Source organism: Myxocyprinus asiaticus, chromosome 7 (assembly GCF_019703515.2).
Source record: "Myxocyprinus asiaticus isolate MX2 ecotype Aquarium Trade chromosome 7, UBuf_Myxa_2, whole genome shotgun sequence".
NCBI lineage: Eukaryota > Metazoa > Chordata > Actinopteri > Cypriniformes > Catostomidae > Myxocyprinus > Myxocyprinus asiaticus.
This window is the reverse complement of record NC_059350.1, coordinates 9,063,896-9,208,074: the sequence shown is the minus strand read 5'-3', so window position 1 is coordinate 9,208,074 and position 144,179 is coordinate 9,063,896. Positions and strand designations below refer to the sequence as shown.

General features: G+C 39.1%; 2 protein-coding genes and 1 pseudogene across 4 annotated transcripts; 1 reads left to right on the top strand and 2 right to left on the bottom strand.

Moving 5' to 3' along the window:
* Positions 1-14,722: 14,722 nt before the first annotated feature.
* LOC127444224 (homeobox protein PKNOX1-like) lies at positions 14,723-34,166 on the bottom strand. Of its 2 annotated transcripts, none has more exons than XM_051703496.1 (11): positions 34,087-34,166; positions 32,886-32,993; positions 28,832-28,965; positions 28,525-28,696; positions 25,600-25,770; positions 25,399-25,513; positions 25,190-25,287; positions 24,828-24,956; positions 22,738-22,814; positions 22,471-22,634; positions 14,723-17,533 (listed from the first exon to the last, which is right to left on the bottom strand). In XM_051703496.1, exons 2-11 carry the CDS (start codon positions 32,934-32,936, stop codon positions 17,334-17,336), a joined length of 1,311 nt encoding a protein of 436 aa, XP_051559456.1. In that variant the 5' UTR covers positions 32,937-32,993; positions 34,087-34,166; the 3' UTR covers positions 14,723-17,333. The 2 variants fall into 2 exon arrangements, with proteins under 2 accessions (XP_051559456.1, XP_051559457.1); XM_051703497.1 differs by lacking the exon at positions 34,087-34,166 and adding an exon at positions 33,351-34,058.
* A 6,935-nt stretch (positions 34,167-41,101) lies between these two features.
* Positions 41,102-130,857, bottom strand: LOC127443524 (intersectin-1-like). 2 transcript variants are annotated; one of them, XM_051702207.1, is made up of 40 exons: positions 130,695-130,857; positions 117,950-118,013; positions 115,442-115,537; positions 110,596-110,659; positions 104,217-104,377; positions 103,722-103,895; positions 103,555-103,633; positions 103,339-103,448; positions 101,498-101,561; positions 100,599-100,736; positions 100,239-100,351; positions 99,789-100,051; positions 92,872-93,021; positions 92,613-92,753; positions 92,165-92,252; positions 87,789-87,928; positions 84,692-84,775; positions 78,344-78,453; positions 78,027-78,232; positions 77,713-77,834; positions 74,631-74,950; positions 74,278-74,458; positions 68,573-68,778; positions 68,128-68,210; positions 67,826-67,992; positions 63,858-63,903; positions 63,083-63,204; positions 62,606-62,729; positions 60,712-60,903; positions 55,364-55,485; positions 54,500-54,606; positions 54,006-54,189; positions 51,877-51,975; positions 51,526-51,693; positions 50,817-51,029; positions 50,603-50,724; positions 46,555-46,637; positions 46,366-46,449; positions 46,094-46,267; positions 41,102-43,219 (listed from the first exon to the last, which is right to left on the bottom strand). In XM_051702207.1, the coding sequence occupies exons 2-40, from the start codon at positions 117,975-117,977 to the stop codon at positions 43,071-43,073; spliced, it is 5,277 nt and encodes a 1,758-aa protein (XP_051558167.1). In that variant the 5' UTR covers positions 117,978-118,013; positions 130,695-130,857; the 3' UTR covers positions 41,102-43,070. The 2 variants fall into 2 exon arrangements, with proteins under 2 accessions (XP_051558167.1, XP_051558168.1); XM_051702208.1 differs by lacking the exon at positions 84,692-84,775.
* Positions 130,858-134,110: 3,253 nt separating this feature from the next.
* On the top strand, positions 134,111-141,765 carry LOC127443529 (quinone oxidoreductase-like protein 1; annotated as a pseudogene).
* The last annotated feature ends 2,414 nt before the right edge of the window (positions 141,766-144,179 follow it).

Sequence of the window (144,179 nt, the reverse complement as noted above, 5' to 3'; positions counted from 1 at the left end):
ATCCTTTGTGTGAGCATGTAGATATTTTGTGGTCATCCGTAGTGTGCACTCTCAAACTGGCCGGGAACTTCAATGCAAATGTAATCTTTCATCAATGCAAAAGTTTCTTTAAGGAAAAGTGTTATTCACAAAACAAGCTCCAGCCGCTCGGCGGAGCCAACGCAAAAAGTAAAAAGAAACCAAAATGATGCCCAGCTTCCTCAAAAGCCAGAGTAAGGACAGCGAGTCGACCCACTCACATGAGAAACACCCAATGGTTTACTCACCCATTGATTCAATAAAAGACTTTGCCTGATTGGGACATGTAAATACTTTCCGACCGTCCTTCATTTCTATTCTCAGTTTGGCCGGAAACATCAGAGCAAAAGTGATCTTTCGCTGATGTAAGAGTTTCTTAAATTCCTTGAACCGATCACGGTTCTCTCTTGTCGAACTCACAAAGTCCGGGAACAAGAAAATATTATAGTTCTTCCAAGAAAGCTTCCCTTTGCTCCTCGCCTGGTGCATCATAAGATCTTTATCAGATGATCTCAGAAATCTGGCCAAAATCGATCGGGGCCTGTCTCCCTCAGCAAATCTGTGAGCTGGGTCTCTGGGAGCTCGCTCGATTTCCAGCTTGTGGCCTGTTATGTCGAGCAGACTCGGGAAAAGCTCGTCTAGGAATTTCACCATATCTCTGCCCTCCTCATGCTCAGGAATTCCAACAATTCGAACATTATTCCTGCGGCTTCTATTCTCAAGATCTTCAAGCTTTTCGAGCAGATGTTCCAAATCAACTTTGGTCGCGGGCGGATTAGCAGTTAATTCCCTCTCCGAAGATTCCAGAAAATCGATTTGTCTCTCAACATCAGTCACTCTTGCAACTATCCCAGATAATTTGATTTCCATCGCCGTAATCGATCGACATATTACAGCGAGATCCTCCAAGTCAGCAAGAACCCCCGTCAACATCACCGACATGTTGGACAACTGACGCTGGATCTCCTCTCCTGCCACGCCATCCAAATCGAGTCCCCGGTCTGTAGGCCTGTCCGGACTTTCATCCTGAACACGTAAGTGTCTTTTAATGTCTCCAGAGCCCGAGGATTTTGACTTCTTTGCCATGTTTTGCCTCAAAAAGCAAATGTGTAACTGGATGTATCAAATTTCACCAGATTATAACATAAAAATAATTAAAAATTTAGCAAAGTGTGCAGAGCTCGTTGCTCACATGTCTGCTTCTTGCATGGTGTCATGTGACCCCCACTCATACTAACATTTGACATTTTTACATATTAGAAAAAATAGATTGTGTGTCAAAAATAAAATTATAAAGACCACATTCCACATCAGTGCAACAATCAAGCTCCAAACTTCCCCCCGAACCAAACAAACAGAAAAAAGAAAAACATTAACCCTGCGCACGACAGCACCAACCGGCATCCATCCCTCTAAACTCAAACAGTCCATGTACGCCTACGAGAGCCCCCACGACAACTTTGCCGTCGGATTGCTCAAGTCCGGTGTTTCTATACAAATTTTGTAAGACAGTATTACACAACAGAAGATAATCTATAAAACAAACTCCAAACAATAGGCGGGATAAACACAAAGAATGTGTAGATTCATCCACATAACTGTCCCGAAGGTGTGTTCCTCCACAAAACAAACTCCAGCCTCTAGCGGAACTAGCACACACACAAAAAAAATGTAATAAAAAAAGTCTGTTCAGTTTCTTTGGACAGTCAAACGAATGTTCAGTGAGCCGGCCCATTCAACTGCTACATGAGTGCAACAAATGATCCAATCACTCCAATGTCCTGCAAGAAATACTCTACAAAACAAACTCCAACCAATAGGAGGCATTAGCACAAAGAACATACAGATTCATCCACAAAACTGTCCCGAAGGAGTGCTGCTACATAAAACAAACTCCAGCAGCTAGGTGGAACCAGCACAAAAATAAACAAAAAAGGCAACCAGTTTCCTCGGACAGTCAAGTGAATGTTCAGTGAGTCAGGCTCACTTGGCTGCAATGCAAGTACCACAAAATGACTTACTCAGTCCATTGACTTTATGAAGGACATGGCTTGCTGGGGACATGTAAATACTTTACGGACATCCTTAGTATATATTCTCAATTTGGCCAGGAACATTAGTACAAAAGCGACCTTCTTTTGATGTTTTTTTCACTTGATGTGTGTAAGGGACAGTCTTTAAGGAGGACACAGGAGACAGGTTGTTCTACTCACAGGTAAGATCCTTTTTAATAACCACACTGATCTCAGCTTCACAATAATCACTTCTCGGCTTCACAATATGATCTCTGGTACCCAGGCTCTCTCTCTCGTCTACTTGCGGTGTGGCTCTTTTATGCCGCTCTCCCTGTGCTCACTGAAATTAGAGACAGGTGTTAGACATAATTTAGCTCAGTGTAAGTGCCCTTACCGCTTTCTCTCTCTCCGGAGAAATGCTTGACCACACCCCCGCTGCCACAATGTGTTCCTCTCTTGTCCAATTCGCAAAGTCTGGGAACAAGAAAATGCTGTGGTTCTTCCAAGAAAGCCTTCCTTTACTCCTCGCCTCATGTAACACGACATATTTGTGTGATGATCTCAGAAATTTGGCCAGAATTGATCAGGGCCTGTCTCCCTCAGCGGATCGCCGAGCCGGGACCCTGTGAGCTGTTATGGCCTGTTATGTCAAGCAGATTCGGAAAGAGCCCGTCCAGGAATTCCACCATATTCGGACCCCCTGCTCCCTCAGGAATTCCAACAATTCGGACGTTATTCTGCCGGCTACGATCCTCCAAATCCTCCAACTTCTCCCAGACCCGCTCCAAATCCGCCTTGGTTGCTAACGGATTAGCAGCTAATTCCCTCTCTGATGCCTCCAGATAATCAATCCATTTCGACATCCCCAACTCTTGTAACCATCTCAGTGAATTTCATCTCCATGGCTGTGATCGATCGACATATTGCAGCAAGATCCTCCAAGTCAGCAATGACCTTCATCAGCATTGCTGATACGTTCAGCAATTCTCACCGAATTTCTTTCATCTCTCCAGCCAAATCGACTCCCTGGCTCGAGGCCTCCGGAGGGGCGTCAGCTTGAGCACGTAAGTGACTTTTAATGTCTCCAAAGCCTGAGGATTTTGAATTCTTTGACATATTGTCTTCCTAGAACAGTTATGGGTCAGGGTGTATCGAATCTAACCGGTTTATATCATTAGAAGTATCAAAACTAGCAAAGTGCACAGAGCTCGCCATTCACACGTCCGAACCTCGCATGGCGTCACGTGACTCCGGGATTTAACAAGTATTAAACTTCAGAATGTGACTCATCCCACACTATTTGTGTGCTATGGACATTAATGATATCTCAAATTGTGCTGCTTGTTGAGGAGAGCTGTGCTATTACATTTCTAAGTGATTGGACCTGCTGGACAATAAAACTGCCTTAAAAATGCCTTAAACTTACATTGAAGTAAGCACCAGAGCCATGTCTACGGACCGGAAAATCATAGAGACTTTGAGTGGGCTCTTTTGGCCTGTGCCAGTAAGCAACACCCTAGCAATCACCTAGAACACCTTATCAACCAAGTAGCAATGCACTAAAACCCCCTCAGTAACCCATAGCAACCGCATAGCTATGTCCTGCCAACCACCCACAACACTGTAGCATCATGGTAATGACTTTTGCATGGGCAAGCATCACCATTTCCCGAAAATATACTAATCTAGTTTCATTTTCTGTTATGTAGATTGTGGTTCCACACCACCTACCAGGAGTCGTATTGCAGGAGGAAATTTATCGAGCCCTGGGCAGGTCCCATGGCAGGTTAGCTTGCATTACCAGAACCAGCATCTCTGTGGAGGATCAATCATCAGTGACCAGTGGATAGTCAGTGCTGCTCACTGTGTCTACGGGTAAGTGGAATACAAACATATACTATTACATTCTTGTTGCAAATTTCTCACAAAACCTGTCAAATTTAACTTCAAATCAATAAAAAAAATGAAACTGAAGTCTATTTATGAAGCCTACTTTTAGGACCATTTCGATTTTTTACATTGTGACCATACGTTCAGGACACTAAAGCAAATTTTACAACCCAGTTCTCATTACCATTACACATAATGGATGTTTTACTTTTACTATTCTCATTTTCAATACCTTAACAGTCTTTTTTATTTTTTACTATATTACAGTAATAAAGATGCTGTTGTACAATGACTTTAATTAAAATCATCTGAAATTATGTACAGTATAAAAATGTAACAATTTAAATAATATACAGTGCATCCGGAAAGTATTCACAGCGTTTCACTTTTTCCACATTTTGTTATGTTACAGCCTTATTCCAAAATGGATTAAATTCATTATTTTCCTCAAAATTCTACAAACAATACCCCATAATGACAACGTGAAAGAAGTTTGTTTGAAATCTTTGCAAATTATTAAAAATAAAAACCCAAAATAAATCACATACATAAGTATTCACAGCCTTTGCCATGACACTCAAAATTGAGCTCAGGTGCATCCTGTTTCCACTGATCATCCTTTAGATGTTTCTACAACTTGATTGGAGTCCACCTGTGGTAAATTTAGTTGATTGGACATGATCTGGAAAGGCACACACCGTTCTATATAAGGTCCCACAGTTAACAATGCATGTCAGAGCACAAACCAAGCCATGAAGTCCAAGGAATTGTCTGTAGACCTCCAAGACAGGATTGTATTGAGGCACAGATCTGAGGAAGGGTACAGAAAAATTTCTGCAGCATTGAAGGTCCCAATGAGCACAGTGGCCTCCATCATCCGTAAATGGAAGAAGTTTGGAACCACCAGGACTCTTCCTAGAGCTGGCCACCCAGCCAAACTGAGCGATCGGGGGAGAAGGGCCTTAGTCAGGGAGGTGACCAGCGTTCACCTCCAGCGTTTCTCTGTGGAGAGAGGAGAACCTTCCAGAAGAACAACCATCTCTGCAGCACTCCACCAATCAGGCCTGTATGGTAGAGTGGCAAGACGGAAGCCACTCCTCAGTAAAAGGCACATGACAGCCCACCTGGAGTTTGCCAAAAGGCACCTGAAGGACTCTCAGACCATGAGAAACAAAGATTGAACTCTTTGGCCTGAATGGCAAGCATCATGTCTGGAGGAAACCAGGCACCGCTCATCACCTGGCCAATACCATCCCTACAGTGAAGCATGGTGGTGACAGCATCATGCTGTGGGGATGTTTTTCAGCGGCAGGAACTTGGAGACTAGTCAGGATCGAGGGAAGATGAATGCAGCAATGTACAGAGACATCCTTGATGAAAACCTGCTCCAGAGCGCTCAGGACCTCAGACTGGGGCGAAGGGCGGTTGTCCTGTTGGAAGATGAACCTAAGCACACAGCCAAGATAACAAAGGAGTGGCTACGGGACAACTCTGTGAATGTCCTTGAGTGGCCCAGCCAGAGCCCAGACTTGAACCCGATTGAACATCTCTGGAGAGATCTGAAAATGGCTGTGCACTGACGCTCTCCAACCTGATGGAGCTTGAGAGGTCCTGCAAAGAAGAATGGGAGAAACTGCCCAAAAATAGGTGTGCCAAGCTTGTAGCATCATACTCAAAAAGACTTGTGGCTGTAATTGGTGCCAAAGGTGCTTCAACAAATTATTGAGCAAAGGCTGTGAATACTTATGTACACGTGTTTTCTTTTTTTTTTTTTTTTTTTTTTTAAATTTGCGAAGATTTCAAACAAACTTCTTTCATGTTGTCATTATGGGGTATTGTTTGTAGAATTTTGAGGAAAATAATGAATTTAATCCATTTTGGAATAAGGCTGTAACATAACAAAATGTGGAAAAAGTGAAACGCTGTGAATACTTTCCAGATGCACTGTATCTTTAATTCGCATTACGTTAATGAAAATTAATAATGACACAATGTAAAAAATCTCAATGGCCCTAAAACTAGGCTTCATTTTTTATATGTAAAATGAAATTTTGTATTTGTTTGTTTTGATTTTGGAGTAAAATAGGACCAGGTCATTTTCTCGACTGGCTGGTTTTTGCTTGTCTAGTGTTGGTGCAGGCCAGTTTATGCTTGCACAGTGCACATCAAAATTGTCTTATGCTGGTCTAGTGCTGGTCCAGGCCAGTTTAAGATGGTCTGGTGCTTATACAGACTGGTCTATGCTGGTCTGGTGCTGATCCAGACTTATTTATGCTGGTCTAGTACTGGTCCAGGCTGATTTATGATGGTCCGGTGCTCATCAAAATTGGTTTATGCTGGTTTGGTTCTGATAAACACTGGTTCAAGATGGTCTGGTGCTTCTTCAGACTGATTTATGCTGGTCTGGTCCTGGTTCCATCTTATTTAGGTGGTCTAATGCTGATCCAGGCTGGTTTATGATGGTCTGGTGCTAATCCATTCTGGTTCATGATTGTATAATGCTGTTCCAGATTTTTTTTTACAGTGGTCTAGTGATGGTCCAGGCCAATTTATGCTGGTACGGTGCTCATCAAGATTGGTTTATGCTGGCTTGGTGCTAATCCAGAATGGTTTATGATAGTCTAGTACTGGTCCAGGCTGATTTATTCTGGTATAGTGCTGATCCAGATTTATTTATGCTGGTCTAGTTTCTGATAACTGGTTCAGGATGGTCTGGTGCTTCTTCAGACTGGTTTATGTTGGTCTGGTGCTGGTTCTGTCTGATTTTGGTGGTATAGTGTTGATCCAGATTTATTTATGCTGGTGATAGGTTTATGCTGGTCTATTGTTGGTTCAGGTTGGTTTATGATGGTCTGGTAAAATAAAATGCTGCACAACAGTGCTTCACAGTATTAATGAAAACATTAATTAAAAATAAATCTGATTACCTGTGGTACAAGGCTGCTATGGCTGAATCACAACATGCTGATAAAACACTTGCATTTGTGAAATTGCGTACAGATAATAATAATAATAATAATAATAATAAAACAACCATTTAATATTATATAATTGTTATTATAGTATTATTGCTACTTCTTGAATATTACATTTTTATACAGTAGTTTTCTGTCTTCAATTTCACGCATCCAGTTAAGCGGGACTTTTATTTTGACAGACCTTTCAGTTTTTCCTGTTACTGACGGGTTAGTTATATTACGCTTCCCATTAATGCTGGGATACTCTCATCGAAACTCTTCAGCTGAAATCACCAAGCTGCACTGGAGGTGTTCATTTAAGTGTTAGCCGTTTATAGTCTAAAAACCACACTGCATGAAAATTAAACACCAGCAGCGTGTTGCGTTTGTGGAGTGTGTGCGCATGCGTGCAGCCCTGTGTGTATCATATGACAGAGCAGAGTGGCACCTCTTGTTCATTCTGTAGCGTGTCGCGCATGTGACTGTATATTATTTAATTAAATTACATCTGACATTTGGCCTTATCCAGAAGTTTTAATTTTATTTTCAATTTGTCATTGATTTCATCTCAGATTTTTCACTTCTCATAGCATTTTGCTGATGACAGCATACTGTAATATGGTACCAAAATTAGCAACAAGATGATATCGTTTACATTTTTTTTTTGGTATCGCGATACTTCGTTATTACCGGTAAACCACGCAATCCTACTTGATATATATATTTTATAAAAATATTGTGAACATATTTCTTGCATATCGCCCAGACCTAGAGGGAACAAAACAAATTTATTCACACACATTCAAAGTCATTACCCTTCCGAAGCAGCTAAACTGGGTCCTGGGATGAAAGGTAATAAAACACCAACATTAAACCCACAACAACCCACAATAAGTGATGTATTTGCCCGGACAACTAAATATCCGACCGGTAGCCCGGATGCACTGATGAAGTTGATTCGTTGCCAAAGAGATGCTGCCCTTCACAACTGTAGAAAAGCTATCTTTCAAAAAGTTGAACAACACACATGTGAATTGCACTTCATTTTTTTTTCAGTTTCATTTGAATTTTTAGTTAAAATAAATAAAAAATAAAGTTAAAAGTTTGAAATCAAGCTGCCTTGCGTTATTGCGTAGGCTGCTGCTTAACGGAAATTACCCCATAGTACCACTTAGCGTCCAACCAGCGGTAATACCGGTGTTAGTAGGTTTGAATGTGAACACCGCACCGGTGTGAAAATTATGATACTGTGGTAAGTCTATTGTGCAGGTCTAATCCACAGCTAAAGCACACTGTTTGTCTATACTTGTGACTTATATACTTAGATCACATTTTATGACCACATACTTTTGCTTGACACTGTATTTACATGGGGATGGTGGAGTCCTAAAAACGATTTAATAAAAAAATTGAACACAATCAATTAATTACATTTAATTATGAGCACCTAAAGGGATGTCTGCCTGGTGGTCAATTAAACATACAGTATGTACAGTATAAAAAATCCTTTTGTGGGAACACTGTAGCTCTGTTCACTGAGTAACTAAATGTAGCAAAATACCAAAATCTTTTATTAATCGCTGACTATCTGAAAGAAATTGGCATCAGGTTCTCACACAATCACAAATTTGAGGAAACAAAGTAAATATCCTGCTACCATGAAAATGGGGGAAGGTCACTTTAATAACCTGAACAAATACGAGAGAAGAGACATCCTCATACAGATGCGCCCAAAAGCTTCCACAAAAACACAAGAATGAGGCCAGTGGGTAACTGCACACACTTTGCTTATTAATTAATGAAAACAGTTACCTTAGGCCTCAGAGTGAGTAAATGAGATTGGGGAGTGTTGTTCAGTTACAAGATCTACACACTCTCACGGTGAAATCGTTAGGATTCATACGACTTTTCTAAATTTGGCTAATTCATATAAATTCGTACAACTTTCACTACAGCCAATGACGTCACTGGACATCATTTCCATCTAATATGCAACAATTGCTTCTGTCACACACAAAAGCTTCCTATACACTCTACTGATCGGTTAGGTTTAGATAAGGGGTTTGGGTAAGGGTATAATATTAATAAGCATGTCCTTAATGTCTCGTGCGCGAAACTTGCGCTTACTTCCTCATTACACACAGTTTTGTGAGCCTTTTATTATCGGACAAATGTGAAGGCTATGTGTAAATGCTGATTTTAAATTCACTGGTCAAGCTTTTGAGAGACAAGCATTCATGAACTCCCTTTAGCATAATTTCCATGGTGATCAAGTCCCTCACACCTAAACTCCCCGAGCACAGTAAAGTTAGATTTAGGTTTGATATTTTATGGATATTCGGTTTCTCGTACCCACACTCTATGCCGTCGGCAAATTTGCAAAGATTTCACACACTTGGCTTGATGTTATGGTATATAAATATAAATTGTATATAACTATAATATACAGACATAATACACTGCACTCATAACTGTCAGTTGGTGTGGCTGCAGAATAATAACTGAAAATGCGCTTTCATTGCTTAGCATACTTAAGGGACCATCTGAAACTTCCACTCACTATTAAACAGGCGGTGTCCAATCACTCATACAGTTGATGTGCAAGTTAAACATAAAACATTAAAAGTATACTTTTACATTCCAAATGTTGTAGTAGTTTGCCAGTTAATAGACTGAGCTACTACAAGTGAGATTTTTACAGTAAGTCCAATAATATGAATACAGTATTAGAATATTTAAATTAAATAAAAATTCACCAAAATGTTATTTTCACATTCCAAAGGTTGTAGTAAGTTCCCAGTGGATAGACTCACATACTACAGATGAGACGTTTACAGTAAGTCCAATAATGAGTACAGTATTAGATTATTAAAAAAAAAAAAGGGGGGGGGGGGCGGTATGTCATGCCGGGGGCTCCCCAGCCTGAGAGAACAGGGGAGGAATGTGGCAGGGCCGGGCCGGGTCGTGATTCCACACACCTGGCCCCTATTTGGGCTGATTAGCCCGAGAGGGATAAAGGCCGACTGGAGATGGCAGTGCGACAGAGAGAGAGTTACGGACAGCTGTCCGACATCTGTGTGTGTTTGTGCTTATGTTTTAGTTAATCATTAAATATTATTTATATTATCAAGCCGGTTTTCGCTGCCTCCTTTCCATTGATGTGTTACAGTCTTGTTCCCTTCATCTCAGGGAACCGAGGTTACAAGAGTAACCGGAGACGTTCCCTATCGATTCAATTCAGGAGACATTGCTGAACGCTTTGGGGAACGGAGTCCCATCATGCCGCGCTACGTAACATAATACCCTTAGATGCACCAGGGTATAAAACACTTAGAAGAATATGTATATAAGTTCACAGGCCCATCAGGCCATGACTTAGTTTAATATCTCTTTAGTGTGTATGAAAATGAATAACCCCACATGGTGAAAACCAGACGGGAAGTTAATCTTAGTCTGAGGATGTGTATGAGTCATATAATACACACAGTATAATTTAACCCCTTTGTACCAGAGGTAGGGAGGGAGGTTTTATTATTTTTATTGGAAGTGCTTGTGACTTCTAGTGGGAGTAAATTGGGTAGCGGCCTACACAGGCGACTGTATTAAAATATAACAGGTAGCCCGCCCGTGATAAGGGGTTCGGGGTCACCCGCCGGGTGTTGGAATAGTAAACTCTCTTGACAGAAAAGACTCATGAAGCAATGGACACCACGTCTAGGCTATAAAACCTTGCAGAGCATTTATCCTGCAGGGATATACCGTTTGTCCATGCCCATGAAGAGGCCATGCCTCTGGCTGAATGCGCCTTTACGCCAATAGGGCATCTCACACCCTGTGATTCATAAGCGAGGGTGATCGCATCAACGATCCAGTGAGAGAGCCTTTGTTTGGAGATGGACATGCCTTTTGTGCATCCTCCATAACAGACGAAGAGCTGATCTGAAAGTCTAAACTGGCAAGTTCACCCCACATGCGTGTGCAATGCCCGCACGGGGCAAAATAAATGCGCTAGCTGCTTCTCATCCGAATTAGACTGTGGAGAAGAGAAAGCTTGTAGGTGCACTATCTGAGCCCTAAAGGGCGTGGAAAGCACCTTAGGCACATAGCCTTTTTTGGGTTTGATGGTGGCTTTTGAAAGCCTCGGACTGAATTCAAGACATGAAGTGTCAACTGACAGCGCCTGTCTATCACCAACACGTTTGATTGAGGCCAGAGCCAACAACAGTGACATCTTTAAAGTGAGCACACGTAACTCAACGGATTCCAATGGTTCGAATGGGGGGTTCGTGAGCACCCTCAGCACCAGATTTAAGTCCCATGTTGGAACAGTAGCAGGGCGAGGGGGGTTCAAGCGCCTCACTCCCATAAGGAACTTTATGATTAGATCGTGTCTGCCTATAGAGGAGCCAGCCTCTGGGGCGTGAAATGCTGAGATGGTCGCTACATAAACCTTAAGCATTGACAGAGTAAGACCTGCGTCCAACCGCTCTTGAAGGAATGTAAGGATCTCTGTTATGGGGCATTTTACTGGGTCTTTGCTGTGTAAAGAGCACCAATCTGTAAACATATGCCATTTTAGTGCATAGAGGTGTCTCGTAGACAGCGCTCTATTCTGCAAAATTGTGTTTATTACAGACTGAGCCAATTCTGGCTTGTTCATTGCGCTCTGTTCAGGGGCCATACGGGTAGATTCCACAGCTCTGGCTGGGGATGCCAAATCGTGAGAGAGCAGATCCCCCTCAGCGGTATTTCCCATGGAGGGCCGCCTAATATCTCCATCATTTCTGTAAACCATGGTTGGTTGGGCCATTTTGGCACAACCAACAGAACCGTTTCCTTGTCCTCACGGACTTTGTTGATGATAACGTGGAGGAGACGTATCGAGAGAAACGCATATGTGTGACGTCAGCCACTTGTGGGCCAAGGCGTCCACTACCATTGGCCCCTGGCACGACAGCATGTCTGCTCCACAGTTCAAACGGCCTGGGACATACGTCGCACGCAGGGAGAGGAGATGGCGCACACTCCACATGAGGTGGCGTTGCGCCAGGCTCATGGTTAGTGATCGAGTGCCGCCATGGTGAATTATGTACACTACCACTGACATATTGTTTGAACGAATCAGAAAGTGATGATTCACTATGTCGGAATGGAAAGCTTTCATCGCTAAGAAAATGGCTAGCATTTCCAAGCAGTTGATGTGCCACAGCCATTTTGCACCTGTCCAAGTGCCGAAAGCCGGGCATCCATCGCACGGTGTGCCCCAACTTGGATGCATCCGTGGTCACCACTTTTCATTTGAAAACCTGACCCAGCATCACACCCTGCTCATAAATGTTTGGAGCTGTCCATGGTGCTAGAGCAGCCAGGCAGCGGCGAGTCAAGGTGACGCGCATGCGCCCCTGACGCCAGGCGTGTCTCGGTACATGGTGTTTGAGCCAGCACTGGAGAGGTCTCACATGTATGAGATCTAACGTTATGACAGCGGATGCTGCCGCCATAAAACACAGCATTTTCTGAAAAGACCTCAGTGGAAATGTTTTTCCCAGTTTGAACTGAGACAGACACTGGTGAATGGTCTAGCTCCCTCATGAGGTGCGTACACATGCTCATGTGTCACGAGTCAAGTCGAACCCCCAAAAAGGAGATTTGTTGGCTGGGGAAAAGTTTGCTTTTCGCCCAGTTGACATTGATACCCAGGCTGTTCAAATGGCGAAGTATATACGTGTCCTTGTGCATGTATAGCAGAGCCTCTGATCAGGCCAGTAATAGCCAGTCGTCGAGGTAATTTAGAGTGTGCATGCCATTCACCTTCAAAGGGGCGAGCGCAGCATCGGCACATTTCGTGAACGTGCATGGTGCCAGAGACAATCCGAAGGGAAGGACTTTGAATTTATATGTCATCCCTTCAAACGCAAATCTCAAGAAAAGCCTGTGGCGAGGTACAATTCGGATATGAAAGTACATGTCCTTTAGATCTATTGACGCAAACCAGTCCCGTGGGCGGATGTGCGATAAGATCTGTTTCTGAGTTAACATTTTGAATGGCCGTTTTTCCAGCGTGCAACTCAATCATCTCAGATCTAGGAACGGCCGAAGCCCGCCGTCTTTTTTCAGAACAAGAAAATAGCAGCTGTAAAAACCTTTGTGAGTTTGGCAGTCTGGAACATTCTCTATTGCGTCTTTCGCGAGGAGATTGTGAATCTCTGTCTGTAACAGCAGCATGTCTCGTGATGGGACCATGGACGGTATAATGCCGTTGAACCGCAGCTCCAATCTGGACGCGAGACAAATAGGGTGCGTGCCAGGTCTTTGTGAGCTCATCCGTGGACTTCCGGGAAGAATGGCACAGTTTTCCGGATCGCTGCCTTCTGGCAGTGGCCGGCCTGCAGGAACCACTCATCTAGGCGAGACTTTGCCGGCTCCTCTGGAGGGGACCACTCAAAACCAAGCTCCTCAACCACCCATGTGAGGATGCGAAGAAGCTCTCTGTCAGTGGCCAGTGCGCGCTCCTCCCCCTCGCTGGGGGAAGGGGCTGCAGCATCCTCCATGGACCCATGTCCGATGCTGTGAGAGACACAGCAACGTTATCATTATCAGACCCGCCAAAGATGACCACACCACCAAAGACGACCACACCGCACTCATTCATAGAGGGGCGAGTCATCATGTGCATACTGCACTGGCGAGGACACTGCGTGGGATGATCGAGGGGCTCATGGGGCTTGCGCCGGAGCGAGATCCTCCTCGGTTTCTTCCAGTTCTACCTCACGGCCCCACCGTTCCTCATGTGGTCCCTCAAGACTTAACACAGAGGAAACGGTTGGGAGGGCATGGGAGGGGGAATCGTCCTTCAGAACGTGGGCGACCCTAGAGCGGAGCGTCCTGAGACTCATGTCCTCGCAGTGAGGGCAGTCTGTCTCCTTGAGAGCTGTTTCGGTGTGGGTGCAGCCCAGATAGCGAACGCAGCTCTCATATTGGTCTCACGGAGCGATGTGTCACTCACAGGAACACTTGTGATACGACATCTTTAAAAAGATGCGTACACACAAGCAGCTCTTTTATGAGTTCTTACATCACTTGGATGGAATATTATAATTTCAAGCTCAGTTACACTTCCTATAGCACAATCTAGCACTCTGCGCATGCGTCAAGCACTAGGAGCTTGAAATCATGATTGTGTCTAGTGACTGCAATGACAAAGTTATATTTTGGTCTGGTCTCACCCGAAACCAACTGAATCGCATCTGAAGACATTGATTTAACCACTGGAGTCTTATGGATTACTTTTATGCTGCCTTTATCTGCTTTTTGGAGTTCTGGTCACCATTCACTTGCATTGCATGGGCCTACGGAGCTCAAATATTCTTCTAAAAATCTTCATTTGTGTTCAACAGATGAAAGAAAATCATACACATCTGAGTTGGCATAAGGGTGAATAACTGATGAGAGAATTTTCATTTTTGGGTGAACTATTCCTTTAAGTCGTTATTCCTTCAGAAACCAATAAGCTCATAAATCGCTTATGTCCGATCAGTGAGTCAAAGATGTGAACTCAAAGTCGGATCATTCTGATTCGTGAATGAATCGTTCAGATCTGTTTTGTGTTATGGAGAAACCCAATTCATTGAAAAGATCTGACACACCAAAAAAAAATCAGACAGCTAATAATAATGTTTTCAGCTCTACTATTTCTTTCAGAAAATGAAAATCTAGTTTCTCATGTTTTTTTTTTTTGTTAGAAAGAAGAGGATCAGAATCAGTCAGCATCTCATGGTGGACGAGCTCCTGCTGAATCATGGATCTGATAAACTGAAAGAATTTTCATATGTAATGTTTTACATGGCCTAGTAGGCAAATATGGCTTTTATAAGAGAAAAATGCCATATAGTGATGTATGGTACAGTCATTTTCAGAGACACTGATAAAAAATATGCACAGTTGACAATTTATTTGTCATTTATTGCACTATTAATTTATTTGTGACCAAATTATTCATTTATTTTGTCATTGCATATTTATCACTGGCTCCATGCATATCTGAGTGTATATTTTTGTATTAAAGGCCAAAAATTGTACACACACTTAGGATGTGATGCTTTAATATTTATAATCTTCATCAAATTTGTTTATGTAGATATTTATGTCATATGTTACTGAAGTTTTTGAGTCTCTATTTCTGCTCCTCCAAAATGTCCATATTCTATACACAAAACGTTCCTCAGAAATAATGATATGAAAAAGTATAACACAAAACCACAGATACAGTGTGAAAACTGATGAAAAAAAACCCATGATCTTTTCATGATCTACATTACAATTGTACCCCCAAGTCAAATGATTTATTTGTCTGTGCAGCAGACAGAGTCAGTGAAGGTTACATTAAAATTATCTCTGGCCCCTATCATGAATGCAGCACAACAGAACTCCATTTAAAATAAAGAAAATCAAGCACAACATATGTTCTTCAGGTACAGTGTTTTTTATTACAAAATGAAGAGTCTGAAAGGCAAATCTGTGTGTGTTTGTTTGTTTCTATGTGTGTGAGAAAAGCGATTATAGAAGCAAAGAAAAAATGCTTAAAGCACAAAGTTTAGCATTTAAACCCACCATGCTGAGCTAACGGAGTTGACTGTCTGCTTTTGGGTTAGTCATCTGACTGATGGCATCACAAGACTATTCATGCAAATGAAAAGCCGCTCAGAACAGACAACCTAAAGCACGGAATATGCTAAATAACAATAAAACAGGATATATGAGTTCAATTAATGAACTGACATCTGTAAAGAAAGAATTTTAGGTCATAAAATAAAGTACAAAAATTGGAGCAAACCATATCAAATTCATATTCTATATCGGCTTTTAAAAACCTTGATATGCCATGCACGAAACTTACCATTGAGAGTTAATTTAATAATTCAAACTGGTCAACGGTACAAATTTCAAGGGCTTTACATTGTGTGATAGATTTGTGTAATCTACTGTGTGTTAAAAAATAATAGTGAACGTTTCTTTACAATAATAAACCAAAACCCATGCAATCAAACTTTAGATATTGAAAAAACATTTCTTTAGGAAACGTCCAAGATAAATCAGGAGAAAAAATAAAAAATAAAGTTTGAATCCTTCTGCCAAAAATTTACATAAATATAAAGCATTGTTGATATCTGTCAGTATTCCACTTCTGCAGGATTTTTTTTCAATGTAACCATTAAAAGCAATAAAATTGCAGGCATTGAATATCATAAATATTATCACAACCTAGCAAATTTCTGGAAATGTTTTATCCCGATTGCACAAGACATCAGTGATGTTTCAAACAAATATGAGAACGTTTCACACTGTTGCATTAGAAATGTAAAAATTTAAGGCTTCTGAGTCTATGCCTCCAGCCGATAACTTTTCTGGAATTTCTTTCATTGTATTTAACTAATAAGTAGTTACCACAATCCAAACACCACATCCCCCCCCCAAAAAAAGAAAAAAAAAAAAAAAAAAAACAGGGGAACCACATTAAAAGTGTTTTTTCTTATTTTTTTTCATACATTCCTTACAAAACATAGCAAACAACAGCCAAAAAAAAAAAAAAAAAAAAAAAAATTTTTTTTGGCACCAATCATTTATGACAGTGTACTATAAAAATAGTTCCTTCTTTTCCTGGTGCCTGGCAATTAATGCAAACACAGGCATGCATAAGACGAAATCTCACTGTCATAGTATCCGAGACAATTAGGATAAGTACAGCCATATCATTCAGCATTAAAGCTAAAGTTCACCCAAAAATTAAAATATTTGTCATTATTTCCAGTACTCATGTTGTTCCAAACCTGTATGACTTTCTTCCATGGAACACAAAAGGACATGTTAAGCAAAATGTTAGCCTGAGTCACCATTCACTTTCATTGTACGTTCTTTGTGTTTCACGGAAGAAAGTAAAGCCATACAGGTTTGGAAAGATGTGAGTAAATGATGAGTTTTCATTTTTGGGTGAACTATCCCTTAAACGTTTTTTTTATTTCTTCCTCTTTGCTTCTTTCAAACTGTGCTTTGAACACTAAGTTTACATTATCATACAAAAAAAGTGCACTCAGCTAACTGCGTCGCAGAACTGCAGTTCCTGCGAAGGAAATGCTGCTTGTGTTCGACCGCGCGAGAGAATGACTGTGGACTTGTGCTCTTCATTTTGACTCTGTACAGGTGCATGTGTGGGTTTTTTGTGTGTGTGATGGCTTTAAGCCCTTTCTCTGTACTCCAAACAAGCTGTTTGACAACTTGAGGATGTGTGCAGTGACCTTCAAAACATCAGCTGAGGTTTGTTTGTTTGTTTGTGTGTCTCTCGCTCTTCATGTCTACCTACCGTCTTCCACTGTCTTTCATCTTAGTGCTCTGATACTCCTCTGATAAATGTCTTTCTCCACATCACTGTCAGCGTAAGAGTGTGTGTGTAGTTGTATTACAGCGAGTCGCTAGTCTCCAGGCCCAGCCTGGTCATGTCGGAGTGAGAAGGATCATCTTCTTCATCATCTTCCTCATCATCATCATCATCCTCCTCACTGTGACCTCCCATCATGACCTGATGCATTGCCAGCGTAGCTCCATCCGATGAGAGCGTCTGCAGCCCGTCTTCACCCACACCGACTGTTACCGTGGTACCTGGAAAGGACAACCAAAACTTTTCTAACCTTGCTAAAACAGGCAAAAACTTCATTTTTCTTTAATGCATTTATAATAATCGTAGCTGTGCTTGAAAAGGTGCTATTACTATTGCTCATACTTGGGGTTCTGCTCCTTTTGTGCTATGGACATGAATGATACCTCATATCCTGTGGCTTCTTGAGAAGAAGTGTACTATTACTTTTCTAAGTAGACAATGTTTACTTGGCAGGCGATAAATGGGCGAAAGATCCCATAGACTTACATTAAAAGAGGGACCCAAATGATATCGGAATCATCAAGAGTCTTAACTTTGGGCAGTGAGCAACCACCCAGAAATGACACAGAACATCCTAGTAATTGCATTGTACAGGGTTCCCACCCTTTTTGACCTATGAAATTCAATGACTTTTCCATGACCTTTCCAAGTGTTTGATTATTCGACACAGATTTTTATAAATATTTTTTATTCAAACCAATTCACAATTGAATCATGTAGGCTGATTTGTTTTGAGCCGTTTTGTCCCATCACTGACCCAAAAGAATGATTCTCTTACAAATTAGACATAATTTTGGCCTTTGAGCAAGTTTTAGGGGCCGTTCACACCAAACTCATTTTCCCATCCGTCTGCATTGCTTTTCAGTTGTTTTTCTTTGTAAAGACCTCTGAACTAGAGGTCATCCGAAGGTGGTGGAAAAAGCCAATAACCAATTTATCAGCCGATAGTTTTATTTTTTAATTTCTTAGTCTTTCCAAATTGTGACAGGTACAGACATAGAGGCTACAAAAGTCCAAAATGAATAGATGCAGTTCATTAGTCAACCAAAATCCCAATAATAACCAGACAAAAATTAAGGTTTAGTGCATAACCTGGGATTTTAAACTATAAATAAGCCCGAAACACACGGGGGACTTTTATTTTGTAATGAAGGAGACTTGGCTCCATTACAATGCTCTGTATTTAAGTATTTGCCAAATTAAGGTAAATATTTTTTATTATTGTTTTCAAATTAAGCCTTTTTTTTTGCCTATATATATATATATATTACAAAAATTTTACCAGATGTGGTTTAATATGAAATAGGGTTTATTATTATTCACAAGATAGGAAGTTAAAGAAACAATGTATGTGCTGACAGGGCACATTTCTATATAATTGCGCGCATATATATATATATATATATATATATATATATATATATATATATATATCGGAAACTGCACCGATTATTCTGTGAAACCAATATATCGGTCTACCTCTAATCTGAACGGGCTCTTAAAGCTGCAGTATGTAAGATTTTTTTGGTTAAAAATTAACAAATTGCCATTATTGATTGAGTACATAAACAACCAGTGTTCAAAACTAATGATTTTACCTTACCCCGATTCACTATGGCAAGCCTATAAATATTATTTGTATTATGAGCTGTCGGGTCCAATTTGATGCGAAATCGCTGGCTTATGACGTACATCCTTGCATTATTATGTCATGTCAGTGAACATAGGAAAGAAGAACTGGCTGTCTTGTTCCTATGTAAACAGTAGATGGCGGTAATGTACTGTTTTAGTTTACAAGTAGCCAAAAAAGAAGAAACTACAGTTCATTCAGTCGCACTCACACAGTTCATCATCCGATGCTTCACTGTTTGTATCACTCCACTTGTGTTCGTACCGTGTAAGTGTAAGAGCAGTGCTACTATATGTGTCTCTTTACCTTTAATTTTGTGACTTAACATATTTTAGCCAGCAGGTGGCGGCAAAAGACCATTTTTGTGTGTAATATGAGCCAGTTGGTGACGTGAAGTCAGCGTCAGTCAGTGTTTTCATTCATCAGCATTACGTGATCACTCGTATTACTACTACACTACTAAAGCTAGGAAATAGCTTTAAACAGGTTTAAACTAACAACTTCAGCATTAAGGCTCACAGCAGAGAGACACAACAGACTGATTAGTTACACAAACTCCTGGTACTTACCTCTTACCCGAGTTTCCACATTGGATAGGACATACTGTTCAAAATGGCGGAGGAGATTGCGGTTTCTATAGAGAATGACTCTTGCGCATCAGCTAACGTGAAATAGGGAGGAATACCCCTGCTTGGACGGCTAATTTTCCAGTGAGAAAATAGGATGAATTTGACCAAAATGACATTATCTTCAGAAAGCTGACTAACACACTACTGCATCTCTGCTTGAGATTGGCAACAGGTGATCGCACATGCTCCATACGTACACATCTTTCTCTCTCTCTCACACACACAAAAACACACCCTTGTTTCTCCAATAACTTGTTAGAATGAAGGTTTGGATGCATCATTTGGTTTGAACAAGCAATGGCAGATTCTGATCCGTCGTGTAAGAAAGTAGTTCCATTCACAAATGCATTTTTTATGACCATCCTCAGTTTTTCCTAATTTTTTTATTTTTATTTACTTGTTCACTGAACTGTTGTATATAAGCAATATCACACCCGCAATCGTGCTATATGGCCCTAAATCAGCACTGCTGTGATTACCTATGGCACGAGGCCGCAGCAGTGCTGATGTAGGGCCATATCACACACTTGCTTGTGTGATATTGCTTAAATATTAATGACTTCTGAAATTGACTTCTTGTAACTGTTATATTGCAGTTTTAAGCTTATTATTTTCATGTTTAATAAAGTATATTTTATCCCCATCATTACTGAATCCTTGTTTTATATTTTAGTTTGCGGTTGTGTGCAGTGCATAGAAATACTATTGTAGTATTACGGTTCACTTGCATTATCAACTGAGGCTGTACAATATAATATAACAATAATAAAGTCTTCCATTGAACTCGTATCAGCCATATCACGAGTATCACCTCTTAAATTGATGTGTAGTACAATACAAACATCAATAGTAGATTAAACACTTGAAAAATAATATTAAAATATACTGGTGGTGATTTAGGTGATTTAGTCCCCTGTTTTCTATGTAAAAGTGCTTTGAATGTAGTGTCAGAAAAGCGCTATAAGTGTAAAATTCATTCATTGAAAATATGTGAATACGAGTGTTGTTTATCTTCATCAAAGCAAGTAATATTTAAGTTTTAAATGTTTAATTACATAACATTATATCAACATGAAAACAGCACATTATGACTCCGGCTCTGAATATCTCATTATCACACACAGGCAAAGCTCAAATCATGAGATTCATCCACCAGAAAGGCAGTGCCGAAACACGATTCACGTAAAGTATTCTTCCGCAAATTGCTTGCAATTTAAAATTTCAACCACAGATGTCGCTAGAGAGCAATAGGGTAGTGCAGCATTAAGGCGTGGTCACATTTACCTTCACATGGCGAAATTCAGCGGCTGATATGCAGTCATCTCAACGAGAAAACACACGATTTCACTCGATGGACTTCCGATGGCGAAGAATCCTCCAGCGCTAGCCACAGAGGATTTAAAAAAAATTTAAAATATCGGCAACTATCAGCACAGATTATTCTGTGAAAGCGATATATCGGTCTACCTCTAGTCTTAACGGCCCCTTATGGCACGGTCTTCAATTTGCCTTCGCATTGAAATATTTCCGCGGCCGAATCACAGTCACCTCAACTGGAATCCACGCGATCTTGAATTTTGCTCGACGGACTTCCGTTGGTGAAGGATTTACCCTCACAGATTACTTGTGCACTGACCAACAGGAAGTTACTTGGTTTGACAGTGACCTCTGTGTGGGCGGTGCTTCGTACACAGCTACGATGAATATTCATTATGGACAAGATATAATTTTAGAGGTGAGTTTCTTTTTAACTACACTCTCCCAGAGTATTAAGTGCAACATTTAAAAGAGGGTGCTTGGCAATTAGTTTATTGCTGGTTTCACACGTGCTCAACTTCCGTCCACGCCTTCTTCGCCCGTGGAATTTCGCCATGCAAAGGTAAATGTGACCGCGCCATTACTCTTCACAAGAGCAATATCTAGTGGAGGAGATATTTTTGACCAGTGGAAAACAAGAAAAATGTACATTCATTATAGAAATGTACATTACTTTTAAGATTTGATCAATTTCCAAGTATTTACCAGGCCTTTAAAATTCCCCAATATATCCAGTTTTTCATCACAGTGGGAACCCTGACAGTATCACACTAAGAAAAAGTCAGAACACCTTAGCGACTGCTTAACACACCCTGGCAACCACCCACTACACCCTAGCAGCATGGTAGTTAGTTTTGCATGGGCAAGCACCACTCACATTTTCTTCAGAAATGTACAAATCTAGTTAAAATGTATAAACCACTGTTCCCTCAACTAAACTAATACTCTGGCCACGTTCACGCAGTAAGTGTTTGGGATTGACAACCGCATTTACTTACAGGTGTGAGACTTGAAATGTCCTGTTCATACAACATCTTACAGTAGCGGCTTGAATACTGTCTGTATGAATGAACAACTGAAGTCACAACAGTATTCTGACAGCTGTAACCATAGTGACAGTGACTAATGTAAATATAAAAGATGGCGACATCCATCACACCGGGATGTCTTATCACAATAATGGCAAGTCCAAATGGAGTGCAAGTTCATTCATCAGATCAATATTAGCCGACAGCAGCTTTGAATGCTTTTTAACCGTGTGCAGAGCACAGCATTAGTCGTGCGGCTCGTAATCGCATGCAGCTTCAGTGAAAGACAGCGGTTGGATCTTCGGATGACACGCAGCTCATGCAGTGACAGGCATGCTCGTGTACAGTGCAGCATGGCTTTCACATTATATGACGTGACAACTAGTTGTCCAATTTGGTTATAGAATGCGGTTGTCACACTCGTAAATAACCGTCCTTTGTGCGACTGCAACCATATTAAGCACTCAAAACAGGTCTGACAACCGTATTCTGCTACTGTGTGAACGTAACCTCTGTGACATAGCTCTCATTTATGAGGTTCTTTTTGGCCGTACCGTCTTCCATGGTAACTTTTTGCTGGCAAACAGAAGAGGCGAGGGAGTTGGGCCAGAAGCGTTGGAGGGGGCGTGTCTGGGGCGTCTTCTTTTTGCTCTTGGGTGTGTCTGAGGAGCTGGCGTCTAACATGGGCTGCAGGATTCGTCTCCGTGCATTTATGAACCTGAAGAGATTCGGCCAATCATAAGTTATCAAGACATGTACACTGACCTACCTGGGTCTCAAGATGTTTCCGGCGTCTGTTTTACACTATTCTAATAACTCACCAGTTGTTAACCTGCAGCAGGGTCAGGTTGGTCTGCAGGGCAATCTGTTTCTTCTCATCTTCTGTAGGATAAGGGTGCTGAAAGACAAAGAAATAAGATCTGAACTTAAATTTCGGTAACTTCTGAAGATTTGAAATATAGTGCATGAGTTGCATTGACTACTTCTGTGGTTTTGTGGTGTTGTTTTATGCTTGTTGAAGTTGGAAAGCATTGCAAAGCCGTGTAAAATTATTCCTTTTGTGTTTCATGAAAGAAAGTCATACAGGTTTGGAGCAAACTTAAGGTGAGAAAATAATGACAGTATTTTCATTTTTGGGTGAACTAACTCTTTTAAAGGAGGTAAATAGTAGCCAAGAACTTTCTTAAACTCACTTGAGTCTCTTGCCTACCTTCTTTTCTCGCCTATATCTTTTGGTCAAACACATTCTCCCTATTTTCAACTTTCTCTACTTCATTAGAACAACGTCTCTCTGTGGGCTTCCCATCAAAAGCAATGCCTGACAGACAATCTCCCCCCGCCAGGCTCTTCGGCTCTTGATCTTTTAGCGCCCTCTCCAGAGCCCCAGTCATATGAGGAGCTGACATTTGTGAGAGTGTGAATGTGAATGTGCTTCACGTGTCAGTTATCCACACCTCATACCACTTTCTCAGTTATACATAAAAATAAAAATAAAAAATAAAAATAAAAAAATTCTGTATAAAGCAAAACACAACTTGGGAAAACCAAGGAACTGTTGGCTCAGCTGTTTTTCCTCAGCTTGAGAATTAATCTGTATTCTGTTAAACTTGGGTTGTCATTAGATTTCAGTTCCCTCCCCAGTTTTACCATGGGAAGGTGCTAAAGTCAGTAAAAAAAAAAAAGAGTTATCTTCTGGTTTTCACACACACACACATATATATATACATATATATATATATATATATACACACACACACAGTACTGTGTAAATGTTTTAGACACTTAAGATGTTTCACAAAAACATTTGTCTTAAGATGGTTATTTATATCTTCAGCTTTAGTGTCAATTGGAAAAATACATTTTAGACTCCCATACATTACTTTTGCAAATATTAAAGATTAGAATAGAAGAACAGGGCACTCTGCAAGAGATGGCATTGCCCCCACAGAGCCCCCCACTGAACATTGAGTCAGTCTGGGATTACATGGAGACAGAAGCAATTGAGACAGCCTAAAGAGATAGAAGAACTGTGGTGAATTCTCCAAGAAGCTTGGTACATCCTATCTGCCAACAACCAAGAAAAACTGTGCCCAGGTGTACCTAGGAGAACTGGGGCTGTTTTAAAAGCAAAGATGGCCACACCAAATATTGATTTAGCTTTTTTATGTTTACTGGACTTTGTATGATGTTAATTGATACATGAAGACTATTTATGGCATTATTTTTGAAGACATCCTCACTATAAAACATTTTTCACAAGTGCCTAAAACTTTTGCACAGTACTGTATCCTATTGTATTTTTCACTATTAAATCACCTTCACCAGACAATTTGGTTGGGCATGTGCTAATATATTCATCTGTCTGCTGTCTAGGGATGTGCACAAGTACTCGACTAATTGAGTACTTGTTCAGTTTGAAATATCTGACTAGTAAAAACACTACTCTAATATTGCAATTAGATTTTTCTTTGTGCCTTTGCCTGCTGTGGACAACATCAAAACTGCTTCTCTCACCTAAATCTTGCTGATTAATCGAGTACTCATTCAGCTTTAAATATTTGACTGGTAAAAACACTACTCAAATATTGCAATTTGATTTTTCTTTGTGCCTTTGCCTGCTGTTGGCAACATTGAAATGGCTTCTCTCACCTAAATCTTGCAGATTAATCGAGTATTCGATTTGTTATAAAGATCAAGGACATTTTTATTTTTATTTTGCATTAAAGCATGTGAATGACCAGAGTGCATTTTGCTTTCGTTCAGGAATGCAAACTATTCTCCAAGACAAAAACTTTGGGTCATACTTTGTTTAAATTGTTTAGGTGCAAAAATAGGTGCGTCTGTCATTTTTGTCTGCAAGTCGTTTTGCCACTTGGCTTTTAGGCTAGACCAACCTCCAACACTGACTTACACCAATGTGCTGGAAGAGCCAAGAGCGCATGACGTTGGTAGCATGTTTGGGCAGGATGCCTCTCTTTGCCTTAGACGAGCTGTCCTCCTGACTGAAAAAACTCAGATCCTGGTTTAATTGCAGCTGAAGCTGTGGGCAAACAAACACGAGTGTCTGGAGTCTGTGTGTCTTAATGCTTCATAATCAATTATTATTCATAAACAGTATAATACATGAAGTACACTTAATGTTCATTTAAAGTATATATTAATATCCTGATTACAAACAATGTGGAGAAACTCAAAGAAACTTTATTTTCACTCGTTAATGCTGGAATATGTGCCATCTCCAGAAAGAGTGTGGAAGTTGAGGACATCTCTCACCTGTGAGTTCTGGATGCGTATTGTTCCAGGTGACAGAGTCTGTGTGACCACCTGCCCCTGCTGAGTAACAACTGTAACAGGCTGATATACTGTACCACCTGGGCAAACAAACAAACACAGTCAATATATGGAGAAATGAGAGACAAGAAAAGATACACAGAAATAAACAGAAACAGAGGGAAAGTGTAACAGTAAAAAAATCACTACACCTGTGACCACCTGTGTGGGGTTTACAGCTGTGACAGTAACATTGCCCTGCTGTAAGGCAGATGCTGGTACTACAATACCTTGAGGACTCATGGCTCCAGAGAATGAGCTTAGTGGCTGAGAAGAGAATACACACAACATTAATTTGTTTGATAGTCATCTGAGTAAAGTTGGAGACAGATTTAGGGGGTCTCTGTTTGTACCTGTGTCTGTGTTGGGGAGTAGGGGCTTCCTGGTTCCCCGCTCAGCAGAGTCTCACTGTTCATCTTGGTCTTGAGGCAGGCGATGTAGCGGCTACAGAAATCTTTACACAGGTCGCTCACCTTCTCCAGCTCCAGAAGGTGAATCCGCAACACCTGGATGGCCTTCACCATCTGAATGAGTACACCCAGATGGACAGAGTGTTTGTGCACATGCTCAGAATGAGTTACGTTTGAAATAAAAATATGAAATATTGATATTTTCATTCACTACGAACCCAAACTCGATGCAAACCCATAGTTATACATTACTGACACAATCCTGGCCCAAGAAACCCCCACATTTTGTCAAACCCATGTGCTGGGGGAAAAAAAAATAATAAAACAGTCCAGCTGGTCCGTGCTGGTTCACCAGTAAATATAATTATTAACTGGCCCCATCTTATTGATCAGTATAAAGCATGATATGGGCAAATTCATGCTGGTTTTGGTTGGTCACCCATCGTGGCTATACTGGTCAAGCTGGTCTACCTGCAAAAATACAGTGGCAAAAAAAAGTATGTGAATCTTTTGGAATTAGCTGGTTTTCTGCATTAATTGGTCATCAAATGTGATCTCATCTTCATCAAAGTCACAAGTATAGACAAACAAAATGTGCTTAGGCTAACAACACACAAACAATTCTAATCTGTCATGTCTTTATAAACACATCCCATTAAACATTCACAGTACTGTGGAAAAAGTAAGTGATCCCTTGGATTTAAAACTGGTCAATCCTCCTTTGGCAGCAATAACCTCAACCAAGCATTTCTGACAGCTGCGGATTAGACCTGCACAGCGTTCAGAAGGAATTCTTCCTTACAGAACTGCTTCAGCTCAGCCATATTTTTAGGATGTCTGGTGTGAACGGCACTCTTGAGGTCATTCCACAGCATCTCTATTGGGTTAAGGTCTGGGCTCTGACTGGGTCACTCCAAAAGTTGGAATGTCTTATTTGAAGCCATTCTGTAGTGGATTTACTTCGATATTTAGGGTAATTGTCCTACTGCATCACCCAACTTCTACTGAGCTTCAGCTGGCACACAACCACCCTGACATTATCCTGAAGGATATCTTTTAAAAAATATATATATATTTTCTCCCCTTTTCTCCCCAAATTGGAATGCCCAATTCCCAATGCGCTCTAAGTCCTCATGGTGGCATAGTGACTTGCCTCAATTTGGGTGGCGGAGGACAAATCTCAGTTGCCTCAGTGTCTGAGACCATCAATCCGTGCATCTTATCACATGGCTTGTTGAGCATGTTACCACGGAGACGTAGCGCGTATGGAGGCTCACGCTATTCTCCGTGGCATCCACGCACATCTCACCACGCGCCCCACCGAGAGCGAGAACCACATTATAGCGACCACGAGGAGGTTAACCCAACATGACTCTACCCATGCTAGCAACAGGGCCAATTGGTTGCTTAGGAAGCCTGACTGGAGTCACTCAGCACGCCCTGGATTCGAACTTGCAACTCCAGGTGTGGTAGTCAGCATCTTTACTTGCTGAGATACCCAGAACCCCATTCTGTTTGGCAAGCAGTCCAGGCCCCGAAGCAGCAAAGCAGCCCCAAATCATGATGCTCCCTTCACTGTACTTCACTGTTGGGATGCCGTTTTCATTTTGGTATACAGTCCCCTTTTTACACCATACGTAGTGCTGCAGGTTCCCAAACAATTTGTGGTTTCCAGCCATGGACACTATGCCTGTTTAATGTTTTTCATATAGTAGACTCATGAACAGAGATGTTAATCAGTTCCAATTAATCCTTCAATACTTTAGCTGTCACTGTAGGGTTCTTTTTTAACCTCATTGCACTCTGCAGTGTGCCCTTTGAGTCATCTTGGCTGGGCGGCCACTTCTAGGGAGAGTAGCCACAGCAGTAAATCATCTCAATTTATATATGTCTAACTGTGGACAGATACATATCTAAGCTCTTCTTGATAACTTTGTAACTCTTTCAAGCTTAATGCAAAGCAACAATTCTTGCTCGTAGTTCTGAAATCTCTTTTTTGCAAGGCATGGTCCACGTCAACAGATGCTTCTTGTGAATAGCAAACTAAAAAATGTTGAGTGCTTTTTATAAGTCAAAGTAGCTCTAACCCACACCTCCAATCTCAGTTCATTATTTGAATGCCAGGTCTGCTAACTCCTGAATATAATTAGCTTTTGTTGACATCTTTAGCCTGTGGGTCACTTACCTTTTCCACAACAATGTGAATGATTAATGGGATGTGTTCAGTAAAGACATGAAAGATTATAATTGTTTGTGTGTTATCTTAAGCACACTGTGCTTTGTTTATACTTGTGACTTTGATGAAGATGAGATCACATTTTATGACCAATTAATGCAGAAAACCAGCTAATTCAAAAAGGTTCAAATACTTTTTCTCGACACTGTAACCAGCTTGTGCCAGTAACACACCAGCATTGCCCATTTAAAACCAGTTAAAGGAATGTTCCGGGTTCACTACAAGTTAAGCTCGATCGACAGCATTTGTGGCATAATAATGATTACCACAAAAAAATAATTTCAACTCGTCCCTCCTTTTCTTAAAAAAAAATAAAGCAAAAATCTTGGTTCCAGTGAGGCACTTACATTTTACATTACATTTACATTTATTCATTTGGCAGACGCTTTTATCCAAAGCGACTTACAAAAGAGGAAAACATAAGCGAATCATCTTAGGAGATAATCAGATATCAGCTCTCCTTCTTGGTTGTCTAATTTCAGGGTCTGACTTGGTTTGAAAATTCTATTACAAGTTGAAAATGCAGACTGATATACTAGCGACAAATCATTGATCCATTGCCCATCTGAAGGGCCCAATCTATGGTAACACTTTAAAGGCAAGTGTCCTTTTACAGGTAGTAAGCCACTTACCAGATTGTCTAAATCGGGGTCCTCACTGAAAAAAGCCTTGCCTTCTTTCTCCTGGTTCCGTACAAAGTTTTCGATGTCCACATCGAAACTGGCCGAAGTCACGCAATCGGAGCTCTGAGTAGATTGCTCGCATTTTTCAAAGAGCAACGCCAACAGAGGAAACAAGGGATGTCTGAAGTCAACAAAAACATTGTTTAGCTGAAGATTCACACCGGATGCTATGCATAAATATTCAACTACACCTCAAAAACATGTCCCCAATTTGAAAGTGAGAGAGTGAAAAGACAAAGAGAAACAAATGTCTTACCTGTAAATGGCCATCTTGTAGAGCTCCATAGGAGTTTGTGGCTCAGATGGCGCTGAGCTGCTCTCCTCCTCCTCTCTCTCCTCTTCCTCTAACCTTGCTTCTGCTTGTCCCGCTGTCTGTTGCCCCATTTGCATCTGCATGGGACAACGGAATGGGGAATAAGGGGGAGTAATAGATAAAGAAAATGTTGAAGGCAGTTTGTTTGTGCTGGGTGAGGTATGTGGAAGATAGCGTTGTCAGCCGCCATGTCTTCGGGCACTAATGTCCATATGTGGGCCATAAACACAGCTCCTCTTTCATAGTACAGACCCCAGGGTGAACGATACCTTCAGGGTCGACATGAGGTTTCAGAGCATGTAATAAAACCTCATTTTCACAAAAGGGTATCTCTCTAACATCTCTGACTACTTCATCATCGTCTGTCACATTTAAAAAAGGTTTCACAGATTTAACACAATGGCTTTCCACATTAGTTTCAGAATTTGGTAGGGGAAAATAAGGAGATACAGAATTAGCAGACCTTAAGTGGCTTTTGGGACTTGAAAATGCAGAATAGAGCATGTATCTCTCATATCTTAGGATAATTTGCATAATTATAAAGAAAAATTAAGAAAAAAGATACGAACATTCAACCCAAGTTGGCAACAGGTGCAAGACACAATGCAGTCAACAAAGAAAAAACTGGTGAGTGTCCGCACTGATTTATTGCTCCAAATATATTTTATTGGCTGTGTAAATCACTTACCATTTTTTTCTTTCATAATTTGCATAATGAACATAGAATAATCTTTCATATATTAAAATTATGCTAACACTTTATAATAAGGTTCCATTTGTTAACATCAACTAAAAATGAACAATACTTTCACAGCAGTTATGAACCTGAATGTTAATTTCAACATATAGTAATACATTTTTAAAATTAAAAGTTGTATATGTTAACATTAATTAATGCACCACAAACTAACAATAAACAAATGTATTTTTATCAACAAACATTAATGAAGATTAATAAATATTGTAAACAATATATTGCTCATTGCTAGTTCATGATACTTAATGCACTGATACTTAATGCAAACTTACTGTAAAGTGCTACCAAAATTATAATATATTACAACAGTGAGCTACTCACCCCCAGTTTTGCTGCTATGCTTTCTCATTAAAGCTTTTTTTTTTCTTTTAACTTTATAGTTGGACAGGCCCACATGATTGAGTGCATGTGATGGAGTGCAACAATAGTGTTGATTGAAATGGGGGAAATGTAAAAAATGACTGCCAGAACAACTCGGGTTAGTCTCGAGTCACTCTATCTCTCCATCCGATTCCATAGAGTTCTCAGAATTCAAAAGAAATCAGGATGGGAGATTATAGCAACTTATTTGTTGATTGTACTGGAATATATAAAGATGTGCACAATTTATTTAAAAGATTATGGAGTCCAATATAAGCCTCATTTTAAACAATCCTGATTTATGAGTATTTATCTGCCATCACCTGCAACACAATGCAGTTTTCTAAATTTTAAAGAGATGATCTAGACTTTTAGATGTACATACACTCTCTGAGCACTTTATTAGGAACACTATGGTCCTAATGTGATCTGCTGTTGTAGCCCATCTGCCTCAAGGTTCGACGTGTTGTGCATTCTGAGATGCTATTCTGCTCACTACAATTGTACAGAGTGGTTATCTGAGTTACCGTATCCTTTCTGTCAACTCCAACCAGTCTGACCATTTTCCATTGACAGGGTTGGGGAGTAATGGAATACATGTAACGGGATTACGTATTTAAAATACTAAATATTAGTAACTGTATTCCACTACATAATCAAAGTACAGTTAGATTCAAAAAGTATTTTAATTACTGAAGAGATTACTTTGCCTTTTATTGTAGTCTGTTTAGTTGGAAAACATTTATCCATATAAATGATGTGATCCGAGGAGTGTTTGAACAGCACAGAAACACTTATGATTTGCTTCATTCATACGAGCACTTTCACTCGGTTGTGAGTGAAATATGACATCATTTAGGAGCTTTCCCTTGGGAGCTTAATAGAGTAGATACAACGTGTTTCTACAGCTTAACACAAAACAGTTTGAAACGCTTTGACAGACGAAACATAAATCCAATAAATATACGATTACATGCCTTGACAATGTTTATGCTGTTTGGGTATTTTTACATGAAATGCTAACCAATGTTGCCTTTAACCTCATATAGAAAGCTACAAATAATATATTTTACTGCCTCATTCTATAAACAGAATCCACATACGATCAGAAAATGATGTGGTTGTGTACAATCTGTGGGGTTTTGTAGTTTGGAGCAGCAAAAATAGTAAGCCTTGTGTAGATTGCCATGTGAACATTTAGCTTTATGCTAAGCTAAAATGCTATTTCTTGCCTTTGCATGCATCTGTTACCAGGCATGATTATTTTTTTATAATGAATTCTATTAAGAAAATTCACGTTAAAGCATAACTTTTTTCTCTAGTAAGATCTTTGATATTAGGGCAAAGATGAACTGCAAACATTTTATTCTTAATGAGAATTACAATTTTCATGTAAAAATATCTTAAAATCCTTAAAACAAGATACAGTTCCTTGAGTAGCAAAACTGTACAAGATATTTAGGTTTCTTTTCAGAAAATGTGTTTTTACAGTGAAGTTTATTTTCTTAATTTATTCACTTGTTTATAGTCAAAACAAGTGAAAAAAATCTGCCAGTGTTTAAGTAATCCAAAGTATTTAGATTACGTTACTGGTCTTGAGTAATCTAATGGAATACGTTACAAATGACATTTAACAGCATGTATTCTGCAATCTGTGTAATCTCAACAGTTTATTTCAATTTTATCATCAAAATGGTGTATTCATTCATTTAAGAATGAATTCATTCAAACTTTAATCAAATGAAAATATAACAATTAATTTTCAACATAATACTGTATTATTTTTATAAAATGAAGTGCTTTTATACAGAACCTCACAGCACAGTCCAAAATACAGCATTAGCTATATTTTGTCAAATAAATTGCTCCATAACAGAGCATCACAGATGTGAGATATTGCTTAAATAAAATACAATTACTATTGCTTTATTCTTCTTATTATTAGTAGTAGTAGTAATACAGTGAATATTACATAACTTTACAGTAGTAATATATTTTTGTCATAATTTTTTTATTTAAATTGAGCATTTATTTTGACAGAGCTTTTATTTTGAAGCGTTTCTGTGTGATGATGGAAGGTTTTCAGTCCGAAAAGCCAGTCTTTACGTGACTCAAAGTGATTATTAAACCACAAAGGCTGCCATTTAATTAAATAAGTATGTACTCACACTTCAATGTGTATGTGCCGCGCACTTCAATGTGAATTTGCGCTCTGTTCACTGTCATTTGCTACAGAGCGCGTGTATGAACCAAGGAGGAGCTTTAAAAGGTATGAGCAGCCGGCGTCGGCACAAAACGACACATCATATTTGATGTGTGCCGTACATGCCAACTATATATTTATCTAATTGAATAGCAGCGTTTGCGACCCGATCGGGTCAAAAACATGTCGGGACATCCCTATTTAAAAGAACCTTCCCAACCCTGTCCATTGACCGCTCTCATCAGCAAGGTGTTTCCATCTGCAGAACTGTCGCTCACTGGATGTTTTTGGCACAATTCTGAGTAAACTCTAGAGACTGTTGTGCGTGAAAATCCCAGGAGATCAGCAGTTACAGAAATACTCAAACCAGCCCGTCTGGCACCAACAATCATGCCACGGTCTAAATCACTGAGATCACATTTCTCCCCATTCTGATGGTTGATGTGAACATTAACTGAAGCTCCTGACCCATATTTGCCTGATTTTATGCACTGCAGCCACACGATTGGCTGAATAGATAATTGCATGAATAAGTAGGCGTACAAGTGTTCCTAATAAAGTGTTCAGTGAGTGCATGTAAACATTTCTATTACTTTTCCTAGCTCATTAAAACACAAAACAAAAGTAGTTCTCCATGAGCAGTATAAAAGAAGCACTAGCCCTTTGGCAACACAAACCTGTTCAGCCTCTTGGTAATCCTCCATGGACACTGATGGGGATGTCATCATAGTTACTGTTGCCTTGGACAACGCTTGGGCATTCTCTAAAGCTGAACTTCAGCACCACTAAACCAACACAGCCACAACAATGAGAAACATTTATTTGGAAGAGCTGCAAGAGAACATGTATAAAAAAATAAAATAAAATAAAAAATTCCTGTATAATGAAAACTGAATGTTACTTGCGGAGTATTATCTGTGAATATAATACACCACTGCGTCAATTAGTAAAATAAAAAAAATAATAAGAGTGTAAGAGTGCTTTAAATGTACTGTATAAGGGAATATGAATACAGGGTGTTCATTAAATTGTCTGCATGAACATTAAAACGAAACATTGTTCTAAAAGATGCATAAAGTCATTCTTTATTGATTAACTTGTGCAGTATCAGACATATAATATGTGAAATTTGATAAACACACCTACTCGTTTGCGACCAGACAAATACAGTATCGCGATATAAATAGTAACAGCAAAATAATAACACTGCAGTAGGATTTCAATGAGTGGTTCACTTTGAATTTGAGAAAGAATAACTGAAAATATGTGCATTTGTTCCCAAATTCGATTTGCTAATTAATCGCAGGGAATCATTAAGTTAATGGCAACCGTGGTCATGTATCAGACGGTCTCTCATACTCTATTACTGTAGGCGCCATGCTTGTAGTGAGCTTGTAGTCTAAACCACTCCATATGTTCATGTAAATATATAGTTTTTATTCGAAGCGCTACAGAATCAATTAATAGTCCAAATGTTACGTCATAATGGAAAAAAAATCTTCCGCTTCGAATAAAACGTTTTCGATGACTTATTTTAAAAAATCGCCCCTGTCCCTTTAAATATAATAAAATGCCTGCCCATAATCGCCTATCAATCAAAGGGACATCAGGCTATCCCTCCCCACCAGCGCTGCCGCCATCGCCATTCGCACTTCTACAAAAGATCATAAAAAAAAAAAGAACTGGGCCTAGACTGTGTCGAGCCAGAAAAATCTCTCCCGAAACCGCCGTCCAAACATCCGATTTCAGCCCAAAACATCCAGACCGCGCGCCTCCCGCGCAAACCTCGATCTTATGTGGCGCGTGCATTTTAAAAGCGCGGCCCAGATCGCCTGATTGATAGGGAGTCGGAAAAGAAGATTTTGAGTGACAGCTTACCTTAGTGCCAATCTTCGTCACAATGACAAGCGGCTGCAGCAATCGGGACCCGCAGTACTTCCATGTCGTCACAACGTAACGGCACGCAGGCAACTTTCCTCATGAATATTTATGATGTGGGAGGAGACATTACGGTATAGGGGAAAAAGTGCTCGCCCCTAGAGACTTCTATGAGGGGGTCACGTAACATGTTTAAAAATGTGTATTTGTGTGTATATGTTATAAATGTGTACAGTGGTTGGTAATTTTCAGCAGTCATTCATAGCGTTATATAAACTAATCAAAATATTTGAAAATGGTGCAAACAACTTTATTGTTTTGCTTTCCTTTTCTTGCTTTTTACAGTCGTGTACAGTTCTGTCACTGCAGAAATAAGTTAACAGTATATAAAGTGAATATAAGTATCTCTTAAAATATAATATTCATAATGTGAATTAGATATTTCAATGCCATGGTTGGTGCTTTTCATTTTGAGCTGCCTTCATCCAGTTGTATAATAAATATAATAATATAATATAAATAATAATAATAACATTAAATAATCAGAAACTAATGATTCTGGATCATCCAAACTTAAACATGCCTAATAACTGACCCAAATGTGGGTCAACTCAAAAATAGTTAAATTTAAAAAAAATAAATAAAATAAAATGATATATACACACACACACACACACACACACACACACACACACACACACACACACACAGACACATACCAGAGAACTTAAATTCTGGGAACGCTGTTAAGTCTCCACCCCTGTAGAGTCTCTGGAGTTTGGCAAGTTCTTCATTGAAAGCTTTCTCATACTCTGATCCAGCATATAAAAGACCACCATACGCTCAATGGGGCAGGATTATTCATATTCAAATCCATTGTTATGAATGGAATGTTTTAATGTCATTTGGCTTATGAAATGTATTTCATACCGGCTCTTTGTGGAGTATTCATGAATCTAATCAAGAAAGAGTCTCTGTATTGGATCCAACTGAAGTGCAGATTTTACCGCAGAAAGCAAGACAAGCACAGGAGACCTCATAACTTTTAATAACTATGAATTCTACTACTATAATATAATTCAACTTTGTCTACTAATAATTTATAGCAATCAGGGCCAGAATGCTTAAATTATTTGTGCATTGAGCATTTTTGAAGATAGAATTCTTGTTATAATTCTACTTCGCTGCAATGCCTTTTGAAATTCAAATGAACCAATATTCAAACCTAGTAATAAATGATAAAAAAATGATAAACACAAATTATCTGCATTATGAAAATCAACCCAAATAATATTCATGATAAAGGATGCCAGGGTACTTGGTAAAGATCAGAATAAGTGAAGAGATAAAATGTCTCCAGATTTTCCGAGTCAAGACTTTGCTACAAAGAAACCCACGTTGATTCAACACAGATAAGCAGAATCAATTATGTGTGTTATGAGAAAATGTTTACAGAGGCTGTATACATAAAATACACTTTCACTTTGTCGTTACAGAAAGTTAGCTCTTATATTCAGACATATTTTAGATTGATAAGATGTACAATACACTACCTCATGTTTTAATGGCATGGCCTGTCTGCATTAAACACTTCTAAAGCTAGCACTGGTTAATGTGGTCTATGAGAAAAATAAGGCGGTGTATCCCAGATGTTAGAACTAGACATTAAATTAAAAACAGAATGCAAATGGACTGTAAAGAAAGAATAAGATGATATAAACCATGCACAAACTTGTGTATTTTCATCAACACCAAACTACAGCATTTTAGTGGGGGAGGGGGAATAACAGAAGCATAATATGAAGCACAACAAGGTACAAACTTCTTATAGAAAAGCATATTTAAAAGGCAAAACTGAAAGATTTAAATCTATGAGTAAACCTATTTCAATAACAATTAAATCTCTGGCTATAATGTGGTTATAGCTATAAAGTATATAAACATGAGCTTTAGGATGCTATCTTTATGGTAATTTATCACATTGTCTTACAATATCGTGATATCGAGCAGAAACTGTCTACCAAAATGAAGGAGGTTGCAAAAATCTAAGGATTACTCTTTATTTGGAAAATATGGTTTGATGTAGGTGTTGATTGCAGGAAAAGTGGCATACCTTCAGGTGACTCTCCACCTACATCTGTCTGCACCTCTTCCTCTAAAACCTCAGACTGCACTAGAACTGGGTCCTTCAAATGATTAGAGCTTGGAGCATCGCCAGTCACTTCTGCTATACCAGCTACCATTTCAGCTTCACTTACGTAGGCTGATATGGTCTCAACAACAGGAGGTTCCTCAGTTGGTTCAGGTGAAGATACCTCTGCTTTTTCTAATGTTGCATAAGAGGTCGCAACAACTTCTTCAGGAGAAACTTCTAGAAGGGTTGAAACTTTAGAGATCCCTACTGTAGCTTCAGGAGTGGCAATATCTAGTTTGGAATCAGAAACAGCTGTGCCATTTGGGAAAGGCACAGTTGCATTGACCACATCTGTGTGCACCTCTTTCTCTAACACTTTGGTTTGCATTTGAACCAGATCAGTTAAAATATTGGAGACTGCAGGATCTCCAACTGTTTCTGTCAAATCAGACAACCTTTTCAGCAGCGCTTACAGAAGCTGATATAGTCTTAACAGTGGGAGGTTCCTCAATTGGCTCAGGTGAAAAGTCTTCTGGGATGGGGTCAGCGACTGCAATCTCCTGGAAGGGATACAACTTCACCAGACCTAACGGCTTCAGCAGTGGAAAAGACCCAATCTCTTGGCTAGAAGATGGTTTTTTCTGCATGGACAATTGAAGACAACATAGCATCCTCAAGTGGCAGCAAGAGACTCTAGAGAATGTGTGGATTAAAGAAGCTTTGTAGGATCATGTGCAGATGCCACATTTACATAAGTTGAGGCATTGGTTGCTTCAGCCATGGGAAAATAACATTTCAGGAGTTGCCATAACTTTGGAGGTAGCCATACTACCAGGAGTGTACACAGTTTCAACGCTAGCAATTAATTCCTGTGTAAATGTAGAAACAAATGCATCTTCAGATACAGAAGTGACTTCTCCATAAGATGGAACGACTTCTGTGGCATCTGTTCAAAGAGAGTTCAGAAACCAAACTCTCCTCTTTAGCCATATCACCTTGACTCAAAGCCTCTTCTGAAGCTAAAGCACTAACAGGTGGTGCTTCTACTAAATTAACTGCAACAACTTGAGGTCCTGCATCTTTTACATCTGAAATGTCAAGAGACATCTCTGTTTGGTTTTGGGTAACATCGTTTGAATATGACATCTTTGACAAAAGCAACGTGGGTTGTTTTAGGTGCTGCATTAGGGGAAGGTTTAGTTTCAAAGACAGTTCTATTCTTTGCTGTTGCTTGAAGAACATGGGCATCCTCGGGGGCTGTGGTAGCCTCAGTTTGAGAAGAATCATTAGTTGTAGGCCTGGCTACTGCTCCTATATCTGCAACGCCTTGAGATCGTCTTTCATCCACAAGAGTGGTAGCTATTGACAAAACTTGCACAGCATCTTTTGCTGGAGGGATATTGATCACACTTATAACTTTTGCAGTGGGAATAAAGGTGGCTGTGACATCAACCTTAGCATCAGATTGGTTTGGTGTGGCAGGTATGGTAGTACTTGCAACAGCTTTTAGTGCAGTGGCAGCGATCACAGCCTGCTTCCACTCTTTAATTTCTCTAGTCTTTTGCTGCAGTAGTTTAGCAATATCAAGGATAGTTTTGGGTTTTGCGTTTTCTAAGGTAAATATAATACAACACACAATATTAATACTTGTAGCAATTAATAAACTGCAATATTAGAAAAATAACTCATGCTGCAGACTTAGTGAATAGTAGAGCACAGGTACTAGTAGAAACAACCCTTTATATATTCTGTGCAAAAATGAATACAAAACGTCTAGTTTTCCTAGGTACCTCAATATTGAGTAACATGGGGTTAAACACCATAAATGGCATTTATAATACACTCGAGCTCTTTATTAGGAACACCTGTACACCTCCTTATTCATGTCATTATCTAATCAGCCAATCGTGTGGCAGCAGTGTAATGCATAAAATCATGCAAATATGGTTCAGGAGCTTTAGTTAATGTTCACAACAACCAAGAGAATGGGAAAAAAATGTGATCTCAGTGATTTTGACCATGGCATGATTGTTGGTGCCAGAAGGGGCTGGTTTGAGTATTTCTGTAACTGATGATGTCCTGGGATTTTCACGGACAACAGTCTCTAGTGTTTACTTCGAATGGTGCCAAAAACAAAAAACATCCAGTGAGCGGCAGTTCTGCGGACGGAAACGGAGACTGGTTTGAGCTGACATAAAGTCTGCGGTAACTCAGATAACCACTCTGTGCAATTGTAGTGAGCAGAATAGCATCTCAGAATTCACAACATGTCAGACCTCGAGGCAGATGGGCTACAACAGAACAAACCAGGCACCATGGCTGTGGATGGTTTGTTCTACAACATAAATTACACACATTCATACCTCAAACCTGAAATTTGAAGCCATATTGAACTGCATACATTTAAAAAAAATAACACATACAAACACATGACGGCTTCAAAATTTACATTTGAGGTATAAAAGTGTGTAATTTATGTTGTAGAACAAAACGCCCATGTATCATCAAGTAATGTTTTCCACAGACCTTGTTTTTACTCATAAATTGAAAACCTCATTTTTTTTTTTTTTTTTTTTTTTGGGGGGTATTTTTCCCCTTTTTCTTCCAATTTGGAATGCCCAATTCCCAATGCGCTCTAAGTCCTCGTGGTCGCATAGTGATTTGCCTCAGTCTGGGTGGCGGAGGACGAATCCCAGTTGCCTCCGCGTCTGAGACAGTCAACCCGCGCATCTTATCACGTGACTTGTTGATCAAGTTGCCACGGAGGCATAGCGCGTGTTGAGGCTTCGCGGCAACCACCCTCAATTCACCATGCGCCCCACCGAGAGCAAACCACATTATAGCGACCACGAGGAGGTTACCCCATGTGACTCTACCCTCCCTAGCAACCGGGCCAATTTGGTTGCTTAGGAGACCTGGCTGGAGTCACTCAGCACACCCTGGGATTCGAACTAGCGAACTCCAGGGGTGGTAGTGAAAACCTCATTTTGAAAACCTATGGCAAATTAGGCTTCCGGGTTCACCTACAAATTGACCGTCAATTTATAAGCAAACACGGAAGGCTAATTCGGCGTGGGTTTCAATTATTGACATCACGGCTGAACAACTCTATATACCTATGTAAGAACTGTCAATTATTTTACTTATGCTTGTATATCTGACAGACTTGTTGACATTATTTACTTTGGTGCTGAAAGCCACCAATGGTGTAATTGTCCTTGGAATCCGACAACCTTCCAACTGAAGAAATTATGATTGAAAAGAGATACATAGTCAACTAATTTGCAATATAGATTTCTGCCATTTTATACCATAAAAGAGTCTAGTTTTTGATGTTTTGCAACAAAAGGCCAATGAAAAGAGGTGCTGAAACCATAAAGATATTACAAAATTATCAGAACTACTTATCAATACTATATTTGATGTTTCATTTTATATTGACCGGATATGAGGTTTGCATTGTATGAGGACAACTTAATACTTTTTTGGGGGGCAGCATAGGGATAATTTTGGGGGGCAAAGCCCACCCCAGCACCCCCATATCCGACCCTGTCAGGACCACTGAAGTGGGACAGGGGGGTCCAAAGATATTTTAAGTGTTTAAAACTACCCACTTTTCATGCTATGTATTATGTTAGATAAGTTGATCAAACATGTTATATATGGGATTTGTGACTTTATTGCTTTAAAAAAAGTGATGGGACACCAATCTGTACCTCCTTGGAAAGTGCTTGTTATACGTACACAGTTTACTTTTTGCGATTTTTCATGGAAAGGTATGCAGTTTTTTTTTTACTACTCCCTAAGAGATATTAATGAAATAAGTGTCCTGATATCTCACGTCTCTGTGACAGCTCTAGGCTCTGTAAACAGCAAACAAAAATGTTTCCATGGTCCGCAGACAATGACAGAATGTGCCTGTCAATCAATTTGCACATTCTCATAATATTATAGTTGCAGCGAATTGAGGCATAATGCCACTTTTATGCCATGTTACTCATAACAGTTGTCAGTTGAGGGCGCAATTTTGCTGCTGTTGTTTTTGACAACCTTATTTGGTAACCAAGCTTATTTGGTATCTTTGGAGTGTGGGATTTGTATAAAGAGCGTGGCTAATCCAAACGCTGTCCAAGGGTCAGCGGTGGCTCAGTGGTTAAGGCTCTGTTACTGATCAGAAGGTTGGGGGTTCAAGCCCCAGCACTGCCAAAATGCCACTGTTGGGCCCTTGACCCTATCTGCTCCAGGGGTGCCATATCATGACTGACCCTGTGCTCTGACCCCAGCTTGGCTGGGATATGTGAAAAAAAGTATTTCACTGTATATATGTGTGATAAATTTAATTTAAGTCCTTTTTTACTACAAATCTCCACTCTCTTTTTTGCCGATTCACATTCTTTGTGCATATCGCCACCTACTGGGCAGGAAAGAGAATATTATAGTAAAACAGACTTAAATATTGATGTTTCTCACCTACACCTATCATATCTCTTCAAAAGACATGGATTAAACAACTGGAGTCTTATGGATTACTTTTCTGCTGCCTTTATGTGCTTTTTGGAGCTTCAAAGTTTTGGTCACCACTTGCATTGTATGAACCTACAGAGCTGAAATATTCTTCTAAAAATCTTCATTTGTGTTCAGCAGAAGAAAGAAAGTCATACACATCTGGGATAGCATGAGGGTGAGTAAATGATGAGAGAATTTTCATTTTTGGTGAACTGTCCTTTTAAATTATGCAAAAAATTGAAACTACCTATGTATCATATTACCAAATGAGTGTATTCCTTGATGTAAACCATTGTAGTAAACTTTAAAATGAGAAATACTGTAAGCAACAATACTATGACAAATAATAATGTTTTGGACAACCATATTTGCCTTGGTCCAATTGAGTTTTATTTGCAACATTAAGACAACACACTGCTTCTACATTGATAACAATACGCTGTCATCAACATATTTACTTCTCAGGTTGTAATATATTATACTCCATTCAAAGATTTAAACATAGACATATATTACTGTTGAATCAATGGGATTTTGCTTATTAAAAAATAATGGGGGGGGGGGTTTAAATGTTCAGTGTGCGAGATATCAGATGGGGCAATGTTGCGGAGGTCAGGAGAGAAAGAGAAGAGGGGATTGAAGATAAACATGTGACTATGTCCCCTTGCATGATCTAAAATATTCTTTGAGAGGGGGTTTGGGAAAGTGACCCAGCAAAAACCATTCAAAGCACTCAGAATCACTCTCTCACGCATAGACAAACACAGAGAGACCAAGTGGACTTACTTGCTGGCCCCAAAATAGCTGTTCACCTTGATCACTCTGACATCTCACTTGCACAGCAGTGGAATATTAATGTAATGTGTATTGCATCTTGACAAACAACATACACAAAAATGTAATGATACAGATCCCCTGCTACAGTCTAAAAGGAAACAACACATTTCTCAGGCTCAGTAGTGCAATAACTGGGGTGCAAACTAACAAAAATTTTTAAAATCCACACAGCCACATTTGATCATAAACAGTTGGCTCTTTCTATGATGCACATATTTGGAGAACTTTTCAGCAGATATGAGTTACGATTGATCCCTTTTGCTCTCTGGTTTAGGATTGAACAGACTGTTGTAATACCATTTCTACGTACTGTAACCTTGCAAACCTGTAACACTATATTCCATCTTGCTATTCTTTGCAAATAAGGAAAAAAAAAGCAAATAAGAACACAGTTCAACAAAATATTAACTCTTGAGATCTCTCTTTTTACAAATATGACAGTACTACAGTGTTTATCACTAATGCCTTACAACAGCACAAGAATTAAAAAAAAAAAAAATCAAAATACATTAAACCAAACTGTGAACTCAATTGTTATGCAGTATTAACTTAAATATAGCACTATATATTAAATAGCTTATTCTGAAAACTAAAAACATCAGGGTAAAATTGAAAAATCTCTTTATGAAAATAAATGTGCTGAATTATTGCTCAGACCTATAAACTCATGCTGGAACCTATTTGAGCTTATCATAATGGCCTTTTAGGAGCGTTTCAGAGATATTCTGCTAGTCTTTTTTTTTAGTACATGTTAAAAAAACAAAAACAAAAAAAAAACCTCCCCTAATTAATTTAGCATATATTAAAATAATAGTTCCAAAACGCTCTGATTTTTATTTATTTATTTTTCCTAACTTGCTCAGGTTTAATTGACCCTCAAAACAAACATCTAGACTTCATTCAAATGTTCAATTGTCACCAATATCTTTCAGTGAAATGAAATGAAAACAAATAAATGAGTTGTTTTAGACACTAGAGAGGTTTCCCTAATCAAAACCTGGGTTTAGTTTTTAGTGTTAATGATTGAAATAATGGAATAAATGCTGAACAACCATTAAGACTATAATGAGACTTTCACTGGAATGGCACATCGCTTGGAATGTGTCTTTATTCTAGAATGAATCTGTGCATTCTAGAATAAAGAGTTCTGAGGCACTCCTGTTCCTGGAGTATTTTTACTATAAGCAGTAGCTCTCTGATCAGAATGTATAGAGACTCTAAGACTTACAGCATCCTGAGATGTCCACCATTCAACTACAGTACATCCTTCATTTACACTCGCACACTAGACTTGTCTTTAAATGGTACCAAGGACATAAAAATTAATCTGGATCACAGATTAAGACTGTTGCAGCTTTCTGCAAACTTGCACAATACACACATTCACACTCTGCGACTCATGATACTGGGTGGAGTGGGATTGTCACATTAGGCTGGTGGGCTTTCACCACAGAGGAGTAGCGGATATGGAATCTGGGGGTCAAAAGGTCAGGTCATACAACATGGGTCAGGGTTCGTCAAAGAGCTGAAGGTCCAGTCGGACCACAATTTCTCCCGTAGGGACTTCGTGTAAAAGCAGACGCTTAGTGATAGGGCCTTTAGAGCCCTGGTCCTTCTTAATGTCGGCCAGCCGAATCTCCGTCCTGCCCAAGAAATCTACCAGGACAAGAAAGAAGAGGAATAGGGCGAGATAAAAAAGAGAGAGAAAAAAAACATAAGTTGTTGTGTGGTTTGTGTCTTTGCATGGCTGAACTGCTATACATTTACACTTGAGAGCGGCAAAGAAAAATGAAGTTAAGCCATGGTCACACTACACTTTGCAAACCATTCACTCCCATTCAAATGCATCCGAACGTGGGAGACCAGAAATGCAAGCTCACGCTTAGAAATATTGCATTTTGCTGCAAAAGAATGTTCAAGTTTGCGAATTCGTACGACGAGAAGACTAATAGAAGACCGAAACATCACACACTGACGTCTTGGCTGAATACAAATAATACTTATTTCAAAGATGGTTTTTATTCTTGCAGGAAAGCGAGTAGACGGTATATTTTAACATTCTGAATATAATATTATGTCTCATTCGTGGTGTATTATTTATTAAAATAAGAAGCACTCCCATGTTACATTATATCCTGGTCTATTTACATGCTCAAAGACTAGTGTGTCTTCCCTTTAATATGAAAAAACAAAAGAGCAGGATGTGTCATATATAAGACAAGATGTAAGTTTTACTGGTTTGAATCTTTTGTTTTTAACTTGTGTTCCATAATGTGAAGCTATTTATGCACTGATGTCAGACTTATCACTGAGCGTGTCTGCATGCACAACGTTATGCCGATAACTCCCAAAAATCAGCTTTTTTAAAAAATCCGACAAAGCAAGAAAACCGCGTTTACATGAGATTTAAAATAATCGTGTTATTTTGTTTTTGACGTCAAACCGAGAAGAGGCATGTGCACAACAGCTAGTAAGAACGTTTAGGAAGAAGGCGTTTACATGCAACGCGAAATCGGGAAATATTGGACAATAATCTACCTGTGTCGATCGGTTTATTCTTACGCCGTTTATGACTGTAAAGGAAAGTGCTGTAATGCGTTTACATGAACACATACGTTGTCGGTTTATTAAGCATAATCGGTGTAAGAACGTGCATGTAAATGCGCTTATTCATTCATTTGTTAAGAATAACCTTATCGTTTGGTTTGCGTCAATCAAGCGCCGAATAAAAAGATCAATTAAAAAAATCAAATGAAGTACCTTTTATTTATAAAATATTTAACGCAAAAAAGTTTGCTATATCGCAAAAAAGTTTACGCTTAAAACGTTAAAGTCTCTGTATACATAAGTCAGGCATATGAGGTATCATTTGAAAATGTAGAATCTGAACTTTTCAGAGATAACATCACTTCTGCATTTATGTTACTTAAAATAACAAAATAAGGCCTCAAAACATTCGCATTGAAAACTAGCGCCCCCTTGAGGTAATGGGGTAAAAATATTTATATGAAAATAAAAGTCCTTCACATAGCACCTAAATGGACAAGTCATATACTGCATCAAATTAAAACTCATTCTCAGTGACTGTACATTTAATTTTGTTGCCCTAATACCACAGTTTGAAAGATATTCAAAAAAATAAAGTGAAATATGGTTTCTGTAAGTGATTTAATACAAACATCTCTTTTATCTCCAATAAAAGCTGCTGTAAGCCCCAAGTAGCCCAAAACTTTATATATGCTTTTACCTTTAGGGAGTTCTCAATTTTTTTTTTTTTTTACATTTTTTACTTGTCTGTGAGCTTGCTTGGCTGAATAATCCAATGTTATATCTTAGATATAACATTGCCATCCAGAAGATAAAGCATGCAAAACAAATCATCAGAAAAATATGTTTTCGACTATTGATGATAAAATGTTAAATATCATCACAAAGGAGAGAATCTCAGTTTTCAGCTGACACCTAGATTGAGCTTCTAGTTCAATCAGCGGCCGAGATATTCAATGAAATAATAGGTGGTGCTTTTTTAATTTTAAATTTTATCCCCTTTTCTCCCCAGTTTGGCATACCCAATTCCCAATGCTCACCAGGTCCTCACGGTGGTGCAGTTGCTCACCTCAATACGGGAGGCAGAGGACAAATTTCACTTGCCTCCACTTCTGAGACAGCCAGCCCGCCCGCACATCTTTATCACATGGCTTGCTGGGTGCGCTACCGTCGAGACTTGGCGCGTGTGGAGGCTCATGCTATTCCCCGTGCACAAATTATCATGCGCCCCATCGAGAGTGAGAACCACTATATCGTGAACAGGAGGAGGCTAACCCATGTGACTCTTCCTTCCCTAGCAACTGGGCCAATTTGGTTGCTTAGGAGGCCTGGCTGGAGTCACTCAGCACACCCTGGATTCAAACTCCTGACTCCAGGGGTGGTAGTCAGCATCACTGCTCGCTGAGCTACCCAGGCCCCATAATGGGTGGTGCTTGAACTGAAAATTAGACTGAATGTCTATGGACGAGCACATCTGTGAGGGCTAAAATGCATTAAAGTGCCACCTACATTTCAGATCTGTATATTGTGATATTCTAGTGCTTGCTGCCATCTAGTGGAATAAAATGAGACTTTTCAAAGTGAGGTAGAGTGAACAGAAACAGAATTACATGCTTACAAAGTTAAGACAACACATTTTTTTTTTTTCTTTTTTCAAAAAAATCTGAACTGTTTCTCATAAAATCACAAGCACATACAATATTATTTATGAATATTTGGAGTATTTTTTTTTTATTTGGGGGGTTTTCTGAAAAATGAGACCAATTTTTTGCAGGCTACAGCACAAAAATGCACCAGAGTAAAAGTGAGTTAACTCACTCAAGTTAACACAACGGTTTAAAATTGGTTGGTTAATATTTTAATAACCATATGGATTTTATTATCGATTATAATCCAGTAACCGTGAAATTAAATTACTTGATATTAAAAAAAAAAATTACATGATATTCAATTTTGGTCATGTTGCCCACCCCTAATACTAACCATCCGGGGAGAACTGATCCCTTTCAAACACAGTGACGCATAGCACGTCCTGCTCCAGGTCTTTGATGAAGAACTGGCAGTTTGAGTTCCATTTGGGATTCAGGGTGTCCTGCAGCGTCTTAGTGATGTGACACTGAGAGCCCATCGTCACTTCACAGTACGGGTTACTCTTACCTGCACACACGATGGACATGTACAGTCAATGATCCTTATAGCCCAGTAAAAGTACCCTTAAAATATAAACCAATATTTATATTTCAACATGACTTTACCATTTGAACGGCAGGGCTTCAGCTCAATGCCTTCAACAATGTTCACCATTAGCCGTCCAATACCTGTAGCCCTCTGAGACCTCACTGCAATCATATTATGAACACCGAACTAATGCTCAGTACATTCAAAGCTTTATTACTGCAGTATAGTTTTAATATGAAGTGTGTAGAGAGATCTGTGATACAGACCAAGGTAAGCTTTCTCTCTCTTCTTCTTCTCTGTTTCGATAAAGAGCTCAGAAGCAGCTTTGATCTTCTGCACCCATGCAGTCCTGCAGGATTAAAGGATGGAACATGAGAACATCATGTAGCTATGTGTGATTAACAGCTTTAATGACAGATCCATGTATATGCTCCTTGAAAATGTCTGTGTATGTAACAATGTTTAGAATACTCTTGGCTTGTTTTATTTAGAGCCTGCGTTAAAGTAATTTTTAACCCAAAAACCATTTACTTACTCTCATGTCATTTCAAAATCCATATGACTTTCCGTGGAACACAATTAGTGTTAACACAATATGCTAGGCAGAATTATTCTGCTTCACATTCCCATACAATGAAAGTAAAGTTAAGCTCCAAACTGACAGAAACCATAAAAATAGTCCATACGGGTTAGGTTAGGGTTAGGCTAGGTTAGGGTTAGGTTAAGCCTAACCCTAACCCTGTACGCTACATTCCAAAACACGCATGAGAATCAATGGTATTTAGCATCATTGATGTAAAACCTTAATGCACCATATTTAAATGAACATAAAAGTGAAAGTGAAAAATAGCACTACTTTTATCATGTTTTTTTTTGTTGTCATTTTTGAAGCTTGACTCCATCAACATTCTTCTAAATACCTTAAGTGTTTAATAAGAAAATAATACAGGGTTTTATGATAAGTAAATGGTGACCTTCATTGATGTGTTTACTGTTCTTATAAGTAGTCTTTATTTGAGTGAGTGTAAAGCCCTATTTGGATATTTACATTTATGCATATCCAAAGCGACATACAAATGAGGAGTACAATAGAAACGATTCATCCTAAGGAGGCAGTAATAAGAGAAGTGCTGTAATACTAGGCTGCAAATTGCTTGGAGAAGCACAAGTAGAGAGGAAGGTGAGAGACAGTAGTGAATAAGAATGAATTTTATATATATATATATATATATATATATATATATATATATATATATATATATATATATATATATTTATTTTAGTAGAGAAAGACAGTTTTTGCATTAGTAGGATTGGGACAAGTGCTCGCGAAAGAGATTTGTCTTCAGGCTAGAGAATCAGCTGCTTGGTAGAGGTTTGGAAGGTCATTCCACCAGCGAGGAATGGATGATGTAAATGGTCCGGGAAAGTGATTTTGTGCCACTGTGAGATGATACCTTGAGGCGGCGCTCACCCTCTGATCTTAAGCTTCTGGATGGCACAGACTTAAAGTAGCCAGTGTAGATAGGGGGGTGCGGAGCCAGTGGTTGTTCTGTAGACAAGCATCCATTCCTTTAATTTTATGGGAGCAATCATTGGCAACCAGTGCAGTTTGATGAAAAGAGGTGTGACGTCCACTCTCTTGGGCTCGTTAAAGACCAATCGTGCTGCTGCGTTCTGGATCGGTTGTAGAGTTTTAACTGTACATGCAGGAAGTCCTGCCAAAAGAGCATTGCAGTAGTCCAGTCTAGATATAACAAGAGCCTGGACAAGGAGTTGTGTAGCATGCTCATATAAGAAAGGTCTGATCTTTCTAATGTTGTACAGCGCAACAAATCTGCATGATGGGTTGTTCTTGCAATGTGGTCTGTGAAGTTCAAATGATCATCAAACACTAACCCAAGATTTCTAATATTTACCATCAATTCGCATGGGATAAGCGATGTCTGTAAAAATCGCAGAGATGGGTGTGGCTACAGCGTTTGCACACTGCTGTCACATGTTACTGACCTTTTAGAAAATGTATACTGTGCTGATTAATTATGCAGGAAATATTAAACATGAGCATATACTGCATCTGTGCTTATTAGAAGAAATTGATTGGAATATCTGGCTAAATGCAACCGAACTGGTGACATTAACAAGCCTGTAATCTTACATTACACACTTGAATTAAAAATACGAACAATCCTTTCACATTATGTAATTTTATTTGTCCCTCCGGAATTTACACTGATGAGCTAAAACATTATAACCACCTGCCTAATGTGCTGTTGGTCATCTGCGTGCTGCCAAAACAGCGCCGACCCGCTGTGGCATGGACTCTACAAGACCCCTGAAGGTGTCCTGTGGTATCTGGCACCAAGACATTAGCAGCAGATCCTTCAAGTCCTGTAAGTTGCAAGGTGGAGCTGCTGTGGATCGGACTTGTTGGTCCAGCACATCCCGCAGATGCTCAATCAGAGTGAGATCTGGGGCCAGATTTAACACCCTGAACTCTTCATCATGTTCCTCAAACCATTCCCGAACAATGTGTGGTGTGGCAGGGTGCATTATCCTGCTGAAAGAGGCCACTTCCATCAGGGAATACCACTGCCATGAAGGGGGCTACCTGGTCTGCAACAATGTTTAGGTAGGTGGCGTGTGTCAAATTGACGTCCACATGAATGGCCGGACCCAGGGTCTCCGAGCAGAACACTACCCAGAGCAACACACTCCATACACCGGCTTGTTGTCTTCCCACAGTGCATCCTGGTGCCATCACTTCCCCAGGTAAATGGTGCACACGTACATGGCCGTCCATGTGATGTAAAAGAAAACAGGGCTCATCAGACCAGGCAACCTTCTTCCACTGCTCCAAGGTCCAGTTCCTATGTTCACGTGCCCATTGTAGGTGCTTTCAGCAGTGGACAGGAGTCATCATGGGCACTCAGACCGGTCTGCGGCTACTCAGCCCCATACGCAGCAGGGTGTGATGCACTGAGTGTTGTGACACATTCCTCCTGTAAACATCATTAACATCTTCTGTGAATTGTGCCACAGTAGACCTTCTGTCAGTTCGGACCAGACAGCATAGCCTTCATTGCCCTCATGCATCAATGAGCCTTAGGCGCCCAACACCCTGTAGCCGGTTTGTGGTGTGTCCCTCCTTGGACTACTGTCGGTAGGTACTCACCACTGCTGACTGGAAGCACCCCACAAGCCTTACCTTTTCAGAGATGCTCTGACCCAGTCATCTGGCCATAAAATCTGGTCCTTGTCAAAGTCGCTCAGGTCTTTACTCCTGCCCGTTTATCCTGCATTCAACACGTTGACTACGAGAACTGATTGTTCACTTCCCATCTAATCTACCCAGACCTTGACATGTGGCCTTGTTAGGAGATGATCAATGTTATTTGCTTCACCTGTGAGTGGTCATATTTTTTTTGGCTCATCTGTATATGTTCTGAAACACGGGGCTCAACACAATTTCCTGCATTCACTCTGCTCAAATCATAATCAAAAACTGCTCATTTCTCTTTTATATGGGTAAATAAACACTCAACAGCATAAAAAGCTTGAGAAAAACATGCATTAGTACAACTGTAACAGTCAGAGTTTTCTGAAGCTGTGAAGCTCATCTTAAATTTTCTGGCAAGTACTCTTGTCCAACATCCACTTCAGACACTCTGAGAACTTAAGAAACAGCTATATTTAAAGGGCTCAAGGGCTGAAAATGCAGATTTTTACCAACAATTCAATCTGCACTGGATTAATATTACTAGAGGTTATTTTTACAGGGCATTTTATAGTAGGTTAAACATGCAGTCATTTTTACTGGCATGGGAACGTGCAGTCTGTAAAAGGTCTGGAAAAATTACTGACATGATCGATTCGCACAGGATTAAAATGACTGAGAAGCTCTGGTAATTATTACATTACCCCACGTCCCCATATAAAACTAATCCCGTCCGAATAGGGCTTTAAAGGGAAGGTAACGTGAGCCTAAGGTACTACTGATGTGCTAAACATACATTGTAAATTATGGTGTGTGTATGTATGTAAGGGCGTTTTATAGTAGGTAAAACACGCTGCAATTTTTACTGCCTTGGGAACGCGCAGTCTGTAAAAGGTCCGGAAAAATTACTGACATGATCGATTCGCACAGGATTAAAATGACTGAGAAGCTCTGGTAATTATTACATTACCCCACGTCACCATATGAAACTAATCCTGTCCGAATAAGGCTTTAGAGGGAAGGTAAAGAGAGCCTAAGGTACTACTGATGTGCTAAAAATATACTGTCATTTATGGTGTGTGCATGTATGTAAATACCGTTCGTTAATGCTCTCAGCGCGTATGGTGTAGACTCTGTCGATGTGAGATATGTGGAATATGGGCTCATCTCCTGAAGGATCAGTGGGCAACTTCACCAGAACCTCGTTCAGAAAGATGGGCTGCAGAGGTTGGGTCAAAGGTCAAGGATCAAATATCATATTAACAATCAAAAGGTTAATGCATGTAAATGAGATCTGAGTGAATGTCTCACCGTTTTGTACATGCGATACTGCAGGTGGGATTTCGAACTGAAGACCTTGTCTGTTCCAGACGAGCCCAGAGGTTTGATAATCTGTGTGAGGAGCAGGAAGTCATTAAACAGGAAGCCGAAAAGCTCCTTGTTGCTCTTGGCTTTGTAGAGTTTACCACTGTGCAGGAACTTCCGAGGGCCCAGGCAGTTTGTAACGGAGTTGAACACGAGTTGCTGTAAATAGAGAGAGAGAAAAGCTTGAGTTTTGACCGACATGTAAATGATCATGAGAACAACTTCAAAGCAGAACTTTTACTTGTTTATGATGGATACATTTCAGTGGTGTCGAGGGGAAAATTCGGTCACTTTCCAACATATTTGGACAATATGGAAATATAATCTAGTGAAAAGTATTTAATCTGAAAACTACGGTCTAAATACTGACTGTGTGATTTCGTCATTAGAGATGCGACGTGTATGTAATGTCAAATGCAATGTGCAGTAAAGTCTACAGCTGTGTCTGCATTCACTCATTTTCCCAAACATTGCACACTGTATTGAATGATGAATGTATAAGCAATTTTGAGCACACCTTAATGTGAAATATAGTATATATAATGTGCGATTTCAACACTTGCAAAATGACAGTGTGGATAGATTATATCGTATTTATGTGTAGTGTGAACAAAGCCTCTGAATATGTGTATACACTATGTGTGGGTTATCATACCTCTGACAGCCCCTCACACTGCACATGTGCCTGGATCCACTCCAGCCGATCTGAGTTCTCTTTCTCACGCACACCTTCATTGACCTGCGAGCACAACTCCTCTGCCTTCTCCAAAGCCAGCCGCAGGTGACTGTGATCCGGATGGCTTTCAGGAGTGTTTTCTAGAATCTATGTACAGGGAGAGTAGAGAAGTGCGATGAAGGGCCTGCCTGATGATAAATGTGCAATGTTTGCAGATTCATAATACTGGTGTTAATGTGTGCTTTAGAAAGAGTATGATATCTGTGACAAGGTATGTTGATTCTTGATGATTAGGAAGTTTTATTTTAACATATAAGAGGCTGTTCGTACATTTTTAATGATGAGGGGGTATCGGGTGACTCTCTGCATGGGTTTGAGCAGGAAACTGGACAAGGGCATTCCCTTACAACGGGGGTCCATCGCCAACCTCTGTAAAACATACAAACATTCCATAAATGCCTACAATACAACTGTTACTCAAAGAAACAACTAAAATCATTAGGGGTTCTTGCTAAGGCAAGAATCACTATTATTATCTCTATATACAGTGACAAGAAAAAGTATGTGCACCCTCTGAATATGCTGGTTTTCTGCATTAATTTGTCATAAAATGTGAAGTATAGACAAACACAATGTGCTTAAGCTAACATCACACAAACAATTATAATCTTTCATGTCTTTATTGAACACATCCCTTTAAACATTCACAGTAATGTGGATAAAGTAAGTGAACCCTTGGATTTAATAACTGGTCGATCCTCCTTTGGCAGCAATAACCTCAATCAAGCGTTTCCAGTTGCTGCAGATTAGACCTGCACAACGTTCAGAAGGAATTTTGGACCATACTTCCTTACAGATCTGCTTCAGCCATGTAGGATGTCTGCTGTGAATGGCTCTCAAGTTCATTCCACAACATCTCTATTGGGTTAAGGACTGTGCTCTGACTGGGCCACTCCAAAAGGTGGATCTTTGTTTTTTTAAGCTATTCTGTAGTGGATTTACTTCGATGCTTAGGGTCATTGTCCTGCTGCATCACACAACTTAGCTTCAGCTGGCGCACAGCCACCCTGACATTATCCTCTAGGATATCTTGATAAACTTGGGAATTAATTTTTCCCTCAGTGATGGCAAGCGGTCCAGGCCCAGAAGCAGCCCCAAATCATGATGCTCCCTCCACCATACTTCACCGTTGGGATGATGTTTTCATGTTGGTATGCGGTGCCCTTTTGACACCATACTCCAAACAATTTAACCTTGTTTCATCAGTCCAAAAAACATTTTCCCAGTAGCGTTGTGGAATGTCAAGGTGGTCTTTGGCAAACTTCAGGCACACAGAAATGTTTTTGTTGGAAAACAGCGGCTTCCTTCGTGGTGTCCTGTCATGGACATGCCTGTCATGGACATGCCAATTTTATGTTTTCTGTATAGTAGACTCATGAACAGAGATGTTAACCAGTTCCAATGATTCCTTCAAGTCTTTGCTTTAGCTGTCACTCTAGGGTTCTTTTTTACCTCATTGAGCATTCTGCAGTGTGCCCTTTGAGTCATCTTGACTGGACGGCCACTTCTAGGGAGAATAGCCACAGTACTAAATCATCACCATTTATAGAAAATTTGTCTAACTGTGGACATATGAATATCTAAGCTCTTCGAGATAACTTTGTAACCCTTTCCAGCTTTATGCAAAGCAACAATTCTTGATCTTAGATCTTCTGAGATCTCTTTTTTGTGAGGCCGTGTCAGCAGATGCTTCTTATGAATAGCAAACTCAAAAAGTTTGAGTGCTTTTTATAAGTCAAAGTAGCTCTAACCCACACCTCCAATCTCATTTCATTAATTGGATGCCAGGTTTGCCAACTCCTAACTCTAATTAGCTTTTGTTGACTTCATTAGCCTAAGGGTTCACATACTTTTTCCAACCTACACTGTGAATGTTTGAATTATGTATGCAATATGCACAAGAACAATACAATAATTTGTGTGTTATTAGTTAAAACAGATTGTGTTTTAATCCATATTGTAACTTAGATTAAGATAAAAGCAGATTGTAAGACAAATTAACACCTAAATAAAGGTAATTCCAAAGGGCTGACATACTTTTTCTTGCCACTGTATCCTAATAAAGGAACTTCAGCACATAACTCGTCCCTCACTATTTATGCTACTACAATGGATGAAATGATACTTGTGTACTATTCCTCACGGCCTGGCAACCATCCACAATGCCCTAGCACTGTATTTTATGTTGGCAAACACCAACATAGTAGATGTAAAAATCTACTATGAATAAGCTTTTTATATATGTAAAATTCTTCCTTTGTGTTCACCAGAAGAAAAAAAGTCACACAAATCTGGGATGGCATGAGGGTGAGTAATTGATGAGAGAATTTTCTTTTCTGTGTGAACTATTCCTTTAAGCATCACAATATATCACCCTGATGACTGGTTGTCAGTCTCACCTTAACAAACTCTTTGAATTCAGGAACCTCGTCTGTTTTCTGCTGAATGAGGGTGGCGCCGTTGAGCTGGCAGCTGCAGAAGCGGATGTACGGCTGCATATGAGGAAGCTGAGCCGTCAGGATGTCACCAATCATCTTCACCGGCATGCGTTCACCTGACATCTTCTTCCTCACCCGCAGCGCCCTGGAGACCAGAGAGGAGCATTATGGCTAGCCACAAAACAACCATAATATGGAATTACATTCAATCTATTTTAAGATTTGTCTAACCATCTCTCTAATAGCTGTGAAGTGTGAATATTTCATTTAATGACCTGACACTGCATTACTTTAATAAATACTCTAATATACTGCAATCTCATTATTGGCTTCGAATAACAAAGGAGCTTAAAGCAGGACGATAGTCAAGGGGGTTAATTGCATTTTGACTAATGAACTTATTTAGAGGTCAAGAGTCAAAATATCTTCACTATATCAACCAGAAGGGGGCGTACTTGAGCAGTTTAATGTTGCACATTATCAGCTCTTTCCAGTTGACAAAGATCATGGCCACCTCCTTCTCCGTCAACAGTTCCGACTCCAGCAGAGGCTTCTGGAAGATCTGAAATCAAACCATAACACAGTATTTAAATATTCTTTTTTTTATTTTGTAAATATTTTAGCTATGGACAGAGCTTGTCAAGTAACTGTATCAAGGGCGTAGATTTGGCTTGAACATTTGCAGCATGAAGCATTTACATGTTTTCACTGATCATGGTATAAATAATGGGGGGGTACCTCCACCCCCCCACCCCATCCCCCTCGGAATATACACCCCTGAGTTAAGTTTAATGCCAAAACATCATTCATAACTGATGATTACCTGTTGCATTATGACATTTTTCCAATGACAATTAAGCACAATTCTCCCCTCAACTCTTAGTTTAATCTCAATCTCATTACTATAATGACGAAAACAATACAACTGTAGGTACAATACAATTGTAAGTATACATAAAGGTAGCATTTGTATACTAACTTTAATTTATTCTGATGTTAATTAATAAATAATTGCATCCAGACAGAGTGATTATCATAACTATATTACAGTAATGAGACTCAGATTTGTTTAGCACGAAAATAATGTCACAATGCAAAAAATCTTAATGGTCTCAAAATAGGCTTCATTTTCTTTGTGCAAATATTAATTTTGGGGATGAAATATGACTGTGGCATTTCTTTGTGAGATCAGCACCATAAACTATATTATATTCTCATAAAATATAGATAATACACATTACGCAGCCAACAACCATGACTATACTGTTAAACTTTGCCTGGCTAGTGGTCCATTTAAACTCATTTCCTGCTAGCTTTACCTCAGTGACTAGCTGCAGGTCATTGACATAGTTCTCCTCTGTAACGATAAGTTCATGTGTGTAACCCTGTCTCTTCCGTTCCATTGGTGTCAGCATGTCAAGGAGGTGGAGGTCGGCACACCCTGTAGAATGTACAGAGGTCGTGCACAGTCAAATCACACAGGCTTAGATTAATATGATAATAATTAATCAGCATGTTAATCAAGCTGTAACTGAAGTAGACAAAAATCAAGCACTACTATCCTAAAGTGAGCAATACAACAAAATCGTATTGCTCACTTTAGGACAGTTAGTATAATAATGAAAATGAATGCTTTAAAAGCACTTTCGTCTTAAAGGGATAGTTCGCCCAAACATAAACATTTTCTCATCATTTACTCACCCTTATGCCATCCCAGATGTGTACGACTTTCTTTCTTCTGCTGAACATTTCAGCTCTGTAGGTTCTTTCAATGCAAATTAATGGTGGCCAGAACTTTGAAGCTCCATAAAGCACATAAAGGCAGCATAAAAGTAATCCATACAACTCCAGTGGTTTAGTCTATGTCTTCTGAAGCGATGCAATCACCTCGGGTAAGAAAAATTCAATATTTCAATATAAAAAAATAAATAAATATTGATCTGTTTCTCACCCAGACCTATCATATCGCTTCTGAAGACATGGATTAAACCACTGGAGTCGTACGGATTACTTTTATGCTGCTTTAATGTGATTTTTGGAGCTTGAAAGGTCTGGTCACCATTTACTTGCATTGTATGGACCTACAGAACTGAAATATTCTTCTAAAAATCTTCGTTTGTGTTTTGCAGAAGAAAAAGTCAAACACATCTGGGTAAATCATGAGAACATTTTCATTTTTGTTTTATTACATGGCTTCTTACAAAATAATAAAATAAACAGACAATAAAAACTGTAAAATTTAGTGGTCATTATATCTGGCTGAAGAATGCTGATCAATGCTCGACCAATCTGAATCAAGTATTCCAGATGGCCATGTAATAAAGCAAATTAATTTCTTTCTTTAACATTTTTAATTTTCAAATTTAAAATGCATGCCGGCACTTTGTTCAAGAAATACCGATTCCTCTGTACTTCCCCAAGATGTGGCTTGCATGATACTGTGCATTCAAAAACCTTGAGTGATTCAGTGCTTTGAGAATGACATTTATCTGGTAGCAGATTGAAAATAAACGACCAAGTCTGCAGTTGCCATGGATTTCTTTAATGGTTATACATCAAGTTTTATTTATAAAGGTTGTATGACACTTTCTTTAAAGCTAGGAGCTGTTGTATATAGTTGAGGTTTTAACTGTACATTCATTTTATTTTTGATAGTACAATAGATAATGTTTTGGACACTGTTGTGAAAGATTCGGAACAGATGCATTTTTACACAGTATTGCAGATATTGGATGAGAATGAAGCATTTGTGCTTCTGTAATCCAAGAATGCTTCTAGTTCATTTAAAATAAAATAAAACCTCCCAATAGACTGATCGTGGACATGATGGAGAGTCCATCCAGCCAATAATAAAGCAGCAAACCTCCAATACTTTTACACGGTGGAACATAAGAAACCTCACAGTTATGGAATAAACTTGGAAGGGAATTTCATGTCTTTGTTTCTCAGCATTAAAATTACAATACTTTTATGAGGCAGATAAAAAATAGAAATGAAATCAGAGCTCATGTGTTGTCCGTACAATATTGCAAAAGTATAAATGAATGCCGTGTTTTTTCTAACAAGCAGAAAAAAACACATTGGATGATCTAATGAAATTCATTTAAAAGAAAATCCCAGTCTATTTTATTTTTTTATTTATTGTAAACTTCTAGTTATTCATAAGCATTTGTGATTATAAGGGTATTATTCAAGTAGATTAATTTTCCCTTGATGCTGTTTGCTCAGTTCAATAAAGTTTCAGTCAAAGCATGACAAATTTCAAAATCCGACAAAAAGTCTAAAGTTGTAATTTTTTGTTTTACATTTGTACGTTTTCCGAAAAAAGGACTGTTTTGACTACATACTACAGTGGATATTATTTTTTAAAACACTATGCATAACAATTTTTGATCATTATAAAAAATAGTTAGCCATTTTATTAAGAGCAACTTGAAATATAGTGTTCTTTAAAGCAACATCAACATTTCAGAAATAATTGCAAATTCAATCAACATAAGGACAGTAAACGATAAAAGATTAAGAATACAAAACCAAAGCATTCATTCATCTACATGGGAAATACAATTATACAGGAAATTAACATTTAACCCTCAGAAACCCCAATTATTCTTCTGAATAGGTGAGGGAACCCGTCACACGTGCATTACTCCCAATACAACGTGTACGTACATTTGTCTACCACTGTACCATTATGCTTAAGTGGCAGTTATGCAGTTATTTTTTGGTTTGCATCACCAATTCTCAACCCTGTCACACAGACACTACTAAACAAACATGAAACAAAAAAATCAAGCACACAACACAAATCTATTCATCCACTGTTTTGGTGTGAACATGTAACAAACAATGACACATAGAGGCATGTGACTGGACTGGATGAATGGATGAAAGTCCATCCTGTCCGTCAAATTGATTGACAGCACCTGTGTGTACTGGAGGGGTGAGGTGAGGGGAGGGGGTTGTTCTGAATGACACACAATAGTATTCTACATGAAGTCCAAACATATCCGACCTTTTGTCGACACTTAAAATGTGACATATTTAAAGATAACTTATTGTGACTTGTTTTTAATTTTGGCATCCCAAATGGCGAAAAGTACGCCGTTTAATGTGAAATCTTGATATTGTAATTGGTCGGATATGCAGTACACATCACTTAGTCTCAAATCCACATATCAGAGCTCTAATGAGTTTGCAATGACACTAATAAGCACGTAAGTTATGACACATGTTTGTTACTGCACCCCGTTACGTCATGACTCATGAATAGTGGGTCATTCTGTGGTGCTATGATCCAATGTGGAATCAGGGAGGGGCAGAGCTTGAAGGAGCAAAAAGCATGCATTAATAAGATGGAGTGGTGGAACTTAACACTGAATGGAACCATTTTGATTGGTCGTTTCAAAACGGCTTTTTACCTACAGAGGCGGGGCTTTGGGACTACATCACAGAAAGCCACAAAAGGACCCACTATCCAGCATTTTCATTTGATTAGTGTTTTAATTCATAATACAAATTCAGTGTGAATGATTAATTTCATGAATTTGTAAAAAAAAAAAAAAAAAAAAAAAAAGGAAAGAAATCCTTCAAATAGTAGGCATTCTTGTTTATTCAATTGCTTAAATGCGAAGGATGCTGGCTGGAAATTTTGCCGAGTGTCTAGGGTTCGGAATATTGTTGTTAATGATTGCTCTCTGTAGTATTTGTCTCTTCTGGCCACAAAGCCAGCTGGGGGGGGGCAGTCACATGATCAATGTTCCATCTCCCATCATCCCGCTGGGCACAGTTTAAGGGATAGTGGGTCGCTTTGAGGACTTTCAAGGCTGAGTGGGATATGGGCAACATAAGAGTCCTAGAAAGAGGAAAACACAGCACATAAGCAAAAAAAAAAAACAAAAAAAAAAAAAAAAAAAAAAAAAGAAAAAGAAAAAAAAAAAACACAATGTGCAATAATCTTTACGAGCTAGGAGAACTAAATGGACTCCGCAAGACACTTTTCACAGGACACCACAATGACAAGGACACGAGCATGCAGGCTGAGAGAGAGAGATGAGGTCGTTCTACGTAATGCTCTACAACATGGAGGTGAGAGGTTGCTTGGAAAGGAGGGGCTTCAGTGTGGTAGAGGATAAGGACTGGTCATTGGATGCTCTATAACTCACCACACCACGAGGAGATAACTTAAGCTAACTTTGAGAAGGTCCTCAAATAGGCTGCAATGTTTATTATGGAAGTGTTATAGACTTCAAAGGGATAGTTCACCCAAAAATTAAAATTCAGTCATTGTATACTCACCCCTGTGTTGTTATAACCCTATATGTCTGTCTTTCTTTTTCTTAACACAAAAAAATAAATTGTGAAAAAAATTTGTACACAGTGATATCATACAATGGCAGTTTATGGTGACCACCTCTATAATTCAGAAGTCTAATAATTATTCCATGAGACTCATGATAGTTATGAAAGCATACGATAAGGTTTGGTAAGAAACAAACCAAAATCGAATGTATTATTTAGTGAAAATGTTCATTGACTGTTGATCTCCTGTGGCATTCATGATAGGGCACGAGAGCAACAGTTCACGAAGCCCCCTTGTGACATTGGGGCGTTTAAGAAAAACTCATTTGTTTATCTAAAAACACGTCCTCCACAGTGATAGCGACAAAAGAACACAACACAGCTGCACACAAAACAGAAAGCAGAACTTACTAAATATGTCTGAAGAGTTTTTAGTCGAAGAACTGATGCATTTCTATGTCCAGCCTTATTTTTTTGAAAGTTTTTGGACCGGTGCCAGTTCACAGCGGACGGAGTTACCCGCGCGATGCCGAAAATAGAAAAGCTATCAATAGAATGTACGGTCACACATCATGGCTGGTTAGGACAAAAACTCTGATTACCATAGAAAATATACCTTTTATCGTGTGTTGTTTGCCGTCAGGTTAGGACATGATGTGACTGTGGCTACCTGTAGCCTCCTCTGTGTTTCAGTTTGATTTCCGAGTACTCCATTAAAAAAAACAAGGCTGGGCATAGAAATGCATTAATTCTTCGACTATAAACTCTGACATGTTTAGTAAGTTCTGTTCTCTGTTCAGCTGTGCTGTGTTCTGTTGTTATATCGCTGCGGCGGACCTGTTTTTGGATAGGTTTTCGCTTGAATGCCACAATGTGAGGGGGCTGCATGAACTCTTGCTCTCATGCCCTATCATGAACGTGCACAGGTGATCAAGGGTCAGTGAACATTTTCACTAAATAATACATTAGTTTTCGGTTTGTTTCTCGCCAAGCCTTATCATATGCTTTCATAACAATCATGAGTCACATGGAATAATTTATTAGACTTCTGAATTATACTTTTGCATTCTTTTGAAGCTTGAAGAGGTGGTCACCATAAACTGCGATCACTGATCACAATTTTTTTTTCACAATTTCTCCCTTTGTGTTAAGAAAAAGAAAGTCATATAAGGTTATAACAAAACAGGGGTGAGTAAACAATGACTGAATTTTCATTTTTGGGCGAACAAATTCTTTAACTGGATCTAATTTTCCAACTTGAACATGTTTGCAAAGGGAACTGAATTTATATGATATCTGAAATTCAATTAGGCAGGATAGAGAGAAGTATAGTGAAAGTGTGTGTAAGAGAGGAGAAAAGACTCACATTGTTGGCTGGGGTCTGTGTCGGTGGTCAGCTTGACGTAGTTTGATGGGAAAAGGCCGACAGAACCATTCAGCTCTCCTTTCCACCAATCAGGATCCTCTCTGCTCAACACGTTGATGATTTGGCCCTTCCCGAAAGGCAGCTCATCATCATTTTGAGCCGTGTAGTCGTACATGCCAATCACCTGGCACACTGTGGTGGGCAAACACAGACAATCAATACATCATCAATTGAGGTACACGAAAACACATCTTTCAAATATATTAGCATAAAATTTACAACTCCAACTCTTGCCTATTTGCAGAAAAGAATCAACATGGAAAAATTCAGCAGCTTTAAATATTTATGGATTTAAACTGTGGTTGGTTTTCTGGATGCAAATTGCATGGGTAAAAAGTATGTTGATATTACAGTGTAATCTATGTACAGGTTTGACATTTCGACAAATGGACATTTCATGGCCAATTCAACAATACTGGGGATCTAATAAAAAAAAAATTGCACGAATGCTAGAAAGCCCTAAACATTATAAAGTTGAGGGAGTTCTGCAATCAGGAGTTGGCAAAATGTTCTGATGTAGGAAAATGACCACACCAGCTTTTGATATTTGGGGTATTTTAATTGACAATCACAATTTCTGAATTTTTTTTTGAATAAATTACTGGAAAAATAACAGCATAGTTATTGACAAAATTAGGTCAGTTATTTAATCAGCATTGTTCAAATCAGGATCCAACTATCCATGCATGCGAGCATGTTGAAAAAACACCCTTTTAATGCCTCGATATACTGCATACGGAATCGAACAATGAACGGGTGTGACATTATTTAGAACAAATTTAGCAAATGTGTAATTGAGTTCGTTTTGGTGGTTCATCACAGCTCACCAGGGCAAACTTTTAGGAACACTTCTTACTGGCTGCTAAACACCTTCTTACTGCCATTGGTCCACATCATTGGTAGGTGTAACTCCCCTACTTTGAGTCCGACAGCTAATTCCCGTTCACGCTGTTCAGTAAGTCAAGATCAGTCAACATGAACACACCGGTGGCAGTTATTAGCGAGCTGGAGCAAATTTACCTACATTTTCCAAGAACATGTCATGCGTTTCTACTATGCAGTCTACAAAAGGAATCAAATCTACTCAAATACTCTTACATGCACATTCACTTTTTTGTTTTATATGCTGCTTCACTCATGTGCCTTCTGCAGTGAAAGCCATTCACACATCTGCCCATAGTAAGATATGTATGCCTATCATTCTCTTGTCTGTATTTTCCCATTAACACTCTTTTATACACCAATATATGCAGTAGTATCAGTGTCATCACAAATTACAATAACAGAGTGTAATCGGCTCATATAATGGCCATGTATAGTGTGTTAGCGTCATTAATTCAGAATGTAAACAAGACAAATTTTCTACTGCATATATATTACTTTAAATTATAATCGAGTGGATAAAACAACTTCTTTTACTGACCTCAAGTGAATTCTGCTCGTAGAATGAGACATAAAGTCATTGGTAACACATTTTGATGTCACTTTTGTAAAGGTTTTACTGAGCGTCCTCATATTTAAATGTACTTCGAAACTGCTCCCACAGCGGTGTGGTGGGTGTCTGAATGTTTGAAAACAGTATACCGTTGCTTGGGTGTTTCGAACTTCTTTTTACCCCTGAACGAAGAACAAAGAACTTCTCCGGAAGTATATTGGGGCTTTTATGGTATCTATTTACCTTTGCACATCCCTGTAGACTTAGTCCTGTACTAAACTACATGAGTAAATAAGCGTTCATTAAGTAAAAAAATTAAGACATCATTCAATGAGACACACTGGGAGGCCCCCTTTTTTTTTTTTTTTTTTTTTTGTGTACAAGTTCTCTGGCTTGTACCTGCATTGGGTGTTGGCAGCTTGGGTGGGTTTGGATCTGTGGGTGTGGTTTTATTGGTGCTGGGGCTCAATAATTTCACATAATTAGCTGGAAACCAGCCAATCTGACGCTTCTTTCCTCTTGCCTGCAGAAATAAAGAGCAGTGGATGATTAAGTGAATTTCAATCAGTTTCAGCACAAAATCTAAACACAAGAAAATCAGAAGGACAGTGGTTATGTCTCGCTAATAGCCATATCGATATTAACACACAAGTACTGAAACAAACAATGAATGTCATAATTGATTAAAACCTACAAATAACTAAAGGTAACATTACAGAGAGTCAAATACATGCTGTTTCTATAACTACAGTGATTATATCAAAAGCTTTTCTGGTATTTTGTTAGAAAAACATGCAAAAGGTGTAAAAGGTTTGTGTTAATGTGGCACAAAGTGTGGGTGTATTTAATAGCATGTCTGTTTGTGTTTTTCCAGACCTGAAGTTCTCCTTCCCACCAGCCTCCTGGGTTTTTCTTGCGAATGAGAATGAGCTGGCCAGGTGCTAAAGTGAGCTGCTCTGTCCCGGTGGCTGTGTAAGGGGCAATCACCTGGGCAATCTCTGAATACAGAGGAGAAACACAGGTAAGAGGAGAGAAGGGCTGGACTATAGGATCAATCTCTCATATACATATTTACCAAATTAGGTTTAATGAGGATTACGATTTATTATTTTTCACAAGATATGAGTTGGAGATAAGATGTATGTGCCCATGGGGCACATTTTTATATAGTCACATTTTACTTTGCATGACCTTGCTTCAATTTAGAACACTTAATTATCTAATAAAAATAACAAAATATGGATTAATATATTGTCAATGATGACAGATTTAGATACAGTAAATCCCCATGAGGTGTCAGTGATTGTTTCTATTTGACGTCTAGAGGCTGCTGTTATATAACCAAGCTGTTCTAACTGTAGAATCCTCCAAAGCCGGCCACAGAGGAACAGGGAGGAAAAATAATACTAAAAAAAATAATCTGCAACTATCGGCATAGATTTTTGCCGATTAATCGGTGCCGAATAGTTGCTTTTTGGAACTATCGGCACAGATTAATCGGTAAAACCGATATATCGGTCTACCTCTACTTTAAACCAAAGAAAGCATTCTGAAACGTTACTTAGACAACAACCATTTTCAAACATGAAATCCTTATGGTAGAGATTTCAAGGTTTCACAGTAGTGTTATTGCATGGTTATCAGCACCCACCTGGTTTCTTCCCTAAACTTCCCGTTTTTCCAGCAGATCCCAAACCCTAGGCAGAGAGACAGAACAAAGAACGCTGTTATACTGATTTCATTGGTTTAAAACTTTCCATCCATTATTTGACTACAATACAAATGCTCCAACACAGGCTGTGCAACAGGTATAAATTAACATTCAAAACGTAAAAGTGTCTATTTGACTAAATCATTTGCATGTTGTGAAAACTACCTAAAAGCCAGACATTAAAACTAAAGGTTTTTTGAAAATATGAGTTACTCAGATGATTTTACTGTTCTGATTTTAATAAATTATTTTTTTTACTATTTCTCTATGCCAGGGTTTCCCAAATGGGGGTTCATTTACCAAATTTTAAAAACATTGACGGATAAATCCAAACATTGTCCGTCATTTGACAAATAAAAAACCCCAGAAAGAACACAACTTTAACCAACACATCAATTGTGTCTATGCAGGTTCACCCTCTTTCTCTCTCGTGCATATGCGGTGTACATGTATTTGAAAGAGACAACGCTAGAGAGTGAGCGCTCTAACCTGATGAGAAATACACACTTTTTAATGCAAAAGTAAATTACACGCTACTCTAAATACAATGTTATGACATTCAAATTACTTTCATTATCAGCAATGCAATCATATTTGAAAAATAACCTTGAAGTCATTAACCTGACATTGATTGCCCCATAGTCCAGAAAGCAATAGCTGATGGCTGTACCTCCTTGGCCTGCACAGTTAACCAATTGTGCGTTGGTTCGGTTCACTGCAGAGCCGACCGGTTGACAGAGGCTTCGGCTGGGTCTTAAATATGTCGTTTAGGTGGCTAGCTACTGTTTTCTTGCACGGCTACTGAAACTTTTAAAATATAATGTATAACTTCCTAAAAATATAAATACAATGTCTAATTTCCTAAAAATATTTCTAGAAGTAAAGGGGACACAACCCCACCCCGAGTTATAATGGTTGCTACAGCCCTGGCTTTGTTACTTCAATGAAAAGGGAAATATTGGATATTATATAGACTAAATATTGAAATTGCATGTTTATAAAGTTATCAGGGAAATGAAAACAGAAATAACAGATAAAAAGACCATTTAACCATTTATGCTCTGAAGGTGTTCATAAAGATATCCTATTTCAGCAGCATACTCAAAATTAAAGGTGCTATACGTAAGATTGATAATAAGCATTTGAAATGGGTACTACAGTCCAAATTCAAAATATTGGAGAGTTGACTGCCCCGCCCCAGACTCGAAGCTCATGTGGGTTGCCAGAATGTTGACATGCAAATTAGCCAACTCAGCATCCGTTTTAAAGGATTTCTGGGCTTTAAGCTGTCTCCATCTTCCAAAGGCATCTCCAATATTTATCCTTGTTTTACTACATCAGATCGTTTGCTGGCTTCCATGGCTGCAGCACACAGTGTTGTTTGCCTGAAAACTTGTTCAAATCTGGCAACCCGGCGGTGTCGAAATACTACTGGTGAGTGGGCAGTGGGCGGGATCACACAGGCCAAAACATAAACAGAAATTCTGGCCCGGAATGGAAACAGTCAACTGTGATTTTGTGTTGATACCACAATGCAAACAAAAGTTATAGCATTACAAAAACCATCTTCATGTGTCCAAAAGCCTCTCCAAACAAATAAAACATAATAATTGTACATAAAAAAATTACACATGCAAATGCAACAGTGACTAAAGGTTTGCATAGCATGCAGTCATGATTTTAGTAATGAGATTTTACAGAATGAGTGCCTTTTGACTGGAGTCTGCATCGAATCTGTGTCATTTACATGGCACCATCTCCTGGTGGCCATATGTAACGTGTTTCGTGTGGATTATCTAATGATCTGTGCATCCAATTACCTTTGTGTGTGTGCTCGTTTGAAAGATAATCACCTCTTCTAATTAATGGCATGTGATATTTTATATTCAGTTTATTTTTCGTGAAGTTATAATCGAAAACGGGGCATATAAGCAACAACAACATAACTGCCAAAGACATATACTTAGCTATTATGTTTCTGTTTGTGAGTAAAACAAATAGACTGGTTGTATTCTTCTTTTCGTGAGCTTTTCTACAATATATGACACATGGCTATTTGACGAGTTTGATGTTTTTACTGACTGCAATAATATATACAGTGCAATATTTTTTTAGAAATTATCAAAACGGAACACTTCTGATTTGTCTGCAAATTTCAAAGCGCTTGTTCAGTTTTGGTCATAATGGCTGCATGCATCGGAGAGTAGAGCTTCTAAGCTTTCAAATGACACCTATTTTGTGTTAGTCAAGACTAGCTATTAATATTTTGATAATTATTATTTTTTTATCCGAGCTTAAAGAGTTAACAAGTTTTTTGTTGTAAATTTTACTAATGTGATGGATAAGGATTATATGATGTGGTGAAATAAATAGAATAAAATGTATAAATATTATAAGAAAATCATAGATATTTAATAAAGGTTAATTAAAATGTAAAGGTTCGAAACATTTAGAAAGGTTGACAATACTTAAAGGTGCAATATGTAACAATTTTCATGTAATATTCGCCATTTTTTTGCCAATGTGTGAACGGCTTGTAACGCAACCTAAAAAATTAGCCCTTCCCGGACTACCTAGGTTGCCTATTAAGGCCTGTAGACTGATTTTCACGCGAAGGGAGCAGGTCGATTTTGCTGGGAAAATCCAAAGTATGTGACGTTTATGTGCGCTCCCGAGAGCCTTGCCTCAGACAGTAATAGATTCTCTTACGCTATTCAACAGCAATAACAAACTGCAACACTAGGTAACGTTATCTTAGAGATGGAATCCAGCAAACGTCTGGCTCCAAACACAACACCGACTCCTACACAAACTCAGAGTAAGCCCAAAAAAAAACATGCTAAGCAGAAACATGATCGTGGTCAAGCGAAAACTAGAGTGAACATCGGCAGGACATTTGATTCCTGGAGGGACCTTCGTTCGGTTTTGGGGATCAAAACCGACCCTGAATTGGCATTCTTCTTATTAGACAGGTAAGCTTACGTAACTGCAAAGCATGTGAAATATAGTGCCGTAAGGATTGATCTGTGTAATTTTAGCTAACTTGATCTTGCCTGCACAGTAACTGTCATAAACAATGTTAATATGTAATTATTCAGCAAGGAAAACTACAATAACACATTAAATTAATGCTAGACAATGTTCAAGATAATGCAAAAAGCTCCACTCATTAGTGTAACGTAACTTGGTTATTCAGAAAATATATACATTCTATTATTATAAAACAATAGTGCATCGATATATCAAAATGATGGAATCACATCAATACTGAATTGTGTCAACATATTTATAATGTACAGTCTATTTTATAAACAGCTACTGTCATCATCAACCAAATTTAGCTAACAGCTATTGATAAAGCTGGCTAGCTAGCTAACGCCGACATAGGCTATCGTATAAATGCAGTCAATGTATCATGCAAAGAAAAGTGATTATTTCAAACTACAGTCTCGCATAGTCAGACCTATATCTACACTTTGTTTTAGCCCTATTCCAGCACTGGAGAGTCAAATATAATATACAGTCTCAAAGTTTGTAGTAAAACAATCATAACTGTGTAATTTTGATTACGCTACCTCATCTGTCAGCATGATGCCGGTGAATCACATTGTCTCTTTGTACGTTACGTCATCGTTTTGGCCGATGCTCGCGTCCCTATGGAGTGTGGCAGCTGGCTGCAGTTCACTTAACGGCCACAGGTGTCATTAATAACAAGGGTTTCTGAATCTTACATATTGCACCTTTAAAAGAGCGGGGATTACTTCAAGTAAATTATTAAGGTAAAAGGGGTTTAGCTGACATAAAAAAAAAAGTTTGGGAAGCCCTGCTCTATGGAAATGTGCATATAAAGTATTTTCTTTCACTAATGATGCTCATGATGCTTTTATAGATGGATTTCAAGACATTACCTCAGATTCTTTTAGTTTAACATAATTGGATGGGAAAACTCCAGTCTTCCCGCTCACTGTGCCAGTCCACCAATCTCCTTCTTTCTTTGTGACTGTGATGATATCACCCTGTTGGAAGGTCAGGTCACCCTGCTCACTGCTTTCATATGTATACATGGCCACATACTCTGTAATGCCACACCAAAATCATATATTCAAAACAATTAAAAGAGGTACAAAGAAAGAGAGAAAGTGATAAAACTCATTATGAGCATGTATATATAGTATATGTGTTTATTTGTGGTGTTTGTGTGTTTTCCTACCTTCCCCGAGATCCGTGGGTTTGTTTGGAGAGGGGCTGGGTCTCTTAACACTGGGAGGGCTGTCTGAGGAGCCAGACTCGATACTGAAACAGAACAACAGCATTCACATGTTTAACATCAAAATCTGAGCTAAATATCAAATTATACAATAATCATCCTACGGGCTAAACATTAAAACAGCAAACAGATCCTTAAAATTCAAATTTGTATTACACATAGAATAATGATTATAAACTTTCTGCACAGCCTAATGAAAATGTGTTTTGATATAGGGTTAGGACTGTATATAATCAGTTTTGGCACGAAAAACACTGGACAATATTCATAGGGGATTAGTTTCACTTCATTGATGAATTTTCTCGTCTTTCCTATTCTCGTTTGATGTGCAACTCCACTCTCAGTTCCACCCCATCCTGCTATTGATCCATCCGTCACTAATACACACCTCATCGATTTCCGGACAGGCCCAGAGATGAGTTTGACGTACGATTTGGGGAACCAGCCTCTCTGTCCCTGGACCTCCCCGAACCACCACATATCCTGCTGCTCCAGTACGGTGATCACATCGCTCTTGTTGAAGTTCAAGTGATTGTCTTTCTTTGCTCTCCACGGGTACAAAGACTGCGCCTGTAGACCCTCCACCTTCTCGCCCTGAAAAAGAGATGGAGTACACTCATTGAAATCAATCATGTAAAAAAGCTAATGCTGAAAGCACTAAGGGCTGATAAAATCACATTTAATATTTCTACAAGCTGTGAGCATATTCCCGTATAAACCTCAGAGCATGATTCAGCAGTACTAAAAGTGAATCTGACTCTCGAATTCTGTCAACTAATGAACTGTCATATGACGTTTACAAACTGTATGTCAGAGGTCGGCAACTTATGGAAGGGGTAATCACTGGCACGCCAGCAACGGCGAGAGAGGAGTAGACTATTTTATTTATATGAAATTCCGCAAATGTATTCCAATCTACATCTTGATGTAATCCTTCCTCATGATCACGCAGCGTGTTTTCATGAGCTGAATGGGAGACTAAACAAAAAGTTAAAATGTGACAAGACTGCAGTATACCCAACATACCCGTGCAGCGCATGCAAGCCATTCACACATCACGAACCGGCAGCGCTTCATGTTCGGTTAATCGCGCAAGTAAACGTGTTCGCTTTGCTTTGGTCAGGCTGCGCAGATGACAGCCTACATTCTGTGTTTCATTTGATTCTTTTTGTTTTCAGAACAACATGTGAAGTACTAAGAAAAACACCACTATTAATCCTTGAGGTTTCCAACCCAGCATACAGGTACACCCTCCTTAAACCATAGTCACACTCAAAATTACATTAAACGAATCAAAGATTAAACATAAACCCACATCATGGGGTTCAAAAGTCTATTCAAAATATAACTTAAAATTGGAAATAACGTTTTAGGATTTTGCAGGTGCGATTCACAGAAAAGGGCTAAATAGTTGATCGGCTTGTGATGCGTGAATGGCTTGCATGCGCAGTGTGTGTCTTGTCACATTTTAATAGTGTTTAGCCTACAATTCAGCTGATGAAAACGTGCTGCGTGATCATGAGGAAGGATTACATCAAGATGTAGATTGGAATGCAGGTGCGGAATTCATATAAATAAAATAGTCTACTCCTCTTTCGCCGTTGCTTGTGTGCTAGTGATTACATGATTACAATGGCATAATATAAGAAATATTTAAGATTCCACACAATTTCGTGATCAGTAATCAAATAAGCAAATTTGTGACATTAACTGTGTTAACTCATTTTGTACAAAAGGACAGGTTTTCTTTCATTAAAGCACTTTCACATGATGCTCTGTGAAAATTCACATGCAAGATCATGATTATATCATAATCAACGGGTTTTGCACAAAATTTTCACTCAAACTGTTATGCTGATAATATAATTTGTAATGAAAAATAAATGATTAATTTAGAAAAATGCTAAACAAACATTTTCACAAGTGGAAAATTGCATACATTTGCATGTTTCAGCACAGCCATTGACCAGGAAAATAAAAAAATGGAACTCCATGTCAAAAAGGTTGCCGACCCCTGCTGTATGTACAGTTGTGCTCAAAAGTTTGCATACCCTTGGAGAAAATGCATACCATTTTTAAAGAAAACATGAGTGAGCAGGCAAAACACATTTCTTTTATTTCTTATGGGATTCACATTCAACTGTAAGTTATAACAGAATGGCACAATCATAAAACAAAACATGGCAACAAAGAAAAAAATTAAAATGACCCAAAAGTCTGCATATCCTTCATTCTTAATATTGTGTTTTGCCCCCTTTAGCATCAATGACAGTGTGCAGTCTTTTGTAATAGTTGTCTATGAGGTCCCAATTTCTTGCAGGTGGTATAGCTGCCCATTCGTCTTGGCAAAATGCCTCCAGGTCATGCAAAGTCTTTGGTCGTCTTGCATGAACTGCACATTTGAGATCTCCCCGGAGTGGCTCGGTGATATTAAGGTCAGGAGACTGTGATGGCCACTCCAGAACCTTCACCTTTTTCTGCTGTAACCACTGGAGGGTCAACTTGGCCTTGTGCTTAGGTTTCGTGCAGAAGAATGCAAACTGTCTGCCAGTATTTTCTGATAACATGCTGCATTCATCTTGCCATCAATTTTCACAAGATTCCCCGTGCCTTTAGAGCTCACACACCCCCAAAACATCAGTGAGCCACCACCATGCTTCAGTGGGGATGGTATTCTTTTCACTATAGGCCTTGTTGACCCCTCTCCAAACATAGCGCTTGTGGTTGTGACCATAAAGCTCTATTTTGGTCTCGTCACTCCAAATTACAGTGTGCCAGAAGCTGTGAGGCGTGTCAAGGTGTTGTCGAGCATATTGTAACCAGGCTTTTTTGTGGCATTGGCGCAGTAAAGGCTTCTTTCTGGCAACTCGACCATGCAGCTCATTTTTGTTCAAGTATCGTCGTACTGTGCTCCTTGAAACAACCACACCGTCTTTTTCCAAAGCAGCCTGTATTTCTCCTGAGGTTACCTGTGGGTTTTTCTTTGTATCCCAAACAATTCTTCTGGCAGTTGTGGCTGAAATCTTTCTTGGTCTACCTGACCGTGGCTTGGTATCAAGAGATCCCCGAATTTTCCACTTCTTAATAAGTGATTGAACAGTACTGACTGGCATTTTCAAGGCTTTGGATATCTTTTTATATCCTTTTCCATTTTTATAAAGTTCCAGTACCTTGTTACGCATTAACAAGGTACTGGAACTAGCAAGATTAATGTGAAGACTGCGCTCAGGCTAGGATGTTATTACTGCTATCGACCTGGAGAGTTTGCTTGTTCTAAACAGTTCATGTTTGCCAAAATGAGTAATAGAAACCAAAAAGATTTACTACAAAAACTGCGTTTTCAAGTCGTAATGGGAAATAGTTCATCAGTTTACCATTTTCACAGAGAAACCTATGAAATCTGCCATGAAAGATCAGAGGTGGAAACGCTATTGTGATGGATGGCCTATCAGATTGTTGAAAATACTTGTCAACAGTGAGAATGTGTTTCACATTGGAACTGATTGGTCTGTGTGTGTGTGTGTGTTGAGGGGGTGGTGTGGTGCGGAAATGTTTTGTCTTTATGCACTCAAATGTTCTGTTGTTGTATTGAGAATTGTTTTTGATGCTAATATTTGAATTTCTGTGATAATATTTGTATTTTAACTTTGAATGTTTATTTGAATCAGCACCTATAAAAGTTTTCTGAGGTGGGGTGAAAACAGAATCGTTGTTGGAAATGTGCAGACAATACAAATGAGACATTTAATTTTCTTGATAATATGTATTGTTGAAATAAAACTGCTTGTCAACTGAACATGAATTTGTTGATTTGAATTGTATATTGTACTGTATATATTAGTTTTAATAGTTAATAAAAAAAAATAAAATAAAAAATAATAAAAAAAACATTGCATTAGATTACATAGATTACCCACAATAGTTACGAAATTGAGTAAGGAGTGAACAATGTGAGTGTGCATATTTGTAATCCGGCCCCTTGGGAAAAAAGAGAAAAAATGTTGGCCCTCACCACCATAAAAATTGCCCATCCCTAATGTAAATACTTCTAAAGAGTACAAATTTTGCATGCAAACAAAAAACATGTAGGCCTACCAATACACAGTGTATATATATATATATATATATATATATATATATAACACACACACACACACACACACACACACATACATACACAGTCATGGGAAAAAGAAAGTACACCCTCCCTGAATTCTATAGTTTTACGTATCAGGACATAATAAAAAATCATCTGGTTCTTAGCAGGTCTTATAATTAGGTAAATACAACCTCAGATGAACAACAACACATGACATATTACACCGTGTCATGATTTATTTAACAAAAATAAAGCCAAAATGGAGAATCCATGTGTGAAAAACGAAGTACACCCTTAGTGCTTCCATAGGAATTAAGAGGCTAAGTAGTAGCCAGGTGCTGCTAATCAAATGCCCTTTATTAATTGATCATCAGCAAGTGTGACCACCTCTATAAAAGCTGAAGTTTTAGCAGTTTGTTGGTCTGGAGCATTCAGGTGTGTGTTAACACAATGCCAAGGAGGAAAGACATCAGCAATGATCTTAGAGAAGCAATTGTTGCTCCCCATCAGCCTGGGAAGGGTTATAAGGCAATTTCCAAACAATTTAAAGTCCATCATTCTACACTGAGAAAGATTATTCACAAGTGGAAAACATTCAAGACAGTTGCCAATCTTCCCAGGAATGGACGTCCCAGCAAATTCACCCCAAGGTCAGACCGTGCAATGCTCAGAGAAATTGCAAAAAACCCAAGAGTTACATCTCTGACTCTACAGGCCTCAGTTAGCATGTTAAATGTTAAAGTTCATGACAGTACAATTAGAAAAAGACTGAACAAGTAAGGTTTGTTTGGAAGGGTTGCCAGGAGAAAGACTCTTCTCTCTAAAAAGAACATGGCAGCATGGCTTAGGTTTGCAAAGTTGCATCTGAACAAACCACAAGACTTCTGGAACAATGTCCTTTGGACAGACGAGACCAAAGTGGAGATGTTTGGCCATAATGCACAGCATTATGCATATCAGCACAAACACCTCATACCAACTTTCAAGCACAGTGGTGGAGGGGTGATGATTTGGGCTTGTTTTGCAGCCACAGGACCATAGCACCTTGCAGTCATTGAGTCGACCATGAACTCCTCTGTATACCAAAGTATTCTAGAGTCAAATGTGAGGCCATCTGTCTGACAGCAAATGCTTGACTGAAATTGGGTCATGCAACAGGACAATGATCCCAAGCACACCAGCAAAACTACAACAGAATGGCTGAAAAAGAAAAGAATCAAGGTGTTGCAATGGCCCAGTCAAAGTTCAGACCTCAACCCGATTGAAATTCTGTGGTGGGACCTTAAGAGAGCTGTGCATAAACAAATGCCCGCAAACCTCAATGAACTGAAGAAACGTTGTAAAGAAGAGTGGGCCAAAATTTCTCCAAAATGATGTGAGAGACTGATTAAGTCATACAGAAAATTATTACTTGAAGTTATGTCTGCTAATGGTCATTCTACAAGCTACTGAATCATGTGTTGTTGTTCATCTGAGGCTGTATTTACCAAAATTTTTTTTCACCCAATTTGGAATGCCCAATTCCTAGTGCGCTTTTTTAAGTCCTCGTGGTCGCGTAGTGATTCGCCTCATTCCGGGTGGCGGAAGATGAATCCCAGTTGCCTCTGCATCTGAGACCATCAACCCGTGCATCTTATCACATGGCTTGTTGAGCGCGTTGCCACGGAGACATAGCGCGTGTGGAGGCTTCATGCCAAAAAATAGAGTATAGCATGTCACACCACAAGACTTGTCTACTTCCCAAAAATATTTGTCAACTACCCTTATAAGCTCTAAAGGACAAATTCAAATGTCTATCAGTAGTAATCAAACTGCATGGCAAAAATGCAGCACATAGATATTAGGTTAAAAATAACCAAAAATACTGCTTTAATAATTTCTTTAGAACTTATCACCATAAATCTTATGTGATGTTAAAAACTACAATTTAAAAAATAGTTTAAAAGTGCATTTGGGGAAAGAGCAAGCATTCGAGAGAATAATCACTCAAATACCTGTCCGAGTACAGGTGAGGGTGAGGAGCCAGAGAGAGTGGCAGGGGTGAAAGCAGAGCGCTGTCTCATCTGCCCTCCGCTGGGCACAGACAGGGATGGCTGTGAGGGTTGAGTGGGCTGAGTCGGCCACGTGTCCCACCCGTCGCTGTCCTGCTTCTCCACAGCAGAGTTAGACGGCCATCTGAATAGATTTAAATGATCCATTTAATCCATGAAAAGTCTTTGCAAGTACACAAACATTTGTTTTTTTTTATAACTAAACTTAAATGCAGATTTGCAAGCAAGTGAAGGGGAAAAAATAAATAACCAATCAAACAAAGAAACAAATATGTGCACAATTTCAGTAAACTTACGTAGTGTTGAAATCTGCCCAGTTACTGGATGTTGAGGACGAGGCGGCGGCGGGGCCTGGAGGGGCTGTGGCTGAAGAGGGAGGGGCTATTGATGCAGGCTCTGTGGATATTGGTTGAATGGGTGAAGCAGTAGTCGACAAGGGTGTGGCTGTCAAATGGGAGCCCAATTTAGGGGTGGAGCTAGAAGCGGCACTGGCCCTCAGACTAAGAGGAACATCAGATTCAGGGATTTTCTCTGCATAATTGGCAGGGAACCAGCCAGTCTTCCCTTTAATCTCTCCTCCTAACCATCCAGGTTCACCTGTCTGAGATTCGTCCACCTGATGAGAAAAACACTGTTGAGAATGTAAATTTGAAACAGAGAATGTGAAAGCACACAAAATGGAAAGATTTCTGAATGATGAAGAATTATGTAATCTAAAGCAACCACAACAGCTTCATTGTGAGTTTGAACAGTAAAACATACCCCTTTGTACACAATGGAGGAAAGCATACAAACACACAAATCAGAATACACAGTGCACAATCACTTTGCATGGTTTTAACATGAAGGACTCAATTAGTTGCTTTGATTCAGAAAATGGGTTATTCACCGATCAGCCACAACATTAAAACCACCTGCCTAATATTGTGTAGGTCCCCCTCGTGCTGCCAAAACGGCGTCAACCCGCTCAAACTAGCCCGTCAGGCACCAACAATCATGCCACGGTCAAAATTACTGAGATCACATTTTTTCCCCATTCTGATAGTTGACGTGAACACTAACTGAAGCTCCTGACCTGTCTCAACATGATTTTATGCATTGCTGCCACACAATTGGCTGATTAGATAAACGCATGGATGACTGTTGGTGCCAGACGGGCTGGTTTGAGTATTTCTGCAACTGCTGATCTCCTGGGATTTTCACACACAAGAATTTACTCCGAATGTGCCAAAAACAAAAAACATCCATTGGGGGGCAGTTCTGTGGGCGGAAATGCCTTGTTGATGAAAGAGGTCAACAGAGAATGGCCAGACTGGTTCGAACTGACAAAGTCTACGGTAACTCTGATAACGGCTCTGTACAATTGTGGTGAGAAGAATATCATCTCAGAATGCTATTCTGAGATGCGGGTTGGCGCTGTTTTGGCAGCATGAGGGGGACCTATACAATATTAGGCATGTGGTTTTAATGTTGTGGCTGATCGGTGTATGTGGTCATGGGTTGGCAGAAAACCCCAGAGGCATCGATGAACATTGAGCCTCTTAAATCTCTGCAAAAGACTCACAGATACGGACATGTAGCCATATACACTCACTGAGCACTTTATTAGGAACACTATACTAATACTGGGTACGGCCTCCCTTTGTTCTCAAAACAGCCTCAATTCTCCATGGCATGGATTCCATAAGATGTTGGAAACATTCCTTTGAGATACTGGTCAATGTTGACATAATTGAATCACGTAATTTCTGCAGATTTGTCAGCTACACATTCATACTACAAATCTCCCGTTCTACCACATCCCAAAGGTGTTCTATTGGAATGGATTCAGATCAGATGACTGGGAAGCATTTTCATACTGGAAGTAGCCATTAAGATGATGGGTAAATTGTGGCCATGAAGGGATGCACCTGGTCAGCAACAATACTCAAATAGGCTGTGGCATTCAAGCGATGATTGATTGGTATTAATGGCCTTAAACTGTGCCAAGAAAACATTCCCCACACCATAACACCACAGCCACCAGTCTGGACTGTTGACACAAGGCAGGTTGGTCCATGGATTCATGATGTTTGTGCAAAATTCTGACCTTACCATCTGTGCGTCTCAGCAGAAATCGAGATTCATCAGACCAGGCTACGTTTTTCCAGTCTTCAACTGTCCAGTTTTGGTGAGCCTTTGCCCACTGCAGCCTCAGCTTTCTGTTCTTGGCTGACAGAAGTGGAACCCGACATAGTCTTCTGCTGTTGTTGCCCATTCGCCTCAAGGTTCAACGTGTTGTGCATTCTGAGATGCTATTCTGTTCACTACAATTGTACAGAGTGGTTGCCCGAGTTACCATAGCCTTTCTGTCAGCTCGAACCAGTGTAGCCATTCTCCGTTGACCTATCTCATAAACAAGGCGCTTCTGTCCGCAGAACTGCCGCTCCCTGGATGTTTTTGGCACCATTCTGAGTAACTAGAGAATGTAGTACATGAAAATCCCAAGAGATCAGATGTTACAGGAATACTTAAACCAGCCCATCAGGCATCAACAATCATGCCACGGTCAGATCACATTTTTTCCCAATTCTGATGGTGTGAACATTAACTGATGCTCTTGACCCGTATTTGCATGATTTTATGCATTCCACTGCTGCCAGATGAATAAGTAGGTGCACAGGTGTTCCTAATAAAGTGTTCAGTGAGTGTATATTATGATCTCTGTACAGGGCCAGTCCTAGGCCAGTGACAGAAGAACAATACAGAGAACAACAAAAAGGATAAAGACAAACTAGAAACAAAGGCAGATGAGGGGCAGAAAACCTAGACTTACCCACTCCCCTTTCACCTTCAGGCAGAGTGAGCACAGAAAGGACAGAGGCAGGGTCAAAGGTCAGTAACTGTGTGCTCAGGTGCACAACAAGACAGAAAATCACACACGCTCTCTGGCAAGTACACGTCAGAATTCAAATGCACATACTCTAGCGCTGAAACGATTCCTTGTGTTACCCAAAGGACTTGATTAGAAAACAGTACTGAAAACAATTACAGTAACAGTCAAGTATATTGAATTTGTTAAACAATGTTTACTAGATATACTTTTTTTATCAGCAGATCCTGGTGCATAATTTTCCAAATAAAAAAAATGCTGAAAGATTATGATCATTTATAATTCTTTAGATACATCATAGAAGATTTACAAAGAAGTATGTTTAGAAAGCTAATTGGAGTATATTTTCTCCAATTAGATCATCAGAATGACCATCAGAATATGCAAATATTTTCTTTATTACAAAACCAGTTGTAACTAATTATCTGCTTACACACACACACACACTCACACACACACACACACACACACACACACACACACACTACAACAGACAGCTATCTTACCATCACTATGTCTCCAGGGTGGATGGTGATCTCATCATGACTGCGGGCCTCAAAGGGGTAAAGTGCTCTGTAGTAGACCACTTTTACCTTCTCCTGGTTAAAACCAGTCACCGGGAGCTTATCTACAACACACAAAGACAAATAAAAAAGTTATGTGGATTTATGACACTAAGGGTCAACATAACGCATCCCAATATGGACACAAAAAAAAAAAAAGAAAAAAAGCTACAAAAATCATCCAATTCATCTCTCTCTGACTCAAGCTAAAAACAAACGTAAAAATATAAATAATTAAATATTCTTTGTTCTCTCACCTGCCATAGACCAAGGGGACTGGCCCTGCAGTTTGCCTGGCTGCTGTGTGAAGAGTTTAGAGAGGTTGTCCTGTATGTCAGCTCTGTTTTGGTTCTCCTCTTCACTCACTCGGCTCATCCAGGCATGGGACACAGGAGGAGTGGGAACTTTACCCAAACCTTCATCTCTCCATGCCGGAGACACACCCTCATCTGTTCCTGACAACCTGGAGGAAAGAGAGAGAACGTGAAGGTCTGTTTAGATGTTTGATTGACACTACTAAATGCTACAATCCACTGGCATCAACAAATCATATGTCACACAAATACAAACACACCTGGACTCTTGTTGCTCTGTGGACTTCCTGTCATGTGACAGCTGGGTGATGTCAGCCTCCAACTCCTTTTGCTTCTGCCTCTGCTGTTTGTTGTGGATTTCTCGCAGCTCCTGTAAAGCATGATTGGATATTGGAGGATAGGTAAGGGGAAGTATAGGGGGCAACGGGGCTCGTTCAGTTTGCACACTCTTTCTCAAACACATACGCACCTAATAAGTGCGCAGCTTTCGGGACAATATGTTTGAAGTCTCAGTTACTTAGTTTCTATTTTTCCAAAAATAATGGAACCAGGGTACAAAATTAACACTTGTTATGCGATAAATGTGACAAAAATATTCGCCTGCTACTGGATCTACTGGCTGGTAACTTTTTAGAAGCCATTTTATGGCAAAATGCATTTTCATAGTCATTATGAAATATTCATTGTTAATAAAATTTCTTAGCTCACCAGGCATTGGCAGGTGGCAAAATGTTAATTTTTGACCCTGATTGGAACCCTATTTTACTCTGTGGGCCATGCAGACTATAGCTTATATGTGATCATTTTACAAAGCTATTAGAAATTAAAGTGGTTACTATTGTTTATTTTAGATTTTTAGAACTTTTAAATTATTTAGAAAATGTTAGATTCAATATATAAATGATACAGAGGACTCGTAGGATATAGCACCACTTCTTAATGTGCCCAACTGTATTTTCTTAAAGATTTACAGCATTCTTGTAACTGTTCTTTTTTTTTTTCTCTCCTTTTCTCCCCAATTTGGCATGCCCAATTCCCAATGTGCTCTAAGTCCTCGTGGTGGTGTAGTGACTCGCCTCAATCCAGGTGGCGGAGGACGAATCTCAGTTGCCTCCGCGTCTGAGACGTCAATCCGTGCATCTTATCACGTGGCTTGTTGAGTGCGTTACCACGGAAACCTAGCACGTGTGGAGGCTTCGCGCTATTCTCCGCAGCATCCAGGCATAACTCACCACTCACCCAACCGAGAGCGAGAACCACATTATGGCGACCACGAGGAGGTTAACCCAACGTGACTCTACCCACCCTAGCAACCGGGCCAATTGGTTGCTTAGGAAGCCTGACTGGAGTCACTCAGCATGCCCTGGATTCGAATTTGCGACTCCAGGTGTGGTAGTCAGTGTCTTTACTTGCTGAGCTACCCAGGCCCTCTTGTAACTGTTCTTGAAATTTAAAGGTGCACTCAGTAACTTTTGTCTTTGTGTCATATTGGACTTACACTGACACCTAGCGGCTTGGATGCAGCATCATTTAAAATCAATAGTTTTCAGTTTCAGATGCTATTGTAGAAATTGCCATGATTACTTTAATCAGTGAGTGAAAGTGTCAAATAACAGGAGGGATACTGAGATTAAGCGAGTAGTATTCAGCTGGTCATGTGATTCTAAAACGGCAGCCCCCATGTGCGGACCCTCTCTATGTAGAATAAAACAGCTTTTATGAGGTTACTGATATGACTGGAATCTTCAATTTAATGTGAGTGGTCATGATTTACTACATATAATGCAAAATTACAATGAATGTATTTAAGAGTTAAATGTTTTTAATGAGGAAAAAAATTACTGAATGCACCTTTAAGCATAAAGGGTGTAAACCACTAATATCAGACAGCTAAAACTGTCCCAACACTTTGGTAAATGTTCATGTTTATATTTAAAAATTGTATGTTTCGCATACTTGCGTGGTGAAAAATGCACAGCAGTTATGTTCATGAAGGCAGGCTGCAATGCCTGCTGGGGATAACTCACAGAAGTCACAAGAGTTTGAGGCACAACACGGAAATCTCAAGAGAAGTGGACTGTGTTTTAGCAAACCAATGGAAACACTACTGCTTATGTGATGTCCAGTGGTGTAGTCCTACCAAAAAGTGGTTTACTATTGCCCAGTCCCTGTTCGTCTGACTGGGGGGGAGGGTTCGGGTGTGTCTGTTACTATAGATTAGGGGTTGGCAACCTATGGCAAGCAGTGGGGTAATCACTGGCACGCCAGCAATGGCGAGAGAGTAGACTATTTTATTTATATAAATTCCGCACCTGCATTCCAATCTACATCTTGATGTAATCCTTTCTCATGATCACGCAGCGTTTTCATGAGCTGAATGGGAGGCTAAACAAGTTAAAATGTGACGAGACTGCAGTATACCCAACAGACTTGTGCAGCACATGCAAACCTTTCGCACATCACGAGCCGGCAGCTCTTCACGTTCGGTTAATCATGTGAGTAAATGTGCCCACTTTGCTTCGGTCAGGCTGCGCGGATGACAGCCTACATTATGTGTTTCATTTGTTTCTTTTTGCTTTCGGAAAACAACACGTGAAGTACACACCACTATTAATCCTTGAGATTTCCAGCTATTGACCAGGAAAATAAAAAATGGCACTCCTTGTCAAAAAGGTTGCCAACCCCTGCTATAGACTGTACTTTACTGTTACTGTAGACTGCGTGGTCAGCGTATAGAGAGCGGCAGAACTGCAACTCAGTACATATTGTAAATGGGTCATTCCTACAATTCGGTGACAATCCGGCTTTCAAACTTTTGAAAAATAAAACGCATGTTTCATCGTTACAGGGACATATTGAAGATTGTATAAGTCATTCTGGTCAAGCTCTATTACTACAAAATTCAGACGTCCATCCAGTCAAATGGGCAGCTTCAGGGTGGACAATAACAGGGTGGACATTCAATGGATAAATTAGCCACTACATGGTCTGTGACTGATATCTAGGAAACATATTTCTTAAATAATATTTACGATATTATTTCTGTTAACATAAATACTGTATATTGAAATTTTAAATTATATTAATTTCCCATATATCTTCCCATAACAGGGTGGACATGTTATGCTTGACCACATATGACTAACACCACAAAATAAAGGAAAACATAAATAAAACAATAGAGATATAAACTTCAAATAACTCTAAGTAATTTTGCAGAATGGGTGATGTACACCTCCAGTGTGTGTGAGGTAATTTCCTAACATACAGTATATCTTTAATGAAAGATCACAGTATCATGACACAACAGGGTGCCCAATAAATCAAGGGAGACACAAAAGAACTCCACTATCAGTGTTAACATTACATATTTACCACAAATGAATACATGTTTGAAGTTTTTGGGACATGAGAAAATGAGGCAGTGCAATAGAAAAGGATTTCAATCATTTAAAATTTAACTTTTAAGCCAACAGAAGTGTGAAACATTATTAAAAAAAAGTCTTTATTTTTTTTAACAAGCCTATCAAAATTGTAATCGGGAGAAATTCAACAATATAAATACCACACACACTTGTAATGGGGACTTAAATGACACAGAACTGTAGGAATGACCCATATTTACAGGCGTTCCTGTGCGAGACATTGCTTTACATTGAAAAACAGCTCGGATGGACACAAAAACGCGTTCAGTGTGAATGTCACCTACTAAACTTACAATGAAAAATGCTTTAATACAACGACCAGGAAGAAGAGAGAAAGGGAGAGAAAAGGCTTAACATGAAAACAGTGTATTTTTCCTTGGATTAGTGTCATTGTTTTGGCAGTAAATAGTGTTTATCATAAGGGAAATGTAAGAAAATCATGTTAAGTGTTCTAACTACAACTGTACTACTGTACTTTTATTTTGAATTAATGCAGTAATGCAGTTTTTCTTCCCTCTCTTCCAGAATGAGCTCTGACATATGCAATAAAATGTAATGGCATGTCATGAATAGGTGCGCTTACTGGTGTTAAAATCCCAATGGTGGGACACAATTAACATGCACTCGAATGCTATATGATTTTGACAAAATTATCTTGCTTCTGACAGAAAATACTCGCTGACTGTCACTGATTGTCCGTGTAAAGCAACAGCTGAAATCTCACACAACTCACGCGAAAGGTGTGTGTGTTTCAGGTCAATTTCTCTCTATTTGTGAAACATTCTCAGCAGTTTGGGTGTGTGACGCTAAAATCCGGGACATACGGCATCGTGTATGGATTTCATACGCAACACAATTTTTTCCCTTAATTACAGGACGATTCCTTATTTTACAGGATGTTTGGCATATTTTGTTAATTAATTTTACCTGATACTGCTTCAGCATGAAGGTGATGCTCTCTTTCTACTCACTGTCATAAATTCCCTCAGTCGATGATGGCGGTGACAATGATTGTCAGGGACGGAGAATGGCAGAATTCAAGTGATAATGCACCAATTACAACAAAACAGCATCCAATAAAGTTAAAGGGAAACTAACACAACAGTAGATTATGGACTTCTGAAGCAGCAAAACAAGTGGGTATACCAAGGGTATACGCAAATATTGATCCTTAGAAGTCGTTATACGCAAACAGCTCTGGGAAAAAAGCATACGGCGTATACGTGCGTATGGCCCTGACTACACCACTGGTGATGTCATAACATTCCACCAATAAGCAAGTTTTCTAGAGGAGTCAGATTTGCACATCTATTGCATAAAGACTAGAAAAACTACTATGCTATAAGCCTACTACGATTTTGCCAGTGTCGAAACATTTCTGCTCAATGTCACATAAGCACAATTTGCATGTATTTAAACATTCATAAAATCACTGCAAGCGGTTTGGTAACAGATACAGACTCCAGAAGGATACTGAGTTAGCTATTTGAGTGTAAAACACACACACACATACATGCACACACCGAAGCAGTGTCAGAGGCCGTGAGTGTTTAGAATTCATGAACCAGACATGTAATTTTGAATGGCTTCTAAAGTTCACACTCTGTAAATGTGAGGTCTGCTGCTTCAAACAAGATTTACTGATACAGTTATTTCTCTAGTAAATGCCACTTATACCAATTTATCTATTTAAGACAATGCTCGTGTAAATTTTGCTGGGTATGTTTTGCAGGATGTTCTTAAATCACATAAAGGCATCAACATCCTGGTAATCAAGTAACTGTCTGATGTGAATGGAATAATATGTAACTAAAATATCAATTACACCAATGCTGAATTTTCATCATTAAAACTCAGGTATTATTTGAGCTGTAAAGTTGTTTAAATTGTAATTTTTGCAGCTGTTTTAGGATTTGTTGACATTACAACGTCATGGTAACGAAGTTGTAAAATTGGCAATAACTTTACACAGAAAAGGTTAGTAAGTGTTTTTATCATACTAAAATCATGTTAACACTCATATTGTTTATGTCTTGTGGCTATACTTTTGTAATAGTGAGTATTTTAACATTCACAGATTGGCCCCATTCTCTTCCATTGTAAATGCTTCACTGGAACCCAGATTTTAGCTTTTTTTAAAGAAATGGACGGACAAGTCAGGCACCAACAATAATGCCATGGTCCAAATCACTGAGATCACATTTTTTCCCCATTCTGATGGTTAATGTGAACATTAACTGAGCTCCTGACCCATATCTGCATGATTTTATGCACTGCACTGCTGCCACACAATTGGCTAATTAGATTATCGCATGGATGATTGTTGGTGCCAGACGGGCTGGTTTGAGTATTTCTGTAACTGCTGATTTCCTGGGATCACGCACAACAGTCCCTAGAATTTACTCCGAATGGTGCCATAAACAAAAAACATCCAGTGAGCGGCAGTTCTGTGGACGGAAACGCCTTGTTGATGAGAGAGGTCAACAGAGAATGGCCAGACTGGTTAGAACTGACAAAGTCTATGGTAACTCAGATAACCGCTCTGTACAATTGTGGTGAGAAGAATATCATCTCAGAATGCTATTCTGAGATGCGGGTTGGCGCTGTTTTGGCAGCACAGTCTGGAAACTGTTCAAAATCATGTTGTGTCATGGAGAGTTTTAATCGCCCCTGATGAAACTGGTGACCAGAATGTAAATGTAAAAAGACATTGAAATAATAGATGTAATATAAGCTCAGTTTTCCAAAATAATTTTAAATTATGCAGTTACATAATAATATAAATAATTAATTTAAAACATAAACAAATGATGTCCGGGTTCATGCATAAGGTAGTTAGCTTCATTGATTTGCCTTGGTTTGCTTGCGGAATCAATTGACAGTGCAGCACAAGGCTTGAAAGGAAAGCAGCATGATCAACCTTATGCGTTAATAACGCTGATTTAAGACCAGCTTTTCCATTCTCAGAATTTAAACCTGTCCATTAGAGAAAGAGCAAAACTAGTCTCAGATCAGTGCAAAAACAAGGAATAGCCTTTTGTCGACACGTTAAGGTTTAGAATAGGTACAGTGCTGCTTTGACGGGATTCTCAAAGGGAGCTGGAGGAGGTGCAGTGAGGCATACAAAAGGGGGGAGCGAGATGTAGGGTGAGGTCAAAGTTCAGGGGGAGAGGGAGGGATGACCTGGAAGTAGAAGTGTATATGATTCAAACAGGCCAGCAGTGCTGCGAGACAGTCCAACACCACCTCGTCCGCCGAGCTCCCTGACTGCAAGAGACACAGATCCACCCAAATGGTGAGGGGTCAAAGGTCACACCACCACCATGATCATCATTTTCATCACTGTTTGTACTCTGCCCTGATTTGTACTTGGCTCACAGTAAGTTATTCATAATCATCTTAAAGGGACAGTTCACCCAAAATTGAACATTCTGTCATCATTTACTCACCCTTGTTTCGACAACATTTTCATTTTTGGGTGAAATAATCCTTTAAGTATAGAGCGAGAAACAAACGGACCAGACAAAACATTTGAACCCAAGTAAAGCCAGTTCCTTGCTCTGATAATTTAGTGTGAGCAACAGGCTTTCACTATAATCCTCCATAAGTATTTCAGATTTTCATAGTAAAGGGAAGTAGTCAAGTCAAGACACAAGTGGAAGCGTGCTACTCTTAAAGGGATAGTTTGCCCAAAAATGAAAATTCTCACATCATTTACTCACCCTGATGCCATCCCAGATGTGTATGACTTTCTTTCTTCAGCACAACATATTTGAAGAAAAAAAGAAAAATACCTTAGCTCAGTAGGTCCTTAAAATGCAAGTGGATGGTGATCTGACCTTTGAAGCTCCAAAAATCACAGACAGTCAGTATAAACATCATCCATACAACTCCAGCGGTTAAATTAATGTCTTCTAAAGCGAAACGATCACTTTTGGTGTGAAAAAGATCAATAATTAAGACATTTTTAACTATAAATCATTGCTTCCAGTCAGCAGCACTATGCGCATTCACAAGAGGGCAGAGTTCATGCGGTCTCTCATGTGATGTATTCGCATTGGCATGTTACGGAAGTAACCTCAAGTTTTTTTCTCTCAGTTGAGACATCAAGTATGAGCACACAGATGCACCATTGTGAGTAAACAAACCAAAAAGAGAAAAGAGAAAAGAAAAAAAAAAAAAAATATACAAATAAAGATCTAAACCAAAACCAACAAAGCTTCTGTACAGCACTCCTCCTACTCAGCTGTAACAGCGCCGCTCTTCTGGGTGTGTCGCACAAGCGTCTGTTCTCACGTGAACATCCCAATGCGATTACGACACATGTGCATACTGCTGCTGACCAGAAGCGATGATTTATAGTTAAAAAGTACTTAAATATTGATCTTTTTCACAGCAAAAGCAATCGTTTAGCTTTAGAAGACATTCATTTAACCAGCGGAGTATGGATGACATTTATGCTGACAGTCTGTTCTTTTTGGAGCTTTAAAAGGTCTAATCACTGTCCACTTGCATTTTAAGGACCTTCTGAGTTACGGTATTTTTCTATTTTTCTTTAAATGTGTTCTGCGGAAGAAAGTAAGTCATACACATCTGGGATGGAATGAGGATGAGTAAATGATGAGATAATTTTCATTTTTTGGTGAACTAACACTTTAACTCCCCTCGTAAAAGGGCAGCAGAAAGCACAATGCTGTGAGTAGGGGGTAACAGTTTAATGGTGGTAGTTTTCTGGAGAGGGTAACAACATTTCTGGGTTGTCTACCTGTCGCCCCCTCAGCTCTTCAAATAGTAGCTCCGACTGCATGTTCTTCATCCTGGCAGCGTGGGTCTGATAGAACAGCCCCAAAGACTGTACCACCATGATGGGTGAAGGAGGAGGAAGCACAAACAAAGAGGGCCAGCAAAGCCGCATAAACATGGAAGAGGGGTAGTTGGGAGGGAGTTGGCCAGGAGGAGCGGAGGATGAGGAGTGTGGGGAAGACAAGGGGTGGGATGAGCAACATGCAGATACAGTGAAAAAGGAACAAGAGGTTGTGTGATGTACTGAACATGCTTTCCTGTTCACTCTCATTTACTCTAATTCTGACTGAATGCACAAAGACGACATCAAGAATGTCGTCTTGGTTTTATCATATCCACTGTGTGTAGGCAGGGTCCAAAATTAACTCTGAGCCATTACCAGGATGTATTTTGCATTATTTCCTTGATATATAATGTTGTCCCTATGACGAAGGAATTATTTAGCTGTTTTTCTCATATATTTGCAGCAGACAGCACAGGTCAATGTGCCAATCACAGCATATCTCTGTTAAACAGGACCTCACACAAAAACTTTCAGAACGTCACATTTTTTCTGTGCAACATGTTCTGTTCTGGAGTTATGACATTAAAACTGGCTTCCTAGTTAAAGTTCTTCTGGTAAATTCTCCCCAAAGGATGAATTTGTCAGCCATTGACTTCTTGAAATGAGAGTATCAAATAATAATAATAATAACAACAATAAAAAAATAAAAAAAAATAATTCAACCACGCATTATTTTGCAGTTTGGCCAACATTTACTTGCCAAAGCCTATATGTTACTAGATGTAGACCCAGGGGCAGACTGGGAAGAAAATTCGGCCCGGGATTTTACATAGAAACTGGCACAAAAGTTGTTGAGTGTTGGAGGTGGTGGTCCTTGCTGTCCTTTTCTGCATATCGCTGCCCCCTTCCGCCAATCGCAACGGCATTTTGTGGCGCGTTCTGCATAATGCGGCGGCCCATGCGGCCCCATTTCACGGCTGGCCCACCGTGAAAAGTCCCAGCTTTCCCAATGGCCAGTCCGCGCCGGGATACACCGATATATCAGTGCCAATAGTTGTTTCTGGGAACTATCGGTTATTGGCAAAAATCTATGCCGGTAGGTTTTTTAAAATTATTTGCCAATATTTTTTACAAGAGGTAGACTGATATTTTCTTTTTTTTTTTTTACATTCTTTAAATCTAATATAAAAACTTTCGGACGATTAATCAGTTTTCTGCTTTTTCCAGTATCGGTCAACCTCTGATATTTACTGTGACTTTGGACCCTTTAAGTATGTTTGTGTGAATGACCAATAAATCTAAAAATGCACTCTCTCTCTCTCTCTTACTTCCTCTTTCATACAAACGCACACACAATGAAAAGCAAAACATAAAAGTATCATAAGTAACCAAGGTAATAAATTCTGAAGGCTATTGTCTAGGTGCAATAGGAGGGCTGTCACTTAGTGTTCTGTTTAGAATTTTCAGTGGTACCTTCAGCTGCGTGTTGAAGGCGTCAATCTCCAGTAGTTTGGAGCGCGTCTCCTTCTCCACAGCATCCAGCTGTTCTCGCAACTGCTGTTTGGTTGATTCCTTCATTTCTATGGCTCTTTGAAGACTGGACAAGGAATCTCCTACAAAAGAGAGACAATCGGATAAGCATTAAAGATCAATCCTGAAAACATGATATCCTAAACTGTATAGCCAATAAAGAGCAGCTTCACTTGTCACTCATTTACACTGATGTCAATGAGTAGTAGTTTGTAATTGGAAGAAATGTAATATAAAAAACAACCTTTACAGTATTTTGACACTTAAGCCACACTTAATGTATGAATGGTATTGCATTAGATAGCAAAATATCAAACCCAGTTGATGTGGGTAAAAATATACACTACCGGTCAAAAGTTTTGAAACACTTGACTGAAATGTTTCTCATGATCTTAAAAATCTTTTGATCTGAAGGCGTATGCTTAAATGTTTGAAATTAGTTTTGTAGACAAAAATATAATTGTGCCACCATATTAATTTATTTCATTATAAAATTAAAATTTAATAAAAAAATAAAAAAAACATTTTTTGAAATTGATGACTTGGACCAAATAATAAAGAAAAGCAGCCAGTAAGTGCCCAACATAGATGGGAACTCCTTCAATACTGTTTAAAAAGCATCCCAGGGTGATACCTCAAGAAGTTGGTTGAGAAAATGTCAAGAGTACATGTCTGCAAATTCTAGGCAAAGGGTGACTACTTTGAAGATGCTAAAATATAACACAGTTTTGATTTATTTTGGATTTTGTTTAGTCACAACATAATTCCCATAGTTCCATTTATGTTTTTCCATAGTTTTGATGACTTTACTATTATTCTAAAATGTGAAAAAAAAAAAATATAATAAAGAATGAGTAAGTGTTTCAAAACTTTTGACCGGTAGTGTAGATCTGCATTTGAATGATCTCGATATTGATTCTTAAATCCCAAGATCGATCTTTTACTCTATACGCAGCCCTCTACAATGAGAGAAAATCCCTCGCATTAGCAACCAAATTTCACGCTATGCGACTAAAAATGTATATATTTGGCAACTGGCTGGTAAATGTTTACCTTTCACTCACCACTAATTGTGTGGCATAGTTTTGGAGTATTCAGCAGCGAGATCCTTTCACTGCATGTTGAGAGTAAAAGTTGTTCTGTTTAATGTGTGTCCAAAGACGAGATCCACGAGACCCATTTGCCATTGAATAATGTCTCTTTTAATACCCTTTCAGTTCTCTACATTCAGTTGTTGATAAAAAAACACACAAAATAAACATTTAATGCTAATCACACATAGAACGGATGAGATGAAGCCATTAAGAGTCCTCTCTCATTAACATGCGCTCATTTACAGAGGATCTTTACAGAAATGCCGGTTTTCTTAAAGAGACAGTACCGGTTTTTAGCACGTGTTCAACAAATCAATGTAAATACCTGTAAATAGTACAAATTATGTTATAATAAATGTAACAAAAAATAATACATGCAATATATTATCATATTTATTGTTCTTTTCTAAAAAGCTCAAATGTGAGCAAAATAATGAAAAACTAATAAAATATAATTAGTAAAATTAATATTCTCTTAATGTCCCTAGTTAGAAGGTCCCCTGCCTTATTAACAGCATTAGCTGGGATATAATTTATATTATTTGTATGCAAAAGGGACATTAAAACAGAAATATATCCATAAGAATTTATATCAAATCTAACCGAGAGCTTGTGAATCAGAATTGAATCAGAAATTTGTATCAATACCCAGCCCTAAAACCAAGTGCCATTTACAGTGCATTCAGACAGTATTCAGACCGCTTCTTTTTTCACATTTTGTTATGTTGCAGCAAAAAAGAAGAAAATTCACAACAATCTACACTCCATACCCCATATTGACAAAACAAAACAAAAAAAACAGATTTCTGATTACTTTATTAAAAAGAAAAAACTGAAATGTCACATTGACAAGGATTCAGACCCTTGACTCAGTACTTATCTGAAGCACCTTTGGCAGTGATTACAGCCTCAAGTCTTTTTGGGTATGATGCGACAAGCTTTGTACACCTGGATTTGGGGATTTTCTGCCATTCTTCTCTGCAGATCCTCTCAAGTTCTGTCAGGTTGGATGGGGACTGTTGGTGGACAGCCATTTTCAGGTCTCTCCAGAGATGTTCGATTGGGTTCAAGTCCAGACTCTTGCTGGGCCACTCAAGGACATTCACAGAGTTCTTCCTAAGCCACTCTTGCGTTGTCTTGGCTGTGTGCTTAGGGTCATTGTCCTGTTGGATGGTGAACCTTTTGGCCCTGTCTGAGGTCCTGAGCACTCTGGACCAGGTTTTCATAAATGCTATCTTTATTTTGCTGCGTTCAGCTTTCCTTCAACCCTGACCAGTACCCCAGTCACTGCAGCTGAAAAACACATCCACAGCATGATGCTACCACCACCATGCTTCACCGTTGGGATGGTATTACGCAGGTGATGAGCGGTGCCTGGTTTCCTCCACCCATGACGCTTGGAATTGAGGCTAAACAGTTCAATCTTCATTTCATCAGACCAGAGAATCTTGTTTCTCACAGTCTGAGAGTCATTTAGGTGCTTTTTTATTTGTCTTCCACTGAGGAGAGGCTTCCGTCTGGCCACTCTGCCATAAAGCCCAGATCAGTGGAGTGTTACAGTGATGGTTGTCCTTCTGCGAGTTTTTCTTATCTTCACACATGATCTCTGGAGCTCAACCAGAGTGACCATCGGTTCTTGGTCACCTCTCTTTCCAAGGCCCTTCTCCCCGATTGCTCAGTTTGGCCGGGTAGCGAGCTCTAGGAAGAGTCTTGGTTGTCCTAAACTTCTTCCAATTAAGAATTATGGAGGGCAGTGTGCTCTTGGGAATCTTCAATACAGCCAAAAAAAATGTGTAGCCTTCCCCAGATCTGTGCCTCAACACAATCCTATCTCTGAGCTCTCCAGGCAGTTCCTTTGACCTCATGGCTTGGTTTTTGCTCTGATATGCATTTATATAGACCTTATATAGACAGGTGTGTGCCTTTCCAAATCATGTCCAATCAATTGAATTTGCCACAAGTGGACTCCAATCAAAGTGTAGAAACATCTCAAAGATGATCCAGAGAAATTGCATGCTAAATTTCAAGTGTCATAGCAAAGGGTCTGAATACTTATGTCAATGTGATATTTCATTTTTTTTTTCTTAATTAACAGATTTGCGAAGTTATCAAAAATCTGGTTTTTGCTTTGTCATTATGGGGCATGGAGTGTAGATTGATGTGAAAAAAAAAAAAGTAAAGCATTTTCGCATAAGGCTGCAACATAAAATGTGAAAAAATGAAGGGGTCTGAATACTTTCTGAATGCACTGCATTTAAAAAAAAAACAAAAAAAACACGCAACAAGCCCACTTCTCAAGCAAAACATTTCACAAAAATACGTTCATTAGGCTCTATATCATAAACCAATAGATCATACAGCTCAAAATTAAGATAAAAACTATTTGGACACTTGCTGGTTGTAAAACATGTCCATAGCTAATGTGGTTACTCTGCTAGGACACCTGTGTGAAAATGAGGGCACAGTAATTCTGATCACAGTTCACAGTTTTTATTTGAAGTGTTACAAATTCTTTATCTGGGTGCGTTAAGGGCGAGGACATTGAACACACCTTTAATTGTATCTTGAATTTCAAGCTTGAATTTCAAGTCATGTTGGGCTGATCATCAACATTTAATCTGACCAATTTATAACAGAAACCCATTGAGGTGATAATAATGGCAGAACGTAGAACCCCAGGTGGCACCACCTCACAGTCCTGTTTAATTTCCACTGACTGAACACCAGCAAATAGGAGTTTAGATTTTTATATAATGTATAAAAGGGCCCAAAGAGACATGAGGTCACATGTGAATGACAATATGTGTGTTTTAAAGTGTGTACCAACTCAGGCTCGATTCTGTGCAGTATATACCATTTTATATAGCATTAATTTGGGTTTTTAATTGCATATAAAGTAACCAATTATTTTGCCTGTGGAAAATTCAATAATTATATTTAAAGCATAGTTTGTGAGACAACAAATGGTTACACCAAACGGGCCAATTTGTCAGACTCACAATTTAGCACAAAACTAGTCATAGTCTTTCACAGAAATGATCTATTAATAGACTGTTTATCCACTTAGACTCAACAGGCCACCAGCTATACATTGATGAAGCATAGTCTTTCAGAGACTGCTTCAAAATTATTTATTCAGATATCCTGTTCTACTGTGAATATTTGAACGAGACACTGGCCAAGAGTGCTGGATCTTTAAAGCCGTGTGGTGGAATGTGTTCTTACTGTGCAGACTATTCTGCTGAACCTGCTTCAGCTGGTCATTCAGACACTGTTTATCAGGAATCAACCGACTCAACCACTGCTGAGACTCCTGAGAGAGTAAGAGATAAAGAAAGAAAAGAGACATAAAATACAGATCACTTGATCTAAAACAAAACACTGATATCTTTATTGTGTGTATATTTGTTTGTAAGCATGTATATAGTATCAAGAATGGATGGATGTAAACCAGTGTTTCCTGTACTGCATGCAATGTGCAAAAAACGTCCCCAAAACTGTTGCTAACCGTAACGCAACACCACAAACTGGAGAGGAGGGACTCATTTAAATGGTGTGAAAACTGAAAGGAAGCACTGACTTGTGCTGATGCTCCTGTATGAGGTGAGAGACAGAGGATTGAAGAGAGAGATTAGGAAAGAGGGAAGTGAGGAATAAACAGACAAATACAAACCTGCAGCTGCTGTTGCAGGCTGGTGATCTCTGCAATGCGGAGTTCTCGTGTCTTATTGGTGCTCTCGATCTCGTGTCTCTGAGTAGAAAGTCGGAAACGAATGTCTTGCAGTTTACCCTCCAACTGAGACTTCTTGTCATTCTGCAGGAAAAAGATAGGAAGAACAGAGGAATCAAACTATCCAATTCATAAGAATCTCTAAAATGTGGTGACATTTAACAGAACAAATGGAAGTGTTAAGCTTATGAAGTGTATGTACCAGAGCCTCCACTTCAAACTCGAGTGTTTTCTTGCGAGCTTTGAGCAGGACGATGTTCTCCTGCTCTCTGTTTCTCTGAGTGAGCAGCTCCTGTCGACGTGTTCTCTCCCACTCTAACTGACGCTGACGCTCCAGCTCACGCTTAGCAGCCTTCACATACAATAAACACAGGGTTACACACACATACACCGATCAGCAACAACATTAAAACCACCTGCCTAATATTGTGTAGGTGTCCCTCGTGCCGACCCGCATCTCAGAATAGCATTAGCGGTTATAGCGGTTATCTGAGTTACCATAGACACTGCCAGTTCGAACCACTCTGGCCGTTCTGTTGACCTCCCTCATCAACAAGGTGTTTCCATCTGCAGAACTGCTGCTCACTGGATGTTTTTTGTTTTTGGCACCATTCGAAGTAAATTCTAGAGACTGTTGTGCGTGAAAATCCCAGGAGATCAGCAGTTCCAGAAATACTCAAACCAGCCCGTCTGGCACCAACAGTCATCCATGCGTTTATCTAATCAGCCAATTGTGTGGCAGCAATGCATAAAATCATTCAGATACGGGTCAGGAGCTTCAGTTAATGTTCACATCAACCATCAGAATGGGGAAAAAATGTGATCTCAGTGATTTCGACCGTGGCATGATTGTTGGTGCCAGACGGGCTGGTTTAAGTATTTCTGTAACTGCTGATCTCCTGGGATTTTCACACACAAAGGTCTCTAGAATTTACTCCGAATGGTGCCAAAAACAAAAAACTTCCAGTGAGCGGCAGTTCTGTGGACGAAAATGCCTCGTTGATGAGAGAGGTCAACAGAGAATGGCCAGACTGGTTCAAACTGACAAAGTCTACGGGAACTCGGATAACCGCTCTGTACAATTGAGGTGAGAAGAGTAGCATCACAGAATGTTTTGTTTTGGCGGCACAAGGGGGACCTACACAACATTAGGCAGGTGGTTTTAATGTTGTGGCTGATTTGTGTATACATACAGTACATTACAACTTTCACAAGTAAAGTGTAACACACTGATATTTAAGGTAAGATGAGGTCATTTGCATGTAGAAGTCTTAAAAGGTACAGTAGCTAAAACAATCAACTAGCATCTGTGGCCCTTAAAATGTAAGTCTATGGGGCAAGGCATAACTGAGTGTTTAAAAGTTTCTTTACTTTTTCTTTTTTTTTTTTAAGAACTTTGAAGGTCCAAAAAGCATACAAAGGCAGCATAAAAGTAATCCATACAACTCCAGTGGTTCAATCCATGTCTTTAGAAGCGATATGATAGGTGTGGGTGAGAAACAGATCAACATTTAAGTCCTTTTTTACTATAAATTCTCCAACCTGCCCAGTAGGTGGCAATATGCACAAAGAATGTGAATCGCCAAAAACAAAAGAAGAATGTGAACGTGGAAAATTATAGTAAAAAAGGACATACCGTAATACTGATCTGTTTCTTACCCACACCTATCATATCGCTTCTGAAGATATGGATTTAACCACAGCAGTCGCATTGATAACTTTTATGCTGCCTTAATATGCATTTTGGACCTTCAAAGTTCTGGCCACCATTCACTTGCATTGTATGGACCTACAGAGCTGAAATATTCTCCTAAAAATCTTTGTTTGTGTTCTGCAGAAGAAAAAAGGTCATCCACATCTGTGGTACTGAGTTAATGAGTAAATGATGAGATAATTTTTATTTCTGGGTGAACTATCCCTGCTGTAAAGTTGTCTAAATCGCCCTTTTAGAGTCAAGTCATTTTTTTATTTGTATAGCGCTTTTCACAACACACATTTCAAAGTAGCTTTACAGAAAATTATGCTTTAACAGAAAAGGCTGTAATATAGTAATATATTCGAGTAATAATAGTGTGGTTTAATAAAAAAACATGATTGTAAATTGCACCTTAAAATAAATAACAGAAAATAATTATATTTATATTTAGACCCCAGTGTGCAAGCTTTAGGTGACTGCAGCAAGGAACACAAAACTCCATAAGATGTTTAATGGAGAAAAATAACCTTGGGGAAAACCAGGCTCACCGTGGGGGCCAGTTCTCCTCTGGCTAACAGCATGAATATAATGCAAGTATAAGTTATTTATGTGTAGTACAAGACAAGACTTGAAATTGGTAAACTAAGTAAGTGTTTGGGGCCAATGTTTAAACAAAAAGCTTTTGTATTAACTTTAAGATTAATGACCAATGTCTTAGAATTTACATTCTTATTTAACTGCGGTAATGCAAACAGACACATTGTCCTTTGTCATTTGGCTGATGAAGACTGCAATTAATTTATTATCTATGTATTCTACTTTAAGAGTGTAGTCCATCTTTTGACCAAGGTGATGCAGGCAGAGGTCAGTAAGGTGCACTGCAGTTCGACTCTAAGCGTGTGGCAGACTAATTTCCGGTGGAATCCATCTTAAGTCCAAGTTTCAGGCAGTGTCCAGTGAAGTATCCCATGTCTGACGGTTGATGCTGATATCATTTCATCCTCTGTGAAGTCCAGCATAGTAGACAGAAGTGATATTTGGCTGGCACTGGCTGCAGTTAGTCATCATCACTCAGCAACACGTAGTAGGTGGAGTCGGACATCAGGCAGGACCAGAGCTGGATCTGGCAGGCTCTGGTAACCTCAGGATATGTATCCCGAGGTTAAGAGAGGGAAACAAATAGAATAATATTAGCGTAGATGCCATTCACTTTAAAACATGATTACAGAGTATGAGAAGTGTTTCTTGTTCCGGCAGACCTAACTAATGCAGCATAACTATGAGTTCATAGATAAATTAGGTGTATGTCTGGCTGAAAAAAAAAAAATCATCTTTAGTCTAGACTTAAACTGAGCGAGTGTTTCCCGAGTGAGCCATCTTTGGAAGACTATTCCATAGTTTAGGAGCCAAATAGGAAAAGGATCTACCTCCATTTGTGGATTTAGATTTTCTAGGTATTATTAACAGGCCAGAATTTTGCGATCTTACTGAATGTGGTGGAATATAGCGTGATGGAATATAGCGTGATAGAAGGACACATAAGTACTCTGTAGCTATACCATTCAAAGCTTTGTAAGTGGTTAGAAGTATTTTAAAATGAATATGAAATTTAACAGGTAGCCAATGTAGCGATGCTAAGATTGGGCTGATATGATCATATTTTTTGGTTCAAGTCAGCACTCTAGCTGCTGCATTTTGAACTAACTGAAGTTTATTTATGGAACCTGCAGGACATCCTCCCAGTAACGCATTACAATAATCTAGTCTTGAAGTCATAAACGTATGAATTAGTTTTTCGTCAGTAGAAAATTTCTGAGATGGAAGAATGCTGTTCTACAAACATTTGAAATGTGGTTTTCAAAGGACAGATTGCTATCAATTATAAGTTCTTCTCTGTAGAAGATGACGTGACAGTACATCCATCGAGAGTCAAATTATATTTAGTCTTATTTTTAGAGGTTTTTGGTCCAATAATTGGTAACTCTGTTCTGCCAGAATTGAGCAGAAGGAAAGTTCTAGCCATGCAATTTTTGATATCATTGATACACTCTGCTAATTTGGAGAAATGTGAAATTTCATCAGGTTTTGAGGAAATATAAAGTTGGGTATCATCGGCATAACAGTGAAAAAAATTCCACAGTTCCTGATTATGTCTCAAAGGGTAAGCATATATAAGGAGAAAAGGACAGGCCCTAAAATTGATCCCTGTGGCAATCCATACTTTAGTTTGATCTGTCAATTCCTTGTTTACACAGACAAAGTGGTAGTGGTCAGATAAATAGGACCTAAGCTAAGCTAATGCCTGTCCACAAATGCCAACATAATTCTCAAGCCTATCCAAGAGAATTTCATGATCTATGGTGTCAAAGGCTGCACTAAGATCTAAAAGCACTAGAAGAGAAATGCAGCCACGATCAGATGATAAGAGCAAGTCATTTGAAACTGATAAGTGCAGTCTCTGTACTATGATGGGGCCTAAATCCTGACTGAAATTCTTCATATAAATACCATTTTTATTTTTATTTGTGTAAAAATGAACATAGTTGCGAGGACACTACCTTTTCTAGTATTTTCACATAAATGGGAGATTTGAGATCTGTCTATAATTAGCCAACTCTCCAGTATCAAGCTTCTTGATAAGTGGTTTAATAACTGCTATCTTAAATTTTATTGGGACATGCCCTAAGGATAATGAGGAGTTAATAATATTAAGAAGAGGTTCTGATATTACAGGAAACACCTCTTTTAATAGCTTGGTCGGTATTGAATCTAACATTTATGTTGTTGATTTTGATGTTTTGGTAAGTTTGCTTAGCTCTTCCTGTCCTATGACAGCAAAGGATTGAAGTTGCTCGTGGGGAATAATATGAGACACTGTCTTCAAAGGTGCTATTGCAGATGGTTGCATAATGCCAATTTTGTATCTGACGATTTCAATTTTATTATTCAAGAAATTCATAAAATCTTTACTACAGTGCTGCGATGAAAAATCTGGTTCAGTCGGAGCTTTATTCCTTACTAATTTATCCACAGTACTGAATAAACACCTAGGATTATTGCCGTTATTTTCAATAAGTTTGCTAAAATATGCAGACCTGACAGCTTTTAGAGCCTTTCTGTAGCTAGAGACGCTATCATTCAATGCACCACGAAAGACCTCTAATTTTGTACTCTTCCACTTGCACTCCATTTTTCGAGCTGCTCTTTTGAGAACATGAGTGTGTTCATTGTACCATGGTGTGGAGCTTTTCTCTATAATTTTCTTTAATCAAAGTGGGGCAACACTATCAAGAGTGCTAGAGAAGACTGTATCTATATTTTCCGTGATTACATTAAGTTCTTCAACATTTTTTGGTTTACTGAGTATTTGAGACAATTCTGGAAGGTTATTAGTGAAGCTATCTTTAGTGGTCGAAAGAATAGTTCTACCCGATCGATAACGTGGCGTAGATTGAGTGACCTTTGCTAAGCGCAGCATACAAGAGATGAGGTAATGATTTGAGATGTCATCACTCTGTGGCAGAATTGTTATATAATCAACATCAATTCCATATGACAGAATTAAATCTAGCATATGATTATGCCGATGAGATGATCCTATCACATTTTGTCTGACCCCAACAGAGTTGAGAATATTGATAAATGCTAATCCCAGTGTATCATCATCCTTATCTATGTGAATGTTGAAGTCACCGACTATTAAAGCTCTATCCGCAGTAACTACTACATCTGACAAAAAAATCTGCAAATTCTCTAAGGAAATCAGAATATGGCCCTGGTGGTCTATATACTGTAGCAAGAACAAAAGACGACATATTTTTATTTGTATCTGACAATGTCACATTAAGCATTACTAGTTCAAAAGTATTGAACTTATATCCTGACCTCTGAGTAACACCAAAAACATCACTGTAAATTGAAGCAACACCCCCTCCTCGATCTTTCAGGCGAGCCTCATGTTTACAACAATAACCTTGGGGAGCAGACTAAATTAAACTAATATATTCATCCGGTTTAAGCCAGGTTTAGCGAATATGAACTATGATCTGTAATAATTTCATTTACAATTAGTAGTACAGTTTGTCTGCATCCTGTCCTTGGCCCCAGTTAGTCAAACAATATTACTATTAAAACCAAATTACTAGAGGAGAGTGGCACCTTCCCTGGAGGGATAGAGTCTGTCTCTCTTTAGTAGGTCAGGTCTACCCTAAAAACTCATCCAATTGTCTATAAATCCTATGCTATTCTGCTGACACCACTCAGACATCCAGCCATTCAGTGACACTAATCTACTACAAACATCATCACCACGATGAGCAGGGAGGGGACCAGAGCATATAACAGTGTCTGACATTGTTTTTGCAAGTTCAAACACCTCTTTAACATTATCTTTAGTGATCTCTGACTGGCAAGGCCGGACATTGTTAGTGCCGACATGACTAACAATCTTAGAAAATCTATGTTTAGCATTAGCCAGCACTTGTAAATTTGATGTCAGATGCTCTGGTACCCAAAATGCATTTTACTATGGTGGCTGGAGTCTCTATTTCCACGTTCCATACAATAGAATCACCTATAACCAGGGCGTTTCCGACAGGCTTCTCAGTGGGTGCATCACTGAGTGGGTAGAATCTATTGGAAATCTTAATAGTAATGGTATCGCTTTGCCCTACAAGTATGCTGCTGAGACATCACCCAAATGCCCTGCTGCAGGGGCTCTACAGCCAGAAATGAAGTGTGTGTTGCTTGCTGTACTAACAGCATCTGAAACAATATCTAAAGATTTCTCTTTCTCAATGACCACCACTAGCGTTCGGATGCGTCTCTAACATGTAAATCTTCTCCATCAGCCTGACTAATTCCTACATTTATCACATGGAAATCCCTCACAGCTGACGGATGAAGCTATCATAAACATGTGGCATGCAGTGCAAGTAGCAATAACGTGTGCTGATGCCATGACTTACCGCAATTGTTTGTTGTTGTGGTGCTTCTCAGGCAGCATGGATTTGAGATCGATGTGAATCCCTCACCAATTGTTTGCTGTTATGGTGGTTGTTGATAAGCGGTGCTTTGAGAGCGATGCAATAATCCATTAACACAGAGGAGAAAACGGGTGCGTGTGGTGAAATGAACGTAGTTTAATCGCAAATAAAAATATAAGTGGACACGCGCTGAAAAATGCACGCAGTTGAATCGTGATAAGAGCATAATGTGGAAAAAGTGATGCGTGCTGAAAAATGGCAGAGATTAAAGATTAACAATGAAAACAGAAAGATAAGCAATGCTAAAAAGGCTAGCAGGCTACAAACACAGACTCGAGCTAGGCGCCAGGTGGAACTACTGTTCTACACAGATGAAATTGACATGGTTATGACAGGGGTTGAAAGATTGGGGACAAGTGATGGGTTCTTTCTCATCACCTCTCTTCTTTCAATCTCTTTGCGTCTCTCCTCCTCCCTTTGTCTTTCCAGCTCTCTCTGTCTCTCCAGCTGTTTGTCCAGCTCCTGTTGTCTGCGTCTCTCCTGTTCCAGTCGTTCTCTTTCTTTTCTTTCCTGCTCCTCTTTCTCCAGCGCCGCCAGTCTCTCCTGCTCTTTCCTCTGCTGCTCCAGCAGTGCTTGCCGACGTTTCTCCAGCTCAAGGTTTCCACGCTCAAAGTTCTCGCGTTTCTTATCTTCAAATGTGACTGTGGGAGGTCAGAAAGATGATTTTAAGACATTTACACAAAATAAATAAATGTAGCAGTTCCCTGTGCCAGGTGACCAAAAAAAGATACATTGGTGCTCAGGATTGAGTCCACAAATATTTAATGCGGTGGCTAATAAGTGAATTTCCTTGAGGAAAATATTCAGGATTGCCCCTTGACACCTCACCTGGAAGTTTTTTCTCTGGCTCTTTCTCCTCTTCCTCCCCGGGCTCTTCCTGTGACCGTAGGTCAGTTGAGTGCATACTGGTCAGAGACACTCCACTACCTGAACGAATTCTCCTATACAAAACCACAAAGAACCAAACATACAGTTATGTCAAGTGAAATCAAGTGAATGTAAGCCACAAAGAAACACATATTTACAACCTGACCTGTAAATGTAACAATTTCCATAACTGCAATAAAAATTCTTTTTTTAAAACAAAAGAGACTGCATTTAATTCTAAATATGGTGATAACTGATCAAGCAGTTTAGTGAAAATGTCTTTGCGTAAGGAAATTTTGTGGTGTTTGTTGGGTATCTCACCTGAATGTTGGAGGTATAAGGTCAGGGATCAATAAAGGGGGGAGGGGCAGACCAGACATGGCCATGTCAATCAAGTGCATGGCCAGAATAAACTCCTCTGCCGTCAACTTCCCGTCCTGGTCTATATCTGACAGGTTCCTATAGAGAGAAAGAGGCGGTGCATGTCAAAGGCAATACAAAAATCTCAAGAACAGTATGTTAAACAAAAATCAGTCTGATGAACTTATAACAATAGCCAGATAATAATCCTTGGGTCAGTCCATCTCAAGTGGTCAATACAGGTTGCTTCACCATTTTTAATTTTCCTATTTTTTTTTTATTTTGAGTGATTACCTCTATGTATTTGTATTGCAAACCCACCACATTTTATTTTTATTTTACTTGGTTTAACCACAACGGCCATCTTTGTGTTATGGCACATGACAAACTGTGGTTATACAGCTGTTTACGGAAACCTCAATATCTCGGCTCAGGATGGTCCTAGCTCCTTGGAACAAAAACTGATCTCTAGAGCACATTACAAGGTACATGTACCTATAAACATTTTGCACATTCTTGTTCAGGAGGTAGGACCATCCTGAGCAGAGATATTGAGGTTTCCGTAAACAGCTGTATAACCAAAGTTTGTTGTGTGCCATGACACAAAGATGGCCTTCGTGGTTAAACTGAGTAAAATAAAAATAAAAAACTGGTGGTTTTGCAATACCAATACATAGAGGTAATCAATAAATACAAAAATTGAAAATTAAAAATGTTCAAGCAACCAACTTTACAATTATTGGACCACTTGAGATGGATTGACCTTATGTTTACACTGATATACATTTCAGAACACACTGAGCTTTGTTTAGGTTTTAAATGCGAGACCAAGTCACAGTAAGAATATGTTGGACATGCACCAGATGGTGGCCAGCTGGGCCTGCGGTAGACTGGACTGCATTAGAATAGTTCTGGCCTGTGGACCTGGAGCACAAAAAGAGAGAGAAAGACATGCAGGAAACAAAAGTGAAACAGAAGTTGTTGAGTATGTTGAATCAGTACCCTTTGCTTCCTGTAATGTTTACTGAGTAATCACTGTTACTCATCACGAGTACTCTGAGGTCTGCAAGCACATCAAATTAAACAAAATCCTTTAAATTCCCTGAATGAGAATCCTTTACTTCTCAACCTTTTCTATCTGATGAAACCTAAAATATTCTCAACTCTTTAAGGTTAATGAAAACCAACCAACAGTTTATGGCCACGCCATTAAGGACAGCATTGATACTACTGAACCCTTCCAGCTGTTACATCAAGTTAAGATTTCTGGCAACATGGTGGCTAAGGTAAGTGTAACATTTAACATGTTGTCATAATTAGGAATGAGGTAACAAGTTATTTTTCTATCCTCAATGAAAGCAAAATACTGTGCAAAGTGATAAAATCACAGCTAATTGCCTAAGAAATTGCTGAAAAATAAAAACTGAACCAAAAAAATAAAAATTAAAAAAAAATAAACTTTTTAACTTATTTTTCTGATTTGACATTAGATATCTCAGGGTGTAAATAAGGTAGCTCTGAAAAACTGCTTTTGTTTTGTTCACAATTGTCACCTGTAACTGAGAAAAGTTTTGTGTTGATACGACAAAGCAATCAAACGTTATAGCATTACAAAAATAATTTATCCTAGTGTCCAATAATGTCTTGAAACAAATAAAACATAATAATTGTACATAAGAACTAATTACACATGCACATACAACAATGACTAATGGTATGCTCTCTCGCGAAAGCATGCAGGCATGAGTAATGAGATCTCATTTAGTTCCATTCCGTGCCATTTGAGTCATCATTGTGTCTGTGACATGTACTTGGCACCATCTCCTGGTGGCTTATGTAATTAGTGAACAATCCTCTCTGCCCATATTTGGATGACTTCCACCTCTAGTTGCAACAATCTGAATCCTAATACCATTGGTTTAGTGTTCCATGACTCTGGACAACGTACTACATAATTTCTGATGAAGTCATCTGATCCAGGAAAGCTAACGTGTTTTTAGCCAGACAGCACATTGTGCTTCGTGTGGATTATCTAATGATCTATGCATCAGATTACGTTGTGTGTAAGCTCGTTTCAAAGATAATCACCTCCTCCAAGTAGTGGTATGTGATATTTTATGTTCCATTTATTTTCTGTAAAGTTATAAGCGCAAATGTGGCATATAAGCAACACCTGTTTACATGTAGCATGTATTTCAAAGACATATACTAAGCTATTATTCGCTATATTTTTGTCTGTGAGTAAAATAAATAGGCCGATTGTATTTGTCTCTTTGGGAGCTTTCCAACGACATATGACACTTGGCTCTTTTATCAGTTTTATGTTTTTACCGATTACAATAATTTGTGCAGAACAAACTTTTTAATAAATTATCGAAACGGCAGACTTTTGATTTGTCTGCAAATTTCAAAGCACTTTTTTAGTTTTGGTCATAATGCCAAAACGTTTCTATTTTATGTTGGTCAATTTTAGTTATGAATATTTTGATAAAGTGTTAAGTAAATAATAAGTAAAATAAGTGTTCATTTAAATCTCGCAATTTTGTGTACATCTTATTTGTTATCATTAAATAAATATACAGTAAATATCAGTATTAAATCCCCCATCAGCCACCCAGCTCTCTAGGTTTCGGCCATTGAAAAACCCACATCGTTCGATCACTATCTATGAGTATGGACGGTTATGTCACAGAGGGTGTACCTGTGAGATAACCACTCATCATTTTGTCGTGGCTGTTGAAGAGTTGCCGGTACTTGAGCCGGGAGGACTGAGGCACGGCCCAGTCTGCAGGCGGAGGAGCTGCCGGAGCACTAGAGCGTGAAAGAGAGAGAGACAATGTTGGTGTGTCAACATCTATCAAGTGTCTGTTAATGTTGCGTGAAGTGTCAGTGTATGCAAATGAGCGGATGTATGTACCTGGGTAACTCTACAGACTGGCCCTTCTGTAGCTTGATACTGGAACGGTTGAACGAAGAGGTTTTGTTGAGTACAGCAGCTGAGAGACAGAGACAAACACTTATAAATTAGCATGCTTATTAAACAGTCCAAATAGGTCTAAGTAAGTGTGAGTGTGTTTAGATTACATGGATGGGAAAATCCAGTCATAGGTTGTATCATTGCAGGTGCTCCGTTGGCCAGGGATGGTACGGGTGGGGCTACTGATGCCACCAGCGGAGGAGACACACCTGCTGGCAGAGGGGGCAAGGGCATGGGTGGCACTGCTGGCAGGCCTGGCATGGCACCCATACTAGGCATCCCTGCAGCAGAAAACAATCAGAAACATGAGTACAGTGACAAAGAGCTAGATCTTGTCTGCTAAGGTTTATATTTATAAAGTTTGAATCCTCAGAAGCCTTTACTTATGACACTTTAATTTAAAAAAATTTAACCAAAAACTTGATGGATTTGTTAACTGGCCAGGATTATGACGTACACTTTCTATAAGGAAACTTTTATGAATCTAAGTGAATGAACCAGGATCTTCAACAGAGACTAGGTCTAGTCTACTGTAGTCCTGGACTAAGACCTAATCTGTGACATTCAGTGAAGCTATCAAGCTAGTTTGTGGGCATCCTCACCGAAGGGTGGCTGTGGGGTTATGGAGAGGGGCTGCTGCTTCATGGAGGGCGGCAGGGAAGGAGGGAGGGGGTGACCCTGCAGTTTCAGTTTAATCAGCTTCATGGCGATGGAAAATTCATGCATGTCCATCTTTCCATCGTTGTTCATGTCGGCTAGAGCCCTGCGAAAAATGGTACACACTCTTTAATGTTGCCCCTCCCATTTGAAAAAGTAACATTTTCACTGGCAGACAAGTTAAACATCATGTTATTCTATTTAATTGATTATTATCATTCAGGATTAGGAACATGCTACACAATCAATTTCTAAATGTATACACTTACAGTTGAAGTCAGACGTTTACAAACACCTTAGCCAAAAACATTTAAATTCAGTTTTTCACAATTCCTGACATTTAATCATAGAAAACATTCCCTGTCTTAGATCAGTTAGGATCACTACTTTATTTTAAGAAAGTAAAATGTTGGGGGCCTGGGTAGCTCAGCAAGTATTGACGCTGACTACCACCCCTGGAGTCATGAGTTCGAATCCAGGGCGTGCTGAGTGACTCCAGCCAGGTCTCCTAAGCAACCAAATTGGCCCAGTTGCTAGGGAGGGTAGAGTCACATGGGGTAACCTCCTTGTGGTCGCAATAATGTGTGGTTCTCGCTCTCAGTGGGGCGCATGGTGAGTTGTGCGTGGATGCCGCGGCGAATAGCGTGAAGCCTCCGCACACACTACGTCTACGTCTCATTTATCTGTCGATCATGACGCTGGTTAGGACCAAATTTTTTATGTGCTTATTCTCTATATTAATGACCACCCCATCGCCTAAAATACAGAGTCTGGGGCTAAATGAAATTTGAGTGCCCAATACATAACACATAAAACTCTGAACCTTCAACCAAAATTCTTGGATCTTAACACACCACCAAAAGATATGGGTTGTGTCTACATCTTCTGATTGACATTGCCAGCAGGTGGGTATGTCTTTAAGACCAAGCCTATACAATCTAGAGGGGGTCCAACAGAATCGATGTAAAATCTTGAACTGCATAAGACGCACCCTTGCATCTCTAGATGCAGACATGACTTTTTTTTTTTAAATCCTAGCCCACACTCCCAAGTTTACCAAGTTTAAATCTTTCTCCCAAAATCTTTTGATAGAAGTTAAAGCTCAGTCCCCCAGACTCTGAATTAGCAGGGAGTAATACCTCATGACCTTTTCCAAAAGCAGTAATCACCACTCCCAGAGTGTCTGCTTTAGGGGGTTGTATGCTACTCCCAAAAATAGTACAGAGCAGGTGGCACAGCTGTAAATACCTAAAAAACTGATATCTGGGAATCCCAAAATGTTGAACCAAATTTTGAAAGGATCTCAACACTCCACTCTCATATAGGTCACCGAGTGTAGCAACCCCCCTCACAATCCACTCTGTCCAGCAGAAAGGGGATTTATTAATACATAATTTTGGGTTCAGTCATATGCTCGAGGCAACATTTAAATAAATGTCCAAATTAAACACACTGGACACTTTTGTCCATACCGAGTGCAAATGTGAGATAACGGGGTGTTACTTCTCCGGTTAGTTTGATAGGAAGGCTTTGCAATGGCGAAATAGGGGCAAGAACTTCCCGTTCAATACAAAACCAGGGAGGGGCTCTCTCAGGTGGAAGTGACCAATGAGCCAAATGTCTGAGACCGAATGCATAATAATAAAAAAAAAAAAATCTTGTGTAGGCCTAGCCCACCTTTGTCAAACGGCCTATGCAGCTTACTGAAATGTAATCTGGGACATTTACCATTCCAAATGAAGGACTTCGCTATGCTATCAAATTGCTTGAAATAAGAGAGGGGGACATCTATAGGGAGAGATTGTAGCAGGTAGTTGAATTTTGGAATACAGTTCATTTTAATAACATTAACCTTCCCAATCATAGACAAATGTAATGAAGCCCACCTGCCCACATCGCTCGAAAACCTTTTTATTAAGGGGTCAAAATGAACTAACTAAATCAGACAAATTTGCTGGGAATAAAATACCCAAATACTTAATGCCCTGTTTGGGCCACTGGAAGGCGCCTGGCTGAAAAGCCGTTACTGGGCAGTACGCTGTCAGAGCCAAAGCTTTGGATTTAGACCAATTGAATCTGTTTCCTAAGAACTTGGAAAAGGAATGAATAATTCTGTGGAGTTAAGGCATAGATCTAGTGGGGTCAGAGACGAATAATAAAACATCATCTGTGTAACGCAAAAGCTTATGCGCCATACCTTCCACCACCCCTGGAAAATCATTTTCCTTTCTTATTGCAGCTGCTAATTGTTCCACAGCAAGACAGAACAATAATGGGGGAAAAGGGCAATCCTGCCGGGTGCCCCTATCCAAAGTAAAATAATTTGAAATTAATCCATTTGTTTGTACCGCTGCTACTGGGTGTCTATAAAGTAGCTTAATCCATCCAATAAAAGTATTCCTGAACCCGTATATTTCCAAAATCTTAAAAAGATATCCCATTCTACCATATCAAATGCCTTTTCGGCGTCAAGTGAGATGGCAGTGACCAGAGTCTGATCATTCGCCACTGACCACATAATATTGATGAAACACCTAATGTTATCAGAAGAGCTGCGGCCCCAAATAAAACCCACCTGATCTATATGTATAAAAGATGTCATAACTTTACTTAAATGGTTAAACAATTCTGTCAAAACTGGCTAACCGCCAGTTCTGTAGCATAAGATCTAAAAAATTCAATGGCAAAGCCATCTGGCCCTGAAGCCTTGCCTGTTGGCAAGGCCTTAATTACCTCACCAAGCTCCTCCAAGGTAATCTCAGAATCAAGAGAATTTTTTTGCTCAGTCGTCAGTTTAGGGAGTTCTAATGGTTCCACAAAGTTTCCAATATTTTCATCAGTAGACAAAGACATGGAACTATAGAGATCAAGATAGAATTCTCTAAAAGCATTATTAATATCAATGACCGAGGTAAAAATTCCACCATCAGCAGATTTCACTGAGGGAATGGTAGAAAAAGACTCTCTCTGCTTTATATATCTAGCCAAAAGCTTCCCTGCTTTGTCCCCTGACTCAAAGTATGACTGTCTTGCCCCGAATAGCCAAACCTCAACCTTCCAAGACAAAATAGTATTATATCTGTATTTCAATTGGGTTAATTCTCTGAGGCCATCAGATGACATTCGGCACTTCAGCTCTGCCTCGGCACTTTTAATATTCCCTTCCAACTCCACGAGTTCTCGTGCTTTGGATTTTTTTGATGAATGAGGCATACAGTATGATCCGACTCCTAAGAACTGCCTTAAGTGCCTCCCAAGTCACGACCACAGAGGATACTGAGGACCAGTTGGTCTCCATATAAACATTGATTTCAGCCTTTAAAATTTTTTGGAATTCAGGATTTTTCTAAAGGGATACATTAAAGCGCCAACTATATGATTTCTTATATACAGGTGCATCTCAATAAATTAGAATGTCGTGGAAAAGTTCATTTATTTCAGTAATTCAACTCAAATTGTGAAACTCGTGTATTAAATAAATTCAATGCACACAGACTGAAGTAGTTTAAGTCTTTGGTTCTTTTAATTGTGATGATTTTGGCTCACATTTAACAAAAACCCACCAATTCACCATCTCAAAAAATTAGAATACATCATAAGACCAATAAAAAAAACATTTTTAGTGAATTGTTGGCCTTCTGGAAAGTATGTTCATTTACTGTACATGTACTCAATACTTGGTAGGGGCTCCTTTTGCTTTAATTACTGCCTCAATTCGGCGTGGCATGGAGGTGATCAGTTTGTGGCACTGCTGAGGAGGTATGGAAGCCCAGGTTTCTTTGACAGTGGCCTTCGGCTCATCTGCATTTTTTGGTCTCTTGTTTCTCATTTTCCTCTTGACAATACCCCATAGATTCTCTATGGGGTTCAGGTCTGGTGAGTTTGCTGGTCAGTCAAGCACACCAACACCATGGTCCTTTAACCAACTTTTGGTGCTTTTGGCAGTGTGGGCAGGTGCCAAATCCTGCTGGAAAATGAAATCAGCATCTTTAAAAAGCTGGTCAGCAGAAGGAAGCATGAAGTGCTCCAAAATTTCTTGGTAAACGGGTGCAGTGACTTTGGTTTTCAAAAAACACAATGGACCAACACCAGCAGATGACATTGCACCCCAAATCATCACAGACTATGGAAACTTAACACTGGACTTCAAGCAACTTGGGCTATGAGCTTCTCCACCCTTCCTCCAGACTCTAGGACCTTGGTTTCCAAATGAAATACAAAATTTGCTCTCATCTGAAAAGAGGACTTTGGACCACTGGGCAGCAGTCCAGTTCTTCTTCTCCTTAGCCCAGGTAAGACGCCTCTGACGTTGTCTGTGGTTCAGGAGTGGCTTAACAAGAGGAATACAACAACTGTAGCCAAATTCCTTGACACGTCTGTGTGTGGTGGCTCTTGATGCCTTGACCCCAGCCTCAATCCATTCCTTGTGAAGTTCACCCAAATTCTTGAATCGATTTTGCTTGACAATCCTCATAAGGCTGCGGTTCTCTCGGTTGGTTGTGCATCTTTTTCTTCCACACTTTTTCCTTCCACTCAACTTTCTGTTAACATGCTTGGATACAGCACTCTGTGAACAGCCAGCTTCTTTGGCAATGAATGTTTGTGGCTTACCCTCCTTGTGAAGGGTGTCAATTATTGATCTGTCAGATCAGCAGTCTTCCCCATGATTGTGTAGCCTAGTGAACCAAACTGAGAGACCATTTTGAAGGCTCAGGAAACCTTTGCAGGTGTTTTGAGTTGATTAGCTGATTGGCATGTCACCATATTCTAATTTTTTGAGATAGTGAATTGGTGGGTTTTTGTTAAATGTGAGCCAAAATCATCACAATTAAAAGAACCAAAGACTTAAACTACTTCAGTCTGTGTGCATTGAATTTATTTAATACACGAGTTTCACAATTTGAGTTGAATTACTGAAATAAATGAACTTTTCCACGACATTCTAATTTATTGAGATGCACCTGTATATATATATATATATATATATATATATATATATATATATATATATATATATATATATAAAATAAAAAAAAAGACAGTTTCCTCGACAGTCAAATGAATATTCAGTGAGCCGACCCATTCAACTGCTACATGAGTGCAACAAATGACCAAATCACTCCAATGTCCTGCAAGAAATACTCCACAAAACAAACTCCAGCCGCTAGGCGGAACCAGCGTAAAAAGAAACAAAAAAGGCGCGCAGCTTCCTCAGACGGTCAAGTGAATGTTCAGTGAGTCAGGCTCACTTGGCTGCAATGTGAGTACCGCAAAATCCATTGACTTCATGAAGGACAATGCTTGCTGTGGACATGTAAATACTTTACGGCCATCCTTAGTATCTATTCTCAATTTGGCCGGGAACATCAGTGCAAAAGCGACCTTCCGTTGATGTAAGAGTTTCTTGCATTTCTTGAATCGATCAAGTTTCTCTCTTGTCGAATTCGCAAATTTATGGCAGTTTTGGAGCAGTGGCTTCTTCCTTGCTGAGCAGCCTTTCAGGTTATGTCGATATAGGACTCGTTTTACTGTGGATATAGACACTTGTCTTCCTGTTTCCTCCAGCATCTTCACAAGGTCCTTTGCTGTTGTTCTGGGATTGATTTGCACTTTTCGCACCAAACTACGTTCATCTCTAGAAGAAAGAATGCATCTCCTTCCTGAGTGGTATGATGGCTGCGTGGTTCCATTGTGTTTATACTTGCGTACTATTGTTTGTACAGATGACCGTGGTACCTTCAGGTGTTTGGAAATTGCTCCCAAGGATGAACCAGATTTGTGGAGGTCCACAGTTTTTTTTCTGAGGTCTTGGCTGATTTCTTTTGATTTTCCCAAGATGTCAAGCAAAGAGGCACTGAGTTTGAAGGTAGGCCTTAAAATACGTCCACAGGTACACCTCCCATTCAGTACACTTCCTATCGGAAGCTAATTGGCTAATTGTCTACCAGCTTGACATCATTTTCTGGAATTTTCCAAGCTGCTTAAACGCACAGTTAACTTAGCGTATGTAAACTTCTGACCCAATGGAATTGTGATATAGTCAATTAAAAGTGAAACAATCTGTCTGTAAACAGTTGTCGGAAAAATTACTCGTGTCATGCACAAATTAGATGTCCTAAACGACTTGCCAAAACTCTAGTTTGCTATTATTAAATCTGTGGAGTGGTTAAAACATTTTTAATGACTTCAACCTAAGTGTATGTAAACTTCTGACTTCAACTGTAAGTAACCCACACTATTACTAAAAGCACTAATTACTGATCACTTGCACATACTGGATTAAGTCTGTATTAGAAAAAAATATGACTTATAGGAATTGCGTACCATATCTGGGCCAGGATGGGAGCAGGTAAACCTGACTGGAGGAAGAAATTCCTGGCCTGGTCACCTAGAGTGAATATGAGAGGGGAAACAAACCATAATTAGGTCTATAATAAACATTCCAGTTTGTCAATGAACCTTAACCCAAAATAAATGTGTTTGAAATGTAACATTAAAGGGATAGTTCACCCAAAAATGAAAATTCTCTCATTATTTACTCACCCTCGTGCCATCCCAGATGTGTATGACTTTCTTTCTTCTGCTGAACACAAATGAAGATTTTTAGAAGAATATTTCAGCTCTGTAGGTCCATACAATGCAAGTGAATGGTGACCAGACCTTTGTACTTCCAAAAATCACATTAAGGCCACATAAAAGTAATCCATATGACTCCAGTGGTTTAATCCATGTCTTTAGAAGTGATAAGTGTGGGTGAGAAACAGATCAATGTTTAAATCATTGTTTCTATAAATCTCCATTTTCACTTTCACATTTTTTCCACATTTTTAAAGTGAAAGTAGAGATTTATGGTAAAAAAGGACTTAAAATATTCATCTGTTTCTCACCCACACCTATAATATCGCTTCTGAAGTTTTGGATTACACAACTGGAGTTGTATGGATTACTTTTATGTGGCCTTTATGTGCTTTTTGGAGCTTCAAAAGGTATGGTCACCATTCGCTTGCATTGTATGGACCTACAGAGCAGAGATATTCTTCTAAAAATCTTCATTTGTGTTCTGCAGAAGACAGAAAGTCCCACACGTCTGGGGTGGCATGAGGGTGAGTAAATAATGAGAGAAGTTTAATTTTTAGGTGAACTATCCCTTTAACCCAAAATTAATGTCATGTTTGAAATGTTGTGACATTAAAATGCTACAATAGATTTATAATGCTTGTAAAACTTTGTTAATATAATTATAAAGAGAGTTACAAAATCTCATATAGATGGTTCTGTCAACAAAAGTGTTTATTAACCTTTTCATGATTAGTGTCTAAATTTCTCTGCAGTGCCCCCTGGAGTTAGTTATTTCTGCATGACACTGCACAGCCGGTAGAGGGGAGCAGAGTGTAGACGAGTATATTTTAATTATTTTTTCATTTTTGATTTCTTGTCATAAAAATAAAAATAAAATGTATATAATATAGTAAACATGTGAACAAATGGGTTATGTCTGCTGTACTGTTTGTTTTATTTAGTTTTTATAGCTGTAAAAAAAGCAAATGAACCAATAATATCAGCAGTCCGGTTTGCCTATGCACTGTATGACTTCTCAGACATTGTGTGTGTGTGTGTGTGTGTGTGTGTGTGTGTGTGTGTGTGTGAGAGAGAGACAAGCGCTAATGTAAACAGAATTGGCTGCATGCATCATGCTCGATCAGCATGTTTTCACTGTGAGTATACGAGTTTTAAACTGTTATTGTGGTCCTTTTGTGATAGTTTGGTTCTTTTTCAGAAAAAAAAAACAAAAAAACATATTATATGCCTGAAAAGACTGTTTGAGTTGCTCTTTGTGTGAATGAAAACCGCATCTGCACCTAATCAGCAGATGTGGCTGCATGCATGGGAAGATCGCTGGTTATGATGAGATATGATGGTTGTGTATATACAAGCTGTGAACTGTTGTCGTGGTACTTTGGTGACAATTTGGCTGTTTGTTACGTAAAATAAACATTATGTGCTTGAAAAGACTCTGAGTAGCTGTTTGTTTGACAAATGACAACCACTACTAATGTAAACAAATGGCAGCATGCATCGGAGGAAGATCACGTTTGATGTACTGACTGTGCATATAAGAGCTGTAAACTTTTTATCATGGCACTTTGGTGATGAGTTGGATATATGTATATAAAATATACTTATTCTGTGGTTTAAAAGACTGTATGAGTAACTGTTTGAGCTAATACAAACAACAGACGCTTGACCAGCGAAGCCTGTGTCGGCGCGAAAGCCGATTTGAATCTGGCAGCTTGTAACGTAACTGGCTGTTGCAGAAACACATATGTGCGATGCTACTCTGCGGGACCCAGTTATTAACCGTCACATATGTGTGACGGTACGTCTGAAAGGGTTAACCGCACTTTAGTGACATAAAAACAGAAATGCTGGTGTCTGGTGGTGATTTTTCAGAAAGGTCTTCTGAAAATTTTAAAGCCTAGTTTTAAAATGATCTGCATGCTTGTGATCTGATCAAGAAAAACACTGTGATACTTTTTCAGAATCATTTTGTGTAAATTTTGTTGAAACATCAGGCACAGCATTTTATGCAGTTTATTTGAAGCATTTCACCTCCTATCAAACTCTATTCCTCTTGATAACAGGTGTCTTAGCACACATACCCTAAGAGACAAAAAAACTGATTTCCTATCCATGCCTGCCTGACTGTGGGCCACTCACTGTTCCAGTCATCCTTCAGTCAACACAAAGAGGCTCTTTGAGACCCACTGGTCAACAGGAAACCCTTAAGTGCCATCTCTTCACTAGACATCCAAAGTCCAGCTGGAACAAGTTGGAATTAGACTACTATTTGCATTTTGTGATTTTGATTGGCTGTTTACAAGTAAATTAAGCATCTATCTATGTTGCACAAAGGGCTTTCCTTTCAGTGTAAGTTTGACATATCAGTCATTCTCTCACAAGTAAAGTAAGCCTGAGAAAGAAGTACTAAGACTCTTCTGGAATTTTCTTAAAGTCCAAAGAGAAAGGTGGCTTTCTATGAGAGAGGAGAAAAAAAAAAAAAAAAAAGAAAATCAATGTTTCAACTGGAGACTACAAAAACATATATGCCATGACAATAGGATGTGAATTGTGTGGAAATCAACATGCCTCACCCTAATCAAGCTCCTTAGCCGTCTATTTCTGAGTGATTCTGTGATTCCTTCTATTTTTGTGTATTTTTCATACTAAATTGTTTTAGATCTTCAAACGAGATATAAAACAAAGGCAACCTGAGTAAACACAAAATACAGTTTTCAAATATATATTTTTTTTATTGAAGCAAAAAAGTTATCCAACATCTATAATCACCCATGTGAAAAACGAACTGCCCCCTTAAACTTAATAGCTTTATAGGTTGTGCCACCTTTAGCTACAACAACTGCAAGCAAATGCTTCCGATAACTGGAGATCAGTCTTTCACAATGCTGTGGTAGAATTTTGGCCCACTCTTTGCAGAACTGCTTTAGTTCAGCCACATTGGAGGTTTTCGAGCATGAACTGCCCATTTAAGGTACTGCCACAGCATCTCAATCGGGTTCAAGTCAGGATTTTGACTACGCCACTCCAAAACTTTAATTTAGCTTCTTTTGAGTCATTCAGAGGTGGACTTACTCCTATGCTTTGGGTCATTGTCTTGCGGCATAATCCAGTTGCACTTGAGCTTCAACTCACGGACTGATGACCGGATGTTCTCCTTTAGGATTTTCTGGTAGAGAGCAGAATTCATGTTTCCCTCAATTATTGCAAGTCACCTTGGACCTGAAGCAGCAAAGCATCCCCACACCATCACACTACCACCACCATGCTTGACTATAGATATGATGTGGTTTTTGTGGAATTCTGTGTTGATTTACGCCAGATGTAACAGGATCCCTGTCTTCCAAACAGTTCCACTTTCAACTCATCAGTCCACAGAACATTCACTCAAAAGTTTTGAGGATCATCAAGGTGTGTTTTGGCAAAATTCAGACGAGCCTTAATGTTCTTCTGGGTTAGTAGTGTTTTTCGCCTCGCCACTCTTCCATGGATGGTATTTTTGGCCAGTGTCTTTCTGAGAGTGGAGTCATGAACAGTGACTTTTATTGATGCGAGAGAGGCCTACAGTTCCTTGGATGTTGTCCTTGGCTTTTTTATGTCTTTCTGGATGAGTCGTCGCTGTGCTCTTGGAGGAATTTTGGAAGGTCGGCCACTTCTGGGAAGGATCACTACTGTGCCAAGTTTTCTCCATTTGGAGATAATGGCTCTCACTGTGGTTCTTTGGAGTCCCAGAGCCTTTGAAATAGCTTTGTACCCTTCTCAGACTGATGTATTTCAATCACCTTTTTCCTCATCATTTCTGGAATTTCATTCGACTTTGGCATAGTGTGCTACTGGGTGAGACCTTTTAGCTAACTTCATGCTGCAGAAAAAGTTCTATTTAAGTGTTGATTTGATTGAACAGGGCTGGCAGTAATCGGGCCTGTGTGTGACAAGTCCAGCTGAACCCCATTATGAATGCAGTTTCATAGATTTGGGGATTTAGAGGGCAAATACTTTTTCACACAAGCCCAGTTGGTATTGGACTTTTTTGCTTCAATAAATAACATTATCATTTAAAAACTGTATTTTGTGTTTACACAGATTTCCTTTGTTTAATTTCAGATTATACAGAATATTCTGCATTCATACAGAATAAATCAGCTCTGTACTAGTTCAAGACTATTGTGAGCCTAGGCCAGTTTAAGTGCATTTCCACCCGCTGTGAGCAGAAAACAGGAAGTTGTATGCTTTTAACAGACTGTCATTGACAATATTAATGTGCATGGCATTTTGAGGAGGATGATGGGTAAGTGGAAGGCACAGTCATGTTTTCATGTTTCTAGCTGTTAAATTTGACTGTGTAGATGTGGCATTTGCTCTTCCCCTCTGTGTATGATATTCAGAAATGAAAGGAATAAATATGCTTGACTGGACTGCTGGTTGTCATTGGCAGATTTACAGGATTCAAAGGGATCAAACGATTTGTTTGCATCTTACAATTTCAGAGAGCATCAAGATCAGGTTTTTGACAACATCAGCACTAATGAGCATTCCGAGCTTTCCATAGCACCTTTTGATTGCAAGAAAACCAACTGTGTGTGTGTGTGTTTACCTGTGATGAAGCCAGCAGGTGTGGGGGCCAAACTGTGGAACTGCTGGTCATGTTTGGCTCTCTCGTCCACAGATATTACCCATGTATCGGACCCCACTATAGAGAGAGAGACAGACATATCAGACAGGCATCAGTGCACTGCTTTAACAAGGGTTTAACTTGTCAACATTTTCATAAAGGGGGCAGACCACAGCTTGGAACAAATTTTAAATCACACACACAGGCCAACTCTAACTGGGGGAATCTCACGAAAGCTTTAAAGAAATATTTGGGATCATATTTCACCCCAACATCAAAAGAAAAAATACGAATCTGTACTATTGTGACAATATTTTCGTGACATTTAGGCGTAATAAGTAAATAAGAGTCTAATTCTGATTACTGTAACAGAAAAAAAGATCTATTATTTAAATTGTACAGTAGATCTGTAAAATAATATTGTAGGTATCCATCATAGTAGTATTTATTGTCCTGAATTTATGGTGATAAGACAGTGACCACGGTTACATGCACTTAAGAAAACTGTTTATTCCAGGGTTTTTGCAGAAAGCGGCATTATGAAACATTATGTTAACGAGAACGCCGATTTCTTTACGCCGTTTATAAAGAGAGGGATAAAGAGAAAGCGGTTTAACACACCTAGGTTTCTCTCGGATAACGCAGCTTAACGTGGCCATGTAATCACATAAGTGGCATTCTAACAGGTTTTTGAGGAGTAGGATGGAGCCCAACAACAAGTCAACACAGAGGAAATAATTCAACATTTCTGGGACTACAGTAGGAAAAGCACATTCACTATAAACTATACCCATTTATACACACCAATGTAAAATATCAATGGTCCCTCATGTTCGCTTATATACGCTCGTACACTGGGGGTATCCCGGAGAGCAATTGCGATGATCTAGAAATACAAGCGAAGCAATGGAGATTAAAATAGCAAAGTCTTCCTCAAATACCATGTTTGTTATTTACACAAGCGTCACGGGGAAATTACGTTGCTGTAGAGAAAGCTGCTTACCAACCGAGCCGCATGTACACGGGAGTAAAGAGTACGCCGCTTACAGTGCATGTAAACGGGAATGCTGCTTTCTCGCAATAACCTGCTTTCTCACAAAAAGCCGTTTTCTGATGTTCATGTAAACACAGTCAGTCAAATGTGCTTAACTGTCACAAAATTAAATGTACTTTTTTTTTTTTTTTAAAGGTTTGGACATTATTTCAAAAGATTCACCCAACCGAAATGTTGTAGTGTTAAAATGAAAAACATCTCAGAGAATATTATACTACCCTTTTAAAAATACATTAACACTAGAGGTCGATATTGGATTTGCCGATACGATAACTAAGCTGGTGGATAATTCTGATAACAGATTAATCGGCCGATATGTTTTTTAATTTATTGAATGTTATAAATGTCTCAGTCTTTTCTTACTGTGACGGGCACAGGTATATAGACAACAGGAGTCCAAAATGAATAAAATCCCAGATGCAGTTCATTGTGCAACAAAAATCCCAATAATAATAATCAGGAAAAAATAAGACTTGGTGCATAAAGCAGGACTTTTAACTATGAACAAGCCCAAAATACACCAGGGACTATAATTTTGTGTCCACGGAGGAACAAAAACAGAACTAGTTCCAAAAAGCAACTATCGCCGCTTATTAATCGGTAAAACCAATATATCGGTCGACCTTGATTTAACACACACACTCACGTTTGCTCAGACCATTAACTTCTACTGTTTTATATACAGCTAACTATAATTACTATAATCTAACCCTAACCCACCTAAACCTAACCCTAAACCTAACCTTAACAGAAAACTTTTTGCATTATTAGAATTTTCAAAATCATTATTTATGTATGGATAATTTTTCCAAATGAGGACGTTCCAAAAGGTCCCCAAAGGAAGGGTTTGTCCGATTAAGCTCACTTTTGGGTGCAAATTGGTCCCAAAACTATAGCTATCACACACACACACACACACACACACACACACACACACACACATTGGTTTTGCTATACTTGTGAGGACCCTCCATAGACATAATGATTTTTATACTGTACAAACTATAGATTCTATCCCCTAACCCTAACCCTACCCCTAAACCTAACCCTCACAGAAACCTTTTTGCATTTTTACATTTTCAAAAAAAAACAATTTAATAAGCCATTTCCCTTGTGAGAACCACCCAAAAGGTCCTCACAATCAGAAATGTCCTCACAGAACAGGTTGATTCTCAATAATTGGTCCTCACAAGTATAGCAAAACCTGTACACACACACACACATATATATATATATATATATATATACAAGCTTGCAAAAACCAGAAAAACAATGTATCAACAGAAGACAAAGTTTTTTCAGACATTCACTGACTCACTCCAATTCATTCTCTGGTTGTCTCTCTCTCTCACTCTCTCTCACAAAAACACACCCCTCCATACACTCATCCACCCACAAACACACAACAGTCAGTCAAGGCATGCAGCAGCTCTCACCTCCGAAGGGCGTGGGAAACTGAGCCATGGTTCAGTCCGTCAGCTGCCGTCCAGCAGCAAACTCCTGCAACACAGCATAAAGACACCATGAGAAATCACTATACAGTTAAACAGGGGAAAAGAGACTGCCTTGAGACACCTAATGAGAGGAAGAAGTTAGACACCTAACTGTGAGAGGAAGGACAAAACAGAAAGCACCTCCCAAAAACAAATTCCCTCTTTTTCTCTTACTCAAACACAGACAAAACCCTGATTTGTTGAGATGTAATTCAGGTTTAAAAGTAACCCCACTGCCACACAAGGACACAAAACAGCTGACCCATCTAACCATAGCAGACCAAACCTGAGACTATGGCAGAGAAAGAGAGAGAAACAGGAGGATGGAGGAGATATCTGAAGGCCTCAGTATGGGATCAGTTATCTCCCAGCTGTGTAAACGCAGTCCTGGAGAATTCACGTGCACACACGTAAACCGTCTCCAGCAGAGACACCCAGGGGCACCTTGGCCAAATATTTTAATCAGTGCCAGACTGCTCGCCCTATCTCTTCCCTTCTGTTCCTCCTCCCCTTTTCTTCCTTTCCCGTCCTGACATGCATAATGGAATTCACTGCTCCCTCAGCGGGATTGAATAAAACTCAAACTGAAAGAGTTTTATAAATACAACACACAGTACATAACAGCTCTGAGATTACAGCGCTCACTAAAATGCTGATGATGCTTTTGCGATCGCTAAAGGAACCAGAATTAAAATAGTGAAAGGTCAGAAGTGAATCAACAGCAACAAATTGTGTTATATTGCAAGTTTTCTAAAGCCATACAATAGTTTTGTGTGAGGAACACCCCAAACTTGGGGATGGGAATCTAAGGAATTTAACGATTCTGGTTATGATTCCTCTTGATGATTCAGGTTCCTGACTATTGGATCCATTAACAATTCTTTGTAGTACTTCTACACAGTATACTTCCTATGAAATCAAAGAATGAAATACATTGATGTGATTTAGAACAAAATTTAGCCAAAAAGAAGGTGTTTTTGTGTTTGTTTCAGGTCGCCTGGGCAAAATTTTAGTAAAACTTCTTACCGACTGCTAAACATCTTCTCACTGCCATTGGTTCACGTCGTCAGTAGGTGTGACCTGGAACTCCACCTACCTTGAGGCCGGCAGCTAATTCCCGTTCAAGGCGTTCAGTCAGTTAATATCAGTTTTTAGCGAGCTGGTGCAAATTTAGCAACTAAACAAGACGCTTTGTGCATTTTCCACCGCATGTATATTACTTAAAATCCTCATCGAGTGGTTAAAAAAAAAAGCATATTTTACTGATCTCATGTGAATTCTACACATAGAATGAGGCATAAAGTAATTGATAACACATTTTAATGTCATATTAGTTGATGTTTTACATGTAGTCTTGAGTGTCCTCATAATTAAATGTACCCCCAGAATTGTGGCGGATGTCTGAATGTTCACAAACAGTATGTTGTTGCTCAGGTGTTTTGAACTCCTCTTGGCTCTGAGCGAAGATCGAAAAAGCACTTCTCCGTAGATGTGCTGGGGCCTTAAGAGTCATTCGTTCGGAATTGGACTGTGCTGGTTGCGCTAAAAATAACTGGCTCATAAGAGTCATTTGCTCTGGAATGTTGTGTAGTGCTGTATGTTTTGTGTTGCAGATAAAAAAGAACCAGCTCAGCTGCTGAATTGCACTGGAGGAAATAATGTCAATATTTCATACGGTGTTCAGTCTGAAAACTGCCTATGCGGACTATGCTTGGGAACAGTTAACGGTACCAAAAGTCATGAAAATCACATTTTAACAGACCCAGTTCTGTACAAGAACAGGTTCTCGATTTGTAAACCTACCGAGAATCAAAAACACTTGTACATCAATCAGAGTGGTTAATAAATTAATCTTACTGATGTGCAAGTTATGACTTTCATCATGTCCAACTCTAAACAAAATAAAAACTGTTACTGTAGAAGTACTAAAAGAATCGGTAATGTAACCAATCATTAGGAACCAGAATTGTCAAGAGGAATCATAACCATAATCGTTAAATTCCTTAGATTCCCATCCCCAAATTTTGGGATGTTCTTCACACAAAACTATTGTATGGCTTCAGAAAACTTCCAATATAACACACCCGTTGTGTGGACTAATTTATGGCAGAGAAGGTCATACAGGTTTGAAACGATATGAGGGTGTCATTTAAGGTCACATCCACACTAATACGCTTTCATCTGAAAACACATCTTCAAGGCCTTCTGTTCACACTATGAAGGCATTTTTGACAGCGTAAACTGAGAATTTTGAAAATGCTCTTCCAAGTGGATAAATCTGAAAACGCCGTCTTTGCGTTGTAGTTTGAACAGGGTAAACTGAGATATCTGAAAACGATGACGTATTTGTCGTCATGTGATCCATTCATCCCAAAACAATCAAGATGGCTGCCCACGTCGTAGTAGCATTGTTGTGCCCGATATTCACTTTAATAGCGTTGTTAAAGATAAATGTTACTTTATACAACTTTCGCACTGCATTCCTTCAAGGGCAACAGGAAGTTTAATCGGAATTGCTGTCCGGAGGCGGAACATGAGAACAATTGCGTTTCACATCGTATATGGAACGGCGATCTTTCGCATGTGCAGTAAGGGGATTTAAGAGTTTGCAAACATTTCATTGTGGACGAGAAACTTTTGGAAAATGCTTGAAACCGCCAGTGGGGACAGAGCGTTTTCTTGACTGTTATCAATAACTAAAACAGAAAGCAGATTGTTACACTTAAACACCATTCCTGTTATTTCAACTCCAACAGTTTTAAAGAGCACCTATTATGGTTTTTCAAATATTACCTTTCATGTAGTGTGTTATATAGGTGTTTGTGAATGTAAAAAATTCTGCAAAGTTTCAAAAATCAAAGTGCACAACAAATGGAGTTATTAACTCCCAAAAGAAAGAACCAATTCTTAACACCTGAAATGAGTTATTAATTCCAGACTTACTTCCTGTATTAACCTACGTAATTTGGTAACAAAAAACCCGCCTCTGGTCTTCATTGGCTGCTCGCGAACAGCTTTGACCCACCCTCAAACACTACACTAAGCGGTAGACCAATCACAACATACTGGGACATCTGACCAATCAGAGCAGAGTAGGCTCTCTGAAAGGAGGAGTTTAGAATGAATCCTTTAGAACGGATCATTGAACGAGTCCTTTTTGACACTGGGAAAAAAAGGTAATGCTGCAATTTAAATTATGAGCAAATTAAAGTGTTTTTTGACCTTGGATGCATGTAAATCTATTGTATGAGACCTTTAAAACAAAATTAGGAATGTTTAAAAACCATAATAGGTGCTCTTTAATAACTGTTCTGAAGGGCTAGCAGAGAGCAGGACAGAAACAGAAGGCATGTGGAAACTGGGATGTTCCACACTCACATTTTGCATCACTCTGCCCCACCCTTCACATCACCCCACTTGTAAACTGTAGAAAAATGCTGATGCAACAATGTGCTTCATTTGGGATCTAATGGTTTAATACTAAGCAGTTTAATTTAGAAAATGTGCATGTACAAGAGCACAATTACTATCTGAAGTATTCATTTGCATGTGTTTAAGCATGGTTTTAGTACAATTTGTCCCATTTGTACAGAACAGTTTCTATGTTGTGTGTGTGCCTCTAAAAAAAAGTGTTGTGACATGACAGTACCAGACATTACAAGTGGTATTTTAATTTGCACAGATATGTTTTGTTTGAATGCCATTTTCCACTAAGGCGTGTTTGTACTGTCTGAGGTTTAATCTGAAACAGTGGGGTATTTCTCAAGATGGAGGACTAAGCCCTCCACAGAAAGCTTGACTCAATACTGAAAACATCCATTTAACTCTCTCTTACACTCACTGGCAGAGAGCAGTGTCAAACACTGCAAAGCTAGTGACACTGTCACACAGTAGATCTGGCCCTTGTCATGGCCCTACTAATGACCGTACGTGTGTGTGTGTCTGAGTATTTGACCTACTTTTACCCGTCACCCCTTTTCTGATTCTAATGAAGCATTTCCTCAGGACAATGCTCTCAAACACTGACGATCTGAATGAAAGCCCAGGAAAGGGAAACGTTGCGCGGAAAACACTAGAAACACCAACAAACCAATGTTTTGAGAGGATCTGCACGTCTCAGTCAAGTTTAGTTTTACTCTTATTCATTACCAGCCTCACTGATCCAGATCCAGATCCAGACCCGCCCGCTTTGAATCAGAACATACCCCAGAGAGGGCGGACAAAATGGGGTGGTGTCATAGGATTGGAATGCTATCACTAGGTGAGACAAATCTGGGTTGAGAGTTCAAGACATGTCTAGATAAATTTTTATCTAGGCTTGATTTACATATTCATTAGTGCTGCTTGATAAGGCAAGCATCGTTATTATTATTGATCGTACTTGGGGTAAGATAATGGCTAGAGTTGGTAAAGAAGAGGTTTATTTTTCTTATTTTTTATTTTTATTATTCTCCCCAATTTGGAATGCCCAATTCCCAATGTGCTCTAAGTCCTCATGGTGGCGTAGTGACTCGCCTCAATCCGGGTGGCGGAGGACCAATCTCGGTTGCCTCCACGTCTGAGACCGACAATCCGCGCATCTTATCACGTGGCTTGTTGAGCGAGTTACCGCGGAGACATAGCGTGTGTGGAGGCTTCAAGTTATTCTCCGCGGCATCCACACACAACTCACCACGCGCCCCACCGAGAGCGAGAACCACATTATAGCGACCACGAGGAGGTTACCCCATGTGACTCTACCCTCCCTAGCAACCGGGCCAATGTGGTTGCTTAGGAGACCTGGCTGGAGTCACTCAGCACGCCCTGAATTCGAACTCACGACTCCAGGGGTGGTAGTCAGCGTCAATACTCGCTGAATACCCAGGTCCCCATTTTTCTCTTCTTTTAAAATACTTTGATTAAATCAGTTAACAATGTTTCCATCCAAGTTGTGAATTTAATTTATGCGAAAAACCATATTATCGGCAAAACAATGTCTCATGTTTGGCAGCAACAGCGCGTCACACACTTCTGGGAGTGCTTATGACTATACCGTGCAGATCTATAAGATATTTCTTTCTACAAAAGTGTCAATAAACCTTCTCTTCAGTACAGTTCAAGTTTGTTTTCGACTTATTTGCTCTGCAAACTCTTTGTAGGGTTTGGATTTTCTAGACACTGTTAGTTTAGGATGACCAGAGCAGCATTTCAGATGCGATGATTGGTCCGCTGGTTAGTCCAGTTATGAACGAGTTTTTCAGTCACATGTTTTGATGCGCAACTTTTATTCCTAACAAATTCAATAGGAGTTTATTCGGTAACTGTGTTTCCATCATAGTTTATGCGCATTTCTTCTTATCAAATAAAAATTGTATCCACCTCAAGCGAGAGTATACATTTTTTATACGCATTTTGGAGATTTTATTCGCATCTTGGTGTTTCCATCCAGCAGTTTTTATGCGATATCCCAAAATGTGCATAAAACAAAATTGATGGAAACATAGCTACTGGCGCCATGATGCTGCTTACGCTTTGATGTCTGATTTGCGAACAGATTACTCTTTTGAACAGTCTTTTTAATAAGCTGAAAAAGTAGCAGTTTGAATCATCAGCGAATCAGCAGTCAGTGAGTTCACAACTGGAAGTGCAGACACTTAAAAATAAGAGTCCTTGATGTATTTTTGGCTTGTTTATAATTAAAAGTCCTGCATTATGTACCAAATCTTGTTTTGTTCTGGTTATAATTGGGATTATACAATAAACTGCATCAGGGATTCACTTAATTTTGGACTCGCTGTGTCTGGTAGGGCTGGGTAAAACATTGATTTACCGATGCATCGTGATCGTTGTTTGAACGATCCTGATATCGATTCTTAAATCCCAAGATATATCTTTCACTTTATGTGGCAACCCTCTATAATGCAAGTAAATCACTCATATGTGCAACCAAATCTCACGATATGCGACTAAAAATGTCTATGATTAGCCACTGGCTAGTAAATTATTTAACTCACCAGTGACAGTAGTATAGTGGAGAATACGTTATTAGAACAGAGGTCCTTTCACTGCGTGTTCAGAGTAAAAGTTTGGTTGAACTCATTCTGTGTGTCCAAAGAAGAGATCCACGGATTCATATGTTATTGAATAATGTCTCTTTTAATATCCTTTGTTTTTTAGTCAGTTGTTGATTTTAAAAAAATAAAAATAAAAAAATAAAATAAAAACGAAACAATTAATTCTAAACACACATGGATGCGCTAAATAAACTATGCACGTCATCTCTCGTTATATGCGCTTACTAGCTGATGCAGTTAGTCTTAAAGAGACATGTGTTCTACATATCAATGTAAACACTTGTAAATAGTAAAAATTACGCAAGTACACAATAAAAATTTAACAAAAATATATATTCAACATAATATATGCAATTTAAAGACATTAATTGATGGAATAGACAGAATTTTAAAAAAAATTCAAGAGCTAAAATGTGACCAATTTGATGAAAAATGAATAAAATTAATGAATATTTTCAAATGTAAGCAAAATAGACACTGTAAGAGAAATGCACTCATATGAATCGATATTGAACTGAATCGAAAGCTTGTGACTCAGAATAGAATTTAATTGAGAAATCTGTATCATCACCCAGCCCTAGTGTCTGGGCCGCCCCATCACAGTAACATTTTTGAGACATTTTAGAACAGCCATCTAAATTGAGCAAATCTGTAATTGCAACTAAAGAGTCATTTGGCTCCATAGTCTTTTTTTTTTTTTTTTTTACCACACACACGCGTCTAAATTCTTTCCAAGACTGCTTGGGGTCGTCCATGAGCACAACACAGCCAGACGCACCCACACACGTTTTTGCATTCCTCACAAAAGCATAACAGTCTGTCCTGGATAGTGTTTGGATTTGACTAGTGTACTGTAGTGTACTGCAAGACAACTAAAACCCTGTCCGAGCAAAGAGCAAGAACAGTTTTCTACAAGCTCCCCAAAGGTCACTTTCACTGCACAACCAGTCATTTGAAGAGCTGCAGAATGAATGCAAGTTCAACTCTGTCAACATCAACCAAACTACTGCAGAGATGCTGATATTTCTTCAAGGGTATGACAGACAAAGAAGTGAGAGTCAACCTCGCTGCAAGCTTTCCAAAAAGACGCAGAGCATTCAGATGATATTCAGATGCTTGTGGTAGAACTGACACCCCCCAAAGTTACATTCACTACTGAACAAATCCCAAAAAAGATGTACCCCACCCAGGCAGATGAATCCATCTTTAAATGAAACCCAACTCCAAGCTTTCATCATCACTGATGATAAATTGTCCTAACCGTTCTTTCATAAAACACTGAAGCACCTATACAATGTTTTTGCAATTGTTTCTTTAGTTCTACACTGCTATTCTAATAAAGGAGTCGGTTTGATCTCTGAGCACCCCAACCTTTTCTCAAAGTTAAAACCCACAGTCCAACATCTGATCTTAGATCATTTGTTCCATTCTTAAGTAGTTCGGAAAGGCCATAAACACAAGAAACAGAAGTGCTTTCTCTGCAGCTGAGGTCGGCAAAACAGATCAGCTATAACAGTGCATGCAGATAGCTGATCTTCAATGACTTTTGCTGGTTTCGTCAGAGCAGAATATGAGCCGATACAGAAAAAGAATTATCCATCAGACTGAATATGACAGCTTCCGGAAGAGAGCCTGTATTGTTGTGATGTGAAGACGAGGTTACAGTCACCACTCTGTGCAAGAAGACATGCAAATAAAAAAGACATGCTGGTCTATAACTACCGGTGTGTTAACTAATAATTAAAGAATGTGTGTTTGTAACTAAAGTGGCAAAAAGGCTAGTTAGTGGTGCTTGTAAAAGGAATGTTTCAAGTTCGATACAAGTTAAGGTCAATCGAAAGCATTTGTGGCATAATGTTGATTAATACAAAAAATAATTTGGACTCGTTCCTTTGTTTACTTATACAATGGTAGTGAATGGGGCTAGTCAATAAATGCTATAATACACACTGTTTCAAAAGTATAGCCACAAGACATAAACATTATATATGTTAACATGATTTTTGGATCTTCATTGCTTACTAATAGGGCTGGGTATTGATACAGATTTCCCTATTCGATTTCGACTTACAAGCTCTCAATTCCAAATCCTTTTTATGGGTATATTTCAGTTATAATGTCCATTGTGTTTAAATGTGAAAGACAGCTAATGCTGTTAATTATACAGGGGACCTTCTAACTAGGTACATTTCAAAAATATTTATTTAAATTTATTTTTTATTTTTTTCATCATTTTGATCACATTTTAGCTTTTAAAAAATGTATTCCATTCATAAATATGATTGCATATATTATATTTTTTTAAGTTTATTGTTTAATGCACAATTTATACTATTTACATCGATTTGTAGAACACATGCTAAAAATCTGTGCTGTAATCATCTGTAAATGAGTGTATATTAACAAAAGAGGACTCGACCGGCTTCTTTACCTCATCCGTGCTATTTTGTTTTGTGTTGTTTTTGATCAACAATTGACTGTAATGAACAAAAAGGATATTAAAAGAGAGATTATTCATGACAAACAGTTTCTGTGTGGATCTCGTCTTTGGACAAAAAATAAACAACTCTTTTTTTTTTTTTCTTTTTTTTTCCCCAATTCGGAATGCCCAATTCCTAATGTGCTTTTAAGTCCTCGTGGTCGCGTAGTGATTCGCCTCAGTCCGGGTGGCGGAGGACAAATCCCAGTAGCCTCCGTGTCTGAGACAGTCAACCCACGCATCTTATCATGTGGCTTGTTGAGCGCATTGCCACGGAGACATATAGCGCGTGTGGAGGCTTCATGCCATCCACCGCGGCAACCATGCTCAACTCACCACGCGCCCCACCGAGAACGAACCACGTTATAGCGACCACGAGGAGTTTACCCCATGTGACTCTACCCTCCCTAGCAACCGGGCCAATTTGGTTGCTTAGGAGACCTGAATGGAGTCACTCAGCATGCGCTGGGATTCGAACTAGCAAGCTAGCGATCTCCAGGGGTGGTAGCCAGCGTATTTTACCACTGAGCTACCCAGGCCCCAATAAAACTAACTCTTAACACACGGCAATATACTACTCACTCACTGATGAGTGAAATCTGAACATACAGCTGTCAGTAGCTAATCAAAGACATTTTTAGTCGCATAGCGCAGAATTTGGTCACAAAATACAGTATGTGAGCGATTTACTTGCATTGTAGAGAGTAGCCCATGTAGTAAAAGATCGATCTTAGGATTTAAGAATCAATATCGTTCAAAACTTTTTTTGCAATGCATTGGAAAATCTATATTTTTTACCCAGTTCAACTTACTTACCTTCTGTGTGAAGTTACAACCAATATTACAGCTTTGTTGTCATGATGACATTATGCTGATATACCGTTATATGGTAAACTCTTTAACACCGGTAAATCCCTAATTTGACCATACTAAAATCATGTTAACAAGTATAATGCTTACACCTTGTGGCTATACTTTTGAAACAGTGTGTAATTTAATATTTATGGACTAGCCCCATTCAATTCCATTGTAAGTACCATACTTTAACCGCAATTTTTTTTTTTTTTTTTAAACGAGGGATGTGTCTACATTTTTGTTGTTTTTTTCCATCAACATTATGCAACCAAAGCTGTTGCTTGACTTGTACTGACCCCGAACATCCTGTAAGGCAAGCTTCCCTATTTACTATCATCATGTCATACATGCATATGACATACTGTAAGCCATGCAGCTTGTTAACGAGAGGTGTGCCATTACTGGTACTTAAAGTGATGACACTTACGATTTCCTGTTAGGCAATAAAACATTGAAGGAGGGATGCAATTTATATCTTGCATGCAACCACTTAGCAACCACCCAGAACACTTTAGCAACCACATAGCAACACCCTGGCAACTACAAACAACATCCTAGCATTGTGGCAGTGGGGTTTGCATTGGCAAGCACCCATTACAATTTCCTTCCAAAATTGTGTATTATAAATTCTTTATTTTATAATGAATATTGCATTCCAAAAAACCAAAAAACAAAGAACGAAGAGCAGTCACCCCTACTCAAGAAGACCAGTGTTCACAAAGAATAACTATGCATCTGTGAATACATAGCCATGCTAAAGGTGCAGGGAAAATTCTTGTCAGGCAAAAGACAGACAGGAATGACAGAAATTATTCAGGCCTAATGGAGCAGACCATTGGGGGTGAAAGATTGAGGGTCCCTCCCTCTTCCTGTTAACCTAATTATCCAGACAAAAAGCTGCATCTGAGACAACGATCGTACAAAGAAAAACACATTTCAAAGTGAGCAGCAAAAGGGCAGTACAGATATCAGCGGTGAACAAAAAAAAGACTAGCCATACACACAGAGCTGGCCTATCATACATCCCGCTGAGACTGCCGAGCTGTGCACGGTGGATTGGAGATCCCTTTTATCTCGTACCCCAGACTAAATCTCTGCTGTACACCTGTGGGGGATGGGGGATAAAACCAGAGTGAATCTATGGATGAAAGAGAGAAAGGGAGAGAAAGTGGCCAGATAAACTTGAGGTTGCAGAAAACAGCCTCTAATGACTCATGAACTAAATGGCCTAACAATAAACTCCACTTGAGCTTATGCACTTAAAGGGACAGTTCACCAAAAACATAAAATTCCGTCATAATTTACTCACCATCATGTCATTTCTAACCATGTTTATGACACGGGCCAAAAGGTCCAGCTGCATTTTTCTTAAGAGTCCGTAAAGACCCAACAATCCAAAAGTGTTTACACAATGTCACCAGGGTTTGAAATTGACACGCCAAGCGGCCAAATATGAGCCGATTACACTCTGTTATTGTAATTTATGATGACTGACACTACTGCAAAGATGGATGTATAAAATAATGTTTGTTTGGCAGAATACAGACAAAAGAACGATGATAGACATATCTTACTTTGGGCAGACGTGTGAATGGTTTTCATTGTTGTAGGCACATGAGTGATACATTATTAAAACCTGGAAGTATAGTGGAGATCACTAAAATGCTTGAAGTCACATCGTAAAAAAAAAAAAATCGACAGTAGAACTCACGGCTATGTTTAATAGTGAAAGTAAGAGCATTTCCACACGCACAATGTGACGAGAACTTACGGGATTGGGGTTAAACAGCTGTGTGGCCACAAGAAAGCCACTTGTTAGTGAGGCTAATCGGAAAAAAACTACTTACATTTGCTAGGGAGCATAAAGATTGGACTGTGGAGCAATGGAAAAAGATCATGGGGCATATTCCAGGAGGACAATGCAAAGATTCATCGGGCTCAAATTTTGAAAGAGTGGTTCAGGGAGCATAAGGAATCATTTTCACACATGAATTGGCCACCACAGAGTCCTGACATTAACCCCATTGAAAGTCTTTAGGATGTGCAGGAGAAGACTTTACAGAGTGGTTCGACAATCCCGTCGTCAATTTATGCAACTCTAGATGGAAATAAATGTTGTGACGTTGCATAAGTTTCTCGAAACAATGCCATGACGAATGCACGCCGTAATCAAAGCTAAAGACTTTTTTTTGGCCAGACAGTGTGCGTTACCTAACACAGCAAATGACATGCAATGGCTCATTAATGATGCTTGAACAAGAAGTTTCTCTTCTGTGCTTGTTCACTCTTTAGCCTCTGTTTGTATATTGCAAAATTATCAGAATTCAAAAAGTAGTGTGTGTGTGTGTGTGTATAGAAGTATATAAAATCAAAGTGGCTGTTAAAAAAAAATTATAATAATTGGGTATTGAACAGCCACTGTGTCTGGTGGGCAAAAAAGTGAATTTCATACCCTGACTGTCACCCAAATTCAAGGCGAAACAGCCCTATCCACCTTTCTCCAGACATAAGAAGAAGAGGATAATGAACTTCTGTTTTTCTGATTCTCCAGGCCAGCATCCACACATATGAGCATACAGGACCATTCGTGTATGAAAATGACAGAGCTGTAGTCATGCACGCACATGTGCATTTATTGATACCTGAAGCCATGTGGAGAGATGAGAGAGATGCTGCTACCTTGCACACCCGAGATTAGAGACCTGCAGCTATATACACATGCAGTGAAGATAAGAGAGAAGCAGTGGTCAGCATGTGGCTGCTGGTGTTGAAACTGCCCCATCAGGGTATCTTTATCATCTGCATCTGCATCTCCATCTCCATCTCCATCTCACAGCAACACCAGCACGTTGGCTGTTACTCACTTTTACTGCATCCTAAATTTAACACACATTTACCTCAGCACGTCACGCGTCCAATTTAAACCCCCCACTATATCCTCGAGTTTTACCACAAATCCACATGACTTCAATATTCGAGCTGCTGTCACTCATAAACACACCAGCAGCCGTTAGCCGGTGTGCTAACTGAACCACTAAATCAGTGCAGGGGTTTAGCTGCAATCTCTGCATGGAGAGAGAGAGGGCTTAAATAAGCCCCTTTTCGCGAATAAACGAGTATTGAAAGTATTACTATAGTTACAGAGGTAAACTGAACGTTAAAGTGACTGTTGCGCGAGCGAATATATCACTGAACTAGCGCGAGGCGCGCTCTGAAATTCCGCTGATGACTCGCTCGCGCAGCGGCCGCAGTCACTGTCAAAAAAGAGGACAATCGGCCCGCGACACACGAACACTCTTACCTCATCGTTCAGTTTCCATCATGTCTCAAGCACTCTGTGGAGATATAAACTAGAGGAACATGGGATAAGAGGCGGAGGTCTCTTCCTTCTTATTTTAAAAGGCGAGATAAATCCCAGGCTTCTTTCTTTGCTCCTCCAGGCTCCTCGCTTCCTCCGAACAGCTTCGCTGGTAGTGAAGTAAAAAAGGAGGAAAATGAAACGTACAAACGTCATTCAGGCATCTGAGTCTGAATTAGTACTGAAGACAGGGGGCGCAATGCGGCCTAGATAAACTGTTTCGCCTCACAAACTTAAGGAAAATGTGATATCTCTTACGTTTGCTGTCTCTACAACGTCTTTACAACTACACATATCCAAATGCATCACTTCAAATGATATTTGCTGTTATTATACATACAATGTTTTATGTTTAAACAAAGTGGTACGTTTTATAGCTCTAAATATGATGGCTAAAAAATGTGGCCTCCTCTAGGGGGCACAGAAAGCAGAATCTCCATTTGAACCTCATTCAAATCAGTCAGGATGTTACTAATAGGGGATATTTGGGCATATAGGGGACATTTATTAATGAAACACACGACTATGTGAATCTATAAATAGTAAAATGTATACAGCGACAGAATTAAATAATCTTATGCAGTCACATCCCAGATAGCACACGTACATCTCCGAGATGTGTTTTAGGTCTTTTCATCTTGAAAGCAGCGTATTCTAATTAACATCTGCTAAACATCTTAAAAACATCTGATGAATGTCTTATTGACATCCGCGAGGAAACGTCTTATAGACGTATTGCAGATGCGCAAACAACCTAAAAAAATAGATGTAAAGCACACATCAAAAAGACATCTGGGTGAGGTACGTGCGATATTATGAAACCACATCATAAACACAGATCTGTTCCCCAGATAGCACACGTACATCTCCGAGATGTCTGTTTTAGATCTTCTCACCTGGAAAGCATCACAATCTAATTAAAATCTACTAAACATCTTAAAAAGATCAGATTTACAAACATTCTAAATGACTCAAAGACATCTTTTGAATGTCTTATTGACATCTGAGACATACCCAGTACATCACCCAGACGTCTATCTGATGTGTGTGTTTACATCTGGAAGACGCAATTTTAACGCTGTTTGCTCATTTGCAATACATCTATAAGACGTATGTCAATAAGTATGTCTCGGATGTAAATAAGACATTCAGCAGATGTCTTTGAGATGTTTACGATTTAGAATGTTTGTAAATCTGATCTTTTTAAGATGTTTAGCAGATGTTAATTAGATTGTGATGCTTTCCAGATGAAAAGTTCTAAAACAGACATCTTAGAGTTATATGTGTGTTATCGGGATTGGCACTGTAAAGGAATAAGAGCTTGGGGGAAGTATTTCTAGATCCTTGACGCAAACTCATGACTTGTATTGTCTAATTTTTATTATTAATAAAATTTTGTGTGTGCCTTTTTTCCATTTCATCATATAGTACAGTGGAGGGAGAGAAAGGACATGACCAGGGACAAGATGTGGGATCAGGAGCGGACCGGCCATTGGAAGAACCGGGAGTCTTCGATTTTAATTCCAAATCCAGGGCTGATTTCTCTTCCCAGTCTGCCCCTGCTACAAGCAAAAGATGCTACTGCCCTTACAAAAACTAAACTAGCCGCAAAATTGCTGCAAATTTGCAGCTCGTTATTTTCACATGTAAATTAGCTTTTTACATGTGAAATAACAAAAATTGGCTTTTCCCAATCAGTGGCCGTTTCAAACCATTGAAATTCACTACTTTCATTGGTTAGTTTAGAAACGCCCATTCTGGTTTGGAAACGCCCACTGATTTCTACACTGAGATTCCCCACTTTCATTGGTTAGTTTAGAAACGCCCATTCTGGTTTGGAAACGCCCATTGATTTCTACACTGAGATTCCCCACTTTCGTTGGTTAGTTTAGAAACGCCCATCCTGGTTTGGAAACGCCATTGATTTCTACATTGAGATTCCCCAATTTCGTTGGTTAGTTTAGAAACGCCCATCCTGGTTTGGAAACGCCCATTGATTTCTACACTGAGATTCCCCACTTTCGTTGGTTAGTTTAGAAACGCCCATCCTGGTTTGGAAACGCCCACTGATTTCTACACTGAGATTCCCCACTTTCGTTGGTTAGTTTAGAAACACCCATCCTGGTTTGGAAACGCCCACTGATTTCTACACTGAGATTCCCCACTTTCATTGGTTAGTTTAGAAACGCCCATCCTGGTTTGGAAACGCCCACTTATTTCTACACTGTGATTCCCCACTTTCATTGGTTAGTTTAGAAACGCCCATCCTGGTTTGGAAACGCCCATTGATTTCTACACTGAGATTTCCCACTTTCATTGGTTAGTTTAGAAACGCCCATCCTGGTTTGGAAACGCCCATTGATTTCTACACAGAGATTCCCCACTTTCATTGGTTAGTTTCAGAAACGCCCATCCTGGTTTGGAAACGCCCATTGATTTCTACACTGAGATTCCCCACTTTCATTGGTTAGTTTCAGAAACGCCCATCCTGGTTTGGAAACGCCCACTGATTTCTACACTGAGATTCCCCACTTTCGTTGGTTAGTTTAGAAACGCCCATCCTGGTTTGGAAACGCCCATTGATTTCTACACTGTGATTCCCCACTTTCACTGGTTAGTTTAGAAACGCCCATCCTGGTTTGGAAACGCCCATTGATTTCTACACTGAGATTCCCCACTTTCATTGGTTAGTTTAGAAACGCCCATCCTGGTTTGGAAACGCCCATTGATTTCTACACTGTGATTCCCCACTTTCATTGGTTAGTTTAGAAACACCCATCCTGGTTTGGAAACGCCCATTGATTTCTACAAGTTTGCGGCAAATTTGCCATCAACTGTAGATTTTCGTTAGGGAGATTATCTAACATAATCCTTAGGATGATGCTGTAAGGCAAACTCTACTTCTCTTGTTTCCTTTCTATGTGTGTATCTTTCTATTTTCTCTGACGACACATACGTCACGCAGAACGGCTCATGTCAGGAAATGAACAAAATCCTACCGCAGTCAACTGTAAAGCTTGATAAATGCAAATATAGTATTTGGCATAACGCAATCTGATATTACAACATAGTGGCGCTTTAAACGGAAGCACGTTATGCGTAGAGGGGTTATGAGGAAGAAAAGTAGCCCCCTAGCTAGTATGCAAGAACAATGTATATTGGTGCATGATTTGGATCTTATATTTGAACTCTGAGTTCACGTACAAAAGAGATTGCACACACATGAAATCGTGGTGAACTTTTTTGAGCTGGGTTTGTATTGCAGATTATTACATTCATATTAAAACAACAATATTTCAGTAGTTTTGCATATTACTATAATCCTTCAATCATGACTGTTCCATCTGATTTCAGGTGTTTTTAAATTGGAAGAATTGCCATGAAAGGACGTTATTGTAAACTGACCAGGGGGATGTGAAGTTTCTCTCTCAGGAGACGGTGAGAGCGCACTGAGCATTTTCTCCAGCATGCATTGACATATCCATTTTTTGCCTGAAGAGATCTGGAATTAAAAATGATCCACAGCACATTTTCCTGTTTCAACTTGTTTGATCTTGCTTTTTGTTACAGGATGTACCCACTAACATTGGTGACCATCAGGTCAAAGTTCTAGTAAAAAGCTGTGCACTAAATCCTGTTGATTTTAAGGTGATGGGTTTCTTTTGAACAATACTGTACCTTGTGGTTATGTCTAATAATTTAATGTGCTGATAGATTTCAAGTTTGATCCCTATGCAATTGCACTGCAATTAAAGGTGCACACAGTAATGCTTTGAATTTGTCATCTTGGATTTACACTGACACTAGCGGCGTGGGTGCAGCATCATTCAAACACAATACATTTCAGTTACAGATGCCATTGTAGAAACTCACTATTCACAGTCAGCCATGATTATTTTAATCCACTAGTGATAGTGTTTAATATTAGGGCGGTTACTGAGATTAAGCGAGTAGTATTCAGCTGGTCATGTGATTCTAACATGGCAGCACCCATGAGGGGACCCTCTCCATGTAGAATAAAACTACTTTTATAAGGTTACGGATACAACTGGAGTCTTCATTTTAATGTGATTGGTCATGATTTTATACATACTGTATGTTTCAAAATGACTATTAATTTCATGTGGAGTAAAAGTTTTTTAATCAGGAACAAATGACTGAGTGCACCTTTAAGTAAATAAATGTAAAGGCAAAAACCACAATTCACTGCTATACAATATCATTTTAAATAGAATCTTTGCATCCACATATTTTTCAGCTGTATGTGGACCTGAAGCTTGGAATGGAGCATGTCCCGGTTGGAAGGGAAATTGCTGGTGTAGTTCTTCAAGATTTGCATGACCATTTAAAGCTGTAAACATTTACTGCAGAGTAATAAACAGACATTTGCTGTGATGCATGTACTTTTTTCCCAGTTGGACCCAAAGTGACATTTTTCCAGCCAGATGATGAGGTTGTTGGTAAGAACTTCTAGATTCTCTTTTTTAGTAAATGCTGTTTTGTAGTTTGTGTTCTAATAAACTTTTGCATATCTTCTCAGGGATTCTACCTCTGGGTGTTGAGCTGTCTGGCCTGTGTTCCATGGTGCTTATTGATGAATATAATTTAGGTATTATTCATACTGAATACCAATCAGAAGTCTTACCTAGTTCCTGAAAGGTGAAGTGTGTAATTTGTGCAGAATTGCAAACATTGGGATAACAAACAGATATGTACCTCTTCAAATTTTAAAGTTCCAGAGTGTTTACGCTTTTCAGGGGTAAACAACTTACAAATGGCTTACTCATAGCTGTCTCGGCATATTAAGTTGGGATACGAGAAAGTATTTTAACATTTAAAAAATTGTGCACATCACCTTTAAAGATGAACTACCTAATGGGACATTCAACTGCCGCTAAAATTTGGTAATGTCATTAACTTACCCTCATGCCATCCAAGATGTATATGACTTTCTTTTTTCTGCAGAACACAAATTAAGATTTTTAGAAGAATATCTCAGGTCTGAAGGTGCATACAGTGCAAGTGAATGGAGTCCAAAACTTTGAAGCTCTAAAAAGTACACGAAGGCAGCATAAAACCAGTGGTTTAATCCATGTCTTCTGAAGCGATCCAATTGATTTTGGGAGAGAAAAGACCAAAATATAACTCCTTTTTCACTGTACATCTTGCCATTGGAAATAAGACATGCATTTAACCACTGGAGTCGTATGGATTATTTTTATTCTGCCTTTATGTGCTTTTTGGAGCTTCAAAGTTTTGGACCCATTCACTTGCATTGTATGGACCTACAGAGCTGAGATATTCTTCTAAAAATCTTTTTTTGTTCAGTAGAAGAAAGAAAGTCGGACACATCTGGGATGGCATGAGGGTGAGTAAATGATCAGAGAATTTAAATTTTTTGGTGAACTGTTCCTTTAAGTGTCTTTTTCTTTTCCATATTTATACATTTTAATAACAGTTCAGAAGCCTGAGAAAGTGAGCTGGTTTGATGCAGTGGCAGCAATTAAAGATGGTCTCAGGGCCTACACAGCTCTCCACACTCTGGCTCGGATGGCTGCGGGTCAAACTCTACTAGTGCTGGATGGGGCCAGTGTAGGTATCTATGCAGGGGTCAACAGGTCAACCACTCCCTGATTCTTCCTATTACCATTTTTATTCATTAAGACGTTTTTGTTGTGTCATATTATTACACAGCTTTCTGGGACACTTCTAATGGGTAAATTGTGGCATTCTGTGGACAATTATTTTTTGTGTAATGACTGCTAAACTATATACCAACTGTTGACCATTGTCCCAGGCAACAGGATTGCTACATAGCTTTTCTAGTTTCATGTCTTTCACATCACTTCTGTTATCTTCTGAATTCTGTTATCGTGAACTTTCATGTGTTGCGTGCATGCAGCCCTTTGGAGTTGTGGCCATTCAGCTCGCCCACTATCATGGTGTGAAGGTTCTGGCTACAGCTTTGTCCCCCAAGGACCAGAAGTTTTTGGAAGAGCTCCGGCCGAATGTGGGTGAGTGCTCAACTGAATCATTGTGGAGAGGAATGGTATGGAAGATACTTGACCCATGAAGTGTCAGTTCTGGATAGAACCCAAGCCTGGCTTTCGAGCTATTGCTACACTGTGAGTGGTGATTCTCCATTTCATGCAACTGAGGCATGAGTTGATCTAAAAGTCCCTGACAAACACCAGATAAACCTAAATGTCAGGCTGCTGAGTTAAATTGTGTACATCTCTTGTAATCTTGAAAAAAAATTTTGTTTATTTATTCTCTCACATTTACTGTAGTAGATTTGATCTGACAGCTCATTTCCTGAACAAAAAGCCATCACGTTGGTATCCTGTCTGTTCAGCAATAGACTTAAAGAGATAGTTCACCCAAAAATGAAAATTCTCAGTGTATAACTTTCTTCTGCTGAACACAAACGAATATTTTTAGAAGAATATTTCAGCTCTGTAGGTCAACAGGGTCCAAAACTTTGAAGCTTCAAAAACCGGATAAAGGCAGAATAAAAGTAATCCATACGATTCCAGTGGTTAAATCCATGTCTTCAGATGCGATATGATATGTGTGGGTGAGAAACAGATCAATATTTAAGTCCTTTTTTACGATAAATGTTCTTTCAAACAGCCCTCTTATTCGATGAGAGGTCTGCTTTTTCTGTTTTTTGGTGATTCGCATTCTTTGTGCATATCGCCACCTACTGGGCTGTTGTGCAAATATAATTTATTTATTATTTTCCTTTCCTTATCCTTCCCTTTTTTCTTTCTCCTCGCTGCCCAATAGGTGGCGATATGCACAAAGAATGCGAATCGCCAAAAAACAGAAAAAGAAGAACTCTTATCGAATAAGAGGGTTGTTTAAAAGTAGATTTATAGTAAAAAAAGGACTTAAATATTGATCTGCTTCTCACCCACACCTATCATATCGCTTCTGAAGATATAGATTTGACCACTGGATTTGTATGGATTACTTTTATGCTGCCTTTATATGCTTTTTGAGCTTCAAAGTTTTGGACCCTGTTGTCTTGCATTGTAAGGAACTACAGAGCTGAAATATTCTTGTAAAAATCTTTGTGTTCTGCAGAATAAATCAATTCATACACATCTGGGGTGGAATGAGGGTGAGTAAATGATGAGAGAATTTTCATTTTTGGGGGAACTATCCCTTTTAATGTAAAAGTTATTGTTTGTTGTTGAGGGCATGGGCACCACAGTCTCATATTTCAAATTTGTGCTGTAATGTCCTTTTTATTTTCAGTGTTCCTCTCAGTTTTCATTTTGTCTTTTAGATTTTGCTTTTGTTGTACTCTCTTACATTAACAGTTTTGTCACATTTTACTGTCTCTAAATGCCTTTTCTCTAATCTTTTCACTTCTGTGAATGCTTGAGGCGGCATTTGACTCCTTAAACTTATTTCTTCCTGCTATTGCTTGCATTCGCTCAAGGTGTGCAGGAATCAGTTTTAGGTAAGTTATTATGTATGCCAGAAATCTCTTAGTGTGTTCAGAGTGTTGCTCATAGTGTGTTTTTTTTTTTTTTTTGGTTAATACTTAATAGTCAGCTGATGGTCCATCAGTATTGAACTGCATCTCCTGTAGCACAAATGGTAGAGCAATTGCACAAGCAATACTGAATAGAAACTGATAGAATGTATACTCTGAATGCAGTAAAAGTGTCTGCCAAATGCATAAATTCAAATCTCTCTTTGTTCAGCTCGAGTGATCAGAGTGTGGGACTCAAAGGAAGACTTTGTGGACTCATGCCTTGAAGAGACTGGAGGACTTGGAGTGGACATCATCGTTGATTCAGGAGGTTAACCATCACTTTAAGAGACTTTTCTAACAATTTCAATATAGTCAACTTAGATGGGCTTTTTATGAATTTATCATGTACATGTTAAGGAGTGGGTGGAAATTATAGTTTTGAGCTAGCGTTGCTCTTAGCTGTTTGTCATTTTGAGCCTTTCTTCGAAACAGTGAGACTCTATGAGGAAGAGCAAGAAGCACAGATGCATCTCCCGCATAAACATGACCTCATTACCCTACTTGCGGTTGGAGGTCGCTGGGTCACCACTCAACAAAACTTACAGGTGCGTGGCTCCTTCATGTTTTAACTTCCTTATCTCTTCATAATGCATCTTGAATACATCATTTCTTACTTGAATTAGAATATTATTGGTAACGTGATAACTACTGCTTGATTAGCTAAACTTGAAATTAAAGGAATATTCCAGGTTCGATACAAGTTAAGCTCAATCGACAGCATTTGTGGCATAAAAAAGATTACCACAAAAATGTATTTTGATTTGCCTCTCCTTTTCTTTAAAAAAAGGCAAAAATCTGGATATCAGTGAGGCACTTACGATGGAAGTGAATGGGGCCAATCCGTAAACATTAAAATACTCACTGTTTCAAAAATATAGCCACAAAACATCAACAATATGCATGTTAACATGATTTTAGTGTGATAACATCACTTACTAACCTTTTCTGTGTAAAGTTATAAGCAGTTCTACAACTTTGTTGCCATGACGATGTAATATCAACAAACCCTAAAACTGTAAAACGATTGTAAAAATGATTTAACAGCTTTACAGCTCAAATAATATGTGAGTTTTAACAGAAGAATCAAGGTAGGTACTTTTATAAAATTATAAGCTTCACATTTCTGCATTTAAACCCTCCAAAAATTGGCCCCATTCACTTCCATTGTAAGTGCCTCACTGTAGCCAAATCGAAATAAATTTTTTGTGGAAATCAACATTATGCCACAAATGCTGTTGACTGAGCTTAACTTGTATTGATCCCGGAATATTCCTTTAATTAATTTTCACCCTTTTTCCTAAGCTTGACCCTCCGGACAGCCATATACTCTTCCTGAAGGCAGCGTCTGTCTCATTCCTAAATGAGGAGGTGTGGGCAGCGTCCCGTGCCAAGCAAGGCAGATATCTTCGTATCTTTTAATATAAACTTCATTAATCTTTAACCGAGCTCTCTGATTAGTGCAGTTGTACTACAAAGCAGTAAGTATATGCCCTTTGCTGTGTTTATCAGAAATGCCTGAACCATGTTTCAGTCCAGAATAAAATAAGGTTTTCTTAATGCAAAATATAATTATTTTTTTTATTTTGGGGTTAAATATGACCCAGACAGATTTTGTGATATTCACCAAGATACAACAAAGACTTTCTGATACCATCTAGGCAGATCTCTGTTCTTTAGATAAACACTAACATTTTACATTCCAGTGAAATAAAGAACAGCGATAGTATCAGAGCTGTTTTTCTGTAGTCATTCTATGTTGCAATGAGCTTAGTGGCTTCCTCAGTGTGCATATGGCCTGTCCATGACAATTTAATATGTTTGGGACCTGAGGCTACTGGAATGACCTTGTTAACAATGTACAGGACATGTGGCTTCCTGCCTGTAATTGGGTTATCTGCCTTCAGTCTGCTCACTCTCAGATATCATGAAAGATGTGGTGGAGAAGCTTTCCACAGGGACTTTCAGGTGAGCAATGTGGAACAAAGAAGATAGACTTATTTTGTGTTTACGAAAGAATTTAACCCTTGTGTTGTGTATGTTTGTGCTAACAACTTTTGTGTTCCCGGTCAAAAATGACCGGCCCACTGAGATTGTTAATAAATCTCTCATTTTGCATTTATTATCCCAAGATATTGCATTAGATCTTTTTGTCAACTTCTTTTTTGAGAAAAAAAAAAAAAATTATTGAAGGATTCATTGAACTGATCTTATGGTGGCACTCCTTGCAGATTTTTTTTTAAATAATAATAATTATGTAATAAATTAATAATCACTAGCTTGATCTAAACAGAATAGAATCTGGACTTTCCATTGCATATAGCTGATCCTAACAATTCTTAAATAATGCCTTTTAATTATTTGCTGACAAATTAGAATTGTTGTGTTCTCATAATTTGCAAAACTGTTATCACAGTTGGTAAAAACATAAAAAAGTTGAGATAGCCATGTATTATGTATCGTTGAAAAGGTCTCAATTAGTTAAATGCAATGAGCAAATTTGTTTCACTCAGAGGCCAAACTGCAGTGAGTATTAGTGTATGAAATCCCCCCCCCCCCCACATAAATATAATAAACAAGAGTGTTTTTTTGTCAAGTTTTTCCATATTACTTCCTGAAACATACATATAACATAGTCAATTACATATTGTAACTTACAAACACAAAGCCCAAACACCATATAATATGATAATTAGATCTTGAAATATTCCTCAAAGTGTGAACATGGAAAGATGATACACAAAATGGCGCTCAACATGTGTGTGCGTGCACATGTCCGAGGACTTTGAGTGTGCAAACACACATCCAAATATGTGCTCATCTAAATGATTGGGATGCTCCAAAACACTTAATATTTCTGTATTTTTTAGACTAATCCATTAATTTCCAATGGCCGGTCACTTTAGACCGGGAACACCACAGGTGTAACAAAGTGAAATAAAACCAATAAATTTTTATGAAAATTATCTACATTTTCTATTCCAACTGTGTTATACAAACGTCAGTTTTCAGTAAATAGTTAATCGGTCAGCTTTGACCGGAACACAATTTAAGGGTTAAAAATGAAAGAATGGGAACATAGGAAAATTGCTGTATAAATGAGTTCCTGAGTGTGTCAAGCAGAGAGGAAGAGTGTAAAATCAGTTCTATCATAAAATATAAATGTTGTGAATTTTGACCTTTGTCTCTGTGCAGGCCACTCTTGGAGAAACCTGTGCCTTTATATGAAGCCACCGTCTCTATGGAGATGGTTCAGAGAAAGCAAGTCAGAAAGAGGATAGTCGTCAAGCTTTGAAGTGGACTCCAAAAATATGTTTTTCATAAATCTGTAAATTTTAGTAATTATAAATCTCAATCTCATGTGTGTGTGTGTGTGTGTGTGTGTGTGTGTGTGTTTAAGTCAGTACGTTGTCAGTTTGCAGTCTCAATAGACATTTAAAGCATATTAAAAGCCATCTTAAATGGAAATCAAGCTCACTAATTCTCAATGACCTACTGTGGTAGTACATATCAATATAAAAAACATAGATGCATCACAAAGCACAAAATATATAATTTTGCAATAGTAAACATCTGAAAATTCTTGCACCAGCATGCGCTAATGTAAACATTTCATTGAGGAACTTTGGCCTAGTTCTGGCATTCTATACATCTCTATTCTAGCATTTCCAGTGGATTATTAACAGCATAATTTGATCTGGTTTCTCTTGCCCACTAATATCAACAGCACTGGGTAGAAAAGGACAGACAATACTGACCTATAATTAGCATCACTATGCTCGGAGGTATGCAAATGATTATCAGTAATCTCAATCTACCAAAACCTCACCATGTAGCTCATTCTGGTTTGAAGAGGAGATTCATATCTGTTAGGTCCCCATTGTCCTAAATGTTCCCTTGACTTCCGGTCCACTTCGTGCACAGTTCCCAAGAAGTAGGAGAAAAGATTGAAGTTTTGTCTCCAAAAAGTACCTTAAAAGTCCAATAAGTAGTCTACACTCACTGATCACTTTATTGGGAACACTATGGTCCTAATAAAGTGCCCAACGTGATCTTCTACTGTTGTAGCCCATCCGCCTCAAGATTTGACGTGTTGTGCATTCTGAGATGCTATTCTGCTCACTACAATTGTACAGAGTGATTATCTGAGTTACCGTAGCCTTTCTGTCAGCTCGGACCAGTCTGACCATTCTCTGTTGACCTCTCAAAACATCAAGGTGTTTCCATCCGCAAAACTGCCACTCACTGGATGTTTTTGGCACCATTCTGAGTAAACTCTAGAGACTGTTGTACGTGAAAATCCTAGGAAATCAGCAGTTACAGAAATACTCAAACCAGCCCGTCTGGCACCAACAATCATGCCACGGTCGAAATAACTGAGATCAAAGTTTTTTCCCCATTCTAATGGTTGATGTGAACATTAACTGAAGCTCCTGACCTGTATCTGCATGATTTTATGCATTGCACTGCTGCCACACAATTGCCTGATTAGATAATCACATAAATATGTAGGTGTACAGGTATTCCTAATAAAGTGCTCAGTGAGTGTTAATGACAAAGTCTTCAGATGCCACATGATAGCTTTGTGTGCAGAGACAGGCTGAAATTTAAATTGTTATTTGCTGAAAATATTCCATACAGGGTTGGAATGACATGCAGGTGAGTAAAATATTTCATATTGAATGCATTTTTATTTTGGGGTGAACTATTCCATCAAGTCTGTTTGGGCTCCATCTTTGCTACAAATCTGGTGGTGGTTGGGTTAAGGGCTGTTGTACATTGGTTAGCTCTATCTGTTGGCTTTTAACTCAGTCTTGGCTTGTGTTTAGATCTTGGCAGTAACAGCATGAGGCTTCTGGCTCCCTAGTTCCTGGTGCCCAACAGTTACCACGGTGACTATTGTCTCTGGAGGTTTTGTAGAACTGCTCTTGTTTGTTCCAGAATCCTTTGCTCCTCTTGTCTCAGGCTCTCCACCACACTGAGCTGTTCTAGGCGAGACAGGTCTGTACCCTGTTTGAGCTGTGATAGCTGTACAAATGAAAAGACTTAGGCTATAATTGGTTTAATGTTCTTAATTACACACAGACGGTGTTAAAAATGAATAGATTTTAATTAGACTCACCCTCTCTAGTGCTTTGACATTGCAGTAACCTCTCTGAAGACAAAGCTTTAGGGCAGAGTTAATGCACCACTCCTCCCTGTCCTGGCTCACTGCTGACCCCAAGAGGACACTCTTCCAGCTACAACTGCAGACAGCATTGACAGTCGGTGTTCAAAGAATTGCATGACTTTGCTTGATCATAGAGTCCCAAAAATAAAAAAAGACATGCATGTAAAAATATTACAGAAATAGCTGGATTGGAATGTATTTTGCATTATCCAAATTCAATACACGCAAATGATGCGTTTAGAATATGAATTTCTCACTATTGCTCAGGTTTCAGAGAGTAATCGGAGTGCAGACATTAGTCGCCAGGAAGGGCCATCCATCCCAAAGGTCAGGTTTCTGTTGAAGAGAGAAAGTATAAAGGATTTATTTATACCATTTCATTTACGTCATTGTTTCATAAAGTCACCATTTCCAAAGTATGCTGTTATGGAGAGTGTTTTCGAAATTTTAGAAGTATGGACTAGAGGCTTTAATGTGGCGAAACAATGCTTTTTTCCCCCAAACGAAAACATATTTGTAAATGTAACTAACTCACTTTAAAAAACCGTTGTCCTTTAGGTGTAGTTTTTGGGCTAGTTGTTTGTTTCTTTCATCTAGACACAATTTTAGAGTTTCTAAAATAACAACAAATGGGTAGATGACATTACATTTCCAGTAGTGTCAGCAGTATCTTATAGTGTGACATGCTATACTTATTGAAAACTTTATTATA

Coding starts and splice junctions, on each gene's coding strand:
- LOC127444224 (XM_051703496.1), bottom strand. CDS start 32,936: ATGATGACATCCCCATCAGTGTCCATGGAGGATTACCAAGAGGCTGAA. Junction 28,966..32,885: donor ATTACCAAGAGGCTGAACAG/GTTTGTGTTGCC, acceptor TGTCCCATGCAG/ATGCAAATGGGGCAACAGAC. Junction 17,534..22,470: donor AAAAGTTACCATGGAAGACG/GTACGGCCAAAA, acceptor TGTCCTTTCCAG/GTACCACGGTAACAGTCGGT.
- LOC127443524 (XM_051702207.1), bottom strand. CDS start 117,977: ATGGCTCAGTTTCCCACGCCCTTCGGAG. Junction 103,896..104,216: donor AACCCCACAGCCACCCTTCG/GTGAGGATGCCC, acceptor TTTCTGCTGCAG/GGATGCCTAGTATGGGTGCC. Junction 74,951..77,712: donor ACCCTGGAGACATAGTGATG/GTAAGATAGCTG, acceptor TTTTCTCATCAG/GTGGACGAATCTCAGACAGG.